This window comes from Molothrus aeneus, chromosome 4 (assembly GCF_037042795.1).
Source record: "Molothrus aeneus isolate 106 chromosome 4, BPBGC_Maene_1.0, whole genome shotgun sequence".
Lineage (NCBI taxonomy): Eukaryota > Metazoa > Chordata > Aves > Passeriformes > Icteridae > Molothrus > Molothrus aeneus.
The window spans coordinates 28068303-28185237 of NC_089649.1; the positions used below are offsets into that span (position 1 = coordinate 28068303).

Sequence of the window (116935 nt, forward strand, 5' to 3'; positions counted from 1 at the left end):
TGATTTCTGGGGTTTGAGTTTTGGGAATCAAATAATTTATTTACTATTCATTTGTTAAAACATTTTCCACTCTTTCCCTAAAGGTATTAGCGAAACAATCTTCAAGATTTTCCTTTCAAAGGCCCTTCTTCATAGATGAGATGTAAAAGCTCCATCAGGACAAGCATTTGATACACAGAAACTAATGAGCTATTATTTAACTTCAACCTAAGTGTCAGAAGCCTAAAGCAAAAGGCTTAATTAAGATGACGTGTGCCCCAAGTCTTCTCCCAGGAAACAGGTGAATCACAGCAGATTCCCATCACTGCCAGATACATGCACAGAATTATCTGAACACATCTGTCATCAATATACGAATGGCATGACACCTCCTGCTGTTAATTCAGACTGATTACTTGTTAAACACATTTAATTGAGGCAGAAGGGAGCTTAACTGATGTTCACATAAATATATTTAAAATAATGGAGAAAAAGTACTTGCAGCATTTAAAGAGAGACTGAAGGACTGTTTGAACATCAGATCTTACACATGTTCAGATGCAACACATGAAATAACCAAATAACCTGGAAACTAATGTTTCCTTTTTCTCTTTTACGGTTGTGTACCGTAAAAGAGAAAAACTGATCTGATTTAACAGATCAGTAGGTACACAACAGTAAAAGAGAAAAATATTTGAATAATATAAACTAGACATGGTAGACCCTTTATTGCTTCTGACAAGAAATAAATTATATTCCTTCACCAAGCAATGACTGCTTCTAAACCCTATTACTTCACTCTACAGGCTGTTTACAGAAACAGATGCATTACTAGACAAAACTTATGCTCCTGAAAATACATTACACCTAACTAGAGAAATGTTTTCTAAACCTTTTGTGTCCTGTGTTCATTGCCCTTCCATTCAATCTCAGAACCAGAAGGGATCTAGCCAGCTGAAACTGAAAGACTGCAAACACTCAGTGAGAGTCAAACCAGGTCTTTTTCAATTTTTGTAAACTCACCACGATTTTGCCTTGATCCCTCTGGGAAACCTACCAGAAAAGTCTCAGCTTCCTCTCTGGTAACTGTTGTTTATGTAGAGAGCTCTGATTCAGGAAATCCATTTTAGGAACACAGCTATTGTCGCTGCAACCCCAACCTCTTTCAGCAATGTCCCCTCTACAAGTAAAATAACTATTGCCTTTATCTGCTGACTTTTAGGCACAGTGTTTCAATGTCTTCTGGAATATTATTAGTCAAATCTGTTTGCCTTTCCTGAGACTTTATCAACTTGTTGATTAGTAAAAATCCATCGCTTTTGCCACTTTAATCTTATCTGCTCATCTCAAAACACTCTTGAGCCTTCATTTTAGAATTAAAATAGGTCAAGAAAGTTGGAAGGGAAAAAGATAGCAAGACAGTATTAAGAATACCACAGATACCACAAGAGAGATTTTCATCTCCCAAAGGGAGATGAAGTTTTACAGATTGCAATAGAGCAGTTCTGATTCAAACCTGTTGAAAATAGCCTTCTAAGTACAGCTATAGCCATATAGAAATTATTACAACTATTTCTCTTCCTCTCCCTATCTTTGTCCAAAATAAAACATATAAATTTATTTCAGTTACAAACGGAACTTATTTAAATACAGTATCTTCAAATAGTGACACATTTCGTGGTTTTTTTGCTAAGAAGTGCTCTTCTGTTTTCCCCATAACTCAGGCAGTAACCTCTGTATATTAAATGAATGAAAACAGGCAAGCTTTCTGAATGATTTTTCTTTTAAAACTGGATCAAAAATCTCAAATCAGGGCAAAAGGTAATTTGTGATCTTACTGCAGGAAGAGATGAGAGAGGACAAACTCCATAACAGAGTAACCGAGCTCCCCCCAGCAGGAAATTAATTATTAAACTTCCATTCCTCTCCCCACAGACCCCAGGTGAAAAGAGCTCACAGACCCTGAGTTACCAGCTCTCAGACTCACTCGAGGGTAAGTTCCACAGTCGGGAAGAGGAGATGGAATGGAAGATAGTTGTTGGTAAATGAATTTATAGCACATGCTTAGAGGAAATGAACAGCCTATCAGCTGCAGATGGAAGATACACCTGGGTCAAGAGAGGCAGCTTTCAAGAAATGCCTAGGGCCACAAATGAAAAGGGGTGCAGGTAAGGCTTGGGAAAGAAATACAACTTCTGGAAAAGATCCAGAATTTCAGAAACTACACTGTTTCCCAAAAATTAGATCCATGGCAATTTGGCCATTACTGTGTCTTGATTCTTATTATATTTGGATTTCTGTGTTTCTCATAACACAGCCAGAAACCTGTAAAAATGTTAGGATTGAGAGATGTAAAATTCAAAGTACTAATACTTGTATTTAGAAGCCTTTTCCCCCCCATTTTTGTTGTACTTCAGTATTAAGCAAATGAAGAGAAAGGCAACATGAACTATACAATTTAATACCGGACCCGATTATTTTTTTTTCAGCACAACATCAAAATAATCCAGTTTTATTACTAATAAAAATCCAGTTTGCTTAGTTATCAATGGTTAACTTTCTGATCACAAAATAATTTAACACACAGAGTGAAAGGCTGATTAAGAATAAATGGCAAGAGTTGCTCAATTAATAATCATACAGATCAATACAAAATCTATACCTCATTCAAATAAATTTCAAACTCTGGATTACATATTAAAAGAAGCTTTGAGTCCCTAAGATCTCAGGCCGAAGAAGTAGCTTTTAAAAACAGGTCAAGCATTCACAAACCTGGTAATGAAACCACCTGGACACTATTGTCATCTCCACAGAAAGAAGAACACTTATACAATGTGTCTTCAAGTGCTGGATAAGCTAATTCAGTGTCATATGGTGCACAATTAAACCTGTTAACTCAGAATTCCACAGCCATTATATTCTTTTGAATACAAATAACAAAGTGTCTAAACCTATTCACAAAGGTTTTGATGCTTGTCTCAAAGCAGCAGGTAAAGCAGCACCTCACAACACTCAGTAGTACTTATTAATAATTATCTCAACCCAAAGCACCAATTACCATGAGCTGTCAACAAGAGTGGAAATGCAAGATATCAGGCATGTTGAGACTGCTGCAAGTTTTCCTGTTATGATTTATTTTCAGCTGTAAATGCACCACATTGTAAGTAAGAGGCATGGTTTTCTTTTTTTTAAACTCAAAGCATCATTCTTATTGCTTCACACCTATTTATAACTGTACAAAAAGCTAGTTTTTTGGGTTTTTTTAATGCATGAGCTTAGTATGTTCTTCTGTGAAATATCATAAATGAAAAAAACATAATGCAGATTCCTTTCAGACAAGATTTCTGAGCCATAACTGTCTCTCTGAGATAACTAAGGAACTCTACAAGGCAGTTTGGCTTTCTGAATGAAATCATGGTCACTTCAGGAAGCAAACCACTGCTGGACTAACAGACAGTGCTTGGACCTAAATTCCTTCCAGAGAAGGTTATTTTATTGCCTGGACTTTTTGCTCCCCATGTTTTCTCCTTACAGTTATGACTCTATCCTGGAAAACCACTGTTGGCTGTCAAGTATTAGCACTCATTGTTTTCATCTTGTCACTGATGGTACTGCAATCTCCTAAGAAATCACTCATACCTGTAGTCCATGGTCAGGGTTTCACTTCATCAAAGATGAAAAGAACAACTTGGAATATTAAGCTAGGGAAAGGTTAGCAGAATTTTGGAGTGTACCCAAGTCCCCTCCAAGAGATCCAGTTCCCTTATTTAGATGAGAGGAATATGGTTTGAGTTTTAGCCTGAAGGGAGCCGAATTCAGGTCTCTCCCCTAGTGAGCTCTACCCAGGCAAACAAAAAGGGTTTGTGCCCCAGCACCTGTTCTTCAGAAAACAAGCCCTACTCATTTCTTTGGACACTAAAGGAAAAGGCAGAAAGTTGCCTTCTCCTTCAGCAGAAGATCAGTAAATCTGGAGTCTGAAACAGATAATCGTGACCCCTTTCTGGTATAGGAAAGGTGACTAAAGCCTGAAGAGATGCATAATTTATAGCATACGATGACAATTTCCCAATCATTCACTTAAGCAATCCTTGCTCAGTGCATGGATTGCAATGTCTTTTTAAGTTCCAAACATTTTACCCCATGCATGTTAACTCCAAGGATCAAAGAGTTCTCAGTCTCACTCCAGACAAGTGAAATGTCATAGCCCCAAAGTTTTACATACTTAAGGGCACATTTTCCGATGCTCTTACGTTTTATTACTTGGAAACAATGCTTTTTCATATTTTGACAAAGGAATGCAAAAAAAAATTATGGTTTAATATGAATGCTTTGAACACTTATTAACACTGGCAGCTAAAGAAGCTGTTTTCATCAACAAAGCATAGATGGAAACAAGTTTCAAATGCAGGTGAGCAACATACTGTTTAGAATGGTTCTATAAATATTTTGCAAGAAAAACAGACTAATAGAATCTGCAGTACTATCTAAATTCACACCATATTTTCTATGGAAAATGTATATATATGTAAAACAGGATGGAAAGACAAGACATGGTAAAGTTGTTAATATAAAGTCAGGAGAAACATCTGAGACACTTCATAGGTACTCTTGTTTACTTCCCCTAAATATAGTACTTTGAATGCTGATGCAAATTTTTGCTTTGTTTATCTTGTGCTTTTCAAAGAAGAGAAAAAGGACATGGTGACTAAACAACTAACTGAAAATAAAAGCTGTGTCCAACATAATAAAAAGGAAAACAAAGAAGAAAACAAAAGCAGTTTTCAAGTGAGCATGTTTGTTACTAGGAGAAGATTGTTCACAGGAAGTTCTACAAGTCTGGAAAAAAGAAAATGGGACAAAATTGTCGGCAACAATGGATACTGATCACAGACATCAAATTTACAAAGAAAGAGTATTTGAATTTGTAGAAATTATTTCCAGATAAAATGACTGATCTAATGGCATTTCGTGAAAGCTCAAGGATAAAGATGGATTTCTCTTTAGTGGAAATCAAAGTCAACTTTATAGGCTTACTTCCCCATTACACTTTGAGTATTATCTCCAATTAAGAATGCAATTGGATTATTAACTCTGTGAATACAATTTAAATACACTATTTTGAGTATAGTGCTATCCTCAAACATGTCCATTATTATGCATTACACAGTCAAAACACTGTAATATAGGACAACTTGATTGGGTGTTTATTGAAACGCAACATGGCCTGAAAAGTTGAATTGCTTTAATGTCATATTCAGTAGCATGAATTTCATGACAGGACTGCAATATGAAAACGGATTTTTGAGTAGAATGTCATATTCATGGAGTCTAACATGGCAAGCTCTTTCTGTTAAGAATTACGTTGAACTTACATATATGACTAATGCTACTGAAATACTTAAACCTCCTATTGTAATACTTAAACCTCTTCTATATATCCCTAACTTCCACAAAACCCTGTAGCCATTTATTTCCAGTTTCCAATGGAAACAATTCCATCTACACTTCTGAAGGATTTTGGTTTTAGAATATTTATTTTATAATTATTTGATATATAGCAAAGAATATGCTTCTCTCCTCCTCCTAACAATCTGAAAGGGGAAAGTGTCAGGACTGGTTCTCTATTTCCCCATGATTTAGATAGTTTTGGTAAAATATTGCTGAATCCTTATACCCTGTTCTACACCACTGCTGCAGACTAGAGGGCTTACCATAGTAGGGGGGGAAATGAAAGAATCCATTCTCTCTACAATGAAAGTGCTGTGACACACAGCTAGGGAAAACCAAAATAAGGAATGAAGTTTTTAATCATCTTGAAATACTTGCACTTGCTCAGCTTCATGTAAGAATAAAATCTTTTTACATAATCATTGTAAATTGAACACAGTATCTAATAAATATAAAAGATGGCTCAGAAATACAGCAGAGGTTCCAGATCTGCAAAGCAAAAAGTGAACCTCCCTTCCAGTAATGACAATTAATTGACTCTTCTCTGAAACAAAATCGCCAAGAATTTCCACAATGAACAAAACCTCCCCTTCCCTCTCCCATGTCCTCCAAAAAGGAGAAATTCACATGCACAGCAAGGAGAAAACAAGCCTGGTAAGGTTTCACAAGCCTTCAAGCAGAGGAGGTTATTTGAAGTTAAAATCCACCACACTACTGCTGCCTGGTACTACTGCTGCAGCAAAGATCCTAAACTCCCATAGTCCAGTTTTGCACTGTTGCAACACAATGATCTTTAGGATCTATATTGCTCTGAGGAACCCAACTGGGTGTCCTCAACATGAACCACAGGATCAGTTGAGTCGAACAGTCCTGCAACACACAATTATGCATAGTCAGAACTTTCTGAGGGAAAATCCCATCCTACCAAGACATTCAGAATTCTCTGCACACCAGCTGACAAAAACATGTAGCAGAAGCTGAGCTGGCCCTATGTGGATCCAAAACAGGCCCATTTGAACCCTGTATCATGTCTGTAACATACTAGCAAGAATCACTCTGCCTTTCTTCCCACCCCAGAAAGTGTCACACAACTCCAAAACCCGCAGTTGTGATCTAAGAGACTTGTAGGAAACAGACAGCTCTGAGCACCAGCACAAAGCACCTCGGCTGGCAGCAGTTAAACTCAGCATTTACTTAAAAGTTTGATGCACAACTGCCACAACCTCTTTGCCAAAAAATTCAGCTTTCTCCTCTTAAGTATCAAAACCCACCATGCTCTGATAGTACCAGCAGGTAAGAAATGATACATCAATGAAAATTATTATAAATTATAAAACACAGCATTCCATGGGACACTAATCATGCTGTCCCATGCAATTTTTAGCCAGTTATACAGTGACCAAAGCCAGAGAAATGTCATCACCTTCAGCAATAGAAATCACAAACCCAAAGACTTGACATACCACAGTCTAAAAATACTATCAGCATCAACTTCCTGCGTTTCTCCTAAAAAAATCCTCACCATGTCACTGCAATAACATAGTTTGAACAAAAGCTTACCTTACAACAAAGCTTTAGAACTCAGATTACCAGGTGACTAAAAAAAATTTTCCCCCTTGAAACTTTCCTGGTCCATGCCAATGCTGCTGCCACTGCACCGCCACTTGTAACTTGTGGTGATTTTCTGAACTCAGGAAATGTAAAATACAGAATTCACACATCAGGATGCAAAGTCACACTCCACATTAACCACAGAAACTCTCCACCCTAAGTCAAAATTAAACCCAGTTTGTCTCGCAGCATATATCCTCACCTATGTTGAAACATGAAAATGAAATAACAAAGGACCTAATCTCACTTTCACAGAAGTCAACAGCAAAGCTTCTGCTGAACTTCAATAAGAGCAAAAGCCAGCACTAGATCTCCAAAAATCATTATTATTTCCTTCAGAGCACCAAATGCATTTCCTATCAGTCCTGTGCAGAAGGATGATGGTCTCTCAGCTTTCCAATAATATCGAAAAGCATCTCAGACTGCCAGTACTAATCTAATGTCTATGACCACCTGAGGAATACAGTTTTGACTTCAGCACACAGCCCAAAGAAAATGAAAGAATCAATCTCCCTATGAGAGAAGAAAGATGTATGCCTGCAGTAATGACTCTGTGAAAACTTTGGAACCAACAAAAAAAAGTTTGTCATATTTTAAGGAGAACTTGTATGAGTATCTTTTCCTCTCTGCACCATACACATTTAAGATTTGGGGAATAATATTTACTTTTATAGATACAAGAACTTCCTTAGATATTTAGCAGGAAATCACTATCAGAAGTGACATACAAAGAACTTTGACTCAATGGAAAACTATGAAAAAGAAATTAAAAAGTAGCTATGTAGTTAATAGACTTTTAACAAGAATAAACAAAGGTAGCAAGACAAGATCTGTACTTTTCAAGTACCTTTCCTCTTGAAGTCATTTAGAAGCAGTCAGAAAACACATAATAATTTAATCCCTAAACACAGTGAAAAGGAAAAGCTGAAGATAATCTTCAGACCCTCAAGAACTGGAGTCTTGACCACAGCACGCAGTTTGAAACCTATACCACAGGAAATCCAATAAGAACCTACTAATCATGCCACCCTTTTTAAAGAGCTGCCAGCACACCTGGCAGCTCTTTAAGAACAAGCTCTGAGCAGAAAGCAACAGCAGCTGCTTCCTATTATATAGGCTGGAATTAAGTTAAATTTGCCTTGCCAGCTACACAGGAGAGACCAGCTTCACCTCATTACTTACAGGTGCTACTTAGTGTCTGGAGATGAAGGCATTCTTCTAAGAAGACACACGTGGGACCTGAATCTGGGCTTTCCAATTCAATACTTGTTTGCAAAGAAATCAATAGAGCAGAGAAGGATTATCAGCTGAAAAGGGAAGCTTTCTTCACTATGCCTGTTATTCCCTTCCCAGTGCAAAATTCACAAATTAACCTGTATGGAAATGCAACAGCTGTCCAGTTCTATGTGCAACTTTTTTTGGATCTTCATTTCAAAGCCAGTAACAGGTAGGAGTTCAGTTTAGGAGAAAAAAAAAAAAAGCTACTGAAAAGCAGAATTGATTCCACTGGACAAGAAACAATGGCTACCTGGGCACAGAAGAGACAATACAAACCTCCTTTGGAAAGGGAAAATGTTACTACTTTAGTTACTGTTCTGCTAATTAACCCATGCTACTGACAATGATCAGAGTATGATTATGCTGCAGTATTGCACATATCCATTTCCTACTTTTGTCTATCAACAAAAGACCATCATAGCACCTTGGTGAAACATCCTTCTGCACTGACGAGTTACTTATCCTGAGCCCTTACACATTTCACATGTATCCTAACTTAAACAACTGCAATATAGGTGGCCCCAGTTTTCTCTCTTTGCTGAATAAAATTGAAAAGACAAAGCATTAACCTTTTCTTCACTCAGCACACAAGCAGAAAGGTAACTTAGTTCATACGGTTTTAATAGAATTTAAAAACTAAACAAATTTTCCCTCCAAATATAAGATACATAACTGAAATAAAAAGGAATCCACAAGTAATTTGCAAGTACTGTATCGCCCTCTGCAGTCAATGGGGAAGTTCTGCAAAGTGAGCCTGGGCACATTCCTTGCGAAGATCAATTAAAAACCTCTACAAGTAGAAACCCAGCAGAACTAACTTTTTTTATCATGTCTTACCTGTTGGAATCATAGGAACACAATGCAGAAACTTTTTAGCTCTTGATATAAATGCTCCACCCGTTAAGGATGTAGAAAAGTGTCTTCTGCTGCTCCTTCACAATGGGTCAGATGCCTCAATGATACTTCTAGCATTTACTCTCTTGGAATGTAACAGAAGTTTGCCATAGCTATTTCATTTTTTTCTGGTTGCTTCTAATAAATAATATTAGAAAAAATATTATTTTTATCCAAAATAAACTATACTTTTTAAAAGTTACATTAGCTGATCCATCAATGACACAGAAGTGTATTTTACAGTTCAGGTATTGCACTACTTTATTTAACACAACTTATAACATTCATAGGGCACTCAGATGAGATTTTTACAGCACTGTATTGGTTTCACCTTGGCTGGATGACAGGTGTCCCCCAAAGTTGATTTTCTATCACTCCCTCTTTTGAACTGGAGAGAGGAGAAGAAACACAACAGGTCAAGATAAGAGCAGGAAGATCATTCACCTATTACTGTCACTGGCAAAACAGACTTGCCTTGGAGAAACAGACCAAATTCTTTACCAAAGAAATCAAAGTAGGATAATGGGAAATAACACCAATTCTTTAAACAGTTTCAATACTGTTGCAAACACAAGTTAACTCAGATTATGGCCACCTGCTGCCTTCATTCTTCACTTTCTTGACCTGTGACAGGACTCGAGGAAACAGCATGGAGATGAGTCAGGGGAGGTTTAGGTCAGATACCAAGAAAAGGTTTTCCACCCAGAGGGTGGCTGGACATTGGAACAAGCTCCCTGGGGAAGTGGTAACAGCACTGAATCTGTCTGAGTTCACAAAGCATTTGGACAATGCACTGGGGCACGTGGTGTGACTCTCAGGGTGTCCTATGCAGGGCCAGGAGCTGGACTAAGTGATGGGCCACCTCCAACTCAGTAGATTCTATAATTCTCTTATTAACACTGATTATGCTTTCTATCCAAGCACCTTCATTCCAACTTAACTTATAACTGCTTGGGGTTTTTTCCCCTTGGATTCAGGAATAGAAATTTTTTTCTCTTAAAAGAAAAACCCCTGTACTCTATGAACAGCATATCACCACTAAAACACATGAAAGCTATGAAGGCACATTAACAACCTTTCAAAACAAGATTAAACTTTTGAAGAACCACTCTTTTGATCTCAGCAGACAGTTGAAAGACTCATACCACAAACGTTCAAGGGAAAGCATTAACAGCATTTCATGGCTTTACAGAACAAGACTGGTTTGGGTTGGAAGGGACATTAGCCATCACCTACTTCTCACCTGATGCCTTAAGCAGGGACGCCATTCACTACACCAGGCTACTCAGAACCCCGTACAGACCAGGCTCAAGCACCTTCCTTTCGCCATAACCCCAAGGGTCGCTCTGAAAGTAGCGAAGAAGGGCGTCAAAGCGCTCTGGAAGGGGACGCGGCAGCTGGGGCGGGTCACTGGGCTGCCCTCCCTGCCCGCGGGGCCGCGTTCCCCCGGTGACGCCCCGCCCGCCGCCGCCGTTGCCGCTGAGGGGCCGCGCGGAGTCGCCGGGCCGGGCCGCACCCCGGGCCCCCAGCGAGCCCTCGGCCAGGCCGGCCCGCGGGAAGGGCCGCAGCGAGCCCGCCTGTGCTCCGGACACAGCTCCCACACTGCTCACCCGGCCCAGCGCGGCCCCGGGCTGCCGCCCTCCTCAGCCCCAGACTTTGGAACCGGGACCGGTTCCCTGGGAATAGCAGGAGGTAAAGTGAGGGCTGAGAAGCATCTCCCAGCCGCCCCAGGACCCGCACCGAGCACAGGAGCGCAGGGGACGTGCCGGCCGCCCCGGGCAGCAGGACAAGCTCGGTGTCGGTCACCGAGCCCCGTTGTGCACCTCGGCCCCCCAGGGCCAGCAGCGCAAGGCGCTGAGCAGCTGCAGGTGCCACCGCCAGCCATCAGCCAGAGACGCGCCGGGACAAGGCTCCCAGGGCACCGGGGGCACGGCACAGCATGGATCCGTCGCCAGAATCAGACCCTTCACACGAACCACACAGTGCCTACCTCGAAGATGCCTATGAAGGTGGCCATGGCCCTTACCAGCCACACGAACCGGGTTATGGTCTTGACCAGCCCGGATACAGCCCATATGAGGATGAGATTCCCGATGCCCAAGCCCGGATGCTGGCAATCAAGAATGCAAAAGCCTATTTACTGAAGACCAGCACAAAATCTGGCCTGAACTTGTAAGTCTGAAAAAGGATCACAATCAAATAGGGTAGGAACTATGAGTGGAGAGAAAGGTAAAAGGACAAAGGAAGGTACATATAGAATGGCATAATGTTATACGTGCAATATTTTATCACTAGTGATACTTGCATGCTAGTGTCCAACATCTTTCAGAACCAAAATCCCTATTGGAATTTTATAGAGAGTTCAAAAAACAAGTTTATATGATTGAGAATAAGTTTAAATTCAGATTCAGCTCATAGACAGGAAGGGTATATACTAGAAATGGAGGATGGGACAGCTCTTAAGTATAATCAGACTAGTTTTAACCCTAATTTGCCTCAAGGCTCCATGATCCCCTTTCTTCTAACTGTTCTAATGATTTCTCCAAAGATCCGATGATTAGCCTTTACTTTTTTTACTAAAAGTATAATATTCTAAGACTTTTGCATAGTAACCCAACAATATTTACATTTATATGACAGATATGATCATTTTGCTACTATACTAACAAAGATCCTGGATGAACAGCCCGCAAATACAGTAGACATAATTGAGACTATCAGCCAGGATGTGAAGTGGGCACAGTTTCGGAAAAAAATGGACACTCTTCGAGACGAACATCTGATCCCTCCAACATTTGAAGCTGCAGAAAAGTGTAAAGCTTTGTTCATCAAGGAAGCTGGAGAAGAAGAACATGAAGAACTAGATGAAGAGATGGTGAGTTATTATCGGAGTGAAACAGCAAATATACCAGGGAAGGGGTGGGCGGATGGTGTGAAGGGGAAAGAGAAAGGGAGGAAGTTGTCGTCTCTTCTGTAGTGCTGCCTCTCCTGGCCGTACAGATAATTGCAGTCACAGCACGATGTAACCTCTTCACAGCTGAGCTCGTCCCATGTCTAGTTCCGAAGAAAAAAACCCATCTGGTTACTTAGTTGAGATTTTTTTCCTGTAGTAAATCTAATATCCTGAGCTGTTATAATCAGGGATGTTCTAGAGGTGATAAACAGAAAGTAAGGTTTGTAACATCTCCCAAATGCCAGTTCATTACGGAATATTGCATCCAAGTTAATTTCTTTTTATAAAAGGAAGGTTTCTTCACCTAAAGTGACCATAATTCTTGATACATTCTTAGATGTACATTCTTCTGTGAGGTATATTCTTATTGACATATTCTTCAACAATATTGTGCACTGCTGCTGCTGTAAAATAGCAGAATGCAGAATGTTGGGATTCTTCCAGCTCCTGGTGCAGTTCCAGTCTGTCCTTCTCCAACTAAAACAAAATAGGGTTTTAATGGACAACTAATACAATTGAAAAGCCACTTCTTAAAACAGGATTTTTGATGATTCAGTTGCTTATATGCAGAAGCATTTGTACCCAAGGAGAAATGAGAAATCTTATAATAAGAAATAAAAGAATATAAACAAGAATTGTAATAGCCAAGGGAAATCATTCAACAAGATGCTGATTTTCATATGAAGTTAACCAGTATATATTAAATTGAATTACCATTGCAGAGTACAAATACCAACCACAGAAGAGATAGTCCTTCATCTTTGCCATACCCTGTTATGTATCTTACATAAACAGTATAATATGCTGAAAATGGGAAAAAAGGTAGGGTATTTCAGAAAGGAATTCTGAATTTTTCACAATCCTATCAATCTTCCTTTGTTATAAGAAACCTGTCAGATCCAAAGAAATTCCACATGAAATTAGCACTAATTCTTCAAAATTCCCTACCCTGTCATGTCCAACTTCTAATAACTCTGTCTGTGTTATATGATAACCTGCCCCCATAAAATGAGAGGTGGGTGGTACAGCAACTGGAAATACTTAATTATTGGCCTAGTTCTGCTTTCACTGAAGCCAGATGGAGTCTTACAACAGACTTTGATAACAGAGGGGGCAATAGTTTAAAAACTGCAGGGAGCTGCAGTATGCCAAGCAACATTCACCCCAGAGAAATGTTGTTGCTCTGGTGCCTAAATATATAAAATCTATATTATCTACAACACGGCAACACAGTGTCACTGTTTGCAGGCATCAAAGGCCTCTTAGCTGACATGCCCTAGCACTGAATTGAATCCCTTGTAAATCTTGTGTAAGAATGCTGACTTTCCTTATTTTGCAGTAATTAGGAGTTTAAATTTTGAAACCCTGTGCTCTAAGAGCTGCCGTTCATCTTCTCTTCTTTGCCACTAAAATACTTCTAATTTTTCTAAATGATAGTAAAAAATGTAGTGACTGAATGTCTGCAAAGCACTTTGACATGATGAGTGGCACTACAGGAAAGTGAAGTATAATTATCTAACTCAGAATCTTCTTTCCTAGGGAGAGCCTGCTCTACCAAATGTGATGGAAACAGCCTTTTATTTTGAACAGGCTGGAATTGGCCTGAGCAAAGATGAATGTTATTACATATTCCTTGCCTTTAAAAACCTAATTAGTGTACAGCCAATCCAGACCTGTCGCTTCTGGGGCAAAATTTTGGGCCTGGAAATGAACTATATTATAGCTGAAGTACAGTTACGGGAAGGGGAAGAGGAGGAGGAGGAAAGAGAAGAGGAAGAAGAGGAAACTGTTGCAGAAGAGAAAGAGATGGGTGAGGGTGAGGAAGAAGAGGAACAGAAAGAAAAAGAACCTGAACCACCAAAGTCCACCTATAAACCCCCACCTGAGATCCCAAAAGAAGCAAATGGGACTGGGACGAATAAATATGTCTATTTTGTCTGTAATGAGCCAGGCAAACCCTGGGTGAAGTTGCCTCCAGTGACACCAGCCCAGATTGTCTGTGCCAGGCAAATCAAGAAGTTCTTCACTGGTCGCTTGGATGCTCCTATTGTGAGCTTCCCTCCTTTTCCTGGAAACGAGGCCAATTACCTGCGCGCGCAGATAGCGCGAATCTCAGCAGGAACCCACGTCTCTCCCACTGGATTTTACCAGTTTCCAGAGGACGAAGAAGAAGAAGAAGGAGGAGATACATATGAAGAAAACCCTGAGTTTGAGCCTCCTCCTGTGGCTGAAATGGTGGAGTCCCTGGCCATGTGGGCACACCATGTCAAGGGCATTCTAAAGCAGGTGTGTGCCACCATAGCTCGCATGGGCCTTGGGTGCTGCTCACACTGCTGTGCTTGTGGGGTAACAGAGTGTGAGTTACACTCCCCACCTGCACATGCAAACTACTCACCAGAAATGGTGTTGGATTGAAAGATTTTTATTTGGAAAATGCATTTTATATCATATATAATACCAAAATATCTTATACATAAAACATGTACTTTTATATGTTATATAACATATAACACATATATATATATATATATAAAACATATATACGTGTTATATAATACATAAATATCTTGCATGTATTTACATATACCATCTATTTTTATGTGTATGTATATATATATATGTGTCTGTATATATATATATATATATATTTAGGAACCCTCTAGGTTTAGTGCTTTTTCCAGTGATGTATGCTTGAGATTGAAACCTGTCTTTAAATAACAGTATGGAGCTAGGCCCTGATAGATAACAATCATTTCTTGCAATCTTCTGTATTAGGTTTTCTGTTCTGAGATCCTTATTTGATTAAAATGTTTAAAATTCTCTTTTCTTGGGTAGGATGCTAAAACCCAGACAGCTTATGGTTGTGTGCTAAATGAAATTTACATGGTGTTTTCCTCTGGTTAATTTTTTGTTTTATACTTTCTGCTATGAAACATTTGAATGAAAAAAACTTTAAAACATGTTCTATCAGACTACTGCTAGAAAGAGGTAGTACTAATTTGGTTTTTATTGCTGGATGATTTGATGGCCAGTCTACCAATTCAAGAATGCTAGTGTAAAATAACAGCAAATTGTAGGAAATAAGATTTAAACTTACTACCAGCAAAACAGTAGTTGTAAAAAATAAAATTAGTATGCAATAGAATCTTAAGAACATTCTGTTACATTCCTCTGACTGGTAGCCAAATAACAAGGCATATTTTAAAAAGAAGGAATAAGTCCATAGTTTGCAGTAACTAGTAATCTAGCAAGGATATAAACCAAACTGGCCAGGAACTGAAGAATACAAAATGACAAAAAGCTGATGACAGAGGTATAAGGTTATTCTCAAACAGTAAGCAGGAATGAATGAGGGGAATATTCTGCCTAGAGGATACAATATTTTGTTAACAATATTCCAGTTAAGGAATATGTATTTTTCTTCTCCCTATCCCTTAACTGTGTGTGAGTCTGAGCCAATTGTTTTAACTAGTTTTAACTTGCATTCTTTCAATGATTGTTACATGTATTTATTACTTTTCCACATCAATTATAGGGTCGCTGTGTTTGGATTAATCCTACTCAAAAATCAGAGGAAGATGAAGAAGAAGGTGAAGAGGAGGAAGAGGAGGAGGAAGAAGAGCACCAGGAAGAAACAGGACAACCCCTTCTTACTCTGATCTCTGAAGATGAAGGTATTCTTCATGGAATATGAAGTTTATGATAGAGAGTCACTAGGAATGTTGTCATTTAGCAGTAAATATTTGAAGTTAAACTCTGACACTTCTTGGAGCAATATGCTTTGCCTCTGTAGGGTAAACATGTTCTTTTACAAAATCAATCAAAAGCAAAATGGTTAATAGTATTGACATTAAAGCTGAAATAATCAGGTTTACTAGGCAACCATCTTGTTGAGATTAAAAGGAAAAAATAATTTAGACTTATCATGTTATTGCAAGTTCAAAACAGCTTACTACATAAAATATACTCAGCTATTTTTATCTCATCTTTTTAGGAAAAAAGAAAAATGTATGTTTATTTGTAAGTAAATAGAATAATTAATATGTACACACATACACTGATATACATTACTTGTATAAGAATTTAGATCTTTTAGCATATCACTGCAGCACGGGAATAAGGGAGCCTCAATATTAGATTACCTCAATATTTGATTATTTTTCTACTCTCCCTTCTTTAATCAAGGTGAAATATAGCTATACAATTTATCTGTAAATGATAAAAAGTCCTTGATAAAAGACCCAGGGGTGAGTGCTACTGAATTTTTTCTGTACTTGGGCGGTCTATCAGCATTCCTGTGCAACCTACCCACTCATGCAAACCACCTTTTGGAAAATAGTGCCTACACTTAGTGTTTCTGACTTCTGGCTCTTTCTGTTGTGCAACTTAACATAAACCTTGCTTGAATTCTGTGCAAGTCTTGTAGCTCAGTCTTAAGTATTTTGTAGAGGCTCGTCAAGTTCATTTATTCATAGACAGTATGTGTTTGGCTGTCTCCAGGCATGAAAAACATCCCTGCTTGGACAGCTCAGGCTTCTACAAACCTGATCCCAGAATATTCAATTGCAATCCTGCAGTCTAACCGATGGCCTGGAGCTTATGCCTTTGCATCTGGCAGGTGAGAGTCCACCTGACATGGTTACAACACTGACTGGATGTGCTACACACAGGGGCCTCTCTAATGCAGGCAGAGTTACTTTATTATTAATTCATTAACTGAGTTCCAGCTATTCCAGAGACTGATGGAGAAGGCCACTTAAATATGCACAGCAACAGTAAATAGGTATTTAAGACTGAATACAATTAATTATTGGAAAGGCTGGCATAAAGTTAATGGATATAAATGCTGAATTAGTATTTGAGCACAGTCCTTGATTTAAAACACATACTCTTGTGTTTGTGGGACTTTTTACAAAACCAGCTACATTCTGTGGTTCTAATGTTTGTTTGTTTGCACTACACGTGGTTATTACCTCCATGTAGATTTCCACTACACAGTACTGCAGTGCAGTGCAGTGACACTTTTTCACAGGCAACTTTTATGAAAAATCCTTTCTTTAGGATTTTTCCTCCTGAGAAGCTGAGAGGCCTCAGGAACAAAATGTAAACATTGATTGTCTGCTGCTGTGGAATGCAACAGGTGGATCCGTGATTGGTCTCATAGAGTTGTTTCTAGTTAATGGCCAATCACAGTCAGCTGGCTTGGACTCTCTGTTCGAGACAGAAGCTTTTGTTATCATTCTTTCCTATTCTATTCTTAGCTAGCCTTCTGAGGAAACCTTTTCTTCTATTCTTTTAGTATAGTTTTAATGTAATATATATAATAAAATAATAAATCAAGCCTTCTGAAACATGGAGTCAGATCCTCATCTCTTCCTCAATCCAAAAAGTGTTGTGAACACCGTCACAACACTTCATCATTTTAAACAGAAGATGTGTTAATAACCATTAGGGCAGTTAAAAAGAGGTGTCGTGTTTAAAATTCTTCTGCTGTAGGATATCTGCACTACAGTGACTTCTTGCAGGTTTTTAAGGATGCCTGACAGTCTCTCTGCTAATATTTTGCCAGGGAGTGAATATGTGATCTTTCACTTCTCTTTCTCAGGAAATTTGAGAACATCTACTTTGGCTGGGGTCACAAATACAGTCCAGAAAGCCACACTCCTGCACTGCCCCCACCAGCAGAAGCAGAATTCCCCAGTGAGCCAGGAATCACTGAGGCAGCAGACCCCACTGTGGAAGAGGAGCTAGCTTTCAAGGCTGCGCAGGAAGAAGCCTTAGCTGAAGCTGAGGAAGAGGAAGAAGAGGAAGGGGAAGATGATTAAAATATGGAAGAAAACAGATTGTTTTAAAAGTTTGAACATAAAAAGTGTTTTTGTAATGCAGTAATTTTTTTGCTGACCTCAAAAAAAATTATTTTTTGAGTGTGCCTTCTTTTTTGATTTCTGTAGGCTTTTCTTTGCAGCTGTCTTTCTCTCCTTCCCCACCCCTCAAACCTGTCCACACTGGCATGAAGGCTTTTTCTGTTTGTTTGACTAAGCAAACATAGTCTGCTTCTTAAAATGATGCTGCTTTGAACGAAGAACTACCACCCACAAGATGTTCACACTGTTTTTCTAGCCCTCACTTCAATACATTTTACTTAAATAAACTTTTTTTAAAATCCCATGTCAGTGTCGCTCTTACGTGTAAAAGCGTACTATTCAGAGTCAGTGGGCAGCTTAGTGAGGCACTGGGGGCTGAGTGCACGGCAGTGATGCCGCTCATCATTGGCACTGGGGGCTGCACCTCCAATCCTGTGTTCTGGGCCCCTCGCTGAAAGAGACGTGGGGATGCTCGATCGCATCCAGAGAAGGGCAGTGGAGCCGGGGAAGGGTCTGGAGCACGAGTCCTGTCAGGAGCTGCTGAGGGAGCTGGGGGAGCCTGGAGGAGAGGGGGCTCGGGGGAGACCTCATCCCTGCATACAAGTGCCGGACGGCAGGGTGTAGCCGGGTAGGTTTGGCCTCTTCCCCCCAGTCGCAAGCGACAAGAGGAAACAGCCTCAGGTTGCACCAGAGGAGGTTCACATAGCATATTAGGAAAAAAATCCTTAATTGAAAGGGCTCCCAGCCTTGGAACGGCTGCCCAGGGAGGCGGCGCAGTCACCGTGCCTGGAGCTGTTTAAAAGGCCGGCAGCTGCGGCTGTGAGGACAGCGTTCTGTTCCCCGGGCACTGCCGGCAGACGCGGGGGGGAGCGAAGGTGTCTCAGGAGAGCTCGGGGGCTGCTCACCCGTCTGCTCTTGGCCGCGCTTCCCTCGGCCGCCCCCCCACACCTCCCCGCCAGCTTGTGCGAGTGGTGCGCTCCACGCACGGCGTGCGTCCCTCGCGGCCAATAGGGAGCGGCTGCGGGCGCAGTTCAAACTTCGGCGGCGGTTGAGGCCGGCCCTCCTGGCTCTGTCCCTTGTCCCGGCCCCGCTGCTCCTGTCCCGGGCGGGCATGGCGGACGAGGGCGCCGTCACGGTGTGCGTGCGAGTGCGGCCGCTCATCGCCAGGTGAGCCGGCAGGAGAGGCTCCCTCCGCAGCCCTGGGTGCCGCCGTGCCCCGCAGCTGGGCAGGGAGGCGGACGGAGGGATCCGGGAAGAGGGGTTCGCGGTAAGGGGCCCGCGTTTTGGGAGCAGAGTCCTCGCCCAATAAAGGTAACACAGTGTTTCTTCTTTTAGAGAAAATGCCTCAGATAAAGTGTCCCTGCACTGGAGAAGTGAGAATAATACTGTTTCCGACGTGAGTGGTACCAAAACATTTAGTTACGGTAAGAATGTGGAAGCAATTGCTTTACGTAGATGCTTACGCGGAAGTTTGCTACTGTTCTCTTGAACGTGTCGACTGTGGTGAATGCCCTGAGCTTCTTGAAATGCCCCCCAACCTTCCCAGCTTCGTAATTCCCAAGGAGGGTCATTGGGGCACACGGGATTTCTGGTGCAGGCAGCACTGGGATGTGCTTTTGAAGTCAGCTTCCTGATGGACCTTACTTTCTCTGTTCTGGTTCATGCCATAGTGGCTTTGGAACACATTTTATTGATCTGAAATCCAGTTACAAATGGACTAAACAAGGGCTAGTCCAGAGAGCATTTTGGGAGAAGGGTCCCAAAATGAGCATTTTGGGAGAAGGGTCCCATGGGAGAACACAGTCCCAAAAGTGACTAGTGTGAATGTGGGATCCTCGTAACTAACTGGCTCCCTTTGAGTCTTTTCCTACTGGTCAACTCTACTTATTAATGTGAACGTAGCCACTACAAATATTTTTCCCAAAATACACAGTAAAAGCATGCACCAGGCTAGGAGTTTAACAATTAGCCTGTCTTGTCAGGCTTACCATCCTTGTAGATAAATTAGCCAAAACCTTTTAGGATTAAATAGGATGATTGTTTAACTGTTCATCATTCTTAGGGTTTTTTTACTTGTCTATCATCTGTGCATTGTGTCTTTCTTGATTTTGTGTTTAATATTTATTTTAAAACTAAATTTTAAAAGCTTGCATTAGTGCTACTACAATGATATTTATATTGGAGCTAACCTGCAGATGATTATGCAAATGTACTGGATTTGAAGTCAGCAATACTGAATGACACCTTGTTTTGACTTGCAATAGAGTGGATTCACATCCTTTTTTTTGTTTTTAAGATCGTGTCTTTCACTCAAGTGACAACACTCAGCAGTTGTATGATGGTGTAGCTGTTCCAATTATACAGTCAGCTGTGCGAGGCTATAATGGTAAGTTTTAAAACTGTGTTTAAAAAACTTTTGGAATGTATTTCAGAGGTACTTAGTAAAACTTAACTATCTTTCTAGGCACAATTTTTGCTTATGGACAGACTGCTTCAGGGAAGACTTACACAATGATGGGGAATGAAGATTCTGTGGGCATTATCCCTAAGGCAATTCAGCATGTGTTCAAAATTATTTGTGAGGTGAGCAATTCTATTAAATTGAAGTGACTGAAAGGACTAGTAATATTTGTGATGGTTACATAAAAATTAATTTTAGTATCAAGAGGCTTATGCAGGAAATTAACTTATATTGGACTAAATGTTGCAGTTACTTTGCCAGCCTGGCAAAGATGGGCCAGGCTCATCTTTTGATTTCAAACAAAAAGCTAATGGGACTCTATTAGTTAAAATCAAATCATAACAAAACTGAGGAGGGTTCTGAGACATGAGGAGTCAAAAAATTAACTTTGAGTATAACCTTAACCTTCCAAATACGTTAAACTGATTACAAATACAAATAGGGACTTGTCAGGACCCAGGACATCCCTCTGGCTGTCCTGAGCAGTCAAGACTCCTGCCAGGGGTCTCAGAGACCCTGGCACAGAGCCCAAAATGCCTGTGGTTTTGATTATGACCCATGGAGCAAATTACCAACCTTATATGAAGACTAGCAAGCCACAACAGTTTAGGTAGAATAATAGTCAAGTTATCACAGGGTGGAAAAGTAGATTTTGGGGTTTTTAGAATGGGGGTTCAGGGGGCAAGATGGAGGGAACTGGGTGTGTCCAGCCTTTCTCCTTCTTCTTCTTCTTGGCCTCCATCTTCTGCTGTGATGTTGGCACTTACAGCTTGGTTTAGAGAAGAAGCTCACTGTCTAACATAGGTGATAGGTATTGGAAAGTTATTGTAAACATTGTACATGTAGTTTTTAGTATAAAGACATAACACTGCCCCAGGGGCAGGCAGAGTGCTTTAGGCTGTCTTGCTGAGCAGACCTCAGCTGGACAGGAGAAAACATTTTATAGATAAGGAACAATAAACAACCTCGAGACCAAGAAATGAAGAGCCCTGACTCCTTCTTCAAGTGCCGGGCTGGGAAAAGAGACTTTGGAACTTTTCTCAGGGTCACTCTGACCAGCTAGAGATCCTGACAGGCAGTCACTTATTAATGTGGTAGATAAGATAATGTGAAGCTTTGTGTTTATTCTGCTATTTTAAAAGTCTGAAAAACTAACAATGAAAGACTTCTTTTTAGTGGAAGAATATGACACTATATTTACTTATTTCAGGCTTACAAAAGAATTGCTAATTGCTCAATATTAATAAAAGTAAGGAGAAAGTGTACATTAAAACAGTGATTTCCAAAACATGATTTGCAGAGTGCTTGCTTCTGCCTAGAGGGTTTCAGGTAGTTGTTACCAGTGAAGTGAAATGGTCACTGCTCCTTTAAGGATCCTTAGAGGGTTTACAGAAGTAACTAAAGGCAAGAAGATTTTTCTGGAGTCCATTGTGCAGCCTTTCCTCATTCCAACATTCTCCGCCAAGGAGGCAGGGGAAGAAGCAGCAGCAAAATAAATCCAAGCAAGCAAAGAGAAGACAAGGTATACAGAGAGGAAAGAGCCTAAGCAGGAGGAAATTGGTAATGGAAATGGCATTTAAGTAGGAGAACTACTGTCATGCTTCTGTTGGGCAATTATCTTAATGTAATAACCTTAGAAGTGGTATACCATTAATGCAGCTGGAAAGAGGTGAGATAGAAGAAAAATTATTCTGTCTTGTTATATCCAAACTTTTATCTCCAATTTAAGAATATTTGTATTAAAAGATGTCCATCAGTTAGTCTGTTAATTTGTTTGATTTTTTTTTTTTCCCTTCCCCTTTCAACATTAGATTCCAGACAGAGAATTCCTGCTAAGGGTTTCATACATGGAAATCTACAATGAAACAATTACTGATTTGCTTTGTGATAATAGGAAAAAGAAGCCTCTGGGAATTCGTGAGGATGTTAATGTAAGTGGATGTTATGTATAAGTACTGTATCTGCTTGGAGTAAAAGAAGCTGGGGAAAAAAGCCTTCAGAAGCACCCAGTGGAAAACTTTTCTGGGACAAACTGTAATTGTATCTTCAGCATTAGCGGAAGGACTTTTGATGTAGTAGAATAACAGCAGTGACTTTGGGTTTGCTATTGCTAATTCATCTTTGTAAATCTTTATAAAAGTAGACTTAATCCTCAAGGTTTCCAGGATGATCTATTTTATTTAACTTTGACAGTAAAACCTCAAGAATTGTTTAGTTAAGCTCTATGTGTTTAAGTTTCTGACAGATATACAAAGTTACTTTAATATCATCTTTGTATCATCTAGCAAGTGGTATACTGCTGTGATCATAGAATAACCAAGTGACTAGAGCTATTCAGTGAGATGATCACTTATAGAAAAAGAAATCTGTATTAATACCATCTTCAGTTTCTTTATAATGTAAGGTTTTGTAGGAAATAAAAAATTGTTGGCATGGGTTTTGGGGTGTTTTTTCCTTTGGCTCCCTTAAATGGTCATGGTTTTGGAACATAGGAAGAAGGGAAAATTCCGTTGTATAACTATGTCCTTAGAAGAGTTACTGAGAAATATACTCCTAAATTCCCTCAGAAAATGACAAGAAGGATATTTCACACAGCTCTTCTGTTTTTAGAAAACTTTCTAAATCTATTGTTTGATTCTTGTGCCCTTAGGCAACAATTGCCTTTGACAATTTTGGTCAAAGTCTAAACTTTACCCATCCCTTGTGTTTAGAGTAAAAAGACATTCAGCTGTTGAATGAATACCATAATAATTGCTGGTAATGTTTACTTTATGTATTGAAGTGTGTTTTGGAGTTCAGTAAAATTTATTACTGTGTTTATTCTGTAGAGGAATACATATGTAGAAGATCTGATTGAAGAAGTGGTGGTTGCCCCAGAACAAGTTATGGAATGGATCAGAAAAGGAGAAAGTAAGTATTTAGACAATGTCAGCTGATAGCATTAAAAAGTTTTGGTTAATCAGGTATATTTAGAACCATGGGGTATTCCTTAGGCTTTATATTCATATACCAAAGTTTTTCAGAGAGTTTTAAAATTGTGCTTTTTGTCCATCAGATTATAAGCAGAAGTATTCTAATGTTGCTTTTTGGCAGGAAATCGTCATTATGGAGAAACAAAAATGAATGAACACAGCAGCCGTTCTCACACTATCTTCAGAATGGTAAAAACTGCTTCACTACTGGGAGTGGTTTTATTGTTTTCAAAGTAACAAAAACTTCATTGCACTTCATTGTATTTCTAGATCATTGAAAGCAGAGAACGAAGCGACCCTGCAAATGCAAACTGTGATGGAGCAGTCATGGTTTCCCACTTGGTAAATGTCTATTTAATACCTTCTTGGAGCACAGGTTAACTAGAGAATTTGCTGTTACTGCTTGTTTGAGAGACTAATGGTACTTCATAATGACTTACAAGAGCTCTTTGTTGTTAACTCTAACAGATGTTTCTTAAGTATAGAGGGAGACTCCTCTGGCATTTTCTAGAGCAGATGTTCCCACCAGAGGGAGTTCAACATGAGAATTACTCATGCTGGATTGGGTAGTGTTATGTGCTATGACTTTCTTGGAGCATAAGGGATTATGTCAGAGTGCTCTTGCATTTTGTTAAATAAATCTTCCCTACAATTGTTTCTGACCACTGACAAGTCCAGTGAAATAACCTGTAAAATGGGTAACCTTAAGACTTCCCTTATCCTCAAATTTACTTTCTTGTTAAAAGAACATATGGCCTACATCTGCAACGGCCAAAAGAGTAATTTTTTTTAGAAGTAACCCCTCTTAGCATCTCTTTGGTATATGAAATACCACAAACTGGGGGGAGTACCACTGGACATCTCTAGAGAAATGTTAAACCTTTTCTACAGCCTTTTCTTGATTCTCATAAAATTATCTGAAACAACAGGAATGGAATCAATATGAAACTATTTGAGCCTGCTAAAATCTGATGAGCACTCTTACTCAGAATTGGAAACAGCATTAAGTTAATCACATGCATTGTGGAGAGAGCTTTCTGTTCTGGCTTCATGTGAAAAAGATCTGGGGTCTGAGTGTAAACACTGCTCGTGCAGTATCTCAACAAACGAATACCTACTTTTTGTGCTTACCATAACTTAGGGTATCCACTCTTCCTGCTCCGCCCCCTTCTGCCCCATCTCAGTTCCAACTGACTTTACAGTAACCACGAGTAACGGGGTGATGGGAGAGGGATTTTGGTCTCCTGCTGCTTGGTGGAGTTAGTATAGGATTTTACTCCTCTGAAGCAAAAATTAATTAAAGTGAGGGCTAATTGCTCATTATGGGGTGCCATGATGTTCTAGTTGGCTTTTAACCAGGTTCAGAGTGAGGCTTTTCCTCTGGTAGTTCATTTATTTATTTTCCTTTTCTCCACAACGATAGGCACAGAGGGATATACAGCCAGCTCAGGACAAGACACTAGATCATCTCACCTAGGCTCTTTCCCATGAAAGATTCTTACAGCTGGATTAGTAGTTAACACTTCTGTATTGAGAAACTGTTTATCTTTTTGCAACCAAGGGTAGAGGTTGTTGCACTGCGAGTTTGAAGCACTATTTGGGGTGGAATAATACAGTTCATGCAAACTTACTCCACACCCTTATGTACCTTTGAAAGTATTGGTTGTGTGTAGTAGCTATGCATTAATTCCAGTAATGACAGACACTTTCCTTTTTTTTTTGAAGCTTAACTTTATTTTATGAAATTCTTAGCAGAGATTTAGAATTATGAAGACTTAAAGTGAATTGCCTCAGAACTAACCAGTGAAATATTTAATGCATTTGCAGAACTTGGTAGATCTGGCAGGCAGTGAAAGAGCTAGTCAAACAGGATCTGAAGGTGAGTATTAAATGAGGCTCCACTGACAACAAAGTCTGTTAATTAACCCCCATGAGAAACTATGATAGGAAATTATTTGATCCATGTGCTATTGTGTTTATACTGTTTATAAATAAGGCCTTTCCCCCTTGGTAGGACAGGTTCTACTCAGGAAAATACGTAAATGCTGTAAAGTGCAAACAGTTAAATAGTAATATGCCTTTTCTAGAATTGCAGGCCTAGCAACAGTCCTGCACTGAGCTAATACAATGGGGATGACTCAGTGAAGATGCACCTGTAATAACAAAATCACAATAAGCTTTTTAGGGACCTGTGTGTCAAGGTGAAGAGGGACTAGATGGCTCACTCTTTAGTTCAGAGGAAGCTCATCTGTTAACAGTGACAGCATGAAGCTGCACAAAAGTGCCTTCATCAGAAAAAAAGTGATCTGAGAGGGACACAAGTAGTAGTCTCTCTTACAGAGTGACTAACCTAAAACTTGTATCTAAGTCAGGTATGTTGTATGTGTAAATGTGGGCATTTGCAAAATTTAAACAGGAAGCGAAATTGTAGTTCTTATGGCCTCAGATGCTTACTATGTAAAGGTTCCAAATGTTTATTTTTGGTTACTGTTTTATTTCAAAATTTGGCTATCATAAAGGATTGGGTACTGCCTGCTACTGGGTCAATAGTGCATTGTGGCACTTAAGGTTTAACTCTTGGACAATCAATCCCTCTGAGCATAACATAGTACAAAAGCTTGACAGGTTGAAAATGTATCTTAGTATTGTTATAAATTTAAAATAGTACTAATAAAATGTGTGGTACCTAGGTGTTCGACTGAAGGAAGGCTGCAATATAAATCGGAGCTTGTTCATTCTGGGTCAAGTTATCAAAAAACTTTGTGATGACCCCTCTGGGTAAGCAACTGTTTGTACACCTGTTATAAGATAAGGTGCTGCTAAACTAAGCACCTTAAACTAAATTAAAATCCTTTCTTTATAACCTTATGTAGATAACTGTTTCACATAACCTGTTACCTCTAGAAAATGTATTTGTCATGTTTATGCAGAAATCTGACTTTTTTTGTTGTTGTTGCCTCTTTTTTATTAGCTTCATAAATTACAGAGACAGCAAGCTGACTCGAATTCTGCAGAACTCCCTTGGAGGAAATGCTAAAACAGTTATTATTTGTACTATTACTCCTGTTTCTTTTGATGAGACACTCAGCACTCTTCAGGTAAAGCTTCTCACCTCTTCTCCAACACTAGTGATTGTAGACAGATTTAAGGAGTGGAAATGTAATCTGCTGGATCTTTAATGACTTGGATCTTCTGAAGGGCTTCTGTAAACTCAGAATTTGAAATACTTTTTTGTACACAGCATCTTTTCCCAATCATTTTTGTGCTAGGTTGTCTACCTAGAGCTTTTTGGAAGTTGGAACAAAGCTCCTTCTCTGACTTTGCAGGAAGGAGATAACCACTCTTATCTCATTTGCCTTTTCCAAACCTAGTTAGAGAAGTCTTTGCTAGCACAAGATGTTAGGCACTACAGGAATTGAACTGTTAATAAACAGTATACATTCTTTAGGTAGGATTGTCCCCTCTTTTGATGACCTTTTGAGCTTTTTATTAAATAAAAAATAACGTGGGATACTCTTACTTAAATGTTATGCCTCATGCTTTAGGTATTAATATAAAGAAGGGAAAACTTCACCTTTTCAAAGCTTAGAAGACATTAAAAATAAGCTAATTCAAATATTTGTGTCCTATTACATGTTGCTCTTTATCTAATAAACTCTCCCTTTAATTCTTTTGGGAACTATGGGACAAAATAAGTCTTTAGATATTTGTTCTTCAGCTATTATCCATGAAAGACTGTTCTTCCAGTTTGCCAATACAGCCAAAGGAATGAAGAATACACCAAAAGTCAATGAAGTTCTTGATGATGATGCCCTCCTGAAGAGATACCGCAAAGAAATTCTGGACTTGAAAAAGCAGCTGGAGGAAGTATGTAATAAACTTAAATAAACCAATCCTTAGTACTGATAGCTATTTGGAGACCAAAATAAATCAATCCTTAGCACTGATAGCTATTTGGAGACCAGCTGTTTTAAACCAAAACCAGTTAAATTTGGAGGAGTAGGTGAACTCTTTGAAGTGGTATTTGCCATTTTTATTGAGAGAATAAAAATTGAATAGGTGATGAATAGTCTAGAACAACTAATGACAGTCAACATCTGTGTGCAGGCTAAGGCTAAATGAGATCAACTAACAGAATTGTTAATTGGTTACATCTAATTAGTACGTTAACATAATTAAAAAATAGAAAATTGTATTGCCTTATAGCACACTTTAACTGATCAAAAGAAATAACAAATCATATAATTAATGATCAAAACAAATCATATAACTAATTAATCTAAGAAGTGATTGAATGTCTCTCTAAGATCCGAACTTCATATTTTTTCCTTCCTTAATGATGTCTGACTTCAGTTTGAGTTGCAGGAAGTTGCAACTGCATGAATATCACTGACAAAATTTAGGTCATGTATAGGTGGAAGTTGCATTTAGAAAATGAACAATAGTAACTTCTCACCAAACAATGTAGTCTTTGATGTTTTTCCTTCTCTAAAAATCTATGGAGCTGCAGATCTTGCAAGTCTTGTTAAACCATAGATAATAAAACATAAACCACAGGAAAATGACAGTGCTGACCATACTGTTCTAGTGCATTAAATCGAAGAATGCATGTTTTTTATTGCAAATCATAAATATCATTTAAAAAAATTTAGAACAATTATTTCTTATTTTTAATGATAATGAATTTGCAACATGAACTTGGGAGTATGTTTTGTATCTTCTGTGATAGCAGGTAGTAGTTATATTTGGGAGAATGCTCTTTTTATACCTAGAAAAATCTGAGGCTGTGTTGTTTCTGGGAGTTTTGACCACTTTTAAATACTAAGTCTACAGTCAAAATGTAGACTAAACTGTCATTTTCATTCTTAAGGATTAACGACCTCTCTTCCAGACTTAAAGGAGTATATGTGTGTAGTTGTTTTTAAGTATCAGTAATTGTGTATCTTCTGTAGGAGTGTTTTCTGCTCTTAAGATGTCAGTGTGATTACTATTCTCTTTTTGGAAGGTGTCTTCAAAAACTCAAATTCATGCAATGGAAAAGGACCAACTGGCCCAGCTGTTGGAAGAAAAAAATTCTCTTCAAAAAGTACAAGAGGACAGAATACGAAACTTAACTGAGATGCTGGTGACTTCTGCTTCCTTTGCCTCAAAAGAGAATGTTAAAGTAAGCACCTGTTCAGATCTTAACCTGATAACTCTGAAATACTTTGCAAAAAGTGACATTACATACATAGGCTTATACTGATGATGAAGAGTAAGTGTATGATGGGTAATTTTCACTCTTTTTTCATATTTTTAAAGGGCTAATTTTTAAATTCTGTCAATTCAATGTTGCTTTGTGGTGAATAGACTGCAGGGACTTTTTTGCTTTCCAACTAATTTTGAGGAAATGGCAAAATGCTGTCTAGTTAACTGGTGATACAGGTACTGATACAGAGCTAGCCTGAGGCAACATTTACTCTCTGCCTAGTGGTTTGGTTTTATCCTTTTTTCTGTAAATATTTTTTAAAGGCCAAGAGAAGAAGAAGAGTTACTTGGGCTCCTGGTAAAATAAACCAGGCAAACGTGAGCTTTTTTGAAGACTTTGAAAATGCAATGCCAACTGAAACAAAAAAAATGAAGTTGTCTCTGCCAGCAGTACCAGATGTGGAGGATTGTAAGTAACTACATGGTCTTTGAGGTCCTTTCCAACCCAAACCATTCTATTTCATTTTCTGTGAAATTCCCAATAAATAACTTTGCAAGCACTGCATTACATTTCCCAAAGGGAATAAGTTGATCCTTTGATAGCACAAATTAAAAAACAAATTAATCAGACTCCAAGGGTTGATGTACACTTTTCAATGAAAAGTGCTTCTACTACCCCAGCTTCACTTGATATTGAGCTTTTAATTCTTTAAACCAAAGAGGGAGAGCTGTGAGGTAAATGGCAGGGTCTATGAACACTTGCCATGCAGCCTTCCCACACCCCCTAGTATTTTGGGAAAGTGTTCCTTAGCAGACTATCCATTTCAACCCATGTTCTCTTCCCAAAAATGGAGAGGTGTGTGTGTAAAATCCCCAAATCCTAAACAAGAATAGAAAGTCATTACTCAAAAATCAGGTTGAGACAGAGAAATTCAAGGATTCATAAGGAGTGAACTGAAAATTGGAAAAGAAATTTTCTAAGAAAATTGAACTGAAGACAAGAGCACAATTTAGCAGTATTGATGCTGAATTACATCTTACATCCTTATTACCTCTCCTGTCAAACATGTATTTGCTTGTAAGTGGATTGTTCTGGGCTTTTTTTTCTGTATGAGGGTGGGGTGCTTTTTTTTCCTTATATTTTGCAGGATATTGTTGAGTGGTTCTTTCCTTGACACTCAAACTTCTCCTAGTCTGTACTTAAGCATATATTCTGGATTTGATTTAGACTTCATGATGAGATGGTCAACATAAGTATAGGGATTGGACTTTAGTGGTGTTCCCTTTCATAACAGAAAATCATGAGAGTCAAAAGTCTTATCTTACTCAGTGTGCTGTGGTTTTGCCATTGAATGATTGTTTCAAATGTAGTAAAATTATTTTATGAGAAAATTTTTGATGCTCAGTTTAAAATCTACTGGTACTTTTGTTAATACATCTTTCTTTTCAGCTACCTTAGAGAATTCTGGGTATGACAGCCATTGCCTGATGGTTCCTGATCAAATTTCAGAAGCAGAATGGGTTGCTGGTCCTAACATGAATTGGGTAACATCATAATCTGTTTTGACTTTTTGATACTTCACATATGCCTAATATGCTTCTCAGTAAGATCAGCCTTACTCTTGTGTAGAACAGCAATGTTCTGTGTCTGCAGAATTATTGAAACTGGCTAGAAAGTCTCTTGGAATCTCTGTGAAGCTGTGGTGTGGTTCTGTGGGCAAATGATCCAGTCAATGTTGGTCTTTAAACAGAATTAGCTATGTGCTTTACAATCAACAAGGAATACAATAGTCCACTTGCTTGATCTTGTACATCTGCTAACTGAGGGTGTTTCTTTATCTAGACCCAGAAAGACTTTGAAGAATCTGTGCAACTCTGTGAAGCATTAGCACTAGAAAAGGTAGGTCTGTTCTGAATTTTCTAGAAATAAGGCTGATATTGCAGCAACTTCTAAAGTTTCTTGTGCCACTTCTTCAGGATATTGCTGTAAACGAGGTCAACGTCCTGCAAGCTAACTTTGATAATCTAGTGCTGGAAAATGAGCAGTTGAAGTCAGAAATAAATGAACTGAAAGAGAGACTGAAGGAAAAAACAGAAATAGATGAATTTGAAGCACTGGAAAAGCAAACACAAAAAGATCATGAGGTAAGGTGCATTGAAATAGAGAGAGATGAATCCTCTATGCTCAAATGCTTTCTGGAGTGTATTCAATGTACATAGCCTTGCATGCTGATTCACAAACAGATGGTGTTATAAGCTACATTCAGCAACAGAATGAATGAATGAACCCAGCATTTAAACTGGATGTACTTGGAGTGCAGAATTCAGACAAATTTTTGGAGAGTTACATACTGAAGCCTGGTTAAACATGTATTTATGTGTATATGTTATTTTTATAAATCTGTGATCTGAATTTCACTCTAGACTTCTGTGTGGCAGTTATTTTGCTGCTTAAATACATTTTAGAACTGTTTTGAAGTTCAAGTATGGTTACTGAACCATATTTCTTGTATTTCTTGTGTGAAACATCTTGTCTTAAATTCCAAGATAGTTCATTTTGGTAATCCATGAACTACATGAGCATTAACTTTGAACATATTATTTAGCTTAGTCATGAAATTATTTTAAAACAATAGTAAGAATAGCAATAGTAAAATCAAACATTGTATTTTGTGCCAGGAAGCCATAAAAAATGTGACGTTATCTACTGGGTAACTTAGAATATAGGAAATGCTGACTTTCAGTTCTCTTCACTCTTAGTGCGGTTACTAGAGCTGTTCCTTGTTTATCCAAATGTTTATGTTCTGATTCTATAGCCTAAGATAGTTACTACTTGTATTAGGTTCTACCTGCCTAAAGGCTGGACTGTGAAATAAGTTATGGCAAAAACGACCCCAGACAAAACCAGTAACTTGAGGTCTTGAGACATGGATGTATAGTTCCATTTCTTTCCTGATACCTTTGCTGGACATTACTTGTGCACGTTAGTCTGTGTAATATCTTCTGATCATGACGCTAATGTTGAAGTTTGTTACATCCTTTTGCATTTTTATTTCAGGTTACAATTTAAAAATGCCACTGCTTATTTGCATTGTGTTCCCTACAGTGATTTACAGATCTTAAAGAAATTAGCTCTATAAAATATTACCATTTAGCTTATATTTAAGATTCTATTTAGAAGACCCTTTGTATGTGCTATCTTCTTTAGCTAATGTTTAACAAATCCTAAGTTAGTTTTCCCTGCAAAGTTTTTGGGTATCTAATAGATACTGAAAACCAAAGTTTTTGGGTGTCTAAAGTAGCTTCCATTGCAAGAACTGCTTTTTAAATTATTTGTTTGCAGATATCTGAAGACAGTCCATAGAATGTAAGCATTTATTGATACCTACGTAGTAGATTATGTGTAGCAATACTGATAGGTCACATACATCACCAAATACATTAGATTAAATATATCAGTTTATACAGGTAAATGACATAGGAATACTCACAGGAGGGTGCTTGTTTTAAAGCTTTTCACTAATATTAAATTTGCAGATTGCATTTCTTACCTTTGCTCGTGACTATACATAAGTATTTGTAGATGAGTGCTCATTGTAAAATTTTCCTAACAAAGACCAATAGAAAGAAATGGAAAAAGCACCTATCTGGTCTTCTACTTGTGACTTCTTTCAGAGAATGCCACTGAATGTTCATGGCTTGTTTTAGTTCCATTTTGGCACCTTCTCATTCCTGTCAGTGAATAAATTAAATCATAAATATCTGCACTGTGTCATAAAAAAACTGCTTAACGTGACTAGAATTTGAAGTGTCGTATCTGTACAATTTCTGCATTAATTGCTTTGATCACATTGCTCTTGCTTGTCAAACTATTGCAGATTAAATGGTACTTGAAGCCTTTCTAATTACTGGGGAGCTAAAACACAGAGCTTTGCATCTCACATATCCATTTTGAAAGAATATGTAACACCTTGCTTTGTAGCTGTTTAAGTAGGTGTGAGTATATAGTATTAAAAAAGAAAACACAAGATAGACTGGCTTGTTTTCATGGTGTTGGCAGCTAAAGCTACTGGTGTGGGTGCTTTCTAACATCCTCTGCAATTTTGCTTTAATTTGCTCCACAGATTCAACTAATGCATGAGATTACCAACTTAAAGAATCTAGTTTCAAATGCTGAAGTGTACAATGAGGAGCTTGAGGTGAGCCTCTCCATGAATTTACAGATAGTAAGACTTGTGTGAAATGTGCTTGGTTTGTTTAGCTTGAAGTACCACATCTGCTGATGCCAAGCTAGACATTGTTGTGCTCTGGTTAATCTTACCAGCTGTGAGGAGGATATGTCTTAGAACCATGAATGCTTTCTGTGTAGGTTTTGATAAATTCAGATCTGAAAATCCAAACTGAACACTCCAATCTTCTTTCCTCCTTTCTTCCCCTCCAACTTTTAGGCAGAAATAAATTCCAAACTGGAACAGCTGAAAGAGAAAGAGAACAAAATAAAAATATTACAGAATCGTGTGGAAGAACTACAAAAAGCAGAAGTAGAAAAAAAGGAGACCTCTTTTGCACTGGTAAACTTGAGTTTTCTACTGGGTTGAGAGACTACTTTGTTCTTCTGAGTTGGATTAAATTTAGGTATAGCCTTAGTATGATGAACATCTGCTTCACTACAGGTCTTGGGAAATTTTGTTTTACAAAGTTTAAAATGTTAATTACTACATATCATACAGCAGTAGTCTGGAGAAGTCAAGCTATGAGAAATGCTGTTGTTTATCCTGTCTCTCAAACAACCTACTACTCTTCCTCTTAAAGTAAACTTACTGAGTTTTCTAAGCCTGCACTTACATTTTAGCCACATTAAAATGAACACGTCAAGTTTATTATGGCTCTATCGTTTTTTGCTTCTTTGAGTGTTGTCTTTTTCAGGGAGATTGTGATAAACTAACTGAAGAAATTCAGCAGCTGAATAAATCCCTCTTTGACAGTGAAGCCATAGCCTTGGATGCCAAAAAGGAATCTGCTTTTCTCAGAAGTGAAAATTTGGAATTGAAGGAGAAGATGGCAAGTACATGTTGAACTGCATTTATAGCTGCACCAAATGCTGTTAAGGGCCTGTCTGCTTCCAGGCTTGAGAAGGAGGCCATCAGTGTGGTGGAACACTCATCATTAGCTTTCTCCAAATACTCTTAAGTAATACTTTTATGATGTAATTTGTGCAAAATGGGTCTTCAGGAAAGAGATAAAAAGAAAGTAAAGGCTTTTTCCATAGGAGTGGGTGGTTAGTTTTAGGTTTATCAGGAGAGAGAGATCGAAGAAGCAGTCTTTAGTGCATTATTAGGACATAAGATTTCAGACCTAATTTTACCAGAGAACAAAGGAGAATAAGACATGTGGACTCAGAAGTAGGATGGAGCTTACTTTGAGCTTTCCAAGAGTAAAGACAAAGTAGTAGCAGCAGTTATGGCCCTGAACTCTAAGGCAGGTTTTCTTAGAGGACTCTGACAGGAATGCAATGAAGTTGTGCCTTAGTCTGCCATATTTATCAAGGTCAAAGCTGGTCAGGGTGACAACAGAAAATGTACCAGATGCATTATTTAAATGTCAAGTACATAGACTTTTACTCTGTGTGACTTACATGTTGTATTGTTTTCCTGAAGAATGAACTCTTAAATAACCATAACCAAATGCAAAAGGATGTCCAGTTATATCAAAGCCAAATAGAAGCGGGAAAAGCCAGTTACCGAAAAATGCAAGCTGACTTGCAGAGAGAGCTGCAATCTTTATTTCAAGAAAATACAAGACTAACTTCACTGATGGAGGGTAAAGTTCCAAAAGGTACTGTTCCAGGTGGTGCCTTTTCCCTGCTCCCTCTCTCCTCCCCTTGCCCTATAATGGTGGGAGGATAGGCAAGGTTTTGGCTCATGTCTTCTTCAATATATGGAGACTCTGGTTAGTATAAAGCAACCAAAGTATCTGGTATTGCTGGCATGGAGTAACTACTTGAGCACTTCCTTGAACATTCTGGAAAATTGCAGCTTGCAAAATATTTTGCACTGTCAAGTTAATGAAGATTGTTAGAGAGAATCTAAAATAAACTGGATATCAACCTAAGAAGTGCTGACAGATTTTCTGACCAGGAGCTTAGTCTTTTAATTGTTGGCAACAGTAAAATTACTTTTCTGGAATTAAAATACTATAACATCCAGAATGAAATATAAATATTTTGCTTAAATTAAAATATGCTTTTTCCTCTTGCACTTGCTTATTAGTTTAAACTTCATTTTCTAGATTTGCTTTCTTATGTGGAGCTGGAAAAAAAGGCAGCTGACTTAAAAGGAGAACTAGAAAATGCTTTGAAAGAGAATGCACTTCTACAGAAACAAGTAAATGAGCTATCAGAATTTCAATCGCTACCAAATACTGTTGAGATGCAAAAGAAAGAGGTAAAAAAAAAATCTAACCTTTTTTCTTGGTTTTGTATTGTTCTTCACTGGTACTAATGGAGGCCTGTTGGATATAAAGGTTTAAAGCCAAAAGTTGTCATGAGTCAACCTGAGATTTTACATTTAAGTTTGTTAAATTGTTGCTTCTCAGATATTTGTACTGAGGAATAAGTTTGTTTAGAGACTTCCTGGGCTGATTCAGCCCTCTGATTATTACTCACTGCTGATACTCCAGGCTGGCAGTGATGAGATTGACGAGGAGTGTCTAGGCAATTAGAAAGGACTTCAGGGTACTGGGTCAGGTAGTTGATAGGGCAGGAGCACAGGTAGTGTTCTGCTCAGTCCCTTTGGTGGCAGAGGAAAATGAAGAAAGAAACAGGAGAATCCGCATCATCAACAAGTGGCTTAAGGGTTGGTGTCATCAGCAAAATTTTGGATTCTTTGATCATGGGGAAACTTTTACAGCATCTGCTCTGCTAGAACCAGATGGGGTACATCTCTCTGTTAAGGGCAAAAAGTTTTTAGCTCATGAACTGGCAGACCTCATTGAGAGGGCTTTAAACTAGGTTTGAAGGGGGAAGGAGAAGCAGCCGAGCTATCTGGAAGCAGGCCCAAGGGTTGCAAGGCTAAGTCAGGGGCAAAGTCAGTAGCCCAGCTGAGGTGCATGTATACCAATGCACACAGCTTGGGCAACAAACAAGAAGAGCTGGAGGCCGTGGTGCAACTGCAGAGCTATGATGTAGCTGCCATCACAGAAACATGGTGGGATGACTCACATAGCTAGAGTACTGCACTGGATGGATACAAGCTCCTCAGAAAAGACAGGAAAGGAAGAGGAGGAGGGGTGCCCCTTTATATTAAGCAGACTTTCCATGCTGTAGAAATTGAAACTAAGGAAGATGGAGTTGAATGCCTATGGGTAAGAATTAAGGGGAAGGCCAACAAGGCTGACACCCTGCTGGGAGTCTGTTACCATCCATCCTACCAGGAAGAAGAGGTAGATGACTTATTCTATGAGCAGCTAGGTAATGTTTCAAGATCATCAGCCCTTGTTCTTGTGGGTGACTTCAACCTACCAGACATCTGCTGGGAACTTAATAGAGCAGTAAAGAGGCAGTCCAGGAAATTCTTAGAATGTATGGAGGACAACTTTCTGTTGCAGCTGGTGGGTGAACCCACCAGGGGAGGGGCTATGTTAGATCTGCTGTTTGCAAATAGAGATGGGCTGGTGGGAGATGTGGTGGTTGGAGGTCACTTGCTTGGGGCAGAGTGATCATGAAATAATAGGAGTTCTCAATATTTGGTGAAGTCAGGAGGAGCACCAGTAAGACTCTTACACTGAACTTCCGGAGGACAGACTTTGGCCTGTTTAGGAGACTTATTCAGAGCATCCCTTGGGAAACATGGGAAACAGCCCTTAAAAACAAAGGAGTTCAGGAAAGGTGGGCATGCCTCAAAACAGAGATCTTGAGGGCACAGGAACAGACTGTCCCTGTGTGCAGAAAGATCGGTCAACAGGGTAAACGTCCAGCCTGGCTGGGCAAGGAGGTTTTGGAGGTACTTAGGAATAAAAAGAGGATGTATCAGGATTGGAAGGAGGGTCAGGTCTCTAAGGAAGTATTCAAGAAGGCTGCTGGAGCATGCAGAAAAAAAATTAGGGAGGCCAAAGCTCATTTTGAACTTAGAATGGCGACTTCTGTAAAGGATAATAAAAAACGTTTTTACAAATACCTTAATGCTAGAAGGAAGGGTAAGACCAGCCTTTGTTCTTTATTGGACAAGGGAGGGAACTTAGCATCTGCAGATGAGGAGAAGGCAGAAGTGCTTAATGCCTACTTTGCCTCAGTTTTTAGTGGGAAGATGACTTGCCCTCAAGACACCTGCCCGCCTGGAATGGTTGATGGTGACAGGGAGCAGAATGGTCCCCCCATTATCCAAGAAGAGGCAGTCAAAGAACTGCTGAAATGCTTGGATGTTCATAAATCTATGGGACCAGATGGGATCCACCCCAGGGTAATGAGAGAGCTGGCAAATGAGCTTGCAAAGCCACTCTCCATCATTTACCGACAGTCCTGGCTCACTGGTGAGGTTCCGGATGACTGGAAGCTGGCCAATGTGATACCCATTCACAAAAAGGGTGCAAAGGAGGATCCTGGTAATTATAGACCAGTCAGGCTGACCTCAGTACCTGGCAAGATAATGGAACAGTTTATATTAAGTGCCATCACACAGAATTTACAGGATGGCCAGGGTATCAGACCCACTCAGCATAGGTTTAGGAGGGGTAGGTCATGTTTGACCAACCTGGTCACCTTTTATGACCAGGTAACCTGCCTAGTGGATGCAGGGAAGGCTGTAGATGTTGTTTATTTGGATTTCAGCAAGGCCTTTGGCACTGTCTCCCACAGCACACTCCTAGACAAGCTGGCAGCCCGTGGCTTGGACAGGAGCACTCTTTGCTGGGTTAGGAACTGGCTGGATGGCTGGGCCCAGAGAGTGGTGGTGAATGGCGCTGCATCCAGCTGACAGCCAGTCACCAGTGGTGTCCCTCAGGGGTCTGTGCTGGGGCCAGTTCTGTTTAATGTTTTTATTGATGACATGGATGAGGGTTTAGAGTCCTTTATTAGCAAATTTGCAGATGACACTAAGCTGGGAGCGTGTGTGGATCTGTTAGAGGGATGGAGGGCTTTGCAGAGGGACTTGGAATGGTTGGATGGATGGGCAGAGTCCAGTGGGATGAAGTTCAATAAGTCCAAGTGCTGAGTTATGCACTTTGGCCACAATAACCCCCTGCAATGTTATAGGCTGGGGACGGTGTGGCTGGACAGTGCTCAGGAGGAAAGGGACCTGGGCGTGCTGGTTGGCAGCCAGCTGAACATGAGCCAGCGGTGTGCCCGGGTGGCCAAGGAGGCCAATGGCATCCTGGGCTGTGTCAGGGATGGTGTGGCCAGCAGGAGCAGGGAGGTCACTCTTCCCCTGTACTGGGCACTGGTGAGGCCACACCTTGAGTGCTGTGTCCAGTTCTGGGCCCCTCAGTTTAGGAGGGATGTTGGGATGCTGGAGCGTGTCCAAAGGAGAGCGACGAGGCTGGAGAGGGGCTTGGAACACAAGCCCTATGAAGAACAACTGAGGGAGCTGGGGTTGTTCAGCCTGGAGAAAAGGAGACTCAGAGGTGACCTTGTCACTCTCTTCAACTTCCTGAAGGGTGACTGTGGTGAGCTGGGGGTCGGTCTCTTTGTCTGGGCAACAACAGACAGAACAAGAGGACAGTCTCAAATTGCGCCAAGGGAGATACAGGGTAGAATTAAGGAGGAAGTTTTTCACAGAAAGAGTGGTCAAATACTGGAATCATCTACCCAGGGAGGTGGTGGAGTCACCATCCCTCGATGTGTTTAAAAAAAGACTGGATGTGGCACTTGGTGCCATGATCTAGTTGAGGTGTTAGAACATGGGTTGGACTCGATGATCTTAAAGGTCTCTTCCAACCTAGAAATTCTGTGATTCTGTAATATGTTTAGTCACTGACTACTATAATTATGCATTATTTTCTAGTCCAACCTTTGCATGTCTATTTGCTGTGGTCACCACTGACAACTGAATGTAGAAATATAATGGTGTTTCATCCTGGGCACTATTTTAGGACTGATTTTTTTTTTTTTTTTTTTTTTTTTTTTTTTTTTTTTTTGGTGTAACTGGGCAAAGAGAAAATGTCAAGATCTCTTAGCAGAAATTCTGCTTGAGAAGTTAGAGATTTACCTTGCAAATTCTGGAAAACTTGTTAGGAAACTTTTTTATTTCCTAGCAGGTAAGGGTTTAGTAGACTAAGTATGCTGTAAAGGTTTTAAAGGGTTGGTGTGCAAACACTTTCTAGCTTTCTTTGTTCTAAGAACCACTTGCACAGTGAAAATTATTCAGGGCAAGTAATCTACAAACTCATTAATGCTTTGTCTACTCCCACTAATCAACAAAATGTAATTAAATGTTAACAACTTTCTCTCTGTTGATGCCTTAAGGTTTTAGCGTTTATATTGTTCAGATTCTGTACTGCATTAGTGTATAACCCTGAACTCTATATGAAACACTAGTTAGCTTTCTTCACATTTTGGTCAGACTGAACAATCCTTCTGGGCTTGGGAACCAAGGTCACACCATTTACCTCAGGCCCTGGAAAATATAAACAAAAGTGAATCAGGGAGGGGAGGGAAAGGCAAACCAGGGGAATGTGACTTTTACCTGAAGCTATAGTTGGACAATTAACCTCTGATATGCAAACAGACCAAACTTCTATCTGTCTGAGAAAACTTGTGACTGTTGTTCACCTTGGGTGTAGCCTCTGCCAGTCTTTTGCACTGCCCAAGGTGAATCCTTCAAAGGCCTTTAATAAATACCTACTTTATTCTCTAACTCTGTCTTGCCTCTGTTCTAGGTAGCCAGTCCAAGGCATCAGTATCATCAAGAAAGTATTGATAAATGTAAAAATTCATTTTAGGAGTCCAGTCTTGGCTCAAACATAGGAAATAGGAAGTATTGAAGAACATCTAAAGAGTTAGAAGAGAGATTTCAGGACTTGGGAATCCTTCTCTTTTAAGGATTCTTTGCTAGACAGCTCTCTCCCAACAGAGCAAAACCCAATGTATTGTGTATGTTTGCCTGTACTTTATTTCCTACATCTTCACATGTACCTGGTTTTTATCATTTAGTTCTGACAAATACTGATTTAGAAACCGCTATATGTTAATATTGTTTTCTGTTGGCAGATTGTTGAAAAATGTGAGGAGTTACGCTTATTAAAATTGGAAAATGAAAAGCTGCTTTCTGAAGTAGCTGATAATGAAACGAGACTTAAACATATGTCTGAAGAAATTGAAAAATCACAAGACAATCTCACAGATTTGCAATTGAAATATACAAAGTCTGATGACGAATATGTAGCACTTAAACAGCTCCATGAAGAAATAGAACAAAAATACGTCGCTGCATCAGAAACTAATGAACAAATGAAGCTCCAAATAGAATGCCTATCTAAAGAAGCACAAGAGTCTAAAACAATTTTGGAGGAAGTGAAATTAGAGGTCAGTGTCAGCTTGCTCCTTTTTACATATGAGACTTGAGGAATTAATTCATAGTGCTAAAAAAACTGTATAAAATGTTTTTGGAGAAATACTCTGAAAGGTATAAATGACATGATCAATGGCTTCCTCTGGCATGAGTGGGTGCTACTTACTCTGTGCCAGGACTATATTGAAGGCTTAGTCAGCTCAATGGACTCCTCTTGTAGGAAACGAAATATAATTGCTCTAGATTCTTCTGTAATTGACCTTTTAATTCTTCTTTTTCCATTCTTAAATAATACCTTTATTATGTAAGTTTTTTTCTATCAATGCTGCTCTCACCTACTCTATATAAAAGCATAGAAACAAAGTTTCTTCATTGGGAACTGGAGACCTTTTAGAACCTGAGTTCTTTCAAACCAGAGAGAGTAGCAACAGAAATTGACCATTTGGCCAGAATAGAAAAAGAAATATAAAAAAAATTTTAAAGAAAGGGAAGTGAACCATACATATTTTTGACAAAGCTTTGGGCACTGCTTTGGTTGTCATATTCCAACTATGGTTTTGATAATTCCTAAGCTATGCTACAGTTTGATGTGTATGTTTTAGTAAGACTTCTGCTACTAAGGAGCCATCACAGGAAAGTTCCATAAACAAATGCTTATTTATTGTGGGCAAGAGTATAAGTAATGACTTACGGAGAAATTATGACCTTGCTAGCTAGCATCTTTCTTCCTTTCTAAGCTCATAAAAGCTCATTATATGTACTGTGAGAACATGTACATATAATGGAGCTCTGCATTACAATGCAAGTGTCTGTCCTTTTCCTTTGCAAACTAAAGCTCTCTAGCAAAATGAAAGAACTGGAAGAAAAAGAAGCAGAGCAAAAACAACTTCTTGAGCTAAGAGAAAATCTTGTTTGGACTCAGCAGAAGTTAAACGAACTGGAACAATTAAAAGAGAAGGAAAGGATTAGTGAAGTGAGACTGGAGGCCAAAGATTTGGAGATCCAGGCAGTCTTGCAGCAGCTTACAGAATGCCAGGAAGAAATAAAAGCTCTAACCCAGGAAAGAGATGACCTGAAGCAAAAAGAAGAGCTTCTCCGAGCTGAAACAGAGCAACTCAGAGAGGATATAAAGGACACTGTTTCAATGGTAGGAGAAGGACTTTTAAACTGTATTAATATTTAGGAGAATATAGGAGTGGGAGTTTGTGTGGTTATTTTTAATCAAGGAATGCTTACTAATATTACAAAATACATGTATTTTCTTTGTGGATTTTCTCTCTTGTATTCTAAAGAACATCTTGGCACATGAAGATCTGAGAAATACACAAAATTCTCTGAAGGAATCCCAAAAAACTGTCAAGAAGTTGGAACAAAGTATTTCTGAAAAAGAATCTCAAATTCTGAGTGTGGAAGAGGCACTAGGGAAAACCATTAAAGAACTCCAAATACAGGTAAAACTTTATGCAATAATTAAAACAAGCTCAGTTAATCTGCTTCTAGTCTCTTCTGTATCTCTCTTTCTTAAAAACTTTCTGGGCTCTTGATAGCAAGTGGGCAGGAAAAGAGTACTGCCTAATCCAAGTCTTGACCAGCTGCTGCTGTTTCTGTAGAGCTTCAAGGGGTAATGTACATCAGATTAACTTGCTTAACTTGTGTGCCCAATGGTTGTGGATTTGAGTGGTGGCATTGGATAGGAAATGGAAGAGGAGATGAGAGTTACTTAAGTGTAGAAATGAGGCTGATTCATATTTAAAATAGAAATTTCATTATTTATAACAATCCCAATGAGAACTGCAAGCCAGGATTGTTGATGGCAATCAGATCCCATCCCAATGTATCACAGAACCCTGTTACAATATATACTGTAGGAGAGTGAATCAAACAAAACTTTGGCATTTAATTTTATATTGAATTGATGAAAACGCTGTCTTTGCATATTTTTTAATAGATCTCAGAAATGACAGAAGAAATGAAAATCATCACATCAGAGAGAGATCAGCTTGCTGAGGAAAAATCAGAAAGTAATACCTGTAGAGAAAGTGATCAGCTTCAGGTGCAAAAGGAACAAATCATTTTCCTTACACAAGAGAACCGTTCATTGCAGGAGAAGCTGGACAGTTTACTTTTGAAAACAGAGGAGTTTGGGGAAAGAACTGGGGTAATTATGCTAAAGCTGTAATGGGAAGCTTGCTTATTTAAACTTTTGCTTGAGTGAAATAATTGCAAAACACACAGCAGAAAATGGTCGTGGTACTTTACTGCACCACATTAAACTCCAAGTTTATTATGGTTTACTTGAGATATAGGCCACCCATATCGTTGACATAAATATGTATATATGTACATATATGGACATCCAGTAGGAGAATGACTATAAATAGAATATTAACTTGATACAGGATAGTAATGATATGTACTGTTCTGCACAGGAATGTTCTATAATTAAGTAGATGAAGCTAAAAACTCATTTGAAAAGGGTGGAATAGCTCTTCTAAAGCAAAGGTAGAACTTGCTTTTTTACTGACACTGAAAGGGATATTGCACAGATCACTTGTTGTAATTGTAATTGGATGTGCTGATTACACTTCTCTGTGTGTGCTTTTATAGCAATGATTCTGACTGTTGTACATAATCAACCTGTCAAAGGTGTCAGATACGTTTTTCCTAAAGCTGCATTCTGAATATGTTTATTTGAACCTCTTACAAAATAGATACCACCGATTCAAGGACAATCTATGGAGCAAGAGTTATTGCTTCTGAGAGAAGAGCTGAGCCAGGCACAACAGAAATTGCATGAAATGGAGGAAGCAAAGGCCAGTGAATATCAAGGGGAAACTGAAAAAATGGAGAGAACAGATGTTATTCCAAAACCACATGACTCCCAGGAAATCAGCATCCAGACTGAAAGAGATGATGATGAATTTAAAATGCAACTGGAAAATCTCCAGAATGAGAGAGACCAGCTAAGAGAAATGCTACAGGAGACAATTAGCAAGGTAATAAAAGTAGCTCTCTTCCCATAGGAGAGCAGCTCTAGTAGATTTCTTTGATTTTTTGCAAGTGTGGTTCAGGTGTCAATGTGTTAATGTACTTTAATTGTGTCCAAAGAACTCAGAGATGCAGGAGGAGTTGAGATGTACTCATGAATCTCTCGCACAGCATCAGGAGAAGATTGTGGAGCTGAAAGGAAGTATTTCAGAGAAAGAAAACCAGCTCTCAAAGGTGCAAGAGGCATTGAAGGAAAAAACTGATGAGCTGCAGCAGAAGGTCAGAAGCAGTTTTGTCAAGAAAATTACAAGTTCTGCTGGGTTTGGTACTCCATGTCTACTGCAAACTCCAGTTTGTAGGGCTCCAGTAGATGTACTAAAGGAAACCCAGTATTTACAACTGAAGATGTCTTGGTGCTAAATGAATGAATATTATTTAGAATCAACAATGCCCTTTAACTTCTCTCCATTTTCCTAGTCTTAAATTTTATGCATTCCAGTAATGTCATTTAGCTATCTCATTCTGAAGATCCTTGAGCAACTTTAGGAGAGCTTAGGTCCTGCTTTAATTAATTTACTCTATTAACAATTGGTTCTCCACTTTTTGTTTTCATGTCCGAAGCCAGCGTGGATGGTAGACTTCAATTTAATATATAGAAATGTCTTCTTTCTACTATGGATAGAGTAACTGAGGCATTTTTATGGATTTAGAATGTCTTGCATGTTTTCCCACATTTTACTTTTGCCTTCCACTGAGACAGTAGCACTGACATTTGATTGGCTCTTAAGCAAAATTTTGGCTTACTACAGCAGGAAGCAACTGGGGGTATTATTTTCCCTAAAACAATCCATTTACAACAACCCATATGTACAACACTCTTCAATCTAAACTTCATTGCTGGGACAAGAAACCTTAGGAACATATAATGTTACTGGTTGTATTTTCTCCAAAGCATCAAGTTATTTTTGCCTGTGCAAGAGGTGATTACAAATACCAATCCTGCTTTGGATTTGTCCTTTCCAGCTCACTGAAGTCACTGAAAACCTGACTCGTGTCTCATCTGAGTATGGTGACCTCCTGGCAGAAAAGCAGCAAACTGAAAGGGCAATGAGTGAGCAGCTTGAGAGAATCACTTCACTTAACAAGGAGAAGGACGAGCTTCAGCACATGGTAGAGACTTGTAAAGAAAGGGAAGAACACTTGTTAAAGGTTCAGAGGCAGACAGAGATTTTGAAGGACAGCCTGACAAACAAGGTGAGGAGTTTTGCTGTTTAATCACTATTTTGTATTCTGATGTTTTCTCAATGGTGTGCCAAATTCTTGCTCCACTTAAATCCTATTTAATTCTTAATTCTGAGAGGATCATCTTTGTGTTGGCAAGCAAACGTGAACCATGGGCAAAGGATTTTCTCTAAGTTTGTTTTCTCCTGAATAACATGCTCAACTTGTCTCAGCTTTGTAACCCATTGCATTGGTCCTTCTTTGGAATGGATGTGAATTTGCCTGAGTGCCTATTCAGTACAATAATCAGTAATTGAGCGCATACTCCACCTTTTTAAAAGGCACTGTGTAGACAGCATGAACCGAACAGGGTTTTGAATCCTTAGTGCTTTGCATGCTCTTTGAATAACAGGTTTGGTTTGGAAGATGTTCTACTTTGGTTGTACTGGTTTAAAGTTAAGAACACTGTAGGAGAGTGAATCAAACAAAACTTTGGCATTTAATTTTATATTGAATTGATGAAAACGCTGTCTTTGCATATTTTTTAATAGATCTCAGAAATGACAGAAGAAATGAAAATCATCACATCAGAGAGAGGTCAGCTTGCTGAGGAAAAATCAGAAAGTAATACCTGTAGAGAAAGTGATCAGCTTCAGGTGCAAAAGGAACAAATCATTTTCCTTACACAAGAGAACCGTTCATTGCAGGAGAAGCTGGACAGTTTACTTTTGAAAACAGAGGAGTTTGGGGAAGGAACTTGGGTAATTATGCTAAAGCTGTAATGGGAAGCTTGCTTATTTAAACTTTTGCTTGAGTGAAATATCTTGTAAAAGCTGCAGACCATTAAAGAGCAAATTTATTGTTCACTTAAGATATAACTCCCCATATATTTATGAATGGACATCTAGTACCAGAATGTGACAGGTGTTTTTGTCGGTAAAGTATTGACTTGATTTCCATGCACATGGATATAGTTCTTATAATCAAGTAAGCTGAAGCTAAAATCTGCTCATCTGTAGAGTAATTCTGCCTTTTTAAATTATAGCTAGTACTGACTTTGTCCTTTTTCAATGGAAGGGACATAGCAACCAGCACTTTGTATAACTGCCTGTGCTGATTGTACATTTGTGGGCAGGGTGGGTGTGTATATATATACAAACACAGGCACACACACACATATATATATAATGTAAACTTCAAAAGAAAAGTATTGTATGTGCATTTATTTTAATATTGAAGAGGCTGTGGACAAATTTCAAGTAAATAATTTTCTGGGCCAACCTAGCATGTTATACTTTTGAGACTACGAATAGGGATAAGGTCTCTAGTTTTAAGATGGGAGAGGTTTGTTGTTGGGCTTTTTTGTTGCTGATATTCCCCCTATGCTTAAACTATGACAGTGAAATACTACTTCTGATAACTTCTAAAAGAAATTTTTGCTTCAAGTTTTATTTTCACATGTCTCTTATTTTATTCAAGAACCTTAAATTGAATATGGACTTTGGTCAAACTGTAATATTCTAAAAGAAGTACTAATCTGTCTAAAGCAGTGTTGCTGTCTGTTGTACATAATCAACCTGTCAAAGGTGTCAGATACGTTTTTCCTAAAGCTGCATTCTGAATATGTTTATTTGAACCTCTTACAAAATAGATACCACCGATTCAAGGACAATCTATGGAGCAAGAGTTATTGCTTCTGAGAGAAGAGCTGAGCCAGGCACAACAGAAATTGCATGAAATGGAGGAAGCAAAGGCCAGTGAATATCAAGGGGAAACTGAAAAAATGGAGAGAACAGATGTTATTCCAAAACCACATGACTCCCAGGAAATCAGCATCCAGACTGAAAGAGATGATGATGAATTTAAAATGCAACTGGAAAATCTCCAGAATGAGAGAGACCAGCTAAGAGAAATGCTACAGGAGACAATTAGCAAGGTAATAAAAGTAGCTCTCTTCCCATAGGAGAGCAGCTCTAGTAGATTTCTTTGATTTTTTGCAAGTGTGGTTCAGGTGTCAATGTGTTAATGTAATTTAATTGTGTCCAAAGAACTCAGAGATGCAGGAGGAGTTGAGATGTACTCATGAATCTCTCGCACAGCATCAGGAGAAGATTGTGGAGCTGAAAGGAAGTATTTCAGAGAAAGAAAACCAGCTCTCAAAGGTGCAAGAGGCATTGAAGGAAAAAACTGATGAGCTGCAGCAGAAGGTCAGAAGCAGTTTTGTCAAGAAAATTACAAGTTCTGCTGGGTTTGATACTCCATGTCTACTGCAAACTCCAGTTTGTAGGGCTCCAGTAGATGTACTAAAGGAAACCCAGTATTTATAACTGAAGATGTCTTGGTGCTAAATGAATGAATATTATTTAGAATCAACAATGCACTTTAACTTCTCTCCATTTTCCTAGTCTTAAATTTTATGCATTCCAGTAATGTCATTTAGCTATCTCATTCTGAAGATCCTTGAGCAACTTTAGGAGAGCTTAGGTCCTGCTTTAATTAATTTACTCTATTAACAATTGGTTCTCCACTTTTTGTTTTCATGTCCGAAGCCAGTGTGGATGGTAGGCTTCAATTTAATATATAGAAATATCTCCTTTCTACTATGGATAGAGTAACTGAGGCATTTTTATGGATTTAGAATGTCTTGCATGTTTTCCCACATTTTACTTTTGCCTTCCACTGAGACAGTAGCACTGACATTTGGCTGGCTCTTAAGCAAAATTTTGGCTTACTACAGCAGGAAGCAACTGGGGGTATTATTTTCCCTAAAACAATCCATTTACAACAACCCATATGTACAACACTCTTCAATCTAAACTTCATTGCTGGGACAAGAAACCTTAGGAACATATAATGTTACTGGTTGTATTTTCTCCAAAGCATCAAGTTATTTTTGCCTGTGCAAGAGGTGATTACAAATACCAATCCTGCTTTGGATTTGTTCTTTCCAGCTCACTGAAGTCACTGAAAGCCTGACTCGTGTCTCATCTGAGTATGGTGACCTCCTGGCAGAAAAGCAGCAAACTGAAAGGGCAATGAGTGAGCAGCTTGAGAGAATCACTTCACTTAACAAGGAGAAGGATGAGCTTCAGCACATGGTAGAGACTTGTAAAGAAAGGGAAGAACACTTGTTAAAGGTTCAGAGGCAGACAGAGATTTTGAAGGACAGCCTGACAAACGAGGTGAGGAGTTTTGCTCTTTAGTCACTATTTTGTATTCTGATGTTTTATTACTCATATGCTAATCATTTGCACAAACTCTTTGATTTTTATTCTCAGCCCATCAGCTTTATGGTTGGTAATCATACATGAACCATGGGACAAGGATTTTGTCTACGTTTCTTTATTGATTTTTAGGAATAACATTGTCCACTGCTCTCAGCCTCGTACCCCATTGGGTTGGTCCAGTTTTAGAATGAACTTGAATTTATCGTATGTGTGCATTTTTAATATAATTATCAGTAATTGAACATGCCTTCCACCGTTTTTAAAAAGCACTGTGGTAGACAGTGTGGACTTAACTGGGTTTTGAATAGTTGGTGCTTTGCACACTTTCTGAATGCCAGACAATGTTTGAAAGTCTTGCACTTAGTTCTGGCCTACTCATGCTTTTCATAGTGTTTACTTTGCAGCTTTTCACCCATCAATTTTTTCTTTTGTAGATCAAAAAGTATAATTGAGGATTGCTTCAGTTTAGCAAATATTACTCTCCAGTTGAGGCAGTATAAAGATATTGTCCGTCTTTTGTGCTCATCTTCTATTTATTTTAATTTTCTTATATAGACCTAGGTTGCCTTTTCCTTTGATTCCACTTGAACTTTGAGAAAACCAAAGTTGACTGATGTTAACTTTTTGGGTGTCATGCTGTTCCTCTTCCTTGTAAATTTTTTTCTATGTGATTAGAACACCAGAATTATTTTTCAACTTTTTTTTTTCTGCTAGTATGAATTTTAGTAATTAAGAATTCTGATTTTTGTATTTGACACAACTGATTTTACTACTTCATAGGGTGTATAAAGACCACAACCACCAAATTGTGATTTGCATTTTTCTCCACTGTTCACTGTAGATTCAACAGTTAACTGAGACGTTAAATAGTGTCTCATGTGAGAAGGACCGGTTATTAACTGAAAGAACTAATCACTATTTACAACTTAAAGAACAAATCTCATCAGTTAATCGAGAAAAAGATGAGCTACAAAAACTTCTTCAGGATGCCAGGTCTGAGCAGGACCAGCTCAAGACAGAATTGCAAAGAAATTCTGAGATGGTGAGTGTTGCAATTTGCATACTTGAGTTATGAATAACTTCTCATCTCAAGTGGTACTTAAATATGTGGTTTTATTTTAGTGTGTTGAAACAAAGGCACAACTGGAAGATGCTTTAGAACAACTGAAGCAGAGTAACCTGAACAATAACTCCATTCAGGTAAACCCAGTGGATATTGCAGAGCAGGTGGCCAATGACAGCTTGACAGACAAAACCTTGAAAATTAAGGTAAGCTTATTTTTCTGTTTGTTTTAAGGATGCACATAGAAACTTAATGACACTTGTCATGGAGCATAAGCCTTTTGTGCATTATGTAAAACGTGGTTAGAATATCTTGCTAAGACGCTGCCTACCATGGGATCAGCTGATTTGCTGTTGTTGTTCAGTAGTTGCACATCAACTTAATGCTCACAGAATATCTCACTTGTTTTCATTACTGTGCAGCCACCCCAATGAAAATAACTAGTCATACAGGCTCATAGAATCATTTAGGTTGGAAGAGACCTTTTAGGTTCTAGATTTCAGCCCTTAAACCAGCACTGCCATGATCACTGCTAAACCGTGTCCCTAAGTGCCAGGTGTACACATCTTTGAAGTAGCTCCAGGGATGGTGATTCCACCACTTCCCTGGGCAGCCTGTTCCAGTACTTGGCAGCCTTTTCAATTCAGAAATTTTTCCTAATAACCAGTCTAAACCTCCCTTAGTGCAACTTATCACATATTACTGAAGAGAAGAGGCTGACCCCCAAAGAGGGCTATGCCCTCCTTTCAGGCAGTTGTAGAGTGATAAGGTCTTCCTGCAGTCTCCTTTTCTCCAGGCTGAAACACCCCCAACTCCTTCACCCACTCCACAGGACCTGTGCTCCAGACCCTTCCCCAGCTCCATTGCCCTTCTCTGGACACTCCCCAGCACCACCATGTTCTTTTTGTAGTGAGGGGCCCTGAGCTGAACACAGGATTTGAGGTGTGGCCTTGCTAGTGCTGATCCCTTTCACAGTCCTGCTGGCCACACTATTCCTGACACAAGCCAGGATGCCCTTGGCCTTCTTGGCCACTGGGGAACACCCTGGCTCATGTTCTGCCAGCTGTTGACCTGCACTACCAGTTCCTTTCCTGCTGGGAAGCTTTCCAGACATTATTCCCCCAGCCTGTAGCTCTGCATGGGGTGTGTTGTGACTTTGCAGTTCAGCTCTTGAACCTCAAACAGAAGCACTTTGCCTGGGTAATTATCTGGGTTTGTGCCTGGATTGGTGTTTTTGTCATATCCACATGGCAAGTCAAAACTGAAGTCTTAATCATAATAACTTTTCCTGTTGTAAAACCAGTACATACTGTAGGGGTTAGTCCTGGAGTCAGGTAATTTATTTTATCTTTCTCTTTATAGCTAATCACACTTTTCCTCATTGTGAACAAATTAATTTGTTTCTCTTGCATTTAGGAGCTTCTTGAGAAATTCCCAAGTATGGGGAAGAGATATGAATGTCTCTCTACAATGTCTCTTAAGCTAAAGAGTGAACTGAACAGGCAGAAAGCACTGATAGCTGTGATACTGCCTCAGCTAACACTGGAGCAGAGTAAACAAGTCAAAATGCTTCAAACTAAAAATGAGGAAATGAACACTCGTCTCCAGAAATTATTGACCAAATTGAAGGTATACCAACTTATCATGCTGAATATGTGGATGCTTCATATTGTTTGGATTTGGGTTTGGGGGTTTTTTTAAATAAACTCTCAATGGTAACAGCTAGGATTCTATATACTCTAGCTTTGGGTTTTGAGAATCCATACATTGGAGAAAATATGCTGAGAGTAATTGCTTTACAATCTTAGAAAATGTAAATCAAACTTAGTTTTTAACTGTAGTTCAGCTGCTTTGCACAGAATTATTTCATTAATATTATTCAATTTTAATTGGAAAATGGAATTTCCTTTCTGTACTCTATAAATCAAATAATAGATGACTATTTCTCTGTGGGGGAAAGAGACATGCAAGGTGGCTTGGAGATGCATCCTTACTCTGCAAAACTGCCCAGGTAGTTTGATTTTACAGCCTTCCCCAGTTTGGAATCAGTTTCTCCATTGGGATAAAATTATTAGCAAAAAGGTTAAGGGTAGTTGGGGAAGAATTCCTGTTAACATATGCAGAAGTACAGTGAATGACAGAGTTTCTTCTGTTTCTTTTATTTACCATGAAATATTAAGGCCTGGGGTTTTTTTGATTGGAGCATGGAAAGGAAACATGCACAGGCCTAGCGAGAGGGGCTGAGGTTCTTGAGAGTCAGTCATGTCTACAAATAACCATTAACTTGGAGGCTGAACTAATATTCCAAAGGGTCTCATTTTATAACTTAACACAGCCATTTTAGGTTTAATTTTTTCCATAGCTGGCTTTTAACTTTCATGGTTAAAGATGTTTAAGATTCAACTAGTGAGCTCTGCTAGAATAAAGTTTTAAATCAGCACAATTACATGATTCTTATAGATCATCTGCACCTTTCACAACTCCAAGAGAAAATAAATATAACAAAGAAGACTTTGTTTTTCAAAGTTTAGATTTGTGTAAGACTGTCTAGGGCCTTTTAGACTTCTTGGCTTTTTTGGAGTCTACAGCAAAAAGCATACTGGAAAAGTGCTATCTCAGCTAAAAGGCTACATGTCATTCCTATAATGCACATGTGAACCTGCTTTTCTTAGTCATGTGTTAGTTATCCTGGACATTTAGAGGCTCAGAGACTAAGTAGAATGAATTATAAAATACTGTATTTTAGCTGGATGCAGGGTACCATTTTAAAACAGGCTCACTGATAGATTCTGTGCTTCTGCAACAGCTTCTGTTCAGCTCTGTTTGCACAAAGAGAAGAGAATATCACACTACTGTTCACAAGTATGAAATGGAATTGCTGGAGGAAAAGAGAAAACAAGGTCACCTACAGTCCCAGATTCAGTGTCTCAGGAAGATTAATTTGAAGCAGAATGAAGTATCATCTCAAGAGTTAAACAGCTGTGAAGGACTGCAGAGTTTCCACTTGGATGCAGAGGTAATATTTGGGGGAAAAAAATAGACAATAAAAACCCATTCCAAGGCATGGGGTCATGTGGTGGTGGGAATCTAATGGCATTGGCTTTATCTGGCATTCTGGGAATCTAATGGCATTGGCTTTAACTTCTCTTAAGGGCGGGGGGGGTGAAAGAATAGAGATTTTTTTATGCTGCTAGTTCTATAATAAGAAGGTTTTGCTTCATAAAGCAGCTGAAAATAAAATTATTAGGTTAGAAAATAGTTGGGGTGTTATTTACTTATTTGCCCTCTACAATACATACTATTCAATACCAAGATGACTTGTTCTAAAACAATGGAATAAACTTTTGCTAATAAGCACGTTTTTTTTCCCCTCCTTTCCACCTGCCCCAGGAACATGGATTGTCTTCTTGCTTTCCCAATAGGGTGTAATTTTAAGTCTAGCAAAACTCCTTTTATATGATAATTAGATGCTAAAACAGACTTCCTGCTATACTGATAAGTGAGAGGACAGAAGGTATATTTAGACATGTGATAATCAAAACAGTACTTAAATTTTAATTCCCTTTTTTTTTAAGAGCATTCTCAAAGATGTATCAGAAATGGAAAACGAACTTCTCTGCATAGAAGCGGAGTTAGACCAGGAAGAAAGTGCTAGAAAAGAAACAATACAGTTCTGGGAAGCTTGTTCAGGAACTCACTGGGATACAGAGGAACTGAAAGAAGAACTAAAGAAAGATAATGAAAGACTTCTGCAAGTCTTTAAATTCTGGACGCCTAAAGTGAAGGTAAAATTAAATATTATAGAATCAGAGATGTATATTGTGTAAGCACTCTGCAAATGCCTATGATTGAAAACAAAACACAAAAAAGGCTCTTAAATCATCATTGATTTATTATCAGCATTTACTCATACTTAACTGTAAAATGTAGGAATATTTAGAAGATTTTCAAAGATTTTTTAAACTTGAAAAGTTGCTTTCTAAAAGACTTTCTAGATAATAAATGGGAATAGGGTTGTTTATTTGGGGTTTTATTACTCTGAATTCTGGAAAATGTTGCTTTTCTTGCCAAACTTTATCAAAACTACTGTAGCCATTTTTAACTCAGTCAAATTTCTATTTGCATTCCTTTCTTTCTCATGCTTACTGCTTGCCTCTTTTGGAAATCTGGAGAGCATTTTTCAGGGTTTAGTGCACTATGAATAGGATTTCTCAAGATTTCATCTTTCTGATTAAATCTTAAGTTTAGCCTATTTTTAAAAGTTCCTTCTGTAGAATCAATAGTCTGTCTTGACATTTTTGGGATTTTGCAGTGTTGGCAAGGTTTTCACAAGAATTCCCTACCCTAATATTATGTAGATCAAAGCTTTTAACAAACAAAAATCTAGTAAACATTGTCATTTCCTGACAATTGTGAAGTTTTTATTTATCTGTCATGTTAAACATGTGGGTTTCTAGGATAGTCCAATGTGCAGGTTTAATTTCCTTTCGTCAGTGAATACATTCTAGTAAGAAAAATCTGTGAATAATTATGGTTTTCTCTGGCTGACTTTCAAGAAGTCTTCCCATTATAGTTCATTTTGTTTCTTTAATATTAGAGTTTGAGTTAATGCAGAAATACTGGTAAACCTGCAATACATTATCTTGTCTTGTGCCCCTTCCTGCCTCCTGTTCTTCTGTAAATGAAACTGTTCTTTGAGTGATAATGATAGTATATCTGACAGCAAGCATTATCAAATGGGACACTGAAACAAGAACGTGATAAAAATGCAGGCTAAGGTACTTCCTGTTTCTTCACTTGCCATATTTCTAGCAGATTAAAAAATTGTTCTGTGTGATGCTTCTGATTTTCAGATACTCCTTGAACTTTCTTCAGAGCTGGATGCCAGAACTGCTGATTATAGTAAAAATGCTGATGTTGAATTAAAACAGAGAAAAGAAAAAAATGAAGAGTTGCTTCAGGATCTAAACACTCTAAAAGAAAAACTGGCCCCTGGTGGCTCTGCCAGTCTGGCATTAGAAGAAGAAAATTATAGGCTTCATAATAAATTAAAGGCTGCAGAACAAGATAAAAAGGTACCAATACTTGCTTCTAAGGAAAGCTTCTTTAATGCTTGCTTTCTAAGGAAGAGTACTCCAAACTGAAAATAAGGATTGATGGCAACTGTAAATCTATGCCACCACAATACAAATAGAGTACACTTTATTTCAGTAGCTCTTTTATTTCCAAAGTGGAATTTTGAGCTCTTGCCTGTAACATGATTATTTTAATGTCCTGATTTCTGTACACAAATAGATGTTGAATTTAGAAATTCATATGAAAGCTTTTATTTGCTTTTGAAGTATTGACTTTAATAGGGTGATACTCTTGATGCTTCCTGTAAGTATATGGTATTCACTATACATGAAGCTGGAGAAGAATTCTCTATTTAATCACAAGAATTGAGAATTCATTTTCTCTCTTTTTTTGTCACAGTTACCCTTCTCCAAAACACTTTTTCTTTTCTTAGACTTGAGTGTTCTAGACTATTAAAAGGTGACATAAAACAGTGACTTGGACATGAAGAGTTGCTATAGAGTTGGAATCTGTAGTGTTGGAATTTTTTGTGTGGTTTGGGTTTTTGCTAGTTCTTGCTAAGAATATGACCATGTGCTTTTACTGTTACTGCTCATAACTGATTGATTGATGTATCTCAATAGGCTATGGAAGTAAAAATTCAGAAGCTAGAAAATGTAATAAATGAAGTGGGAGAAAGTGTCAAAGAGAGAGATGACAGGATAAGCAAGTTACAAGCACAGATAAGAATAAGAGCAGAGACAAGTGAGCTCACCCAACTGCAAGCCAGACTGAATGAGGTGGATAAATGCCTCAGGACTGCCTTAACAGAGAAACAGAGTCTTCAGGTATGAGCAAAATACTTCACTCTTCTCTTTCTCCTCTGATTAAAGACACAAAGCATGCTTGACAACAGTTGTAGGTGAAACATAGCTCTCCATATCTCCAGTCAATGTATTTGTTCTGTATGGCATTCCTAGAGTAAATTCCACTTGCTTGTTTAGCAGCCAGTTTCACATTCTACCAGTGCAACAATCAGTGGCAACATTTAGAATCCATATTACAATACTAGAAACTAAATGTGTCACTTGTATGTGATGCATTTCTGAAACACTTGAAACATCTTAAAACTTTTTAAACTGAAGCATGAGCTATTTACTCAACATTTGCATGCTAATTTAGAATTCCCAGATTTATATCTCTACAGAAGTCAGCAAAACTTCCTAAAATATGGTAGCAGGTATAGTGTAGGATACCAACTGCTACTATAGTGCTAGTTGGTAATGTGAGCCACCTTAGTGGAAAATAACTTCCTGCTCCTAGTCTTGTCCTGCAAAATCTAGCAGATCATAGTAATGATACAAGGTAAACATCCCTTAATTTCATTGCTAAGTAAAAAGCCCTTATTTGTACTAAATATTTTATTTTCAGGCAAAATTAGATAAAGGTGCTGAGCTGTACAAAGAAGAAATTGATCATCTCAAAACACAATTGGTAAAATGTGATCTGGAAAGAATGAAACAATCCAACTCCTTTGAAGTGAAGTAAGTTCAAATTTTATCTTACAATTCTCAACTACTTCATTCTTAGCTTCTACTTTGCTCTTTTCCTACATAATAAGTAGTAAGCATTCAGCTTGAGGTGTTGTAAGTTTTTATAGTGGTTAGAGAAAGTAAAATCTCTGCATACTTGGGTTGCTTACAAAACTTCTTCCCTATACACCCACCAAAATTTCTCAGTCAACTGTGTTCAGCCATAAATGAAATAACTGTTCTCACAATAGAAGGTAAGGGGACAGCAATAACTGAAAGCACTCTCTACTTCACTAGAGAGAAGGATACACCAAAAATAATTAGTCCAACTTTTGGGTGCACTTTCCAAAATCTAACTGACAACCAGGTTTATCTAGTTTTTCTCGTAAAACATGGGTGTGTCTTGTATTTGATAGCTCATTGGAATTCAGCTGAAACTGTAATAACTATTAAACTGAGGTTTTCTGTGGTTTTTTTTTTCCCCTCCCTTTCTGCTTCATATAGACTTGCTAATTATAAAGCCCTTGCAGAGCACCGAGAACAGCAGTTAACAAAGCTAAAAGAAGAACTGAGGAGAGCACACCAAGAGCAAGATGTTACTGGTAAATTCAAGATAAATAGAAGGGACTCTTTCATGTTAAACTCTGAGCTTTGAGGCTAAATCTTTGAAGACCAGATTGAGATGCCTAGTACTCAAAGGGTATGAGGAGAACTGGGTGCATTGGAAGATGAGATGGAAAGTAGATTCCATCAGCTGCATATGAACTGCATTACAATCACAGCAGCTCTTGTGTTTTTCTCCAGCCATGTTTGCCCTTGTGGAGGGATAAGCTGCAGTGGTGGTAGCTCATGTTCCCACTTTCTCCTTGACATATGAATACCTAGTTCTAATCAAAGCTATGACATACCTGGAACAATAACTAGTTTACCTCTAAGTGGCCCAGTGAAGAATCTGTCATGTTTCTTATTATCTCCCTGGCAGTGTGAATAGTGAGTGGGAGGTGTATTTTTTGTAGAAAAAATAAGTGTTGGAATGGCACTTGTAACCCCGTGAAGTTTGACATATAAGACACAAGAAGGAATAGGCTAAAAAATGTATTATTGGTTTGATTTTAAGCACTCTCCAAGTTATGCGCACACATATGTATAAATCTGTTTTCTAGTGCTGAAAGAAGCAGATCCTCAGCAATCCCAAATACCCCTTACTTGTGGTGGTGGCAGTGGTATTGTGCAGAGCACACAAATACTTGTTCTAAAATCTGAACAAGCCAAGCTACAGAAAGAGAACTTGCAGCTGAAGAAACAAAATGACCTTCTATTGAGGTAAGCGGACAGCTGACTAGCAGCATGTCAAATCATTTATGTACATTTATGTATTTATTTATTTATTTATTTATATACATTTATGTATTTATTAGTGTTTGTTTCTAGGAGACCTATGGAAGTGAGTAACCATTAATTTTGTATTCCACATCATAAACTTTTATTTAAAGCTAGTATTTTATGGCTTATAAAGCCATAAAGGCCTTTTGAACTTTAAATTGCTTACTTTCTTAAGAATCTTTTAAATGATGGAAGCTACACTTGAATTGTACATTGGAAGGAATTTCAGTTTAAAAAAAATCCTCTGAAACCAAGATACACAACTATTGTACTGCCATGTCTGTCACACATCATCTGAAAATACAGGAACTCTCTGTTCTTCAGGAATTTTTTCTTAAAGAAATTGCTGTAAACTTTTCTTAATTGAATGCTGGGGTTCTTTTCTTTGCAGTGATGAACTTCAACTGAAAGAGGAACTCAGGAAATGGAAAGAAAGAGCACTAAAATGGAGAGAACGATCCTCAAGAGAAACTACTCGAGAGACAATACCAAAGTCTCCTAAGAAGGCAGTGTCATACTTCTTTAAAGAGCAAATGCCTTCACCCTGCAAGGAAACTGTTTCTCAGGAAACAGTGACTCAGAACCTATCAAAACCTCTGCCTCTGACTTGTCCAACAAATTTCTTTGATAATTCCAACTTGGGTGTGCTAACAGGTACGTAACACAGTGGTAGTGTCCTATAAGGTTTTAAGATGCAAAATGTAAGGGATGGCCTGAGATCTGAAACTTGCATGATAACAGTTTTCCTGAATGGTTTGTCATATGACTGTTGAAAAGCTGACCATCTGAGCTGTGAAGCTTCTGTATGCTCTACAGAATCAAAATACCAAAATGGATCCTTCACCTGCAGAAGAATGTACAAACCTTTTTTTCCTTTTCTGCAGTGGAAGTGTTGATGAGTGACTTTTAGAAGTGAATCAGCAAAATATTGTTATTAGATAACTGGTGCTCTAAAATGTTTTGCTTTTTTAACTTTACATTGGTTAAGCACAGATTTTTGGTAAAACTGTATAAAGTTAACTGGTTAGCTTTTTTCTGAAGTTTTTCAAGATGGTAGACTTCAGCCTTTGATGTTGCATTTGCTACTCTGCCTGGTCCCAGCTGCAATAATAGCTGTTTTGATGAGAACTTCTGTTCCTCAGCATCACTTCAGATTTCTTATATCTGGCCTGATGACTTTTAGTGACCTTCTGCCCTCATGCTTCTCACAGCTTTCAGAAGGCCCCAGCAGACATGTTGAAGAGTAGCCAGTTTTTGAGGTATTAGTAGCAGGCTTCCAGAAAGAACATGACTCATTATTTGGTTTTGTGATGGCCAACTTGGTAACAGCACAGCTTTCCTCACAACACAAAGCTCCCCAGAGGGAAGCTTTCATAGCTGACAGACAAAACACTAATCAAGATTAAATTGCTGTATTCCTGCCGCTTGTCTAACTAAGAAAGGCTTTAATGTCCTTGTCTTCTGTACAGATACACGACCTGAGGGCACAGAGTCCACAGAAGAACATCTTAGGCACTTGTTTGGGACTTCAGACAGAGATAAAGCCCCTGACTGCAGCACCCAGTAAAGATGCTCTGTTGTAAGCTGCCCTTACAGTGCCTACAGCCAGGATCTGCATATACAAAAGAAAACTGCTTCAGGTTATAAACCATCAGCTGCTTCCATCTTTGCTGTCTTGGAGTTTCTACTTCCCACAACTGGGAAAGCTGGAATATGAGGACAAAGATGGAAAACCAGACGTTGCCCCACAACCTGCTAAGCTGCTGATGTTCTACTTTGGTGTTTTGGTGTGGATTTTTTTCATAGGAAAGAGAAGCTAATGTATTGAAAATAAAAAAGGAAAAAGGAATGGATCACAAACTAATCTACTGTGAGACTTCTCAGTCTCAAACTTTTCATTCTGTCATTCCTAAAACAGCCCTTTTCTGAGGTGTTGATATTTCTATCTTCAGAGTGCTGTTGACTTGGCAAGAAATATTCTTTTTGTTTCTTAGCATGTGGTTTTTGTACCACACGTTCTTTAGGCTAACAAAAACTGCATTTTCACCACAATCTTGACTTCTTTGGTCACTGCAACCGAAGTTACTGATCTTGTGTTTGTAGAGCACACAATCAAGGGTTCCTCCTAAACTCCTTAAAAGTTTCTGCAGCTCAGCCAATTATGGTACAGTGAGTAACTTTGAATTTTGCATCATTTTTTAATATACCTGTCTGAAGTTGTCTATTGGACTTTTTTTAAATAGTAAGCAATGGACTTCACACTCTTCTGCTTCTCTAGTGAAGGGAAAACAAACCAGATCATTGGGGCAAGATGGACTCTTATTAACCTACTTATTTGTATTGTGAGACCTACATTTTGTATGTTTTATATAAGAAATTTTAACTTGACAATAAAGTTTGTGTTAAATATGTAAAAATGGTTTTGCTGTTCACTTGTGCTATGATCCAGGGATGCTGACTGCAACATTGTGTCTAAATGTTACCAAATTAGTCTTTTATACTGATTTCATCACTTCCATCATTATTCTTCTTCTTGTCTCCATCCTCTATAAAATTCTGCAGTAATTACTTGTGCAGAAATTTACTATTGTCAGAGTTTTATTTAATTCTTTGGGTCTATCAGAAAATGGTTGAAGTCTAAAATATAGATCCTCTTCTCTTTCCTGCCCTCCATTACCAACTAAACAGGAATTGGGCACTCAGAACCTGTGATCAACTCCATTAAGGATGAAATCATCACCGTGAGATGAGAAAGGATACCTAAGGAAGATACCTGCATCAAAAGCATCATCCTTATTTTATAGGAATAAATCTCTGTGATGCTAGGTCCTGTTAGGCTCACCCAAACTGACAAGCAGATGGCTCCACTGACATGTTCCTGAGCATTCAGCAGTTACTGGAACTGGAGGAGGCACACAAGGATTATATACCTGATGGAGGTACTTCTTCAGTAAAGAATCAACCTTCTATTTACTTTTAATGGCTGAAAACTGCCAACTACTGTACCTGTAAGTTGCAAGGATTTATCTCAATCTCTGGCCTGGAATGTGTTTTGGAAAGCTTTTAAAAGCATGATGATATACAGGTTCCAATACCATTACAGAGTTGGGCACGGCAATGTCTTCTTTCTGACCACAGCCACAGGTATTTATTTCCTGACAAGGATAAGGATAAATGCAAAGTGCTGGTAGGTCTGTGGTGGTTTCTTTTTTTTTTTTGGAGGTTTTTTTTTTTTTTTTTTGAGGTTGGTTGGGAGTTTTCTGGGTTTGTTTTGGATTGTTTTTTTTGTTTGGTTTGTTACTTTTTTTGGCCACCAGCATTTTGTTGTTCTAATAAATGAATTAGATTGATTTTTTTTTTTTCTTCCAGATTTGGGAATGAAGGTGTATATATAGATCTACCTCTTTTATATACAATTTCCATTGGTTTTTTTTTTTGTTAATTATTACTTGCTTGGAACAACTAGGTTTGGTGATTTTTCTGGTGATTGAACTAAAAAAAGCAGGAACTTATTGCAACAGGTGGCAAAAGCTTAGGGGCAGAAGGATAAATGCTTTTAGCAAATTAGGTTCATTACAGGTTTTGTTTACTGGGGAGCTGATTTAGAAAGCGTTAAAAAGAAAGAAAACCTTAGCAGAAAGACAGGATAAACTGAACTTTTGTGTATGTGTGTCCCATTTTATCCACAGAAGAGGCTTTTCTGAGAACCAACTGATGTTTAGGCAGGACACTAAATTCCTTAATAATACTATCAGGTAGCTTTAAGTCTGGTGTGAGCTTATAGCTAAATTAGTTTGTTCTAGAATTTTTCAGTCTAATGACGTTAATTCTGCTTTAACATATGCAAGTTAAACCACTAGAAACAAAAGATAAGTTGGCAAATCTCCAGTTTAGCAACAATAAAAAAATAGTCACATAAGTTTTGTCCTGGTTTGGAATTTGATAATTTACACTGCAGAAAGACATTGCTTGGAAAAACAGGTTTGTGGCCTTTTGGTGGAATCCTACTGATCTCTTGAATTCCCATTGTAAGAGTCAGCTAATGCTGGTGATACTTTTGTGTCCTTTCGTGTGCAGGAGAAAAATCACACTTTTTTAAAATCCTCATCTAGTTTCACTAGATGGCAGCATCTCAATATTTCAACAGGAAATTACGTTCGTCTAGAGAAACTTAGCAGTTGGACTACAAATCCCAACAAGCACAGGGGGAAAAAAAAAACCAACACAGAACTTCCCTTTGTACAAGGGTCGGTGAATATAGCAAAGCTGTTCTAGATCTCTTGGTGAGTGACTGTATTAATATTTATTTGTAAAGGCTTCATAGAATCAGTATGGCAAATGTTCATTGAAAAATGTATTTATAATGCATTTTGCTTCCCACATGTCAAGGCATTTTGAGGAAGTACTTGAACTGGTCCAGGTGGCTTTTGGAAAGAAAAAAAATTCTTCCATTACATTGCTTCAGAAGTCTCATTTGTTGAATGTGTAACCTTCAGGAAACAGTTTTGGTGCAACTTTTTTTAGGAAAAACATCTAACAAAACAGAATTTCTGATCAAAATAAGAGAAAAGAATAATTTATTCAAAAAGTAAGATACTAAATTTGACTCAGTAATCTGAGTCACAGCATGGATTTGAACATCTCTAGAGGACAGCACTGGCTGCTAACATAGGGAAGATTATGGTACCTTTATTTTAATTTCCCAGTGAAGTACTTGGTGTGTTGGATTTATGTGTATATTTAAGGACTTTTCTTATGACACCTTTCTACACCCATATCTACATAGACGAAGTTGCTTGGAGGAGTATGAGAATGCAGCAGTTTTGCTTATGGGGAACCCAATTAACAAACTCCAGATATTTCACTGTGACTAGAACACAGGGACCTCACTTTTTAGGAAGTTCTTTGAGATTTGGTATTTGTTTTCACTTGTATGCCTGCATTTTTGTATGCTGTATTTTGTTAAACCTAACACAGCACTTGAACAAGGCTGTATTTTGCCTTTTGGCTGCTCCACCTAGGCTAAGGTAGCAACTCCTAGAGGTTCCCTACTGCCCCAGGCACACTCAGTGTTCCCTGAAAACAGGGAACAAGAGGCAAGACTGGGGGCTTCACTCCCCCCTCACTTTCCTGCCTCACTGGGACTTGGGAGCCTGCTGTGCTGGAGGATTCCCAAGACAACTGAGGGCAGATACCAAGGCCAGGGCATTGTGTGGAATGTATTGCAGTCTAGGACATGGAAAAGTTTGTAGAGAAACAGAAGACAGACCTGCTTTCTGAGAATACCACGGATAATGGAAACACTAGATGATGAATTATTGTACTGCTGTTTCATCCTGGCTTTTTTTTTGCGTTTAAGAGAAAATAAAATCCAATTTCTGTTATAATGAAGCTTAACTTCTGAGCTCAAATGCCTTTTGACTTCTTGAAACCTTTATGTACAACTAAAAAAAAGAAATAGATGGGGCAGCCCTGCCTCTCAGAACTCTGGAAAACTGAGGGTCACAGGATGGCAGAGGTACACCCTGGATTGTGTCTAGTTTTAGAAATGTGTTTGCATCTGATTCCAGGGGGCGGGGGGAGGCAGTGGGGATGGTGTTGGCCTCTGTTTGTTAAATGTCTGTGCCATCCCGTGCAGGTCAGCACCATGGGGCGGCTGGATGGGAAGATCATCCTGTTGTCTGCAGCAGCACAGGGCATTGGCCGAGCAGCTGCTATTGTAAGTTGGAAAATGTTTGTTCTGCTGTGCCTGTGCAAGGCCTCTCATTCTAGCTTGTCCAGTGACACCTGCACCAAACCAGTTCTTGAATTAATAAACCACAGATGATGCTAGAAGCACACAGTGAAAAAATCAGGGAATAATGTAGCCACTATGCTGTATCATGCAGGCTTTGTGCTGTTTCAATTTATGAAAATCTTCAACTCTGAGTGGAGATGTTAGACAAGGATAAGAACCAGATTTGAGGACAGCTGCATCTGCTTTTTTAACAATATATGGTTGGTACTGCCTGTACCTTTTATTCAACATCTCTGTTGCTTTGTTCTGGGAGAAAATAGAGATGATAGTGGGAATATTTCCTGGTCCAAGGCTGGTTACTGTGAGGATCCCTTACAGTAAAGCCAAGGTATTTTACCTGTATTCATGACTGAAATAACCAAGTTCACATGATACTAGCACATTGTTCACAATGAGCAACTGTAAGAAACCCTTCACGAATTTTGTTTGATTACTGTCAAACAGAATTTAAGGTATGTATTAACTTTCCAGTTTGCTTTTAACTCCTTTTGACCAGTTCTTCTCCTGCTACTTCCCTTTTCCATGGCAAATAAAAAACCCAGTAGAATCATCTTGTTATCTCTGTAATGTAATTAACAGCTCAGGAAAAACTCCTGTAGCATTTTTGCCAGACTGGTTAGTTTCTCATGCATGTGGCTGAGAACACAGAAGACTGCTGATCTTGGATCTTACCTGAATTACTCAGTCCAAGGAGCAGGTAATCCTCCTGATGGTTTCACTTTGTAAATACCCAACCAACCATGGAAGGCTGGTATGGTTAATGTCACTATGCTCTCAAGCTGCACTTGGGACACCTATTTTGAAGATAAGGGGCTACAGTCAAGATGTCAGAGTACTTTTGACAGACTTCCTTAGCTGTTGATTTATCAGTAATCACAATAAAAAGAGGTTTTTGAGGAGTCTGTCAAGAATGAACCGGTGTCTCTGGTTAAATATCAAAAGTCATGCTGCTTTTAATATTGTTCTATTCCAATTACTTGGATACAAATGATTTTCTTTTAAAAATCCTGGTTTACAACTTCTGCCTTTACCTGTCAAATTTTGTGACTTTTAATTTAAATCTAACAATAGATTTAAATTAGATTTAAATCTAACAATACAGACAGTTCTAGCCCCATTGCTTACTACTGCAGCTAATAAGGACATTAATAATTTCCATTATCTTAGTCTGGTTACTGTTCTTATACTTTATTTATGGATTCCTTCCTTTAGGGAAAACACCTTAAATCTGTCTTATCACAAAGTTAAATAGTTGTCTGCAACTCCCTGATATGCCCAGAATGAAAACTTAGAGATCAGCTGCCTTCAGCTTGGCTTGGCTCCTATTTCAAGCCAAAAAGCACCTGAAAAGAAACAGATTTTATTTCTGGTATGACCTGGAATATCTAAATATAAACTGTTTCTGTGTTCTCCAGGCTTTTGCTAAAGAAGGAGCCAAAGTCATTGCTACAGATATCAATGAGTCTAAACTGCAAGAACTGGGGAAATATCCAGGTAAATGACCCTACATCAGGCATTAGTTCAGCTCTTACAAGTTTTGTGTAGGCTATCTGAGATACATTTTGAGGATAGGAAAGCTTGAAAAAGACAGGAAAAAAGAAAATATCCAGACTAGTTTTTTCTGATGTTTGCATTGCTATATCCTGCGGTGTGAAAGAACAGAGATTTGCCATGTAAAATATTGCAACATCAGAGTATTATTCCAGACATGTGGAATAACCGATTTTCTTGTGTCACAGAAGAAGTTGATGTTTGCTGGAACAGCACCCATTTCAGTTGCCTTTTGCCTTCACTAGGCTAATTATCAGGTGCATCACTCTGGAAGGCATGGGATGTTTTTTTCTCTGATCAAGAGAACAGCCCACTATACAAAAAGGTAGACCTAGTGTCTTGCATTTCTATGGTCCATACTTGGCTTGTCCTTTTAATGCATTCCTTACTGTCCTATAGAATCCATGTCTTCAGAAATGTAATTCTAGCAACACTAGATACGCCTATTCTGTTGGTATAAATGTTCAGGCCTGAAGGTTGTTTTTGTACTGCCACCACAGGAACATGCTTCAAGGAGCAGGTTTTGCACAGGTGTGTTTCTAATCACAAGTGGAATATTAGGTTAAAAAGTATTTTTTCAATATTGAAATAAAAATAAGACTTGGGTATAGTTCACAGCTCACAATGCTTCTAACTTGATTTGAGAGAAGAAAGTGGATTTAAAGAATTCCTACTAAAGGCTGACAGTAAAATACACAAAACCACAGCGGGCACAACTTTTAGCATGACTATGAGGCTCTGCCAACTGGAGCTCACAACAAGAAATCCCTTTGTAATTGTTTGGGAACTTGAGGGCCTTTCAGGTTCCTTCTGAGGGTATTTGGGAAAATGTTATGTTTTTTTCCTCTGCTAGTATGCTCACAAGGAAAGAAATAATTTTCCATATACTCAGAGCCATTTCCATCCTTTAGACATAAGATTAGTCAATCTATAATTCATCAAGACTTGGCACTTTGAGGTCTTTGAATTTTATCCAGGAGAGGTAATTCCAATGTGATGTTAATCACCAGCCTGTAGTCTGATTGAATGCACAAATCTCTTCAAAAGTGTCTCTACATTTAACTAAGGCATAGGCAACAAAGCTTGTTGCTTTGGTTTCAAAAAAACCCAGGATTTTATCCATTTCAAATCAAATTCTCCTTTGACAGTACTCAGATGCTTTACAGACAGCTTTACAGTGTTTCATGGAATCATATCTGTTGGGTTAGACTTTGTGAGGCTGTGTAGTTCCATCTAGTGCTCAAAGTGTCACTGGTTAGAGCAGGTTGCTCAGGGCTATGTTTAATTAAGTTCTGAACATCTCTAAGGATGGAATTTCATCTGCAGGACCCTGTTCCAGTGTGACTGCCCTCATAATTTTAATAGTTTATGCAAAATATTTTTTTATTAATTAAATTATATAAAGCTCATTCATAATATCATCAACTACACATGAGAATGTGGCATGTAGTGGGACTGTAAGGCACATGTAACTAGTTCCAGGTGTTATTCTATGGTAATGAGTGTGAAAGTTTATTATGATTATATAAGTTCTCTAATTCTTCTGTGTGAGACTATAGTGGAATTCAAACTTATTTGGAATGTTTTTATAGTAAATTAAGCTAGCTCATCTGCGTGTCATGCTGTATAGCAATTAAAACAGTTGATCATTTTAATTCTCTCCTGAAATTTTAAATGGCATCATATGCTGTCCCAGATTAACCGCTGCACTAACTTAATCATTGAGTGAATTGAATTGTAAGTGCTATCCTCAGCACGTCAGAAGAATACTCAGCTAATCCTCAATTAAATACATTGAAACAAATGCTGTGTTTTTTCTAGGCATTCAGATACGGGTTCTGGATGTCACCAAAAAGGAGCAGATAGAAAATCTGGCCAAGGAGATTGAAAAGATTGATGTCCTCTGTAACATTGCAGGGTAACCAGAATCTCTTTGCTACTACTGTTTTTCCAGTTTTCCCTGTCCTCCAGAACTACTTTCTATTATTTCAATGCATTTTATTTGTTATGTTTTAATGGATTTTATACTCTTAATAGAAACCTCCATGTGTTTCCATCAAAACTGAACTTGTTTGCACAGTCACATAACCCAGGCCAGTATAGAACAGCTCTGGAACTTTTGTTTTCCTCACTCTGTGGGTACCCTGTACTGATGGCTTTGGCCCTTCTAGCAAAACAGTGAACAAAGCCTGTCAGTCTGCTAGTGCTTTTTTTTTTTTTTTTTTGGTTCTTCTGTTGCCAATCATTTTGTTGCACATATTGAGTCTGCTTTGTATCCTTGATATTTACCAGAAGAAATACACTGCTGCTTGCATTCTTCAAAGGAGCTCTTATCTCCCTCCTTTAAAGGTTGGAAAAGTTAATTGCTACAAAACAGCGGTGGGAAAAGAGTCACAGAAATGTAAGCCACAGACAGTAATCCACTTCATGCACTCATTCTAGGTTTGTTCATCATGGAACCATTCTTGAGTGTGAGGAGCAAGACTGGGACTTCACGATGAACCTCAATGTTCGCAGCATGTACCTGATGATCAAGACATTCCTCCCCAAGGCAAGGCTTGGCTGCCCATGACTTTTAGTCTCTGCTGCATTGTTTAAAGTGTGACAGATCAGAGTTGCTGCCACTGTGGCAGTGCACAAAATACAAGTGTGCCACTTTGGATAGGGGGGCCCTTAGAGTATAGGAATCCTACTATTAAACATTCTCTTCATTGCATATTTCGAGTAGACAATTTATCTAAAGGATATGGTAGAGAGGATTTATCTGGGGAGTTGGCATATGTAAACTAGCTAAAATACTTCAGACTTTATGCAGAGCAGTGATGGAGTCATTGCAATACAGTGCTAATGTATTCTACTACAGCACACAGCTGCACAATGCCACTGCTACAAAGTATTATTAAATCATCTATATTAATATGAATTTTGTACAGCTCTGGAGACTATCTTGTGAAGAAATTCAGGGATGCTGATTAGAGCACAACAGCCCAGTGAATGTAGCAGCTCCAAGATGCTTCTTGGTTTTTCCATAATCACTAGGTTTGGGTCTACAAAACCTTGTGGACTGGATGAGGTGCTTGCATTCCCATAAATGCAAAGGCCAGATTTGAAAGCTGTGACTATGACTGGATGACAACTACTATTTTCAGTATTGTTCCAGTTCTTTTTGCTTGGTTGGTTTGGTTTTTAGTTTGTTTGGGGGTGGTGTTTTTCTTAGCTGAACTTAATTTTCAAAGTTTGGGGGTTTTTAAGAACTTCAGGCATATCAGATTTTAGGATGCCTAAAAAGGTCGTAAGTTGAAGAAAATTACAATTCATAGATGCTAGAGTGCTAGAGTGTTGTGCTTTAGTCTTCTCCAAAACAAGAAGAGTTTGAGTGGGATCAGTGAGTTGCTGCATTGGTAGATGGTATGGGCAGATGTCTGTGTGGTGTAACTTCTGTCGTGACAGAGGGCAATGACTGAGAGGTGGCAACCTAGGAAAAAAATCCTTTCCTGGCATAGTGTTCAATCCTGACATGGCTCAGGGGAACTGAGGGAGAATTTCAGATTCTGCTTTACTGCTTCAGTCAATGGCACCTACCCATGCCAACTGAGCTTTGTTGCCCTGTGTATCAAGTAGGGCTGTTCTGGGTGTTGCTGTGGGCTGTTTTGCTGAACCTGCAGATGACAAAACAGTTTGCATTTGAGTGACATAAGTACTCTCTTTGCAGATGCTTAAACAGAAATCTGGAAATATTATAAATATGTCTTCTGTGGCATCCAGCATCAAAGGTCAGTAGCTTGCTAGAGTTCCTTATATAAATCCTTATATAAATATGTAAATTTATATAGAATTCCTTATATAAATAAAGGTGATGGATATACAATATAAATATTGTGCCACCTTGAACTTAGAGGACATTCTAAATTCAAAGCTATTTCTAAATCCTGTGGAGGGATCAGTCAGGAAAAAAAAAAGGGAACACATTCAACTCAAACATAAATGCAAGGAGACAGAAAATTGTAGACACTCCAAGATCCTTACCTCTGAGCTTTTTTAATATTTTGTAGCATCCTTTTTACCAGTATGTATTAACTAAAAAAGTATTACTTCCAGTGATATCTTCATACATATGTTCTTCAGAGATATAATGAAGAAATGACAATTATATATAAGTGCTGTAACTATGCTTTCAAAAGAAGCCTGATCATGACTAACAGATGGATTTCTACTGTTCCTAAATCTTTGCTGCTTGTTACATTTTCTAGACAAGTCCCCAGGCTTACACTATTGAAAGATTGTGTGCTTTCCTCTGGTCTATACCTGAGTAGAATTCTGGCAGTTGGCATTCCAGCTAGCCTGCCCTTATGGAGAGGCTACGGCTGCTACAGGAAATGCTGGAGTCCAGAAGCAGGTGTATATTGAACAATCTTGGCTCTTTTCTTCCTTTATAACTCTGTTTCTGTGCTGCCTTGACGTGGACCTTCTGTCAGGAGTTGTGAACAGGTGTGCCTACAGTACCTCAAAGGCAGCAGTTATTGGGCTAACAAAGGCTGTGGCTGCTGATTTCATTGAACAAGGCATCAGATGCAACTGTGTATGTCCTGGTAAGTGTTCTTACATTATCCTGTGATCGAGTCTGGCTTTTTTAACAAAAAATAGACTTGCAAGTGGTAACTGATGTTACCAGCAGTCTACAAGAACATAGCAGGCTTGAAAGGCTTAATATAGAAAAGTTGTTGTTCTGTGGTTAAACTGGATGTTTAGTCTGATTAACCTAGTATCTGCACTTTACACATACATTACACAGTAATTGTTCTTTTCAAAGATGCAGTCTCAGAAGTTAGAAGCAGGCAAGAGCTAGCTAACAGTATGACCATTGTTTAACCATACAAAAAGTATTGAAACTAATTCTCAAAACTCTTGCCTTCTACAGAAATTTAAAACTCTGTGCTCTGTTGGTGGCTTTGTAGTCTTTCTCCTGAATTATATTGCAAAGTTACACATAGGTGTTAAGACATACAAATAGAACAAATAAACTTTTGTTGTGATTGCTGATGCAGTTGATTTTTAACACTGAATTTAAAATTTTGCTTAGGAACTGTTGACACACCATCTTTACAGGAAAGAATCCAAGCCCGGCCTAACCCAGAACAGGTGAGAAAGCAATTTATTAGCTTGGTCACAAGTATATATGTTTAACTCTCTTTTAAAAAAGAACATATAGTTGCACTTCTGCCCATATTCAAGAATGTCCTCAATTTCAGAGTACTGTGGATAACTTAACATTGCTGTCTCCTTTGAAAGTGTGGTCAGCTTGAACGCGAGACAGAAGCCTTACAGCCAGCCCAGAACTGAAGCCTCAGAAGGATAGTATTGGTTAGTGAATGCACAGGGGATCTCATCCAGGGAAGCAACTTCAAGTGTTGGTTACAGTATCCAGTGCAAAAGCAGAGGACATTTTCTATTGTGGCATGTGTCAGCCACAAGGAAGTGCAAAAATAGCACAGACAGAGCATTCTGGCCTATGCATTTCCACATTATTTGGGATGCTTAACCATCATTATTAGATAATGGTAAGTTCTCATTTGAAGGACATGGGAATATCTACCACCAAAGGAAGAAGGATTTAATGTTGGCTTTATTCTAGAATCAGAGATTTTGCTGCTTTCTAAAAGTCTCCGTATATTTTTCAACCTGAAATTCATATCCCTGTTGATTTTATGTTTTTCCAGCTTTAATTCCCTACTTAGTGCCCTAAAGGAAGTTATGACTAGAAGCCTGTTTTCAATACTGCTTTGTAGATGTCAGTAGGTAAAAATAATTGGGTTTTATTTTTGATATACCAAATGCTCTTGCATATCCAGGCACTGAAGGACTTTCTGGCTAGACAGAAGACTGGCAGGATGGCTACTGCGGAAGAAGTGGCCCATCTCTTTGTGTACCTGGCCTCTGATGAAGTAGGTATAGACAATGAAATGTCCTGTCATAGAATCCCATACTACTTTGTAACTTCCCAGTAAAGAGGGTATTTGTTTCAGGACAATTTCCATTCTCTTTGAGCTGGATTATAACAAAAATAAAAACCAAACTATGTTCTTTTACTGAGTTCATCCTGCAATACAAAAGGTGTTCAGAATGTTGACAGCGATTGCAAGGCATTATGTATTTGGTGCCATAGTCTGGTGGTTGCATGTCACCTGAGCAAACTGACTGACCCCAGGTCATCCTGAACGGTGAACAAAATGAGCTTGTCAGCTTTACCAAGCTTGCACCGTGGCTAGATCATGTTTTAAGGAGGTAGAATTAGTAGAGCTGCTGGAGATTTTAGCTAATGCTCAGGGTGAATCTGCCATCCCAGCATAAGGAAAACAACAGACCCACTGTGGATGTTACACACCAGGTTCCAGATGACCACTGCAAACAGCACCAACACTAACGAGCACACACCAATGTTATTTCAGCTGCTATGAATTTACTGAGACTAGAAACTGGACTGGATTTGTCTGGACATGTCCAGCAGTCCTAATGTCCATGTCAAAATACTTCAGTGGATTTAGTTCAGTATTAATGTTGCTATCTATCAGTAGTCTGTTTCTCAATTTCATCTTGGGTTTAGTATTTCCATAATGCTAATAATTTTTCCAGTCTCCTCATAGGGTTTTCAATAGCGTGTAAACAGAATTCCATTTTTTCAATGTATTCAGCATGTTTCAGCAGTGACATAAGGAAGAATGTCAACAGTTCAGTTGCTTACCCCACTATCCATATAATCTAAGTTTTTAGTTAGGTCCCATTATAATTATTGGCTGACCTGGTCAGATTCTGCTCAGCTGAACGGACCTAATAACATCACAGTGTGAGGTATTCACTCCTGCAGGTAAGATATCTAAAGTCTAGCTTTTTTAAATTTGTACTCTCAGGATGCATTCTCATCTTAATGCCTCTAGTAATACTTTTGCCACACTTCCTTGAATTAAGTAAAAGGCTTCAATTTCTGTTTGTTTCTATTTAGATATTATATTACTTACTCAGGTATTTTTGTAAAACAAAAAAAGCATATTTTTTAATTTAAAGAAAGTGTTTCCCTATAACTAATAGCCATGAAAAATTACTTGAAATCATTGTTTATTTTATGTAATTTCAGTCTGCCTATGTGACTGGTAATGAGCTAATCATCGATGGAGGATGGAGCTTGTGATTGACTCTACCTGCAAATGGAAATTCATGCTATGATGGGCAAAAAATGAGGATGGTGTTTCTTGCCAAGATTGAGATCATGCATGTGATGTCTTTCCAAACAAATTTGCTATTTCTAGATTGATCTTACTGATTAACTTTTCCTTAAATAGAGAAATAGTGGAGTAAAACATACTTCACGTGGCTTCAAATTATGGCAGCTCCAAAAACATGAAAGAACAGCAGTTTAATGTTTAAGATTTCAGGAGGCCAAAAATATTGTTCAAGTTACAAAATCTGAGTTGTGTTTTAAGCAAAAGCCGAGTGAAAGGAATTAACTATTATATTTAGTCTCATCTTACTAGGTATTTGGAAGTTAAATACTCACAATTAAATACTCACAAGAACAACTATGCAAGGGCAATACTCTAGCAGGTATAGATGGGGGTATATGTGAGAGGAGTACTCTTAAATATATGGGTGGATTTTCAAGAATATGCTTGACTTGAAGCACAAAAGCAAAAGGAGTGGATTTTACCACTCTAGATAGAGCCAATATATTTGTCTCCAAAATGATGAACTAATATTGGACAAATTCTGTAAAATCTGTTGCTAGGTGCTACACTGTGGTGCTCTATGCCTTATTCTCAAGTACCAATACAGCTCACACTAAAGCACAAGGCAAAATTTCTCTGCAAAGGACTGTTTCTACAAGAGTATGTGCTGATGTTTTTATTGTGATAGCAACATGGTAGCTTTGATTCATGAAATAGAAACCTATTATTGTCAAGTTTCATACTCTGGGGAAAAAACATATGTCCTGTCCCAGAGATCTAAGGCAATGAATAACCTGAATTCACAAAGCATTTGTTTTGCTAACATACTGCTTAAAACCAACATGAATTACATGGTCTGACTGTGATGGTTACCTTTAACATTTATCTAGTTCATAAATGCAACTCTATGTAATTTAATACATATCTTCATATATATTATAAACATATATATGTGAGGGAGCAATTAAGGACTAAATGCTACTTAATATAATTCATCAGTAATCAAAGCACAGGAAAAATGTACAATGTTGTTTGTGTGTTTCTGTAACAACAACTGCCATGTTTATAAAATTATTGCTTAAGCTTTTCAATATCAGCTGAAACATTAATATAAATTACTTGATTTCAAAGATAATGAAACACATCTAATTAACATCTTGCCTCTTATTTTAAAATTATTGTATGTAAATCTAGATTTTACTAATGAGAAAAATATTGTGAATGTTGGCTTCATTGGGCTTATTATGGGCTTAATGTTTACCTTTAATCATGGTTGGAGCATTTTGACCTTGTGTAGTTTGTTTATGGGGTTTTAGAGAATCTAATATTTCAATCAAGTGACCCTGGCAGCCAAGCAGGATCAAGTTGGGGCACAAATCCAAAATGGCTCCAAAAATGTTCACTGACATAAATGCAAAATATTAAAAATTGAGGCTGGCAGGACACAATTTCAATGGTTTCAGAGTTTAATATGAAGGCCTAAGTCCTTTTGTAGTAGGTGCATAGGCTTACCTTGAAAAGAGAATTTCCCTATTGCAGTAACACAGGGAACATGTACTGTGTATTCTGAAAATATAATTAAGAATATGAGAGAAAATTCATTATACTTATTGCACATTGACCATCCTTATTTAACATTTCTAAATTCACTTAGAATTGTAGTATAGGGTTGCCGCTCAAAAATGGTTGCTGCTGCTGTTGTTGTCAAAGTACTTGTGCAAGAAAAAATGTACCACTTGCTTTTAAATTGCACGAAAAGGCACAAAAGGGTTTTTTTAGTGGTAGGCCAAAAATCTGGTGGACCAGAAAAGTATAAATCAGCAGAGCTTGCTGCCTCTTGCCTTATTAGCAGTGCTTTTCATGGAGGTGTTAACAGTTGCAACTCTGAAATGTGTTCCAATGTCATGAGGTTTTTCAGCAGACTTGCAGGAATTATTAAAGGAAAATGCTTCTTAATGCTCTCATGACCTAATTCCCTGGTCTGTTTTTAATGGAACTGGGAATTCTCTTTGTTTTCCTTCCACCCCAGTGATAATATAAAGAGGCTTTTTGACTTTTCAGATTCTAGGTCAAACTTTTCTCTTGTGGGGGCAGGAGAAATAGACTTCCCTAATTCTGAGTCCTTCTGGAAAATTTAATCTGATCAAAAATGCTTTCATTTTCTCTTGGATTTGTAGTCAGCTTAGTTCTGTGTGATGATACCAGGAGCAAACTAGCAACATGTGGCATTTGACTCTGCTTTCACATGGACTGAGTGCAGCTTGCAAATTTAGAGTTGAGAAAAAGAGAAGGTCTGAGAGAACATCTCAGGTCTGAGAGAACATCTCATTACCTCATGTGCACTTAAAAATGGTGTGGATGAACTTGCTTTAAGAAGTCAAAATGCCGGGATGGGAACAACATAAATACGCAAGTTGTGTTTGTTTGGGGTGGTTTTGGGGATTGGTTGGTTGGGTGGGGTTTTTTTTTAAATCTCCTGCCTGCCCCAGTGCATTTTGTCTGTGCGCACCCAGAGCAGACTCAGCAACAGCTCCTTACCCTTTCCTTGCGCCTCATCTCCAACCTCTCCAGTGGCGAAGTCTGGGTTAAAGGATGGTGTGTAGCTTCCCTATGCATTCTCCCACAGTCATCGGAAAGGCAGCACAGAAAGCCTTTTTCGTGTGTAGCAGATGCAGTGAATCTCATGGGGGATTGGCTACAAAAGAGACAAAAATCTTCCTCCTGGGTGCCCTGACGGCTGTCCAGAGCCTTGGCTGGGCTCAGGATCGGACCCATCGCTCTCACCAACCTGACAGCACGGACCATGGCCCGTCTCCTGCCGCCTTTCCCGCGGTGACCCATTCAGCAAGGCCTGCGGCAAGCCCTTGGGGGCATCCCCAGCTGCAGCTGCCGGCCTGGCGGAGCTGTGGCGGTGAGGGGAGGGCCTGTTGCGCCAGCAGCAGCATTAGCAGCGGGGGAGGAGGAGCCGCAGCCGAGCAGCGGGGCTGTCCCCGCTCGGGCCACGCCGGCAGAGGCTGAGGGGAGCGGGTCCCTGGCTGAGGCCCCGCTGTGCCGCGGGTGAGTGCTGTGCCCCCCTGGTCTCGCTGCAGCCCATCCCCTGAGCAGGAGGGGTGACCGGGGGTGCGAGTGGAGAGCGGGCTTGGCCGGCAGGAGACTGCTCCCGGGTCTACTTGGCGCCCTTTTGTGGATAATGATGGTTTGGGTGTTTTAATCGTTGTTTACTCTGAGTGCCGGTTGCTGCGGTGGGGTTTGCGGTATTTCGTGTGCGTGGCTTTCTGTACTTGCTGTGTGCAAAGCAGAGCGCTGACAGTCACCGACAGCTCCTGCTGTAGGCGTGCATGTGCTGTCCCTGTCAATCAGCTCTCCCTCACTACCCGTTCAAAAAGAACTGGAACGAGCGGATCTAGTGCAAACCTTTCCGCTCTCCATACGAGAAAAGTGTCTTTTACAGAGAGGTACTAAAATAGGTCTCTTACTGGCTGGTTTCCATGGGATAGGCCTTAACGCTGAGATAGAAATTCCTCTCAGTGATTTCTCAATCACTGATTTTTGTTGGCATAGAAGGTGGAATTGAAAAACCAAAACAACCTCCCTACCCCACAAAACACCCAAAATCTGTGAGTTTCCCAAAGACCCATGCTGGCATAAGTACAGTAACTACTCACTTTGGTCCTGTTGATCCAAAGGACAGTTCTTGGAGGTAGGTTCTTGATCCTGCCAACAGGGTGAAGACCTGCCACAAACCAGATAAGGACGGCACTGTCAGGTTCGTCATTCATTCCCTGAAGCCATTCTTGTTAAACAGAACATTCGATATCCCTGCTTAGTCCATCTTGCCTGTCCCACACACTGCTGTGAACAGCACTTGCAGGAGCTGAAGCTGTGGCGAGGTGGACTTGCTCTTCTCAGAAGTATTAATTAACCAGTTAACTCTTAGAAGCATTAATTATTTTTGCGTCAACAGCTACGTGACTGATCTGGGATGTTGCCTGTGCAGAGCTGGATGGGGAATGATATCCTTCTGTCCTTTGCTTGCACACAAACCAAGTGCAAAATTAAGTATATAAAACCACCCTGGGAAAGTGGTCAGTGAAGGGAAGGAGGGAGGCACTGGTAGCTGGTACTTTCTGTTCCAGTTAGGAGGATTGGCATTTGTGGATTCCCAGTCCCAATGAGAGGATAAAAAAAACCAAATCAAAAGTATCACCAATGTCATTAAAAAGCCTAAAATTCTAAAACCACAACTATTTGGTTCTGCAAGTATTAATTAAAAATACAGAAAAGTACTGAAAATTGAGTAAATAAGCACTTTACCTTTAAATAGGAACGAGGGAAAAAGCAAAACTATTAACTTATAACACACTGAAAGTGTTTGCCTATAGCTCTGTATTCTGCTGTGCCTTGGTTATGCCTCAGGCCAGAGGCATAACCAAGTTGTTCATATCAGAACAGCTCAAACAAAACCTCATAGGTGTTAGAATGGCCCTTTTCTTTATGGTATCAGCCCTTCCCAAATATCAAATATTTCATTTTAAACTTGAGGCTTGATAATTGTGAGAATCGGCTCTGACTTCCTTCCAACTATCTAGCAAGGAAGGAATTTCTTGGCTCAGAAGTTCTGGGTAACTTCACTGATGTTTTATATGGCCAGAGGAGTTTAAAAGACTTCAAAGAGATTTAGCTGATGGAGGATATGTGCCAGCCTTTGCTGTAAGAAAGAACACTATCAAGTCTTGTCTCCAGATATATGTCTGCCCCTCTTGATGGCTCACACTTGTGAAACTACAGTAAATATGTGCACCAAAAAATATCTGACATACAAAACAGTGCACTGCCATATTTCTTGTTAGAATCTATGGGACAAGTAGTGGACCAGTTAGAGTTGAGCAAATACAATGGTAACTATCCACAATTGACTTGGATCTTACTTCCTACTCTGAGAAGTACCTCCATGGGATATAATCAGTAAAAAAAGAGCCATGTTTGTTCAGGCTTCAAGCCGTGAAAAGTCCTGATCTTTATTCAAACAGTCATCTTCACTTTCTTAGATACTCAGTCAATGTGTTTGTAACTAGTAGCATCTAGAGAAAACACATTGTGAAAATTCCTCTGAAAATCAACCAGGATCAATCAGGCTTAATTTAGGGGAAAAGTGTCCCCTCTTGAAGTTTTAGAAACTATAGTTGTTCTAATTTCATTAAATGGTCACTTGCACTGATATGTACACAGGACCTGTGACACTTACAGAATGGTCCTAATGGTCCTGCTAAGTGGACAGCAAATAACCTTTAATATGTGCTGAAAGGAGGCACAAATAGATAAAGGTTACAGCTGTGGTTTTAAGAAGGAATGAAGAGGTTAGCACAGATAATTGTGATTCTAAAACTTTTTTTTTGGTTTTGTGGGTTTTTACTGGGGTTTTTTGTGCTTGAATTTCTAAGCTTAATACAGTTCTTCAGTTAGTTTCTGTCTCTTGTTCTTAGGCACAGCATACAGAGGGACACAAAAATCATTAAACTTGAAATTTGATGGGCTGAGAAGATTTTTCTACATGGTATGTGGGAAAAGACATCACTGAGAAGTCATCCATTTGGAAAACAGTGTTTATTTGCTTCTCTGTAACTTTTCCCCCTTTATTTCTTTCTCTAGGTTTGCAACAATGGTAAGGGAAGATGTAAATGACGGTGAAGATTCTGAACCATCAGTGTGTGAGGGAAATGGCATGATTCCCATGCATGAGCAAAGTGAGGTAATTAACTAAGATCCCAAAGTATTATTCTAGTCAGAGAGAGCTCTCCTTTCCTTTTTTCCTTTTTTAAGAATAAAATTCTTAATCTAAAAGGCGGCACTTAAAAGTAAGCATATAGTATTGAGTGTATCTCATAGAGATGTCTGTATGGCACATCTTTATGCACATGGTGATCACAGAATCATGGGGTAAACAAGTCACTCCATTCTGAAAGCTCATGAGATTTGTGTTCCAGTCATGACACTGAGTAAGGAAAAAAAAAAAAAGATACATATATATACAGAGAGAGAGAGGGAGAGAGGAAAGAGACAGAAAAATAATCAGAAATGTGGAACTACTACTGGAGAAGAGCCAAACCACATTATAAGCAGAATTCCATGTCTACAGTATGACAATATGCTGACATGAATAATCATACAGGAAGGGAGATGATTAACTTGTCAAAAATAATGCTAAAATTAAGTGAGACATATCCAAAAATGGTCAAAAAGTGCTTTGCTTATGAATATGGATAAGTAGATGTACAAGTATAAGAGAACAGCTTCAAGGGAATGACTCCCAGTTACAGTATTTCTCCATCTCTACTTTGACTTACCAGCTTGAGCCTTCCAGCAATGGATCATGTGAGTAAAGCTTGTGCTGGCCAGCTGTGCTGTTTCTTTCATCTTTGTTTTGTTATTTTGGTTCCAGACTTTGCAACAGTAGTTATTAAGGAGTTATATTAAAAGTACCATCTCACTGGAATGATGCTAATCATTAATTCTATTGTGAAATCCAGTCTGGAAGCAGAATATTAACAAATTGTAGAAAATATTAATAAATGTTTAGTTGTGTATACAAGACAAGCTGAGCCTGGCCTGCTATTATTGTTTCTTCATCAAATATGCAAATATTTTTATTGCACAGGTGCTATATCTGTTGGGATAGGAGCCCTGTCAGGTGCAGATAAAAAGGCAAATGTCCTGCAATTTCTCACATACAGTTCTTGGTGCAATGCAGAAAAACAAACACAGGGCCAAAAATGCCAGAATTACATCAAAACTGGGCATTCCTATAGTGGTTGTTCAGTTAATGTGGTTGCCTGTAGCCAGTGTGGATCCAGTGCATCTCAGCAGACTTCAGGTTGTGCTCACTGCTTCAAACACACACAGTGCCACTTCTGAGGGAGTCTCCTTGTTTGCCTTCAGCAGGAACCAACAGCAGGTGCCAAAGGTACTGATGGGAATGCACAAACAGAAGAAACTGCTCTCTTAAACCACTGCACTCAGCAACCTCCAGAGCCAACAGCAGGGTCTTCAATACCTGCAAGAACATGGAGGCAAATATTTGCTTGTCCTCCTCAGGGTTTACTGGCCCAAACAGTGACAAATGGTAGGTAAGAGACACAGAGTTTAATTAAAATGAGAAGTGGCGAAAGAAGTACTTGTTTCTCTGAATGGGATGATATCTGTCCACTGTCCTTGAAAATAATGAATGGAAATAGCTGTGTTTTACTTATCACACCATTGTTTGAATGTTTGAGCCAGAGGGGAAAAAAAAGATGAAACAAATGTTTGAATGTACAGTTTTTGTTTCTCCAGTCTCATATGTTTACTATGGTAGGAATGTTTTTGCACTGCAAACTATTTTTATCAGAAGAAAGACCTCCTAATTTTTGTCTTGATAGTTTGTCCTTAGTACTACAGGTTTGCAAAGGCAAACTGGTCTATTTTATTTAGAATTTGTTCTAAACTGAGAACTCCCAAAAGAGATGCCTGGCTAGCTAATTATTTGAGATTTTTCCTAACAAAAGACATTTCATGTGTCTTTGATTGCTTCCACAGCCACTTGGAATTCTTAAGCTTTTATGTTTGGAAATCTACTGGTCTTCCTTTGCCCCCTGTCACTCTCAAGTAAGATTAAGAAAACTCCAATTTGAAAATGCAGGACATTTATTCAACACATTTTTTCTTCTCCTTCAGTCTCCTGTTTTATATGTATGCATGCCTGTTCTCGTTGGGCAACTGTTGGAACAGATTTGTGAACCTTGAAAGAGCAAATGTTTTCACATATTTTATAATATTTTCACACACTGTTCCCATAATATTTTTCAGGATTTTTCCCCCTCTGTATTATCCTGCTTTGATTGCTGTATCAAGGAAAGTATTTGTACTCCAGATGTCCAGAGACATGACCCTCTTCACAATTTTTTTCCCAGGGAAAACAATGTATTGCACAAACACATTCAGCCAAAAAATTATGCTTCAATTATTTTGAAAATTAGACTGGAGCTGCATTCATCAGCTTGAAGATAGAGCCAGGCTATTCAACAGTAGATTTTACTGTGGTTCTGAAGTAGCTGAAAGAAGATAAGCAAATTCAAGATAAGTTAGTGAAAGTCTTTGCTTTAAGTTTGGAACCTGTGAAGTGCTTTTCACAGCAGACAAAGGCTCACTAAATTTATTTAATGATGTTCGTGTTGTTACCAATTTTAAAATACTTTAGCATCTGTAAAATCAGAACATCAGTTTGGGGACCATCAAAGATTAACTACATTGTTATGAGTAAATTAATTTTTAAGGTAAGTTTTATTTCTAAAAGTCATGGCTAACGTTTTTCTTCAATAGCAAAACAAATATGACCTAACAGCAAAGTTGTTGCTAAGATATTATTAAGTGTTAATTATTTTTTGTTTTGTTCCAGTTGCATTTGTGGTTCTGGTTTGGGCTGTGGTTTGGTCCATAACTGGGGCTGAGTGTCTCCCAGGTGGAAATCTCTTTGGAATTCTGTTTCTTTATTTCTTTGCTGTCATCGGAGGTAAAATTTTTGGATTCATTAAAATAGGAACACTACCCCCTCTCCCCGCTCTTCTGGGTAAGACATCCTTCCTTCTTTTCTTCCTGCATATTTTGTGTTGTCAAGTAGTATCTGTATGGGTAGATGTGTTTGGATTGGGAACAAATAAACTGTGTCACATTCAAAATCTGTAGCATTTCCAAATGACTTTTTCTGGTCCTCCCTGAGAAGGTGCAAAATTCCCCAGACTGGCTCAGGTAAAATTACCCAAGGCTCTCTTCTTAATTCTTCGTGGGTCAGAGAACTGCTTGCCTACAGACTTAAAGTTTATTGTCTTTGGGGTTAATAATACCAAACAGGAATCTTAATCCAGACATCATTTTACAGTAATCTCTTTGTAAAATTATTGCTGAGCTGTTTCTTTAGTATCTCACACAATGAAAATGTTTCCCAAAGAAAACTTTATGACAATTCCCTGCTACTGGTAGTCCAAAGGATTTCTTTCTTCTCCTTCATCTCAAGATAATTGAAACCTGAGAAAATAAATTCACAACAAGGAATAGATCTTCTGCAGAGAGTTATTCTGATTAAATCATAACTTTTTTTTTTCACATCAACATCCTATTTCATGTTACATAGAAATGCAAAATGGAAATGGGAGATGAAAATAATCCTAACATCTTTAGAATCTTTTCTGGTTTCTTTCCTAGAGGAGGTTTTATCCTCTACAATATTTTGAAGTGCTGTGATGTCAGTGGAGCTGGAAATGATGCTCCAGGTTCTTCTCCGCAGCTGTATGCTGTCCCCTTGCTGTGTTTAGTGCATAAATGAGTAAAGCTGCTGACAGACAGTAAAACTGCGTGGCAGGGTGGGCCAGGTGTGGCTCTGTAGCCTTCACAGCTGGTGCTGTGCCTCACACAGGAGCTCCTCACATGGCTCTGTCCAGGCAGCCTGTGCACTCTTGTGCTGTTTAGTTTCACCAGAGGAAAGAAATTCAAATGAGAGGGAGGGAGGTTTTGCATATGGCATGCATGCCTGCAGTACGAACACGCAATGTCATATGCAGGGAGTCTGCCCTTTCTAAGTAAACACCCCTCTTAAACAAATAAAAGTATTTCTGACCATTTGGGTTCTGCTTGTTTGGGAGTTTTTTAATTACATCTGTATCTGAAAGTTACGAGTTGAGCATGAAACTGCTTGTCAGACAGGTAATACTGGACAGCAGAAACTTCAGCATGACAGCACATGTCTCTTGGGTTGTTTAGGACAGAGTTCATAGTTCTTATCCCCAGTCTTTGAGGAAAACTGGAGATATCTATGACTCAGAAGACAAGCAGACAATGTCTACGAATATTCTGATTTTACATTAAAAATTCAAACCATATGCTCTTACATGCCTATAATCCACTTTTGCTAGGTCCAGTAGAGTGTAAGGTGGCTGGCTGAGCACTTAAGCACCTTATGGTGAGCCTCTCTCAGGAAAAAAGGAATGATATTGGTATTGAAACAACCATTTTAGGTGCACATTGCAGAGAGGTTTCTGCAGCAGGAGCCATGGAGCAAATCAATTAAGATATCCTTTGAGGTGGAGATTCTTGCTTTGTTAAATAGATTCCCGGATCAGGGTAGCTCCAGTGACTTGGACCTCATGCAAATGTTGCAAACAGCACGTGATCACACTGCCAGCCTCATATAATTGTCATGAGGTACCACAAATTAATTATGACACTGTTTTTTTTTCCAAGATGTGGTGGAAAGAACAATGTCTGAAAGTTTAGTGTCCCAGGACAAATCAAGTTCACAGTCAAGGCTCACACTGAGCTGGGACCAACCTGAGCACAGTGATTTGTTTACTTTTTGGGTTTTTTTAGTTTCCTGTTTCTAAACATGACTAATATAAAATTATGCCACAAAAATGTACCTTTGAATCATCAGGACTCACAATGAATCCTCTGTAGATCCGTATTTGAAGTCAACTTTTCCAGTACTTTTCCATATACTTCCAGAGCTGTGGCTTCAATAGCTTTGCAGGAAGTCTCTGCTTGGATAGTTTTACTAGTATTTGTAAAATGTTGTGTCTTTCAAGTAGCTCAAATAGAGAATAAAACAAAGTTTCTGATTTCCCTTCCCTTCTTTGTCCCCTCTTTGTGTAAGAGTCCTATTGCCAGAGCACTTGAAAATGTTTAAATTAGTCCATGATGAGCTGGTTTAGATTATATATCCTAGTGAATGCAGCATTATGGTTCCTGTGTTACCTGCATTTCTTATGCCTAAGAGGATTTTTAACAATTCCCAACTTCTGAGATAAATGCACAATATTAGATGATCTTCCTATTTTTATATTAAAATAAGCTAACAAGAAAAGAATCTAAGAATGCAGAGGTGTCTTTGCTTATGCTAAGTATGACCTGCACCTGGTAAACAAAGCTGAGTTCTTTTGACTCAGACTAAAGCTGTGGATCAGCATCTTGCTAATTTATTAATGACTAATTTATTAATTGATGACCTGCTGGGTTCTGAGGCCACTTTCACTGCTTTAAATGTGTTTATCTCTTCTCATGCCTCAGTCCCATTGTTAAAACATGGCTAATAATTTGGGATACAAATTATTTCTTTTTCTCTCATAAAAACATGATATGGTGTCTATTTAAGAGTGCTTTTCTTGTGCAATAAAAAATAATTTGACAAGAGCTTATTTGTTTTGACTTAAGGGATGCTACTTGCTGGTTTCCTAATCCGAAATACCCCGTTCATCAGTGACTTTGTCCAGATAAACCTACGCTGGTCTGCAGCACTAAGGAACATCGCTCTTTCCATTATCTTGACCCGAGCAGGACTCGGCCTGGATCCAAAGGTATGGCACCAGCCATTTGTGTGTGGCAGACTATACAACAGCAATCAAAAAAACCTGAATAATTGGTTCCATTAAAAATATTGAACTGCTCGGTCTTGGAGCATCTGGAAATTAGATCATTACAGAAAGCATAATTACTGTTGTATAATTATATTCTATGGTAATATTGGTAGTTGGATTTGTACAGTAGGCAAGCAATAAAAAAAAACTGAAGAAAAAAATTTATTATTATTTTAATTTCCTGAATTTTGTGAGTGGAACATATGGAGGATGTGTGCACTGTCAAGGTCTGTCAGGAAGAGTTTACATTCCCTGACCAACTCTCTGTTAGTTTATATTGAAAATTTGAAGCAATGCAAGGGATCCCCAGTCCTTGAAAGACAATGTTTTCAATGTTTTTGAAATCCCAACCAAACAAAAAAGTCCCTGTGGGACTTTTTTATACTTTTTTTTTTAATCATTGCCATTTTAATGCAAATATGTTAATTACAAAGATGAATCCTGCTGCACTACTGAAATAATGATTCTCATCACAATGAAGCCAATAGCAGTCCTGTGAACAAAAAAAAAGTCTCTGCACCCTGAGAAACATGATACTTCATAAATTGATGAAGGCAAGGTTTTGCTTATTTAAAATGAGCTGGCTGCAGTAAAGCTGTGCCATACTGTTGAAACAGCCTCCCTGTTGAAGGAACCACTCAGAGTTTATATAAAACTTAGATAAAGTGTGGTAGTTTAGAACATCTAAACTCATTTCTCTTAACCAAGAAAAACTACAGGGAAAAACTACATTTGCTACAGTTATTTAGGAAAATAAGGTTTTGTCAATATTGAAAAATATCTGTTGTCCTGTATTATCATCATCCTCTTTTCCAAGACATTGAGGCTTGTAGGAGCATGAACTCTGTGTTGTTAGACACAGTTTGGATGCCCAGTTCTGTGAGACTGCATTTCTATTTATAACAACTTTTTTTGCTGAGGGAACTTCATTTTTGACTTCTTTTTCTTCCATGTGGTAAGAAAACTGTTGCTTGGACTCTGTATGTGGCAATGCTTTGATGCAGTTACAGTTTTTCCTCGTGTAATTGAAACTCTGAAGACAAAGAAGTCAGTTTCTCTTCTCAGTCCCGATTATGCTGGGATAAACTGGACTGGTAAAAAATGGAACTCACTGATTTTTTTATTTCTTTTTTTTTTTTTAATTTCATATCAAAATTAGGGACCTGTCCTAGCAGACTCATGTTTGTGACTAACAGTTAAAGCCAGCTGTTAGAAGCAAATATCCCAGTTTAGAAAACTTTTTTTAAAAGTTGCTGAGCTCAAAAGGAGCTTAATCTCTGAATATCAGGTAAGAGACAGCTGAAAGATTCTTGGCTCCTTGTGCCAAGTTGATGTAGTTCTATAACTTTTCATGATTTGTTCATAGATTTTGGGGCAATTTTGGGGGCTGCTCATGCAACTTCTGGGATTATAGTAAAATCTTTTGTGGATGGAGCAAATTACAAGAAGCCAAACAGAATTTTCTGTTACTCTTTCCTGTGACATTCAGGAACCTTATCAAACCTAGATTCACTGCCACACTTAAAATTTTATATCCAAATCCGGTTGGGCTTGGGCTTATCTCTAGTTTAGGCCATGTCATGTCCTATAGTGCAGCTCAGACAGGATTCTTTAACAAGCCATGTCAGATTGTAAATGTTTTTCCTCTCTGTAAAGCCAAGGGTTCTGACACTGTTGTGCCTGTATGATTGCAGGCTCTTAAGAAGCTCAAAGCTGTCTGTTTACGGCTTGCTTTTGGACCGTGCCTCTCAGAAACAGGCACAGCTGCTGTCCTTGCCTACTTGTTCCTGCATTTGCCATGGCAATGGGGATTTATATTAGGGTAATGTACTGCCTTTTCTCCTCTATGACAAAAGCGCTGGTTTCCAGGCTGCAGCTCAGTGATCCAATTGTGGTTAGTTCTCTGTGCCAAGCAGAGACCTCAGTTCAGTGCCATTTGGGAAGCTGCACTCAGCCCCTCTGGTCTTCTGCTTACCCTTTATGTCTGGCTCTGTGGCTTATTTAAAGGTCATATTTTCAGGCTGCAGAGGAGTACTTGCATCATTACTTTTCTGTGTTTGTGACCTGAGCACTTGAAGAAAGAAGGATGGTGCAATCCCTGAGTCTTGAACCACATCAAAGGGGGCTTTTAGGGACAGCAAATTATACCACAGTTTGGACAATCTTCATACTGGAATTCAGAACTTCCATACAGAGAGATACACATAGGACAGCCTTCCTGTCACAAGTCAAGGACAAGGATATGGCATAATACATTCTAGAGTAACACCCTTGAAGAGAAGACCTTTTCCATCTAGTCCTGTCTAAATTGGTGGAGTTGGGCCAGACCCATACACTAGAACAAGATGGGTGAACTCCTCCTCTGACACATGCTGAATTTTATGAGAAGGAACTGGGCTGCTGAGTCATAAGCATGTCTAGACCAGGTTTCCAAATGGGACAATCCAGGCGTCTGTCAGGGAGCATAACTGGCCTGCAGTGGAAACTCCAGTTTTATCCTATGGAGCCTTTTACTTTTAATGTTACTGAGTTGGGCAGAAAGTAAGAGCTGATTGCAGATCTGCATAGAAATATCCCTGCGCGTAATTAGAGGGGAAAGGTTAGGAAAATGCTTTACATAAAGGTCTACTTATTTATACTTCAAAAGAATTAAGGTCAGAACATTTTGAAGTTTTTTTTAGTTCAGTGCTTTCTTTTTGAGATGCTGAACCTGTGTTTTTTCAGTTTTGTTCTAGGTGCAGTCTCCCCTGCTGTGGTGGTTCCCTCCATGCTGATTTTACAAGCTGGGGGATACGGGGTGGAGAAAGGTGTCCCAACTTTGCTAATGGCAGCTGGCAGCATCGATGACATTCTGGCTATCACAGGCTTCAACACTTGCCTTGGGATGGCTTTCTCTTCTGGTATGCTGGTTAATCTGTACATAATGAAATGCAGAACAGTGATATTTTGGAGAATGTGTGCTCTGTTATGGCTGGCTGGTTTAATGGCATGTCATTATAAAAGTCATGTATAGCCTTAAATACTGAGATGGAAATTACCCATGTTCAAAAGTTGGTATAACATGGTCAGCTCTGAGTTGTGGGTCACAACAACTTTTAGAGAATATTTTTCCCTGACTGCTCCCTTACTTGCCAAGTCTTGGCCCTGCGTGCCCAACATGATGCTTTGAAATTTCACTGAGTTTGGCAATGTTCTTACAGTGGCTCTTTCTCTGACTTCTCTTGCACACTTTCTTGGCATGAGCTTTCAGAGAAAGAAAGTTGCACCATCCAGTTCCTTCAGGCCCATAGGTTCCCTCCTGAACTCCTTTGCCCCAAGTAATTTAAAGCAGACACTGTCCTGGAATCACCTCATAGGTCTGGAGCATGGTTTGAGCGAAGCTCTGTGAATGGCTTACTGAATGTGTTTTCCTTTTGCAAAATAGGTTCTACTCTGTACAACGTGCTCCGTGGAGTGCTGGAGGTCACTGTTGGAATAGCAGCTGGGGGAATTCTAGGAATGTTTATTCGATATTTCCCAAGCCATGATCAGGTAAAAACCTAGTTTAAAAAAAAATTACAATCAAGTGATTCTTTGCTAAGGGATTATTTTCTTTAGTTATTAATTTCCAACTTCCTGTGAAGCTGGTTTTGGGGAAAGCTTTTTACAGTGCTAGCAGCTTCCAGATTGCAAACCTATCAAGTGAGGATGTGTTTTAAAGGTGATTATTTATTTACTGCACCAATAATAATGTATGATCTCATAGTCCTCCCTGATGGAAGTTAGGAACCCAGCTCACCATCCTGCTCTCATTGAAGGTAGTGGAAATGGAGGAAGGGTCTGATACCCATTTCAGACAGTAAAATAATTCATTAGATTGATAAAGACACATGTACTTCTTTAGGATGTATCCAGTAGGATTAACAAAGCAGATGTATTAGAGGTTTTAAGTGATTGAACATATTGTAAGTATTAATTACAATGTGTTACCTTCCATAAAAATTACATCTATAGAAAGTGCTAGATGAATTTTCTATTGAGGGGTAATTAAATGAACAGAAAATTGTGGAAGAATGTAGATACGCTCTGGACTACCAAAGTCGATATTCAGAGCATCTGTTGCCCTCAGTGGCATCAAATTTGTTATTAAATAATGTAAGAAGTGTGATATGAGAGCTAAAGAGTTAGATAGAAATGAGGAACAATGGCAGATAACTGTCTGCTGTGAGACTGAATGAAATAAAACTAGATTATTCCTGGCAAATGTTTGACTTGTCCTTAAAAACATCTGGTGGCAAAGATTTCACCTTTCCTTGGATAAACTTGTAATACTTGACTACACAGGTAGAAAATCCTGCTATCAGAGAGTTGAGGCAGAGCTGCTGGAACAGAGCATCATGTTCCTTGTGATAAATATAGCCTAATGGCAATAAGAACTTGGGTGTGCAGAGGGAAAAAAATTACATTTTCAAAATTTGTATTCTTAGGAATTAATGTCTGAAAAAAATCCTCAATCGAACTGAGCAGTTCAATTCTACTTGGAAGCTTTGATTCCTTCAGAATTATTAATTTTTAATTTTCTTTTCAAGTTCTTAATTTCAAAATTAAGAGGAGTAACTTTTTTCCCCCATTTCTGGAAGAAATTCATTTTTTTGTCTTTTTCCTTGGCTGCAGGCATCTTTGGCATGGAAGAGATCATATTTTATACTTGGACTGTCCATGTTTGCTGTTTTTGGCAGCATCTACTTTGGCTTCCCTGGATCAGGAGGACTTTGCACATTAGTCTTAGCTTTTGTTGCAGGTGTGGGATGGTCTGATGAAAAGGTGAATGTTTACATAAGAAGCATACCATATCCAAAGTCTGGTGAATGTACAGCCTGACAGGAGCTTGAATTTCTGTCTGGAGTGGTAATGGTATATTTGTGAAGCGGTAGAGGGTGTACAGATTTAAAAAACAAACAAACAAGAAAAAAAAAAACCAAAACCCCACCAAACCAAGCAGCACATTGTACATTTGTTTTGGAAGTGTTTAGCATTTCCTGTGACAGAAAGTGACCATGTATGTCAGTAGAGCAATATGTCTGCCAATACAGAGCCTGGTGTACTGATTGAGAAATGCTCAGCTTTTCTTAGACATCTTAAGCCATATGAAGGAGACTTAGGCACTTGACAGTAGCAATCCAAAGCTTCAGTTCCCAGCTCTGGGAGTGTCTGTACACAGTCACTTTATGGTTAAGTTTACAAATGGGTGTCCAAGATGCAGTTGTGTACATGGCCTGAATACCCTGAGGGTTTGTTCCCTGTGGTTTGGAGGAGGTGAAATGAAAAGCAGTGATTAACTATCCTCTCTCATCTTTCCCAAATCTCAGCCAGCGTAATTTGGATAACTTAGAGAGCAGGGTGCACACAATAAATGATGATGTAAGGCCATACAAAAGACTGCTTTTTATTCACTTTCTCTTAGGCCTAGCCTACTTCATCTTACTGCTGCTGCCTTGCTATGTCTGACTGCCTCTTTTGCTTGATCCCATCTACATTTAATGTTTTGAGGGCATCTTTCTCTCCACAGCAATAGCTTTGTGACATTCAGTAGAAGGAGGGGAAGAAAAAGGAAAGGGGGTTAGATATAGTAGAGTCCATGTTATTATCCCCATCTTGACCCTGACTTTATAAAGATACCAAGGTTTGTTATAACAATGAAAAGGAACTAAGATTGTCCAATTTTAAAGGATGAAAAGCTCTTCTTGGGACTTAACTAGTTAAGGACATTACAACTGATAAAGCTCTCTACTGAAAAGCTTTTAAACCATTATAGGAGGAGGAACCTTAAAAGAGTATATGCAGTCTGTAAAGGCTTAGTTTAAATTCTTTTAATCTGTGAATGAAGCTTCATGACCTTAAGTATATTGATGTCAAATGCCTTAGCTCTTTTTTTCTCAGATAAAGATAGAGGTGCGTGTGTACTCAATATATTACCGAGGTTTTCCTGCTGAACTTCTCAAAGGCCACTGCCTCCCACTGTCCATGGTGGAAGGCACTTGACAAACACGGTCTACAGAGAACAGTGAACATTGGACCTATTCCTGTGGCAGTCAAATGGGCAGTAAATAGGCTGAAATCCCTAAAGAGGGGATTTCTGGGGGCTCTTTTTTATTTTTTTAAATTTAATTTTATTTTGCCAGAACTGAAAAGGGGGAAATAACAAGGAGAAATGAGGCAAAAAATGTTTACATATATATATATACACACACACATATATATATATATTTCCACCTCATTTTCTCTATGGTTACAGAAGTTTTTGTGTTACTGTAACCTACCATTCCTTGACAGAAGAGCAAGAGGTGTTGCAGGATCAGTCCCAAAGAGAATACCAAGGATGGGACATGTCTATGCCCTGGATTAATTACTAAGTGACAGAACACTGAACTTATATTTTCCACACGCTCCTTCCTGAAGGTTCATTTGTTATTGTAGAACCCACTTAATTGAAAGACAAGTGCTATTTGATATACTATGTGTACCTTGTCATGGAAGTGGAAGATTCCTGTTTACTCTGGCAGCAGTTGTTTTAGGAAAATTGTGTAAAGTTCAAACGTGAGGAGAAAAGATGGGTTTGCCTTTATACACTATATTGCAGTGGAAAGTTCAGCACTTGTTCCTGCTATGTGATTTCAGACTTTTTCAGGCTGACTTTGCTCCTGCTGACATGGAGAGAGGCCTCTGACTGAGTGTAGCACGAACAGAGATCGTGACTGAAACTTGGGAGAGTCAGACTCTGCTCAGCTACAAATGGAAGAACATGTTTAGACATGCAGTTCCCAAAGGCTCAGAAACTTCATGGCAAAGCTGTTGAAATGACATCTTTCTAAATACTGAAAATCAACAATGCTTTATTTTCTTCCTCTTGTCTGCAAACTGCTCTCTTACTGTTCAAACTCCAGTGCTTTTTATTTCTCCTCTCAAGACATCAAACATTTATTTACTAGGACAGCCAGACTCAGTCTGACCTTCAAAAGGTGTGCAACTGATTTTGAATGTTTTAGTATTAGGTCAAAGAAAGTTGAGCAATTCTGGATAATCTTTATGAAACATTTTCACTTCGTCCTATGATTACTTAACTGTTGTGTCTGGTTGGCCATCTTTATGTGAATTTACAGATTTTGTTTTTATTGCAGAGAGAAATAGAAAAAATTGTGGCAGTTGCATGGAATATCTTTCAACCTTTTCTTTTTGGTTTAATTGGAGCAGAAGTATCCATTACATCTCTTAGGCCTGAAACTGTTGGTAAGATCATTCACAAATTATTATCATTCATTCATTATCCAGCTTTCATTACTGGCTTCAAAAGAATCTCTATAAAGAAATCTAAAACAAAGCAGATTATGGCTGACCCCCCCAAAAAATAAAAAAAAACAGAAGCACCTATGCACAAAAGCACTGAGAAGTGTTTGTCTGTTGCAGGGCTCTGTGTTGCTATATTAGGCATCGCCCTAGTTGTGCGAATCATAGCAACGTTCCTGATGGTGTCCTTTGCTGGGTTTAATTTCAAGGAGAAGGTATTTGTCTCACTGGCATGGATTCCCAAAGCCACTGTCCAGGTAAACAATCCAACATCACTTTCATTCCAGGCTAAATCTATTTTCTTTAGCAAAGCTCCATAACTAGTACAGCAGTAAGCGGGGAAAGGTTCAGGCCCAATGAGAGCTGAATGTAGAATATTGACTGTTCATACTCGAAAACACTCTAACTGCTTGAAAAGTGTGTGGAGAACCTTCTGTGTGCCAAGTGTTTTGCTTGCATCCTGGGCTTACTCTTTTTAATGACAGTGAATTGTATATATACCACAGGAAATGTAACCACTTCTCAGCCATTGCTGATTATTGTGCCTTCACATACAGATTCTGAGAACTCTCAAAGGTAAAAGCATTTCCCTCTTACACATAAGTGTCTGCAAGGACAGTCACATCCGAACTCAGAATGGGTTTCAGTTTGTGATTATTTTGGTAAGGAGTAGTCTGAGAGCCATATTAACAGAGATGCTTCTGGCTGGCTACATTCCTGCTCCTTTATTTCAGTGATTGTCATGTCATTTGGACTTTGCCTCAATAGCATGATTACTTGCAAACAAAAGTTAATAATCAAAACAGGCAAGGCTTATTACATTCTCAGTGATATAAATTTTCAGAAGCTGCCACTAATTGACTATTGTCAGGATACATTCTCCAAGTGAGGCATTTTCACAACTGCAATACACAATATACTGGCCTGTTTAATTAATCACACATTCCCCAAAAATGTGGATAAAATGGCAGCTAAGTAATGTTCTTCACAGGAGGAAGCCACACAGATAAACTCATTAGCTTAGGAAATTCCAAGCATAGGCAAGTGAAAATTGTCCTCACAGGTGTAATACAATGTTTACTTCGCTATGTACAGCCTAAAAACAGGTTGAATGTATTAAAAATGTCAAATTTCTGTGAAATGTTGACTAATGATAGGTTTGCTTTTTTCCTCATTCAGTACTAAAGATTACTTTCTCCATCTCAGCAATGTTTTCTTCCCTGCAGGCTGCAATAGGTTCTCTTGCCCTGGATACAGCAAGACAACATCAAGATGAGCAAAAGGAAAAGTTTGGAATGGATGTACTGACAGTAGCTTTCTTGGCTATCTTGATCACTGCTCCAATTGGAGCCCTGGTTATCGGCTTGGCAGGGCCCAGACTTCTGCAGAAGGCTCAGACAAAGAGCAAGGAGGATGAGGAAGGTGCAGAGGTTGGAGAAGAGGCAGAGGCCTGTGAACCTTCGTAAGACGGACAACTGCAGCAGTCTGGTCCTTCAACCCTGACACTTCTGCTGTGTAAAGATGGCATGTCTGATCGTGCTGGAGGAACCTAAAACTATCAGTCACCCCTGCTATTTTTAAAGCAGCCCTGGTGGAGTTCTATGAAATATTTTTATGTGAAGATGATGCCTTGAGATGAAATAGCTGAACATACAGTGAATAAGATGACCTGGCAGTGAGTCACTGAGAAGTTAGCAGTCAAGAGTTACTTGAAATGTGTGGGTGGTGAGGCCAAGGAGAGGGTCAGAATTGTTGAGGTGTGGAGTGGAGTCATGAGGCAGAATATAAGCAAAAAAAAATGGAGACTAATGTGAATAACTTCTTGATGGTTGAAACTGGGCTGTGAGATGACGAGTTATACAACTCAAAGAAAGCAACTTCAAAGTAAGTGGTTGTTGACACATAGTGAACAAGTCCTGCCATCAGTTAGTTAATGATTGGTGATTCTCTCTCCTTCCTCAGTTGTGTTCCAAAACTTGTCTTTCCCTATTGCTGTTCTTCCTCATAGCTGATGCACTCCTTTGTGCCTTCAAGGACTGTCAGCTCTGGTCGTACAGCAACTGGTACTTACAAGCTCAAAGAGACAGTTGGGGTCATCATAGACTGGTAATAAAGATGTTGGTGCCAGCAGAAAAAAGGACGGAGCCTGATAATAAGATGAGGGTTGTGGGATGGCTGTAAGGCCTGGGGGAGGGTTGTATGGGATTGGGATTGCTGCTTCTTCACCTGTGTACCTCAGCCTTCACACAACATGATGTCAAGAGAGAGATGCTGTTCTACAGCCAGGAGTAACCTCTGTTGATCAAAATCCTACTCTTGCCTTTCAGGTTTGGTATCACTTGACAGATACCAGCAAATCTGTCTGGCTTCAAGGAAGTTGTTGGTAACTCCATTCTGAGGCACAGGGTCAGTACAGCATCCCTCAAAAACTGGAACTTACTGTGTTATTTTTTGGAAAGGCTATTAGATTGTGCCTGTAACTGAGGTGGACAACACTCTCCTGCAGATTGCTACACTACAGTTCACTGAACTCATTTTACTGCATCCTGTGTAGAATACATTTGATGGTGTCTAGGTTTTGGCATTAGTAAGAACAAATAATTGCTATTTTAGCTTTTAGATTTTTAATATGCAAAACAAAAAAGATGTACAAAAATACTTTTAACTACTTAAATACTTCTAATGTTGACACTGTACTATTTGCGGAGAGTCATATGCCATACAGATGAGCTGTATATGTAGCTGTACATGAATGCCTTTGTATAAGCCTTACTCTCTAAGCAAAAAGAAAATTTCCTGAGAAATACTTCAATTTCATAGCCTGCAGTTCCAGCACAATGATAAAAATGTCAGGAAATTATCTGTTAAGTTTTCCCCTAACAGTTATCAAGTACATTATATTTCTCTAACTGTGCACACTGCTGTTCTCTCTGCTTCCTCGGGATTGTACCATCTTCAGTTCACTTCAAGTTTGTCTCCTGACCCAAAAGGAAGATGCTTTCAAACTGCACCTGATGGGTTTGAAGCTGGAGCAATGGTTAAGGGTGCTGTGCTTGGTCTTTATTGTGACATACCTGGCCTCCTGTGCCTGTTCTTGCCTACTTCACGTGCACTCCTGGTGTCCACCTGGCCCAGTCCTGTTCAGTATCTTTACTGATGATCTGGATAAGGGGATTGAGTGCACTCCCAGCAAATTTGTGGACAACACAAAGTTGGGTGGCAGTGTTGATCTGCTGGAGGGCAGGAAGTCTCTGCAGGGGATCTGGACTGGCTGGATCAATGGCCTGAGACCAGCAGAAGGAGGTTCAACAAGGCCAAGTGCTGAGTCCTGCCCTTGGGTCACAGCAGCCCCAGGCAGTGCCACAGGCAGGGACAGAGTGGCTGGGAAGCTGCCCAGTGGAAAAGGACCTGGGGGTGCTGGTGGCAGCGGCTGAACATGGGCCAGGGTGTGCCCAGGTGGTCAGGAAGGCCAAGGGCATCCTGGCCTGTGTCAGCAGTGGTGTGGCCAGCAGGAGCAGTGACTGTCCCCCTGTACTGGGCACTGGTGAGGCCACAGCTCAAAGCTGTGTCCATTTCTGGGCCCCTCACTGCACCAAGGACATTGAGGTGCTGGAGTGTGTCCAGAGAAGGGCAATGGAGCTGGGGAAGGGTCTGGAGCACAGGTCCTGTGAGGAGTGGCTGAGGGAGCTGGGGGTGTTTATCCTGGAGAAGAGGCAGCTCAGGGGGCACCTTAGTGCTCTGCAGCTCCCTGACAGGAGGGTGTAGCCAGGTGGGGGTCGGACTCTTCTGGCATGCTGCCAGTGATAGGATGAGAGGAAGAGTCGTAAGCTTTACTAGGGAAGTTTTAAGTTGGACATTAGGAGGAATTTCTTCACAGAAGGGGTTGTTAAACAGTGGAATGGTCTGCCCAGGAAGGTGGAATCATCTTCCCTGGAAGTGTTTGAGCAAAGACTGGACATGGCACTGAGAGTCGTGGTCTGGTTGACATGGTGGTCATAGGTTGGATTCAGTGATCTCAGAGGTCTTTTCCAACCTCATTGATTCTATTTTGTGAAATGCATGTAGTTTTAATAGGAGGCTAAATAATTGGAAATTGTAATGTTGGTAAAGTTAATTGACAAGGTGAGGAAATACAGTGTTCAGTTCATCAGTAGCTGTCTATAAAATAGTTCGACTTGAGTAAAACTTAAAGGAGTTCACTTTTTTGTAAAGCTTTATAAAAAGTAGAATCCTCACAGAGGGATCACTATGCCAAATTTGGAATGTGTTCAATAACAAACGTGTGATGTTGTAAGGATTACAGCCCTTTAAATTTGGACACAACCTTAAGTACAAAAGCAAACCTCTGATGAAGAGCTCTTGTTTGTGATAGCCTCTAATACTTCCTCCCCGGCAAAACAGCATGTCATCAATGGGATTTGCCTGTTCCTGTAACCTCAGTGTGCTCTCAGTTATACATTAGATCACTTCCACAATTCTGAATGCCTGAATAAGCTATACCAATGAAAACTTGCCATCTTTTTTGTTAATCTGAGATTGAATAGATTTTTCTTTTCTTGCCATTTTATGTCCATATTTCTCATGAGACTCCTTTCCCCCAGCTTTTATTAAATCTTCAAAAAGTATCAGGTTGGAATTATTATAGGGACCTGTAGATCTAAAAATAAAAGCTTTAATGCTTTATAATGTTCCCTCTCCTTATCTTCCAGAAAGAAAGCATCTTTTCATTAAATGGTATGTCAGGACTAAGAACTTAAGAGACTGGGGTTTTTTAGTAAGTATCATGACAGTTTCAGCTGCTTTTGAACAGCAACTAACTTTGAGATTAGATTTCAGTAAGAGTACAAGTGAAGCCTGACATTAAAGAACACCTCCTTTTTAACAAAAAGCCTTGAAAATCATTAATGAATAAGGTATAAATTCAAGCCAATTAAATAATTATGCCATGGTATTCTCTTATTTGCAGGAAATAAAATAAGAGCACAATGTGCAGTAACTGATAAGCCAAGTCCCGCTGTCATGCAGACATAATCACAGGCATAGTGTGGGGGAAGTCTGAGTCTGCTGTTCCAGAAGGTTCACAAGAACCTCTGCAGCAGAAAGGTCTGACAGCAGAAAGTGTTCCCAGCAGCCAGCATCCAGCAGTTACAGCAGGCAGCATATGGGAAAAGACAGAAATTGTCTATCTATCTGCAAGCAGGGAGTCCAACAGGCCAGGGGATGTAATGATGATGTGATTATAATCACTGCTTACTCTCTCTTTTTCAGCCAAACTGAGCTTTTTATGGAATTTAAACTGAATTCTAAAATTAACTGTGAAAGAGTCATGGTGTAATACAGCCACAAAATGGATGATAGTTTCTGTATCTTGCTTTTTAAATAGAGTGCAAGAGATCAAATTTTTGGTCAATTGCACTTCAGTTATATTTACTTTGTCTAGTAGTTGCCCCGAGTCAGACACCTTTCTCCAAACCTATTTTACAAGTTTATTTGTATTCTATTATAACCATGTTCAAATTAATTACGAAAAGACAGGAAAACATTGCTGTTCTTGTAGAGTAAATAGGTGTCACAAAATGCTGATTTCAATTTCCCCAGATTTTCCATCAACACTGAAGACCTGGTCCTATGACCTCCATTCCAGTCTTTATTGGTATTTAGGGCAAATTTATTCCTGTGTATGGAGCTTCCCAATTAGATTAGAAAAGTCAGATAATTAGTTCAACTTCTCAGTTGCTGGTGAGACACAGAGTTGTACAGGCACTTCAGCTTTTAGCTATCTATCTCTGACTTCAGATAGAAAAGATTAGTAAATTCTTTGAGATTTTCTATAGGAAGTTCTGTGGACATGAGAGAGTATTACCTTGACAGATTTTGAAATCCAAGGAAACTATGATTTATCTTGCTTGTGATTCTTATTAAATTATCTTGTGGAAATTATAAAGTGTGCTTTCTACAGAAGAACTGTGACTTGCTCTTGCAACACTACAAATTTGTTCCATGCCCTTACAGATATAAGCACAAACAAAAAACTGTCCCTCTTTATCCTATAGCCATGTCTGTAGATTGCTGTTAAACTATCTCATCTAAGAGCAAGTAGGGAGAAAAAAAAATTCCATCTTTAACACAGCTTGATTAAGTAATGAAGAGGTTAAACCTTGCATTGTTCTTCTCTTCAAGGAATTTTTAGGGAGAAACAAAACCATGTTGCTGTATTACTCACTTTAACAAGGTTTCCCTTAATTTAACAGGTTTGGTTGTGATTTCAGAGGAAACCAATCTGTTTGAATACAGAAGTATCCTGATAAAAGCTGGAAGCACGTACAGGCCTGTGTCTAATAAGTCTGCTATAGTAGACTGTGATTTTTAGACCCTGAAAAAAATGTCAAAGATAGGGCTTTACATTTCACAGTAATTTCTTCACCGAACCCAAGAATTGGGGATTGGTATTCTATATACATCTATAAGTGAAAACAGTATAAGACACCTTTATATATTTTTCTCTGTTATAAATGTTTATATCCTAATACATTTATGGTTTGCTCATCCATTAAGGCAAGACCACCATGAAGCATTTAAACAATAAACATTATACCATGGTAGTGTTACACACTTTGTAAAAGCAGGCATTTAATACACAGTCACATCCTGATCTGCCATCTTTTGCTGCAAGGCAAGAGGTTTTAGAACCTAGAACTACAACTCTCACAAATGGAGGAGGAATGATCTACCTTAACTCTGCTGCTGCTGCAAGAGCCCTTCCTTATGTGTGAGAACAGCTTTCTGACTCACTTTCTGTTTCAGCACTCTGGTGATCACCTTTGGCAACAGCTCTGGGGCTTCCCACCTAACAAAGGGTCAAATGAAATGCTGTTAAGGAATGGGTGAGATCTGTCATGGTACCATTGTCTAAAACTGGAGCATGGACCAAATTTTTATTTTTAAACTCATGGATACACTATTTCATGGGAGAATTAAGCACTTTAGAATAATTAATTAGAAATCCAGCTGTTAGGTAAGTAGTAATTATTTGCATCTGAATTTAAGCCTCAGCACAGCAACGTTCTGACTTGCCTAAATAATAATTCTGAATGAGTAACAAGCCAAGAGAACAGCTCAGCTCTGCATCCTCACTTCTGTCTCTTAACCCATTCATCCCTTGAAAATTCCCAATGCAAAAAGTAGTGACTGTAATGCAAGGGAACTTGCAAGAGGCAAATTTATGTGTCCTTACCACCAAAATAGGGCCCAAAATACAGGGTTAATGGTGGTGGGTGACCTGCTCAATAAATTGGTTTATATATGGCCTGGAACTGCCAGCACTCCACCTGGGATGCTGTGTGAAACTTTCCAGCAGTGTGGGGTTTGTCTGAGCTGGGCTGCTTTGTGTAAGACCAACAAACTGCCCACTTAGACACCACGCAGGCCAGACCTTCAGCTAGCATGACTTAACACTCATCTGCTGCCTGAAAATACATTCACAAAGGAGAAAGTTGGTATCTTTTTCTCCCCCACTTAAGTACACTTAAATTTGTTCCTGAATAGCTGAGTAAAACATGATTTCTCAGCAGAACAAATTCAACAGAAAAGTGCACTTGAAATAGTGACAGTTTTATAATTGTATGTTCATACAAAAAAGGCTTAGTTGTAGAAAGTCAATTTATTATTGAAATAAACGACTTATTTACAGAGATAGGTACTTTACAGTTTTACAAAGCAGGCAAAATTCTTCTCAGAATAAGGTACCAAAACAGTGACAAATTCATCACTGTCTAAATGCAATTTCTTCCAAAAAGAAATCTACAGCAATCATGAAACTAAATAATACCAATCACATAACAAAATGCTGTCCCTTGCAACTACAACAGTAGAAAAGACTTTTTACCAGTCATGACCTAGATTAAGCATCTGCTATACTTCTTTCTTCTTGAGTATTAGTGGACCTACATTATCTCCTGTTAACTCATTGTGCTTGTTGTGGGAGCCATCACAGACAGGGAACTGAAAACAAAAAACCAAACACAAGGAATTAGCATAATTCTGTACAGCAGTTGCATTGTAGAAATACAGTGCATTACAGAAATACAGTGATTTCTGTATTTCTTCCTAAGCCCTGAGTGCTCTGATAATGTTGCTAGTTCCTCCTGTGATGTCCTGGTTCAACATCAAACTCCCTGTCTCCTATCAGACACAGGATACTAAGGGCAACAAACACAGTTAATGGGTAACTAAGTTTGGGAGATCCTAAAATAGCTGTTCTTAGACACAGAGTCAGGGACAAAGCCTTTTCCATGAAAGAACAGCAAACAAAACAGCCATCACAGCTACAAATGGACTTACTGTGCAACTATTAAGAGTGCTCTTAATAGATTTAGTCATTTGCAACCAGAAAGTACTTTTTTAAGAGAAGCTGTAATACTTGGCTGAAGTGATTAGTCCAAAGTGAGAATAGCTGAGATAAGCTTCTTCAGTTCAGGGCAGACTTTTTTGTTTTTATTAAAAAGGAAAGCATTTGGTCCAGGGAAAACAAAACCAGACTGTGGTCAGGACATTCAAAATTGAATCAGGAAATGAAAATTGAGGCAAAATGAAATACACTCATTTACATCTAGCTGATTTGGGGGATATGGAATATCCCAACCAGTCATCTCACTGCTCTGGACCAGACAGGAATCATCAACACAGGCCCAGCCTTATTTTCATTCTAATATGAACAACTTTCTAAGCATTGTTCTTTGCAAAATAAGAGTAGTTATCTCTTAATTAGTTGCAATGTATTTCCAAATAGTAAAACAGGTTTGCTTGGTTTTATTCTTACTCACATGTGGTCACTCTCTAAACATTTTTAGAGAAACCCTACTGTGTTTCTTTCAAGTTTCTACAGTTGCTTTCTTCATGTAGACAGGTTTGTGCCATTCTACAAAGTTCAGGAGCATGTTCCAATTCCAGACAAATGCAACAGCTCAACACAGAGCAATCCACCACCAAAGCGCTGCTAAAAATATGCAAGTTTCAGTCTCTAACCCTACAGTAGCACAATGTCTTACCGTCTTCGAACGCCAACACCTGCAGTAAGCTTTAGTGAGGCACAGATCTTCAATGTTGATCTCATTCACTACTTTGGGATTTTCCTTCTGGATCTTGAGGTTAATCAAGCTATCCTTCTGCTGTTTCTTCTTGGAGAGGAAGGGACGGACAGCAAGGTAACCGAGCAAGGCCAGCACGCCCAGGAAAGGCAGTAACCGCAGCCATTCTGAAACTAGAGATAAGGTGGGATTTAGGCTGGCTTTCGGCACCACTCCAGGATGGTGCAGCAGCAGCTACTTGCACATGAAGTATGAAATGGGGCTCAGCAGGGCCCTCAGGGAAAACAAGATTCCATTGGTGAGTCTCAGGGAAAAAAAAAGAAGACCTAGATTAAGTCCTAGGATTTACTCCAGCCAAAGTAAAAATCTGACTCCTAGAATTTATTGAATTGAAATTAATTGATGAAATTGCATTTTATCACTCTAGAAGATTATTCAATGGAAGAATATAAAACATATAGAAGATTTATTGAAATGGGCAACACTAAGGTACTGGTAAAACCTTCACCAATCTCTTTGGTTTTATTTTTCAGACCTCTGCTCAGGGATCTGCAATCAGTTTCTACAACATGGAGAAAGAAAGACACCTAAGACCAGGAGGTTAAGTCACAGAAAATTGCTTTTTACCAAGGTAAAGAACTTCTCTCAAGTACAGTTAAAAAATAAAAGTATCCACTGAAGATCTGGCTCCCCTACTGCTACATCATTATAAATCTTCTAGGCATACTGGTGAGAGAAGACTTACTGGACTTTTTAAGAAATGCATCAATAATTGGCATTTATATAAATAAGTGTATCTACTTTCTTCCAGCAGAACATGCTGTGAAGAACATGCACCCCAGTGCAATTTAAATACCATGGTGCACTAAAGGTTGAGAGCACTTTTCTAAATTTCTGGAAAATAATTAAATCTAAACACTCATACAGAAGGGAGTTTAAAAATATTTTAGAAGAAAGAAAAAAGTATAACAAGCTGGACCACAAGTAGCTGCACAAGCATTTTTTAAGACAAGACACTAATCAACTTCAAAATAATTTAAGATCAGAATATAGCAAGATTCTGCTCTACAAATTGTTTTTTGAAATTAAGATGTATGAGAAAGAAAACACAAAAGAGCAGGGTAAGTCTGCCAGGTGGGTTGTAACCCTAGAAAAATACAATATTCTGTATAGCCTGATTTAATTTGTACTAGTAAAACACAAGTTTATGCTAATATTTCTCCAGTTAGAATCCAATGGATTTTTCTTAAGGATTTGAATTTTCTGGAACCAGACCACATAATGAAAATAATTTGTGGGATTAATATTTTGTTCTTTGTTGCCTTTGATGTGACAGCCACATTTAGTGCATTTATCTGGCAATGCATCACAGCTGCATAAATGCTAAAGGCACTGCAAGAAGTCTCAGCAGTCATTCCCCAACTGCACCTGCAGCAGTCCCTACAAACCACAATTCACCACATTCACTAGGACTCACTGCAAGGCATTAATCTCTGGTGCTCTTTACTTAGTTCCTCCAACGAGCAGCAAGCCCTAAATAATAATTAACACTGAGATACTTAAATGTTTTCAGCTGCACAGAATCCTGAGTTCCTGGACAGCAGTGCCTGTCTGCCTTTTCTATCATTACTTTTCCAGAACACTCCATCAATTCCATCAGGAATCCAAATACACTTTCTTACCTTACCTGAAGGACTGACTTGGAATGTATTTCAAAAGAGAGGTAAAGTATTTGGTTACTGAAAAAAAATTCCAAACTTTGTATTTAACCTGACTGTTGACAAAAATGTGGATCTCTACAAAGCCACTCCTCTGAACTCCAAGACAGAACAGACATTCCAAGGGGCACACCAGGACCAGGGCATCTGTCAAGTGTGTGGTGAATATAACTGGGCTAAGACTGACACACAAGAAGGACAGGTCTCACACTCTGATACAGCATCAAAATGAGAACAGTGGTCATGTCTCTGAATGGCTCACAGCCAGCTGGGTTCATACAAGTGAAAGAGGAACATGATAGCTGTAACCTCTGAGAAGGGAAATTAGAAATAAACATGAATAGGATGTACAAGGCTGTTGTTTAGGATGGTTATTATTTAATATTTGTACCAAGATAACTGCCGATAAATAGTTTTGTCCTCACTAGCCAGTAAATTCCGTGCTTACTTCTAATCTGGGAGTCTCTGGAAAGCCCCAGTTACATTCATGTTACATTCACTAACCATAAACTGGCTTGTTATTGCCAAAAGACTGCCTGAAGCTCCTGTGTTTAAACTGAAAAATCAATGTGATCATGTTCTAAGGCATGAGATACAAGACACTGTCAGAGATTTTTAGGCTGGGTGAGCAGGGATGGTAAAAACCCTTCATCCACACTAATGCAATGCCTTCCTACAAGTGTAGACTGCTCTGGTTTTGAAGCCATGCATACCTTTCTGAAGCAGATGTAGGGCAATTCACAAGACTTTATTTTCACAGCTGACAACTCAGAATTCAGCCATTACACTGATTCTGGAGATTCTTTATCGGTTCTGCTGCATGGGGACAGGCAGATTGTGGAGACAGAAATGAAGAGTAGTGTATGGAACAGGTCAATCTTCAGACTTGTGTTAGATAGAGACTAATCCCAAAGATAAGTCCTGGAAAATATCAGAAACCAGAGAATTCCAAGAAGCTGAGGCAATGGATATTTTCAAGGAGAGGTGGTCTTAATTTTTACAAGAGTAACATGTCCAAAACCAAAAGAAACACATACACTATGAATAAAGGTACAGACCAGCCACTGAGAGGAAAATCAAAGCAGGTATTCCCTGCTTATCTTCCATCAACTACTCCTTTAGTATCTTTGATTTATGTTTCAGCTACTTTTTGTGGAAATAACCCTATGCAGACCCAAAAGCAGCTTCTTACAGTAACAGCTCAACTACAAATCAAAATTTTAACAAGTATTCACTACCAGTCAAAAGGAATATTGGAACTGTGCTTGTATGTCCTCTAAAGTGATGACATTCTTCATGCAAATTCGAAGTACCAACTAATTACATTCTCTTCAGAACTAACAAGCAGATCTATCCTGGTTTTGGTTGTTTGCTATTTTGAGGTGAATCTCTATGCCATTTTATTGACACCTTCCAGGGCAAAAAGCAATGCTGGCATGAGACTGCACTGTTCATTTCACTGAACTTGAGAAGACTAACGAAGCAATTGCAAGACACTGGAAGAGGCTTCTGAGCAGCACAGCATGATAATTTTCTTTATTGTCTAATAGTCTTTCCTAATGATAATTCACTGCAAAATAACCCCAGGATTGGGAATCCTCTGCTCTTAGAGGGTTTAGGACAGGACAAAGACCACAACACAGAAGAGGCAGCACTTGCTCAAGCAATCATTTTCTCAAATGAAACTTAAGACTGACAGCAGCTCTGCAGGCAAGCAAGCACACAGCCCTTCACCGAGCAATGACATTTCAATGACTCTCAATAACCTTTATGCCCTAAGAAATGATAATTTTCTACTGTAGGTGCCTATGATGCAGTGTCCTACAACATCCTTCTCAAAAGTCTCACTGTGTTGCATTTATCCTATGCCATAATGCCATAACTTGAAGCAGCTGTACAGTTTTGCTTTTTTCCCCCCTTTTCATTCATATTCACCCTGGCAGGAAGAGGTATATAAGCATGGTGGCAGATACTAGTCTAGTATACTATTGAAAAAAAAATTAAAATGTAAAAATGTTCTCTCTATAGCCATGTATTTTTAAATATACCTTTGTCTCCTGTTTTTAGAGTCCATCCAAAAAATCATTAAGAACTAGAGGCAGTGGATTTTTCAGGTATGCTCATTAAATCCTGCCAGTTCTCAAAAGCAGTTTCCGACTCAGCTCCTTCTTTTACTTTTGTTTAGTATTTTTGGGAATGACATTTCACATGTTTGGTCTACACTTAAGAAAGCAGTTATTTGCTTCTTGTCCTCTCTCCAAATTTGAGGAAGTACCTTGAAGTCAGTGGGGTAAATAATGTGACAACAAAACAGTTCTCCCATGCTGATCACACTAGGTAAAAACCCCAAAGCCCTGATTCTGGTCTACAGACCAAACCTTCCAGAGGTTTTTCAGAATAAATCATATTACTACTACACATTATGAGTACAGAAGACTGCACAAATAAAATCCTGTTACAAAAAGACATAGTTAGACAAGTAAAGCAGTAAGATACTAAAATATTATTAAGCTTAACAAATTTTAAGTCAAGTTGTGGTTACAAGGCAATTGGCTTTATTAATAAACTGACAAATAATAGAAACAGGAGAAGTTGCATTGTTCTGTAGTTTGTTCTATCCTCCCTTACCTCCCAACTCTGTAGCAGCTGAATTTCTCTATTTGGTAAATATAATTAACACCTTTTTCATATGAGAGAGTACTTGTGGAAGAAGAACAGTTAATTTAAAAGAGATTTGCTTGTTTCTGAGGAAGATAATGAGACTTGCAGGTCACAAGCAGCATAAACATGCTGGAAAAAAAGAAGTGCTCAAATCTGGTTTTAAATAAACTGTGCCTGTTCTAAATTTAACAATTTTCCAACACTATTACAGTCTTGGTGCTAGTGCTGCAAGATATAAGGTTGATTATGCACTTTGATAACTTTTTCTACTTCTACTTTCTGTGGAGAGCGCTCCTTCCTTCTTGTCACCGAACTAATCCTGTCACTTGACCCTGCCTGAGGGCCCGCCTGTGTCACACGGCCGAGCCCCGGTGTGCAGAGCACTGAGCGCCCACAGAAGTTCTTGTTCACTCTGTCACAGAGCTACAATCAATGAACTGCTGTTTCTACTCCCTCACGCAGAAAATACTTACAACAATTACTACATTTAAAAACTATCCTAACTTTATGTATGTGGCGGGTTCCTAGAAAGAGATTTTTTTTGGTTTAACTCGGTTCAGATGCTATCTTTGAGCTGTGAGGAAGACGAAGAGGCCGTGCTTTAGGCCTCCGGCTGAATCCCGATCCATCCCGGCACACGGCCTCTGGCCCACCGGCCTTGGTTCCCAGAGGAATTTCAGAGGCGAACGTTTCACTCTGTCCCTGCACTTCATCCCCACACCTCCTGTCGGGTCATCCTCCTGCTGCAACAGTTCAGGGTTCGGCGTTCCCTGTTCTGTGCCGCGGCCGGCAGACAGCGAGCGATGCCCAGAACGAGGGGGGAGAGCCGGATCCCAGGGAGGACCGACCGCGCCGCCGGGGCAGGAAGGGGGTCCCGCTGCCCCCGCCTACCTGTGAGACGGATGAAGCCGCCGACGCTCTCGGGCAGCGGCAGGCGCTTGAGGTACGCGGGCAGCTGGACCTTGACGATGCGGGCCAGAGTCTCCAGCACCATCGCCGGCCTCTCCCGCCGTGCCCTCGCGCGCCGACCCGGGGTGCGCCCGCCGCGCACGCGCCACGGGGCGGGGCCGCGCACGCGCCCGGCCGCCCGGGCCCGTGCCCCCCGCGCGCCGCCCGGGCCGCGCTGCCCGCCTGCGCCGCTAGGGGGCGCTGCCACGGGACCGGGGGGATCGGGAGCGCTCCGGCCGCCAGGGGGCGCGCGGGCGGGGAAGGGAAGGGAAGGGAAGGGAAGGGAAGGGAAGGGAAGGGAAGGGAAGGGAAGGGAAGGGAAGGGAAGGGAAGGGAAGGGACTGTATTTAATAATATGTGGCTTATACTTTACAGGTTTTATGTAATTACCTGTCATCACCCTGCTGCACTCGAGTTGTACTCCATGTTGATGGTCTTATAAATATTGAAGTAAAAAGATTGAAAGTTTTTCTTCATGTGAATGAGGTAGGATAATGTGAGTGCTAAGAGGTTTAAATTTACAGGAAGAGGCCCATCCGCCTCGTCTTTAGCAATAATTTGCACAGAATAAGACCTATCACATATGTTTGTTTGTTTCTTTTTTTGTTTTCACTTTATTTCATTGTTATGTGTAGGAGACTGGACGCTTTTTGGCATAGACAATCCTCCCTGTATAGGCAGATGAAAAAGTGGGAAGCATGTAGCCATTCTGGGTCAGTTTAGACAATCCGTCCAGACCTGGAGACTCTAATGTTAATCCCTTGGACATGACAACACCATTTGGTTCAAGGTGCTTTACTACCGTAAGTGAATCTATCAAGTGCTAATAGCATATAGCACAAGAGTATGAGCAGGAAAGCTGAAGCAGCACAATCCTACAAGACCTGTCTCCTTCCTTACATGATCCTGACTGAAGCACAGTTCTCTCTCCTCCCTCGGTGTACTGAAATCCCACCATATCTACCCAAGTCAACTGTGTGCTTCTCCTGCTGGAAAATATTGGGAGCTAAGTTTAGGATAAATCAAATTTATTTGTGCTTCTGGCCTATTACTTTTCTACCTGTGGCCCTACATTAACATTTCCTGATGAATCATCATCTTTAGCTAGTGGGAATATTCCTGTGATCTCAGAGTATCTAAGTCCCTACCTCACCTAAATTTATTCACCTAATGACTGTGTCTGATGTCCTAAGATGATTCCTTCTTGTCTAGGCAGATGCCAGCTATTAGACAAGATAATGAAAGAGTAAAACACTTGGTTATTCCTGTAAAAATTATACATCAGATGTCGTGATGTGACCTCCTTTGTGAGACTTTCTGAGGGAAGAATACATAAGGTAAATCCTCCAGCCCTAAATCAAGCAACTTCACACTGAGGTTGAGAATCTCTGTCCTACCTTCCTCCTCCCCAGATTCTTCTGCTCTTCCAGCCTCCTCTGGATGCTGGGAGCACAGCTGACATTGTGGGGAAGCTTCTGAACCCTGCTGTGCTGCCTTTGATCAGTGCTGCACTCAGCACACTGCAAGTCCATCTGCACATGTTGCAGAGAATAATTGCTCTCCCTGTGTCCCTCCTGTTGTGTAGGGATCAGCTGACATGAGTCACACATGGGTTTAGTTTATCAGAGTCTGAAAGTCACAGATTATGGCAAACCTATAAAGAAAATGAAACCTGGATGAGATCTTTAACCAAAGCAGAAGTGAAAAGTGTCTTTAGAAACCCAGTTTGAACTGGAGCACAGGAGATGCATGTTCACCCTGCCATTTGGTTGCAGACTTCCTGTTTGCTTTAAGGTGGGAAATGTAAGCTTCAGGCTTGCTCAGTCCTGCAGGAAAGAACAGGCTTTTACAAAGTAATCCATCTTTAGAGACAACATTATGGGTTCAGAACTTAGTCAACATCAGGAGGTTTAGCAGGCAGGTGTGACATCTTCCCTCTGTTACACATGTTTAACACCCTATGTGGATATTCTTATTCCAGAGGCAGATTTCTTCTTCAGGATTTTATCAGTGTATTTTTCAACTCAAATATCAGATATTGTTTGCTATCTGGAAAATGTTCTCATTTTTTTGTGGAGAGAGTAACATGCAACAATTCATTCTTGTATATTTAGTCTCTGTCTGTGAGCTGTTAAAAAGTAGAGATTGCCTCTGCTTGTGTGTTTCATGCTAAATTTGGCCACTGAAACTCTGGTATTGGAAGGATATGTAGAAGTTGCTGTAATAAAAGAGCAGCACAAAAAGCTCAGACATAGACACTTGAACAGAACCTAGGTCACCTGTGTGGAAAGATGAATATTGCTTTCAGCACTAGGTATCCTCTATCACTGGGATTTTTCATCTAGCAAGAACATTACAGATAAAATCGAGCACAGAGCCCACATGAAGAGGTCTCCATCCATAGGGCTAGCTGAGGTCTTTGACATGGAATTCTCCAAGCATTGCCCAAATGAGAACCAGCCCATGCTTTGATAAGAATGGGAGAAAAGTTTATGGTGCAGATGATGTTTGGCAGAATTTGTTCTTGTCACCACAACATAGCTGCACTGGTCCTGCTCACAGCAGAAATAAGAGCTGCCTTCAGCATCCACAAGCTGGTTGGCCCTGGTCCAACAGACTGAGGATAGATGAAAAGAATCTGTGTTCCTCCTTATGTTACCCTTTGAAAATTGTTCTGTTTCCCTCTGCCCTTAATTCAGCTGTAAAATGAGATAATATTTACTGCTCTGTCTAGAACATGTGAGATTTGCAAAGGAGAAGAACATTTATAAATTCCATATATTTATTTTATTCTACCAAGTACACAAGAGCAAGGATAAAAGATAAAAGGTTCTGAGGCAGCAGACACACAGTTGTTACATCAGTAAAACAAGCCTAAGTAGCACAGTAATTTGCTCAGTACTCTTTCATGGTAATGAGCTTTTCTATCAAGAGGATGTCTGGTGTTGTTTCAACCATTTTCTTGGAACTGGTATTGCCATTTTCCAAACTGACCACCTGGAATAATGTCTGCAGCAGGCTAAAGTACTACTGCCAACTAAAAGGGCTGGCTTCTGTGATCAGCAAACACAAGTCTCCTAAGAGGAGGAAGCTAGATCTGTCCTTTTGTATTTGAATCATTTCACAATGGGGTGAGATTAGCTGCTGTTCCTACTGTATGCAAAGATCTCTCTCTCTTCCACTTCCCCAAAAGCAAGTGAAATCATTACACCCCAAAAGAGCTGTAGGAACTGTGATTCACTTCATGCAATATCTCCATCAGCTAATTATGCAGCACTGTCAACATCCAACTATTAAATACCTGAATCTCAAAAACTAAGCAGACTGCCTTAAATTTGGATATAAGACCACATAGATACAATTACTTTTCTGTATTTTATGCATAATAACATTGTAAGCAAGTTGCAATTGCACTGCACACAGGTTGGGTTTTTATTTCATATTTTTACATCCAGAGGTTTAGTTGCCCAAAGAAGAAAGCGGAGAGTGTTGGGCTTTCACTTGACTCTGAGACCTGGCACCTTAAGTGGCTTCTGCTGGTGTTTACTGAAAATAGTGCCCTACCTGTCTGTGGTGGGCAAAGTGTTCAAGAGAAAAATAAGTTAAGGAAACAAATCACATTTATAACAAAATCAGTGGGCTAATCGTGTGATACCATAATGTTCATATTATAAAATTACTACTAAATGAGCATGGCATTACTTTCGAATCTAGCTAATGTCCAAGAATTTTACAATGTAACCGTTGTGTTTTGAAGGGAGGTGCTATCGTAATTGCCAAACTGCAGTGTCCCACTAACAGCATGTATTATTGTTGAATTTTAAAAATCCCTGTAGCTTAGAATGGCATTTATTGTTGGAGATTGTAGGGAATTAATTTTGAAGAGAATGAAAACAAGCATGTAAAAAAAAGCTGCAAGATTTCTAAAAATTGCATCAGGTTCCAACATGGCAACTTTGTACATGAGAGAACAGAACAGTAGACACTGTTTTTATTTATTTGAGAAAAATACCATGCTTTGATCTCTCAGCCATGGGTCTAACACTTTAATTACTTTCTCTGATTGCTACTGCTGGGGAGTGGGAAATGTTAGCCATGAGTTGGGTATAAAACAAAGTTGAATAAATCCCCTGCTCAAGAAAAAAGAAGTGTATTCAGTGCTAACTTCCCAGATACCCCCAGCCAAAGTTCAGTTACTTTCTATTTACATTGTATGGGTTTTTCTGAGTTGGAGCTGTCTTCTTATGAAGTGGTTATCACTGGTAGTGATTTCTACAGCTACTCTAACAGCTGCAGAAATAGCACAAGATGAAACTAAGAATATCCACTCTATTACCCTGAGTTGAAATTGCATTTATTTAAAGCACAGAAAGCAACAAGTTGTATGACACAAAACTGTTGTAAAAAACATCAGTCAAGTAATACTAAAAATGCACAAGAAAGTACACAGTAAATTTAATATTGCAATCAGTTTTAAATTTTGACCCGTTACAAATCACCCAGTTTTTCCATCTGCACTAGGTAGCTGATCCAGAATGTACTGCTCATGAGGATCCAGAATGATCTGATTGCTTGTCACATACAGACTTGCATAGATTTGGAACTTCACTGGCTTCCAGGGAGCTGCTATTTCACAAGTCTTACTCAAATCAGAATAAGTATTTTAGGATTCACTAATATGTTCATAAGAGACCAGATATGTTATTGATTTGTAGCAAGTTCTGCCTGCTTTGTTGCAATAAACCAGACTGCAAAATCCCTGATTGTTCCCTGGGAGGAAGCTGCAGTGATGGAAAACAGATACATCCTCCCCTTCACTAAAGGACCTACAGAGGACAAAGCTGACATAATCTGGGAAGTGCACACTGTTAAATGAACAGATGTGAAATAAAACCACTATCAAAACACTGCAAGCTGTGATCATGATGGGAATTGTGGGGACAAGAAGATATATATATATATGTGTGTGTGTGTGTGTGTCTGTCAATATATTCTCAGCAGCAGACCACTCACCTTTCCTTTTTTAAACTGCATTGATGAGTGAAGATTGTCTATTCTTGACCAGATATCTGAGGATATATTTTTCCCTTAGTGCCTTGCTCCCTTGGCATAAGAGCTGTCACTGGAAGATATTTCCTTTATTTTGGAAGGCAAAGGTGAGAATGCCACAAGACTAATTCCTGTGACGCAATGTGCATTCTTTGGCACTGGCTAATTATAGCACAGAAAAACTACCAGATCCCTGCTGAGGACAGAGTAGATGATCTCTGCTGTAGGACTGCACCCTGCTCTTGGGTTCTTCCTGTGTCACAATGCCAATGACACTGCAGTGAAAGGGCAGTTTGTCATCCCTTCTCAGACAGCTGTGTAACAGCAGCACTGAGGAGATTTCTGAGCCTGGCTCCCCTTTTCAAGGTTAGCCAGGTCTGGCACTGACAGTAACCCATACTCATTCTCTGTCATCTTACAAGAGTAAAGAGGAGCAAAAGAAAAACCTCAGCCACCAAACACCATGCCTCTTTAGTTTAGACAAGTGTATGTCCAACAGATGGAGATGAAAGCCAGAAAAAAGTGGCTATCTTGATTCCAAGGCAATGACATGGAACAGTATTACAGCTGGTAAATAAGATTAATACAGCCTCACTTATGCCTACCTTAATGCTTTTTCTTTTCTATTCTTTTCTATCTTAATGCTTTTTCTTTTCTATTTTTTTTTTCCAGACATTCCCCATCCTCTGGACCATAATTCAGTTTATAGCACAGTGCACTTCTAGATCTACACAATTGGCTATTCCCTAGATCTTTAAGTTACTTCATTTACTTTTAAAGATATTGCCAGAAATTTATATAAATTCTGTACTACAGCCCAGTGCACAGAGCTGTAAGGTCTGTAAATATTTTTGAATAAGATGCTTTCTCTGCTGATTCAAAGGGGAAAAAAGTAGTGAAAACAAAATGTAGGATATAAACATATCACCCCCAAATTTACAGAACTTACTTTACAGGAAATGTAATCCTAATGGCTGTGAAAGGTACATGATAATTGAGAGGCATTCATGTTGAACAACATGCTAGGAGAGTGCTTTTGGAAACTAGGAAAAGATCCTAGTGCCCCTTTTTATTAGAACAGAAAGGCTTTTATTGAAAGCTAATGTTGTGATAGTGTCTAGTTAATTTATTAAAACACTTGAGAATGTTTTAAACTGTTTTCCCAAGAGGAATTAAATTATTTTTGGTTAGGGTTTGTTTTTTTTTTACTTTCGTGTGAGTTACTTTGACAGTTTCAGGGGCAGAAATGTTTTGATTATTCAGGAAACAAGTATAGTAGAAACCACTGATGCACATAGTCCCTCAAATTGCCTGTCCATCACGATTTGATACTGTCAAATATCCTGAATGATGAAGGGTAAGGGTATAATTTAGTCTCCAAGTACCTGAGTCCTCCATTTCTATTGTAGCAGTGCTTTTCTTATATGGGAGCTAAAAGGAGATCATAAAATCATTTAAGATAAGCCACCAAGTAGTCAGGAAGGAAATTATCTTTTTTGCTGTTATTTTGAATTTAAATCACTATGACTGAGAAAATTAGTATCTTGGATTCCACTACCAACTCCTTAAGTGAGTATTTTTCAGGGGGTATTTTTTTTTTACAAGATGATATCCCATTTTTCAAAGCAAAACAAACCAGAGTATTTGCAGTCCTTATTGTCTTTATAAAAACAGTTTCACATTTACTGCTTGGAAAGGTGACAAATCCATGCAGTATTTCTTGAACAACTGAAAAGCATGCTTGACCTTGAAGAATAAAAGTCAGCAGGAGTACAGAAGTCAGGTTGCCTTTGCTTTATGATTTGCAAAATTTTCAGCAACTTGCCAACACCTGGCCATATTTCATTACTACCATGTCTGTCACAAACCCACCTCCCCAGAAATACTGCCCTGGTCCATCCTCCTAACCATAATGATGAAATAACTGGCTAATTTCAGTATTGGTGACTTAGAGTCATCTACAGTATTTGCCAAATTACAATAGGACATCAAACAAGAATAATATGCCATCCTTCTAAGAGATATATTTGGCTGTAATTACCTGGATATTTGAGGTCTACGTAAGCTCTTGAATACCCTGTGGTTAACTGGAACATAGCAAAGAAAAGAGCAGGCAAATCTTTAAAGATGAGATTGCTCAAAAAGACAGAAAGAAAGTAAAAGGACTCCTCATTCCAATGATAGTTGGCTAGTTAAATCCCTTGTCTAAATAAACAGCATATACTCCTGACAGTTCAAAGACAAACCAACCAAACAAAAAACCTGAAGTATTTCTGTGGAGTTTCTTACTTTCTTAAATCATTAAATTAAGTCAATACACCATCAAACAATTAAAACACAGCACTCTACAAGACACTAATAATTTCCCCAGAGGAACATACCATTTTTCTGTATAAAACACAATGAGGGGGGAAAAAAAGAGAAAGAATGTTCAAGAAAAAAACCCTCCAAATGAAGAGTGACAGCAAATCAACCTGCTGCCTCTGCTGAAGTGTAGTGTTTATTTAGTTACAAATATGTGAAAAACTCACTAGCAGGACTGCCTCAGAAGAAGGAGGCATGGCCAGGAGAAGTAGTTTGCTGCAGGCCATTTGTGACATCAATGGTACCAGGGCTTCTAGTTCAGTGAGGGTCTCTGTCCCAGGTCTTCTGGAAACACTGGCTGATGTCTGCAGGGAAACCTACTGTGATAAAAGATGGTTTCTACTTCAGTGTATGAAGTACACCATCAGTGTCCTGATTAGCTCAGGCTAACTCATTCCCTGTACCTCTAGTCAAACAGTGAAAACTGTATTTTGCATATAGCTGGGCAGGTGAATGGAAGCTGCACTTCAATCAACAGAGCCTGCTGTGACCCCTGAATAGCCGTGCCCATACCAGGGAGCCTGTGAAACACCTTAACCGGCCTGTTTGAGTAATTATAAAAAAAAAACCCAAACCTTTAAGCATTAACATTTTATCTGAACTAGCAACTTTCAAAGCCCATTAGGCACACTGCTCAAATCCTTTCTTAAACCCAAACACTCCTCAAAGCTTGTGGTTTGCTTAGTACATTTGCATCCTGGAACAAGCACTGGAGTGGCAACCGAATTAGGATGGTCCAAATCTGGCTAGTAATCAATTACATCAAAGTAATAAAAATAGACATATCTTGAAAGCGCTCCAGAGAATCCTTTGATGTCTCCTTTAGTAAACACAATAGGTCAAATTGCCTACTGCTGAAAACTGCTGTTAAGAGCTTGGTCATTTTCAGTAACAGTGTAACTCACATAGACTTAGCTTGCAGTCTGAAGGCAGCCTGAAGGGCCAAAAAACAGGTATAACAAGGAAAAGCAACCACCTCCAAAGGGATAGGGTAAAGTAGGTCACCATTAAACACCTTTTTGACAAGGTCTGCAACCGATGTACCCTGGCCTCCTGAAACTGATAAAATTCCTGAGTTGCTCCAGAGAGGGGTTTTGCCCGCTGAATCCAGCCTGTGTTACCTTATTTTAGCAACAGTGGATAATTGCTTAGCCCTTCACACCCCTCCTCTTTTGCCATGTATGTTTATATTATCTATGTTTATTCAGGCATGTAAAGAATTCATACAAAAGAAGGAAACAGAGGTAGTTAGTAATTGCACGACAACAAAAAATTTCAGTTTTCAAATTTGGCATCATAATTACACCATGCACATGCTCATCTGACTTTCATGCTTCTATGTCCATAGAGCTGAATCAGCAAAGAAAATGAACATTCTTGTTGACAAAAACTACTGGTGACTTGACAGGGATATATTTTTCATCTAGATCAAATGGTAGTTTTGCTGGGGAAAAAAAAAAGAGGGATACTCTGTATGCATACTAATAAATAACCTGTAGTGATTTTCAGAGATTCTCTTGCTTAGGTCTGTAAAAAAAGCATAAAGAATTTTATGTTTTCATATGTTTATTCTTGTAAAATAGCTCTTATTTTCTGGAAGGATTTCAAGAGAAGAAAGAGAAGAGAAAAATCTGTAACTGAAAGAAAACCGTGTTGTTGCTATGAAGATAAAAAAGTGCCGAACAATGAAGTGTTATACAAAATCCTGAAGACCAGAAGATTTTGTGGGGGACTTCAGTCTATTTATTTTGGTGTCAGTTACTGAAGTGTTCTATGCTCTTGTGAATCCCACATGACTGTGCAAACCATGAAAACTTAGCATACATTCAACAAAGCACTCCAGGTTTTCTCTGGGAGTCATATGTAGACTTAAACTCTAGGCTTTCCAACACCCTACACAAAGCTTCAACAACTTAAAATGGATTGATGTAGGGACTCAGTGTTTTGCACTTCTAATTCAAAGGAAATACGGATTAGCTTGGGAATTGTTTCAGTGAAAATGTCAGAGAAGCTGTTGAAGAATTGGCCAAGTTGGAATATCAAGAAAGTTACCTTTTATCTGGTATTTCTTAAAAACTAACTGCTGCCTAACACACTGACCCTTGGGCTTCACTCCAGATGTGAAAGGGGGTTGCCTACCTCTTCTTCCTAACAGAAGGAGACATAATGGTCACAGATGCAACAGCCAGGGAACTAAGCATGCACTGACAACTGTGACCTAGTCATCCTCATTGAAGGGGAGGAGCCCCAGCTACACAGAAAGGCCTGCTGGTCTATGGAATTTGAAACAGACCAAGTGGAACCCAATGGCATCCCCAAACCTGTTTTTTTCCACTGTCTTGTCATGGTGCTTGGCAAATTCACGCTTTTTGTTGTTGTTTTGTTAAAAAAAAGCCAATGAACCAATCTTATTTTATCAGCTTTCTCCCGTGATCTTATTCTTTGTGGTATCCACTGAATCAAAAGGGTCCTCAATAAGGTGAGTTTTGCTCAGATTAAAGAAGGATTTGGCTGCAAGCTTGATTTACAGTAATTAAAGGAAAAACAAGTTGGACAGGATGCTGAAGAGAAAATTGAGGCCTGGTAATACATGCAAACAGGGAGAAGCTGTTGTTGTTGTTGTTGTTGTTGATCTTAGTTCTTTGTTTTCCAGCAGCATGAGCTGAAGTGTTCCAAACAGGAACTAATAGTAATCTATTGGATGGTTTAGATGGAAATCTTGCTTTTGTTGAAGTAATTTTGTTTTTGTCTCCTAAAATGGAAAATCTTTTTGGAAAACATTTGCATCTTGTTTCCCCCTTTCCCCTCAGATATATGAAGCATCCAGTATGGAATGCTGCTTGGTTTCCAGGATGCTTGGTTGCTCCACCTGTTTTGAAGGTAGGTAGAATAGCATTCTCCAAATATAAAACTGGCTGGTCTCAGGCAAGCAGAAGTGAAAAACTAGCACTGATGTACAAGTAACCTATGTTAACCTTTACACTAAAAGGCTGGGCTGCTTTTCCCTCCAGTTCCCGAGGGGCAGTGCTGTAACAGCCAAACAAGGCAACCTTCATTCATGGCTGGACCATCCATTCCTCTGTTGGACCATCAGGAAGCAGCTGAAATGGACTGCTGAATCCAGCCTTTGGAAGCTGTTGATCACTTGGCCACACAGGGCTCTGGAACACCATACTCGAAAAAACAAAATTTAAAGACAGGGTTCAAGAGAGCTGGTTTGCTCTCAGTATTTTTGTGCAAACTGTTTATTAGCAGGCCACATCTACTGAGATATTTTGCATAAAAAACCTCTAAAAGTCTAACCCGACTCCACTACTGTGGAGGATTAGACATGGTAATACCTCTCTACAGCCACTTCTGAGGATTAGCTTCAAAAATCAAATTAAAATGAAACAAACACAAATAGTTCCACAATAAGTTGCAACACCCTTATTCAGTAACCATCATCTGCACCTCTTGCATTTTATATTACTGTATGAGGATTCTATGCAAAAGAATATACATGCTGTGTGTGGTAAAGCTGAAAAACTCTGCACGGGCACATCACCATATTCAGGTTTTGCGGCCTTGCTTGCCCAAATATTCCTAGTGAAGTAAAAAAACGAATTGGTTTTATTTATTTCCAAATACTGAGGAGAAAATGCATGATTTTTACATCACAATTTGAGGAAAAGGAGGTGAGAGTGGAAAGGATAATGTTCTCCAAGAGGAATTGTGTGCTGTGACTTGCAGAACTGGTCACAGAATTGTGACTGCATGTCTTGTTTTTCATTCCTACACAAGCCATAATTTTTTATTATTTTTCTCAAAGGTCAGTATTTAAATGGGCAGATTTGTTTTTCAAAAATGACCAGCAAGTGCAATGAAGTGTTTGCCTAAACAAGTATACTAAACTAAAATTTGCAAATCTGTTTCTGAGCAATGGCTATAAACAAGAGCTATCCAATAAATTTTAAATTCTCTTAGGGGTCAAATGCTAATAGACATACTGAAATTAACACATAACAAAACTTGATTTACCAGATTAACAATTCCAGTTGTCTTAAACTAGCAGGGAGAATTACACACTGCCGACAGTATGTTTGGGCTGTTCTTAATTTCCTTCATTATACAGAAAATGTGAATCACAAGTCTGATCAAAAATGTTAATATAAAGTCATATTAGAGGTCATTAATCTCAAATAATAATTACAAAATGTAGAACTGGAATACTGCCAAGTATCTAAATCTCCTGAGATGACAAACCATAATGAAGCTCAGAAAGTTTGTGAGCAATTTACAAGGCAGAGGTTCATGTCTGTGGTACAAAGATAGACACGCTGGTGACTTGGAGCAGTTTAATAGCATCCATAATCCAAAGCTGGAACAGCAAGGTGTTCTTCAGCAATATTCTTGACTAAGATGATAAGAATGAAAATCAAATCGTTTGTAATTACACTTCCTGAACATGCTGTTCAGTACAATTAAAAGAATAAGCAGAAAATGAAGACTACATAAGGAAGTTGCTAGGATTGGTTTAGGAGATCATAGCAAGATAACTGGACTTTACAAGTACAATGCATTGTTTACTCTTTCGCTTGTAAAAAAAACTATGGCAGTCCTACTACTGTGTTATTTTTTAAAGTAATAAAAAACCCCCACTGCTCTCCTAATTCACTGCTGCCTATTGTCAAGCTTCATACTGAAAATGTTGTTACACAGTAAGCTTTTCTGAATATTCTGCCTTCTCCAGACCAATAATAATTAGTATCCTAGACAGCAAGACAATTGAGACTACAGCACTATAATGAACACAAACAGAGTCCAGTGCAATTATGGGGACATCCCCCCTGGACAGCAAATGCCATGTTTGTCACTCTGATACATCCCATCATTACAGCAGAACGGCAGTCAGGCAATCTTTCTCTTCTTGTTTCACAGAAATGGAGCAGGAGTCTTTCCCCATGTAGAGAACTATGCATAAACCTGCACAATTTATTACTGTGAGAAAAAAAAAAATACCTGTCTGAGAGTGATCTGTTGGCCCATGCTGCACAAAATAAAAACCCTCCAAGGAGCTGGAAGTGCCACAGATGGTATCGCTGTAAATAAAATAATCATTCCTCATTCTCTAGAACTACCTAAAAGGTTGTCGTGAGGTGGGGGTCAGTCTCTTCTAGACTGTCT

The 116935-nt window shown here is 39.0% G+C and overlaps 5 protein-coding genes across 7 annotated transcripts; 4 read left to right on the top strand and 1 right to left on the bottom strand.

The window, feature by feature from the left end:
* The first annotated feature begins 10833 nt into the window (after positions 1 to 10833).
* LOC136555969 (radial spoke head protein 4 homolog A-like) lies at positions 10834 to 18331 on the top strand. The gene is made up of 6 exons (XM_066549014.1): positions 10834 to 11382; positions 11851 to 12085; positions 13703 to 14449; positions 15699 to 15837; positions 16664 to 16781; positions 17769 to 18331. Exons 1-6 carry the CDS (start codon positions 11150 to 11152, stop codon positions 17986 to 17988), a joined length of 1692 nt encoding a protein of 563 aa, XP_066405111.1. The 5' UTR covers positions 10834 to 11149; the 3' UTR covers positions 17989 to 18331.
* An 807-nt stretch (positions 18332 to 19138) lies between these two features.
* On the top strand, positions 19139 to 59034 carry CENPE (centromere protein E). The gene is made up of 45 exons (XM_066548158.1): positions 19139 to 19194; positions 19363 to 19451; positions 20324 to 20413; positions 20492 to 20610; positions 22300 to 22419; positions 23317 to 23398; positions 23582 to 23649; positions 23731 to 23802; positions 25288 to 25339; positions 26151 to 26238; positions 26432 to 26558; positions 27208 to 27327; positions 28466 to 28624; positions 28972 to 29116; positions 30098 to 30192; positions 30491 to 30547; positions 30625 to 30792; positions 32772 to 32846; positions 33096 to 33218; positions 33574 to 33708; positions 34305 to 34482; positions 34936 to 35090; positions 39848 to 40162; positions 40984 to 41295; positions 41441 to 41599; positions 42097 to 42306; positions 42860 to 43144; positions 43257 to 43415; positions 44160 to 44390; positions 44909 to 45118; positions 46009 to 46293; positions 46406 to 46564; positions 47309 to 47539; positions 48426 to 48626; positions 48707 to 48853; positions 50064 to 50276; positions 51454 to 51663; positions 52223 to 52432; positions 53501 to 53722; positions 54347 to 54550; positions 55134 to 55246; positions 55739 to 55836; positions 56398 to 56557; positions 57009 to 57271; positions 58087 to 59034. Exons 1-45 carry the CDS (start codon positions 19139 to 19141, stop codon positions 58182 to 58184), a joined length of 7068 nt encoding a protein of 2355 aa, XP_066404255.1. The 3' UTR covers positions 58185 to 59034.
* Positions 59035 to 60835: 1801 nt separating this feature from the next.
* On the top strand, positions 60836 to 72415 carry BDH2 (3-hydroxybutyrate dehydrogenase 2). Of its 2 annotated transcripts, XM_066548162.1 has the most exons (10): positions 60836 to 60900; positions 62256 to 62336; positions 63830 to 63908; positions 65787 to 65883; positions 66408 to 66516; positions 67678 to 67738; positions 68441 to 68554; positions 69046 to 69104; positions 69815 to 69907; positions 71095 to 72415. In XM_066548162.1, the coding sequence occupies exons 2-10, from the start codon at positions 62265 to 62267 to the stop codon at positions 71146 to 71148; spliced, it is 738 nt and encodes a 245-aa protein (XP_066404259.1). In that variant the 5' UTR covers positions 60836 to 60900; positions 62256 to 62264; the 3' UTR covers positions 71149 to 72415. The 2 variants fall into 2 exon arrangements, with proteins under 2 accessions (XP_066404259.1, XP_066404258.1); XM_066548161.1 differs by lacking the exon at positions 71095 to 72415 and having other exon boundaries at positions 69815 to 70055.
* A 1734-nt stretch (positions 72416 to 74149) lies between these two features.
* LOC136555475 (sodium/hydrogen exchanger 9B2-like) lies at positions 74150 to 92859 on the top strand. 2 transcript variants are annotated; one of them, XM_066548159.1, is made up of 12 exons: positions 74150 to 74239; positions 76832 to 76931; positions 78119 to 78302; positions 79614 to 79784; positions 82418 to 82560; positions 84315 to 84442; positions 85345 to 85520; positions 86045 to 86151; positions 87274 to 87423; positions 89778 to 89886; positions 90064 to 90200; positions 91170 to 92859. In XM_066548159.1, the coding sequence occupies exons 2-12, from the start codon at positions 76842 to 76844 to the stop codon at positions 91407 to 91409; spliced, it is 1635 nt and encodes a 544-aa protein (XP_066404256.1). In that variant the 5' UTR covers positions 74150 to 74239; positions 76832 to 76841; the 3' UTR covers positions 91410 to 92859. The 2 variants fall into 2 exon arrangements, with proteins under 2 accessions (XP_066404256.1, XP_066404257.1); XM_066548160.1 differs by having other exon boundaries at positions 78122 to 78302.
* Positions 92860 to 97584: 4725 nt separating this feature from the next.
* Positions 97585 to 104452, bottom strand: CISD2 (CDGSH iron sulfur domain 2). Its single transcript, XM_066548163.1, has 3 exons — positions 104300 to 104452; positions 98991 to 99202; positions 97585 to 97944 (listed from the first exon to the last, which is right to left on the bottom strand). The coding sequence occupies exons 1-3, from the start codon at positions 104400 to 104402 to the stop codon at positions 97855 to 97857; spliced, it is 405 nt and encodes a 134-aa protein (XP_066404260.1). The 5' UTR covers positions 104403 to 104452; the 3' UTR covers positions 97585 to 97854.
* Between the last annotated feature and the right edge of the window lie 12483 nt (positions 104453 to 116935).

What these genes read in the sequence shown, in the direction of transcription:
- LOC136555969 (XM_066549014.1), top strand. Translation starts at nt 11,150, where the DNA reads ATGGATCCGTCGCCAGAATCAGACCCTTCACACGAACCACACAGTGCC. An exon ending in AAGAACTAGATGAAGAGATG is followed by an intron (nt 12,086 to 13,702) that starts GTGAGTTATTAT and finishes CTTCTTTCCTAG; the next exon opens with GGAGAGCCTGCTCTACCAAA. An exon ending in TCAAGGGCATTCTAAAGCAG is followed by an intron (nt 14,450 to 15,698) that starts GTGTGTGCCACC and finishes CATCAATTATAG; the next exon opens with GGTCGCTGTGTTTGGATTAA.
- LOC136555475 (XM_066548159.1), top strand. Translation starts at nt 76,842, where the DNA reads ATGGTAAGGGAAGATGTAAATGACGGTGAAGATTCTGAACCATCAGTG. An exon ending in TGGGATGGTCTGATGAAAAG is followed by an intron (nt 87,424 to 89,777) that starts GTGAATGTTTAC and finishes TTTTTATTGCAG; the next exon opens with AGAGAAATAGAAAAAATTGT. An exon ending in TCTTAGGCCTGAAACTGTTG is followed by an intron (nt 89,887 to 90,063) that starts GTAAGATCATTC and finishes TGTCTGTTGCAG; the next exon opens with GGCTCTGTGTTGCTATATTA.
- CENPE (XM_066548158.1), top strand. Translation starts at nt 19,139, where the DNA reads ATGGCGGACGAGGGCGCCGTCACGGTGTGCGTGCGAGTGCGGCCGCTC. An exon ending in GGAGGGTAAAGTTCCAAAAG is followed by an intron (nt 34,483 to 34,935) that starts GTACTGTTCCAG and finishes TTCATTTTCTAG; the next exon opens with ATTTGCTTTCTTATGTGGAG. An exon ending in CAACTTGGGTGTGCTAACAG is followed by an intron (nt 57,272 to 58,086) that starts GTACGTAACACA and finishes TCTTCTGTACAG; the next exon opens with ATACACGACCTGAGGGCACA.
- BDH2 (XM_066548161.1), top strand. Translation starts at nt 62,265, where the DNA reads ATGGGGCGGCTGGATGGGAAGATCATCCTGTTGTCTGCAGCAGCACAG. An exon ending in TTGGCCGAGCAGCTGCTATT is followed by an intron (nt 62,337 to 63,829) that starts GTAAGTTGGAAA and finishes TGTGTTCTCCAG; the next exon opens with GCTTTTGCTAAAGAAGGAGC. An exon ending in TGTGGCATCCAGCATCAAAG is followed by an intron (nt 67,739 to 68,440) that starts GTCAGTAGCTTG and finishes ACCTTCTGTCAG; the next exon opens with GAGTTGTGAACAGGTGTGCC.
- CISD2 (XM_066548163.1), bottom strand. Translation starts at nt 104,402, where the DNA reads ATGGTGCTGGAGACTCTGGCCCGCATCGTCAAGGTCCAGCTGCCCGCG. An exon ending in CGGCTTCATCCGTCTCACAG is followed by an intron (nt 99,203 to 104,299) that starts GTAGGCGGGGGC and finishes CCTTATCTCTAG; the next exon opens with TTTCAGAATGGCTGCGGTTA. An exon ending in GGTGTTGGCGTTCGAAGACG is followed by an intron (nt 97,945 to 98,990) that starts GTAAGACATTGT and finishes TTTTGTTTTCAG; the next exon opens with TTCCCTGTCTGTGATGGCTC.